This window comes from Quercus robur, chromosome 9 (assembly GCF_932294415.1).
Source record: "Quercus robur chromosome 9, dhQueRobu3.1, whole genome shotgun sequence".
NCBI lineage: Eukaryota > Viridiplantae > Streptophyta > Magnoliopsida > Fagales > Fagaceae > Quercus > Quercus robur.
The window spans coordinates 12,164,463-12,308,641 of record NC_065542.1 but is presented as its reverse complement, the minus strand read 5'-3'; the positions used below and the strand labels follow the sequence as shown (position 1 = coordinate 12,308,641).

The window sequence follows — 144,179 nt, the reverse complement described above, 5'->3', positions numbered from 1 at the left end:
TGTAATCCTTAATAGATTTCATTAGTTTGTTGGGCTTTGTAAGGTGTTTATGCCAATAAGTTACTTTCCTTATATTCTATGACTTTGATTAATCTTGTTTATACAAGTTTCATTTAGTTTGAATACGTAATCCTCAATTTATTTGGTGTTAAAAATATTTACTTAGGCTTTGATCCAGTTTACAGTACAAATTAATTAATCCATCTATCTGTTCACTGTTTAGATTACTTAGGAATCGATATTTACCGTTTACATTAATGGAACTTAGAATAATCATGTACTACTTAGCTTCCTATGATTCAATGGCATTAGAATTCACTTAGAACTTAGTCCTTTTAGTCTCTATTGTTTTATCAAAAAAAAAAAAAAAATCTAATATGTCATTATTTTATTTGAGTGTATAAAAGAGTGATCTTGTGACTTGTGAGTGAGAGAGTTGAGAGATGGAGAGAGGAAGAACTGAGAAAGTTAAGAGAGCAGAAGTTGATAAACAATTTTTTTTTTTTTTCTTCTTGTAAAAGTGAAAACTCTATTACCAATTTGTTGTAGGAAAAGACCTCTGATATGGAATACACCTATTCTTTCTTTTCTTTTTGGCGAAACTACATTATTAGTCCCTGAAGTTTACTCTATGTGCACAATTAGTCCCTCAAGTTTCAATTGAGTACAATTGGTCCCTTAAGTTTTCAAAATGAGCAACATAAGTCCTTTAGTTAACTTCTATTAGTAATGTTACTTATGTGGCTAACAGAATAATGACTAGGCATTTTTTAAAAATGATGTGGCATTTCTTTTTATTAAAAAATAACAAAACTAAATTTACTCATAAGAAAGAACCTAAACCCATTCTAATTCAAATCTTTATCCTCACCCAGTACCCAAAAAAAAATCTCCATTTGCAATTTGTTCAGGGCCTTCCTACACTTCACCCATGGTGGGTTGACGTTGGGTTCGAATTCGCACAAAAAAAGTAGCAATGTCAACATAATAAAACAACTCAATTCACACGATTCTTAACATCTTGAGCCGCATTAGATAATTACAAAAAATTAAGAAAAAGATTGTTCATCAAATAAAGCTTAAAACAACAAAAATCTAAAAACTTAATTCTTTATTTCCCCTCACTTTCCCAGCAACCAAATAGGAAAAAAAAAAAAAAAAAAACAAACAAACAAACAAACAAATTCTCCAAGATTTCAAGAACCCCACAAATCTACTACCCAACCCCAAGCTTCCGATGACTAGAGTTGTAGCAACGTAAAGTCGGCAATATCCCCAACGCAAATTATCTTGGGATGTTTGTGAATTCAAACCTACAGCTCCACACCAAAATTAAATTAAAAAAATAAAAGTAAAAATAAAACATGATCTACTGCTTCACTTGTAAAACAGGGCATGGTGAATGGCTCCCCACATGTTTGCGAGAATGCCTCAATGGAGTTGGTGAAGCACTTTTGTACCGTGCAAATGGAGATTTTTTTTACCCGCTTAGGATAAAGATTTTAATTGGAAATTGGAATGGTCTAATTTCATTTTTATGTGTAAATTTAATTTTGTAATTTAAAAAAAAAAAAAAATGCAACATCATTTAAAAATAATGTCTAGTTATTATTCCGTTAGCCAACTAAGCAACATTACTAACAAAAGTTAACCAAATGACTTATATTGCTCATTTTGAAAACTTAAGGGACCGATTGTGCTCACCTAAAACTTGAGGGACCAATTGCACATAGAAGGTAAATTTCAAGGACAAATAATATAGTTTCGCCTTTCTTTTTCTATGAAACCACTTCTTCCACCTTTCTCAAATGTACCAAAAGCATTACGAGTCGATCCCAGCCATCCACCACCATGAATGACGCAACTTTTAACTTGCTAAATGGTCTACCCAAAAAGAAAAAGAAAAAGAAAAAGGGTTTTTTTTAAATAAAATAAAATATAAAGTTGGATTGTCGATATTATTAACTTTGCTCTCCTTTTCTTATTAATAAAAACAAAACAAGTCAATAATCAATGTTAAATTTCCATGGAATCAAACACACTCTAGTTAATTTTACCTAATTCAAACAGAAGATAGACGCTAGAGTGCGGATATGATAGATAATATATAGACAGAGACATTCCAATGTTGACCCAGACTTTGATGTTTCTAAGAAACAAAGGGAAAAGCAGAACAATGGACTTCGACGTTTCTAAGAAACATTGGGAAAAACAGAGCAATAATTAATAATAAATACACCTATATTTTCAAAGTCTTGATACTTTTTAGACTCTTATTTATATTAAATCATTCTTCACTTCACCTGAAGTTTATCAAGTCTCACAGTAAAAAAAAAAAAAAAAGTTTATCAAGTCTAGATGGCAGATAATGCACATGCAATGAAACTATTTTTTAATTGTAAAAATTAAAAAGGACAGAAAAATTTATGCCTTTTGTATCATTTCATTTGGCAATTTAACAAACCTAAAATGTATCATTTGGAAAGATTATGCATATCAAATTTTTTATTTTTTTTATTTTTTTGTTAAAAGTGAAAACTCTATTACTAATTTGTTGTAGGAAAAGACTTCTGATATGGACTTACCTATTATATTTATAAAAACTGAAATAATTGCATTGATCCCTCTTGAGATTTTTTGTTATTATATTCTCATCCCCTCTAATTTTGAATAAAACAGTCACATCTCCTAAAATACAAACTATTTACATGGACCTCTCTATATGGCTGAAAAAAAAAAAAAAAAACCATAAATTTTTTTCTTAAAAGCTCTTTTCTGCATGTATTAGCTTTTCATTAACCATCAAAATTTTTGCATACAACATTAGCTTATCATGTAAAAAATGACAATAACATATGAAGTAATTAAGATATTTTTTATTTTTTTATTATTATTTTCAAAACTAAAATTATGGTAGATGGATAAAATATTTTAATAAATTTAATTTTCTCTTAAATTTCTTGCAACTAATAGAATTTAATTTATTTAAATTTTGTTAATTAAGTTTTATGTACAGTAGAATTAACTTTATAATTTTAATATATTTATAATACGGTGCTAACTGTTTTATCATACACTAGTGTACATGTACTGTACAGAGTTAAGCAGCTGCAATGGCAGTACCATATTTACATGGGGTAGGAAAGGAGGCATTTGGGGTATGAATTGAAACAAGAATCCACTGTGGGTGACAATTGCAATCTCCTCTCTTTACGTGTCCACAACCTGTACCAGTAGATGGGAAAAAAGTCAGAAATTTTTTTCTGGCGTTGTTATGACCATACTTGCAACCAGATAGAAGTCTCCAAAGCATTCCAATGTCTACCCAATTCATATTCAACCTCGAAAAGAAGGTGAAAAATATATAAATGAACCATGTGGAAAAACTTGGTCATCACAATCAATAACTAAGAGCAATATTATTATTATTATTATTATTATATTTCTTTATAAGAACAAATAAGCCATTTCATCATATGTATCTGAACACACTAATATATTTTTAATTTTTAAAATAACCCAGATATGCTAGACAGGATTTCTTCTGAAAATTGATTATATAAGGCTTGGAAACCACTGTAGCAAGTGCCATCCCCATAGATAATTATGGTTGGAGACTATTGTCCCACTTGTGATGCTAATTGCTATGATTGGAGAGGTGAAGATTATAATATAGAAAGTGAAAAATGATTGGAGAGGTGAAGATTATAATATAGAAAGTGAAAAATAGGACAAAATCTGTACTTGTAGGATCTGGATTTCCCTTCAATTCTCATCTACATCAAAATCTTACTGATATCTTAGTCTAATGATAATTAAAGAACTATTATAAAAAGTAGACGTCATAGGTTCAAACTCTCTAAAAAGAAAAAGATATTGCAGTAATATATTTTTACTGTATATTACTAAAATGCAGATAAATACTTAAGTAATTGGATTACAACCTGAAAATCCGAAGATCTAGCCTAGCTTGGTGCTAGCCTAAAGAATGGACCGACACTGTGCTAGCCTAAAGAATGGAAGAAAAACTTTATAAAAGAATTTTTATTAAAAAATAGAATGTACAATCCATATTCGAAATATTCAACAACAACCAAAAAAAAAAAAAAAATCTAAAATGCCTCCTTGGGTGAAAATTAAGTTTAATATTGGGGCCCAATTAATTAAAATATATTCTGAAGATACTTGGTTATTTATGGATTTTAGCACAAGAAATTTATTGCAAGCAATTCCAAGTCCTGCCACACAGAAACTGATTTCAAAAAAGAAAAAGAAAAAGAAAACACACAATCTCATTCTACTAGAATTTTAAGATGAAGAATAATCCAAATTAAGCTTCCACCGTTGCATGGATGTGGATCCATGAACATGAACATAAGAAAAGCATGTAAAATCATAAGCACGTCACACACATAATCTTGCACAAATAGCCACTGCTGCACTGCATTAAACAATTGGGGAGGCCTTCAAATAGCCTGTTGTTTGAGATGATCAAGGTAACTCAATGATCTCACCACAGCCGTGCATAGAAAAGAATTTAGTCCAAAAAACTTATTGTTTTAGAGATTTAATGTTGATATATTAGAAGAAACTAGTGGCAGTAGGCCCCCAAAATTGTTTGAGTTCAAATCAAAGGCAGAAGCATGAATCGCTTAAAATTTAATTGATAGATTTGGTAACTTGCCCTTAATTTGGTTGCAGCAAAGATTTAAATAGAATATATTAGAAGGAAGGTTCCAAAACCACAAATGGACCGTATCTGAAATTCCAGTACCGGAGACATCAAAGTTGGTGAACCTTCTTTGATTTTTCTAACATTTTGGGAAATCAGGACCCAATTTGCAAGATGACAAATATATGGTATCCAATTGTAATCCTTAGTAGATTTCGTTAGTTTGTAGGACTTTGTAAGGTGTTTATGCCAATAAGTTACTTTCTTTATAATCTATGACTTTGATTAATCTTGTTTATACATGTTTCATTTATTTTGATCCTTAAGGCATAGTCCTCAATTTATTTTGTGTTTACAATATTTTCTTAGGCTTCGATCCATTTTACTGTATAAACTATAGAGTAATTAACCCATCTATCTGGTCACTGTTTAGATTACTTAGGAATCGATATTTATTTTTTGCAATGGAACTTAGAATAATCATGTATTACTTTGCTTCCTGTGATTTAATGGCATTAGATTTCACTTAGAACTTAGTCCTGTTAGTCTTTATTGTTTTATAAAATAAATCTAATAGTATATTTTATTAGAGTATATAAAAGAGTGATTTTTACCATGATCCTAAATGAATTTAAACTCTTTTGCTTTCACCTTTTCTTGTGACTAACGAAGTCAAACTACCCATCCCTGATTTTTTCAGAACACTTTTATTTTATTTCTAGTGACATTGAGAACAAAGAGAAATTATGGTCCATTTGAATTGAGGGGAGTAAAGTAAAGTAGAGTAGGGTAGAAATGGTTAAAATTAGTTTATTTTCAATTAATTATACTCTACTTCTCTCTACTCCTCCCCCCTCTCCCCTCAATACCAAATGGGCCCTAAAGCGACTTGTATTCAGAGAAAAAAAAAATCACTGTGGTAACTGGCCTAAAAGGATTACAACTAAAAAATCTGGAAAAAAAAAAAAAACACTTAGGAAAAATAAATAAGAAAAGAAAAGTAGAATATGCAATCCATATTCGAAATATAAAATAAAAAGAGAGAGAACCTTTCGAAATCCCATCCATAGGTGATAATATCAATGATAATTAAGTTTAATATGGGCCCAACAAAAACATAAATACCCCGAACAAACTTGCAGGCAATTCCAAGTCCTGCCACACAAACTATTTTTAAAAAAGTTACACATAATCTCATTTTACTAGAATTTTAAGATCAAGTGTAATCCAAATTAAGCTTCCACCGTAGCGTGGATGTGGATCTATGAACATAAGAAAGCATGTAAAATCATAGGCATGTCACACACGTAACCTTGGACGAAGTTTTTTTTTTTTTTTTTTGTCGAGACCTACACAAGGTAAAATAACAAACATTAGTTTGAAAAATTAAAACCAATTCAAGAAAAGAAATAATTAGAGATATATCTAAATCGAAAAATCTTCTCAAACCTTTAGTGACTGAGCAGTTGCCTTATTAGGTCTGAAACATCCTTTGCAATCTTGCAATATTCAGTATCGTTGTCACGTAGAACCAATCATTCAAGTTGCTCAACAACCGGAAATATAGATGCCTCCAAGAACAGTTCAACGTTAAAAAGCCACAAACTCCCCAAAAACCCACCATGAATCCAAGTCACATGCCCATATAAAGACATTTCCAAAATTCATCTTCATCTTTTTGATAGTTTGTATTGCCACCTTTAGTTGACTCAGCATTTGGTTCCACATCTCCTGGACACTTCGGTGTAAGTGGAGGGCCACAGAGTGCAAGATTACCAATGAGTCCAGAAGGGTTAGTGATCTAGATTTAAGGGCCTGTTGGAATTCTTCCTGACAATTTGTTATATGACAAGTTCAAGAAACTCAAAAAATTCAAATCAGCAATGCCAACTGGAATTGAACCAAAAAGTTGATTTCTCGACAAATCTAGGGATTCTATCTGTTCCAAATGATCAATTTCTTGAGGAATTAATCCTGTCAATGTGTTTCCTGCTAAGTTCAATGTTTTCAACTCTGTAAGGCTGAAAATCTCTACTGGAATTTCTCTAGTTAATTTATTACTTGAGAGATCAATACTACTCATCTGTCCCAAATTCTTTCCATAGATGTAAGAGTGTCCTTTGCAACTAACATTTGTATTGAAAATATAATTGACCCAACCCCCATACTTGAGTGCCATCCAAATATACTAAATCAGCTATATTAGTCGGCTTATTATTTGTATTTTTAAAAGCCATGGCAGTCAAATTATAAAGGCACCGAGGAATATTTCCAGAAATGTTGTTTTGAGACAAGTCGAGGAAGAATAAAATATTTTAATATTTTATGTTGTTTTCTTTTTCCTTGTTGAATTAGGATTTTAATTGTTTTTCTTTTCCTAATTAAATTGTTTTTCCTTTCTCAAGTAGAAGTAGGTTTATTATTTCTTTTCCTAAAAGGAGTAGGAGAAATTTTATTCCTATAAATACTCTTTATAGAGAGGTTGATTATTGTTATGCGTTAATTAATAAAAGTTTGTTAGAGATGTTTTCTCTATTATTTTGCCTACTAGCCTAGTGTTCTTATGAAACTTAGGTTTCATGGAAGAGTTGTAGTAATTGTGTGTTACAGATTCTGCTTCTACATACTCACGCTGCATCGGTTGGTATCAGAGCTAGACCAAGTTCCTACTATGGCACAAAGAGGAGTACATGGGGGAAAACCTGTTGCCATAAATGACGTGTATGAACGCAATGAGGTTGCACGCGATGCGCAATTATAGGTGTTCTTTCAACGAATAAAGGAGTGGTTTGATGCGCTTTCAAAGCAGCTCACCGTCATAGCCGTTGTAAATGAACCTCAAAACTACCATCCAAATCCATGCTTTGTGGAGGAGGAGGAGGATCTTGATATCAAGCAGGAGGGTTGCAATATCAAAAAGGATAATGAATACATTGAAAGAGTTTGTCTAGTAGATTGGGATTCTCCACCAATTTATGATGACTATCTTGAAGATTTTAGTCAAGGAGAAAAGATTGAGCTTGATAAAAATAAAGTCATATACATATGAGGTGAGCCCATAACTCACATCGTTGATGGGACTTTCGACAATAAAAAACAAAAGGTTATTGATCCTTTCTGGGAGGATTTTATTGAACAAGAATTGATAGAGGTCAACAAGAGGCGTGAACGAGTGATTTTAAGTAATCTTTGTGGAGGAGGAAATATGAAGTTTTTGGATGTGTGCATAGATTCTTTTTTAGTACTTGCTTCATATATCCCACCACGGCAAAAGAGGTCAAGAATGAAAATCCGTACATCAAGATTTATTATGAGTGAGAAAAGATTGATAAGTAACATATTGATTTGTCTTGTCTTGCACAGAAGAATAGGATGGAGAGGATTATTCGAGGTTCCAATTAATCATGGAAGATTGCCACAAAACTCGAGGACGAGTTTTCCCCAACCCCGAGAGAATGATGCAGATTGGTTAAGGAAGAATAAAATATTTTAATATTTTATGTGATTTTCTTTTTCCTTGTTGAATTAGGATTTTAATTGTTTTTCTTTTCCTAATTAAATTTTTTTTTTCCTTTCTCAATTAGAAGTAGGTTTATTATTTCTTTTCCTAAAAGGAGTAGGAGAACTTCGAGAACTTCTATTCCTATAAATACTCTTTATAGAGAGGTTGATTATTGTTATGTATTGATTAATAAAAGTTTGTTAGAGATGTTTTCTCTATTATTTTGCCTACTAGCCTAGTGTTCTTGTGGAACTTAGGTTTCGTGGAAAAGTTGTAGTAATTGTGTGTTACAGATTCTGCTTCTACATGCCCACACTACATCAATAAGGCATCGGTCACCTTTTGCATGTGTTCTCCTTGTACTTTCTTATGTGACGGCCTTTAAAATAAGCTTTATATAAAGCTAAGGTTGTGAGAAAAGAAACCCTACACATACATGTCAGCATGGGCCGAAAATCAGATCTGGAAATTCTGATTTCATAATTCTCGATAGATACAGCTGTCAAGCTATCTATTGAGACTTCGATAGATATATCTGTTGAGCTATTTGTGGAGATTCATTAATCCTTGATAGATATTATCTATCGGCAGTTGTCGAGAATCTGTCCAGTTTTAATGAACAGCTTTTCTTCACTTGTTTCCTGGTCCAATCTTCATGGCCTTAATACTAGACTTGAACTCTTGTTCTTTGAAGTATTAAACACATCCTAGATCTACCCAATTATAAGTAAAGTGCGTTTTGTCAAAAGATTAGCTAATTCTATATGACATATGTTCTTAACATGATTCACATATGTCCTAACACAAATGATCCGTCTCATATGCGGACGAGAAAGGATATAGAAATGGTATTATTCATATTAAAATTACTAACATAACCCAAAATGGGAAGAACATAATGACCTGCATGCTCTACAAAATTTCACTTACATGCCATTATCTCTTCTTGATACAAAACAGAAAGCAGGATTTCTTAATGGAAATGTGACTTCGTTGAACAAGATGGTTTGAGAGTTCACTCTTATGAATTTTGATACAGCTTACAAATGAAGATGCTTAACTTGACATTAGTAGTACAAAGTACAAACACTAGTCTAACGACAGACGATCATTTTAGCCAATTGTAGAAACTTCAACAATAAATTGCTACTTAAAAGCAGGTTGGACCGTTGGAACAGAAATTGAAAATGCTTTCACTTGGTGTAGAGAACATCCTCCCATGGGTGGCGGTATAGCGGCTGTTTCAATCTCTTCTGGTCAAAGGTGTGCCTGTTTTTGAATAAGGAGCAATCAGTGAGATAGAACTATAAGGCCTTTAAAAGAAAATCCACATGTTTGGGAAGTACATGCTGACCCCCCCCCCCCCCCCCCCTTGCGTAGTCATCTGAATCACCACTATAGTTTGTACCATAGTACTGGTGTTTTTTTTTTTTTTTTTTTTCTTTTTTTTCTCACCTTTTGTTTTTGGTCCTAGTAGGCCACATTCAGGTGCATAATGGCAACTAGATACTCAAAGTTTTGGAAGTATACATTCTAGTCACTAACAGGTCACGTATGTATTAGTAAAAATAGGACCATCTAGTCTCTTGTGGGACCATATAATGTTGGACGATATCACCCTTGTGGATAAAAAGGCTAGATGGGTCAGTATTCCAACTGCCAATGTGTCAATATCAAGGATTTGATTGTACCTTAATAAGCAACACAAAACATAACCCAAAGGACTGGATAAGAAAATATTTAGCGTAATCTAACTCACCCAATCAGACCAATGGAGCGTGCCAGCACGAAGAGTCCATTCAGATAGCCAATCTCGACAATCTCATCAATCTCTTGCTTGGTGAACATTCCACTGCCTACAAGGAGATCCAAGAAAAGGGACCCAATTGCACCGTCTACATTGAGCACCAGGTTGTTTGCCTTGGAGAGAGTGAAGGTTTCAACTTGCACAGCATATTCCATGTACTTCACAGAAGGAAAATTTGTTCGTGCAAACAGTTGTAGCAGCTCTACTCTCTTATCTCTGTTGTCATCTCTCTTAATCCTTTCCACAGAAAACAAGAGTTTCAAACAGGCAGATTTGCAATATAGCCATTAAAAGCATAATTTTTATAAAAATTTCCATGGTTTCTAGTCTTACATAATCTGAAAACATACTGACAGTAAAAATCTCTCCTTACCTATGCCCAATTCCTGGTACACGAATGCCCTTCTTTTTCATGCTTTCAACGAACTCATAAGGTGTCAAATTCTGGCAAACACAGCAGGGGTATAGCATATCAAAATCTCCAAATCATCATAGTATTTGCAAACCATCTAATAAAAAAGAGTTTCCCTCATAGTGCCATCAAGTCTCACCCTGTCATAAGCATCCTTGAAGTATCGAGCAGCATCATCAATGGCACCACCAAATCGGGGACCAATTGTAAGCAAACCTGTTTAACAAGTTCATCATTCACTATTCCATAATCAGTTCAGCTCACAGGAGCAAGTCCATTCAACAATTTTAAGTAATAAGTTCAGATGGCAAACTATATACCTGAGACTAGGCTCGAAACAAGGTCCTTTCCAGCTCTTGCTGTTACTATAGTGTTGTGAGCACCAGAGACACAAGGACCATGGTCGGCACATAACATGATACATATCTGACCAATTCCATATGTATTAGAGTTAGGACAAGTAAACGCATGTTCTTTCATCAGAAGTGTTTATTTAAATGGAAAACAAGTAGGACACTCAGCTAAATCAAGAAAAAACTTTAAACAAATACAAGTTTACAAACAAAAACAATCTTGTTGGAGTTACTCTTGTTATTTTATATTAGCGTGGAGATATTTATGTAATCTTGCCATATCACTCTAATAAAAATATGTGTTACAGTAAGGAACTAACCGATCAAGCCCTAAACCTTTTTTCTCTTCTCTCTCTCTTAAACCTAATTTTTCATATTCACACTAATCTCTACGGTCATTAGCAACCTACCTCAATAAATTTTGTGCAGTAACGGGGAAGGCTGCGTTTGAACCACAAAAGAGAGATAACATCACCAATACCATAACCTTGTTCAACAATGGAAGACATGGGTACACCAGCATAGCATGTCTCCTCACCTAAAAATTGATTGAAAAAAGAATTTAGTGCAAATGATATCTAAGCTATAAAACACATGAATGCTAAATTAGAATATTATGAGTTTGAAAGGTACCCCTGTCATCAGATATTGTGGAAATAATATGAGTTGGAGCACGAACTTTCCCACTCTTAATGGCTGTGTTAAGATCCTCAGGGATTTGTGGAGGTGTAACTTCCTGTACTGCTGTAATATTCCCTCCTTCAACCTATCAGGGAAAAAAAAATACAATTACAGTTAGTTTTTCTTTTTTTTAGAAGCCAATTACAGCTAGTTGAAGAGCCCAAGAGAATTCATGTAAACCTTTTTCCTTTGGTTTTATTATACAAATAAACTAACCAGTTTCTCAAAAGTTTCCTTAATCGCAGCTTCTAAAGCTTCATATGACGTGGGAACAACAGCTCCAGCTTCTCTTAGTGCTTGATTTTTGCCTTGTGCAGACTCCATGTCACCACCACTTTTAGCACCCTGAATTTAGACAATACCAAAAATATTTTCATTTAGAAATGATGCCCTCCTTCTGCTACAGAATACTTGCATTAACCAGAGATTAGTAAAAGACAGTTGAGGTAGTTGCTTACAGCATGACCAAATTGTACTTCAGATTTGAAGAGTCGTGCACAAGTTCCACTAACCCAAGCAACCACTGGTTTAGTTACTTTTCCCTGCTTCAGGGCTTCAACTAAGGAATATTCATCTTGCCCACCAAGCTCCCCAAGTACAACTATCATTTTAATCTGAGGAAGCCATAGCCCCAAAAACTCAGATAGATGTACAACCAAAAATGTAAATTGTCGAACATAAGAAAACTTGGTTACAGTGTCATAAATTTTGTCAGCTTTCATGCTAGTCAAAGTACAGAATCTACAAATTTTCACAGTAGATAATTGCATACACGTGATATTGAGAACATAAATTTTTGGTCCAAAAAATATGGACTTACAATGCAGAATGTGAATAGCAAGACAATTCAAATAAGTAGATGGCTTCATTGCTTGTCACAAAGGAAAACTGCACATACAATGGGAAACAGTTGGCAGGGCACCAAAAAGGAAATAAATAAAAGCAATAACATACCTGTGGGATGATGTTAAACCGCAAAACATGATCAGATAGAGTGGAGCCTGGGAACACATCTCCTCCAATTGAAATACCTGAAGCAGTTCCAATAACACATTCAAGTTTAAATTACAACCTAAATCCACAGAGATTAAGGCCAAAATTAAGAAAAAATTAAACAATATAGCTAGCATATGCATACCTTCATAAATTCCATCAGTAACACGGGCAATAGTACTGTATAATTCATTAGACATCCCACCCTGTAATTGTAAGAAATTGTTTAAGCATCAACACCCACATGACATTCTAGGAAAACACAACAGTGTTCAGTGCTAGAAAACCAAATTGAACAAGTCCAGAGGAAGTTTTTGCCATGTAAAAATGACATTAAATCTCACTTTGCATTCAAAGATTAAATAAAATTTCAGAAAATTTAAAGATTACACAAGTGGAAGCTTTGTGCACTGGGACAGCCTTTTTAAAGATTGCACAAGTCCATCTGCCAAATAAAGTAGTAAATTGTGCTTCATAGATTAGAGTCTATTCAAGACCCAGCTATAAAAACTGCTCAACCCTATATTTCCTACAGAATCCTTGTTCTATACTATTTTTTACATCTCTACTAACATCTGAATTAAGAGGATAAAGAGCATAAATGAGGTTAAAGTAATGTATTTTAAGTTGATGGGTACACACAGATATGAACAAACCTCATCAGACACAGGATTCAAAGGGTGAAGAATGAACTTGAGAATTAATTTAACCCATCATGCAACTGGTTTAACACATAAAAGCACATTATGCTGTTCTAGATTTCTTATAAGAAAACCATGGAGCAGTCTGAAAGTTGTACTTATTACTAGGAAGTTTCTAAGGAGTTCAGGGCAGAGGTATCCATAATGTGAGAACTGTACATGCTAGGAAGAGACAAAAGGCTGGATTGACTACATACAGATTTGGAGACAAAACCAACGGATCCAGGCCTGTACAGCTTGCTTTGAATTATATTATCAATGGTGCCAGCAGTGTCGCCTATCTTAAAAGCTCCGGCTTGAATTCCTCCAACAGTTGCTGGGCCAATAACAACCTGCAGCAGCAACATTAAAATTAGCACTGCTTGGTTATTCTCTTTATCTGGTTAAATACGCAACATTCCTCTCACCTTATTGTTTGCCAGTGCATATGCAATCAATTGCTTAGTGTCTGACTCAGGAACACCTTCAGCAATGATAGCCACAACTCGAATGGTTGGTTGCTTCAGAGCAGCCATAGATGAAGCAGCGGCACTGCATATTCATCAATATATGATTAATTATAAAATACAATTAAAGAAGTCTGGCGCTTCAAAATATAGTTAATCCAATAAGTGCTAACCTTCTAAATGATGCAAAGTTGATAAAGACATCAGCAGTGGGATGTGCAGCACAAGCTGTGTCAATGCTGCGAAAGAAATTGACATGAAGGTGAGAGAATTTAACTCAGAAATTCAAGTTCATTGTTCAGAAACCACAATTAAGCTGCTTTGTATTCTCTAACATGTAATGAAAATGTGATGGATATAAACAGCAGTATCAAGTATGTTCATTGTATCGAAAGTTTTTTTTTGATAAGTAATAAGATTTATTGATATCAAAAAAGGATACCCTCAGTGACGGAACTATAGTTGGACTGCCCCCCCAAATTTTTTTCAAATTTTTTTTAGTGTATATATATTTATATATGTATATATGTATGTGTTAATTTTAGCAATTTGTTTCAATAAATTTGCATTTTGACCTCTCAACAATATTATTGATCTTTTTAAAGGCCATAAAAAATTTTATTGATCTAAAATCTGAAATAAATTTAACAAGCTCAACAACAAAATTTAACAATAACAAACTTAAGCCCAAACAACACCCCAAAACAAACCCACACAAAACTCAAACAAAAAATAAAATAAAATAAAAAATTCCTAAGCCAATTCTAACTAGTCTAAGTGAACACCCACACATATTTGACAACACACAAGACAACCAAAAAAAAAGAGCTTAACTTTCTAAATTGAGAAGTGCTACATTCACAACATTTTCACAATATTCACAATAAGTCACATGTGGTAAGTTGTTATTGGTTCTAATTTGAATCCACAACTTAAATTACTTTTTTACCCACTCATAACAACCAATAATAACCTACCACTTACAATTTGTTGTGAAAATGTAATAAAAATATTATAAACATAGCATTTCTCTTCTAAATGAATGCTTATTTGGAGTTTCAAAAAAATATATATATACTTTTGCCCCCCCCAACTCTAAGTCCTAGCTCCATCCCTGGACACCCTAGTACACAGAAAGTGTACAGGGGTCAAATATAGAAATAACAAGAATCAAGAAAATCAAAGATAGAAGAGAATGATTGGTTTCGCGAGGCAAACAACCAATCCAAAAAAGTTCTTAAGAAAAATAACTTGAGGTCAGGAATGGATCTCTCAGAATCTTCAAAACTCCTATTGTATTGAAAGTTTAGTTTGCATACTGCAATTTTGTGATTTATGATCAACATTTTAGGCATTTTGCATGCAACATCAATACTTAGGACTAATACGAGTAAAACTCCGTTTGTATCCCATATGTGTAGATAAAAATGTACTCCATTATTTATAATGAGTCATATCTATGAATAAATTATCAATACCAAGTAGTTCCTTACATCAATTATTTTATGTGAGCGATATGTTATGCATAAGTCGTCACCTATCCTAAATCCAAAATTTGATAATAATTGAAAAATGATTTAACATAGAAACAGAAAGCAAGAAACATGACATACGCTGAGTGCACAGGGATAGCAATTTCCTCTTGACCAAAAAAAAGTTTCTGAAATCCATCGCCACCAGGGTTAATGATTCCAGCAACTGATGGTGTTTCCCTCCCTAAAGATACAAGTATGAACACTCTATTAACACCAAAATCCAATAATACCAACAAAGATGGAAAACTAATCCATGACACTAACGAAAATTCAATCTCTATATCATTATGTCCTCATTAAAATAAATAAACATTTGCAAAACGAAAGAGAGAAGGGATTTGATGCACACCGCAAAGGAAGTCAAAATCAAGCATCCGCTGAATCGGAAGTTGCTTGTAATTGTAAAATAAAGCTTGTGTGGTGCGGGAGAATAGCTGTCCGGTGGCCATGGCGTAGAGTCAAAGAGGCCTTTAAACACCTAAGAACAAGATATATACTTTAGGAAAGTCAATCAAATATAGAAGGAGCATTAGAAGTTACCGCAATTATATCTAAAATTGCTGCAAACACTTTAGATCACACTTGTATTTAACTATTTATCAACTCCGATCTTCATTTGGTGTATGAAACGTTATTTAAATTGCTCTAGGATATTCATAGGCTAGCACTTTATTATCCATCTCTAATCCATTGACCATATTCTCGAATGAGGACCAACCAGATTCGAATAAGTTCTGTTACTAAACAACAACATAGTATAGAACTTTGTAAAAAAAAAAAAAGCCTGCATCAAATAAATCTATAAGACAAATCCAAAGTTATCTCAACTGGTAAAGTTTATGTCGTCGAATAAGTTCAAATCTCATCGTATCTATCCAAAAAAATATACAAAAATACAAATGGGAAAGAAAGCGCACCTAATTTAAACTATAACCAGCCCAGATCCCAGTTTTTGATTCAATAAGCGAAACACACAATGTGTGTTAATGAAACCCAATATAGAATCCAACAACCTTAGCTCATATGAAACACTATTAGAAACAATTTCAAGACAACGACCAGATCTCGCACTTTTATAAGTAAATACTAAATAGTACCAAACTTTTGAAACCTCCAAACAGCTCACTAACAAACAAAACAGAGCATTTTTGCTCTCAACCTAGAAAAAGTCGACTAATCTATATATATATATATATATATATATATATCTATATATGAGACAATATCAAGTGCAATAAATAAATAAAAAGGGGGATGAACAATATATAAAGGATGAACAAGTAAATAAATGCAAAAAATGAAAAATAAGAATGGAAAAACTTCTAGAGGTGACAGCTAGTATTACAGCTGGTACTTAGCAGAATGAGAGCCACATGTCCCTCTCTTATCCCTATAAATATCTCCCCCCCCTCTTGGAAAATGGAAATACGTACTACAAGACACAAAATTTCCTACAAAATTCTCTAGAATAGAATTCTCTCTCTCTCTCTCTCCTCTTTAGTTTTTCCCTAGGAAACCCCTCTCAAAATTTCCAGCCCCTCTTTTCCATAATTTAAATAAAAAAAATAAAAATAAAAAACCCTTTTGGGTAAGTGGCTAAGTTGTAAAGGAATGGGTTCGCTTCCATATAGCTATACCCATTCCCCTTTTCTCTTGCTCTTGTAGTTGTCTCATCTCAAATGCTATGAGAAATGAATATACTTCACAGCAATACCTTATAAGAGACAAAGAACTTTTTCTTTCACCTCAAATCCTTAGGAAATATCAAAATGTGACTATCTAATTGAGTTTCATCCAAATCTAGCCATTGACGCACTGCATGAACTAAACCCTTCTGTAGGCAGACTGCTTTCTTTAAGGAACTTTGGGATGGCTTGGGAGATTCAGTTGCACATCTGAGACTAATAGCAGTAAGCATGGGACCTGTCCCCTATTGTCTTAATTTGTGTGTGTGAATGTTTGACGCTAATTAAGCTGTAAAGCAGTTTCCTGTTGAGTGTCTTGAGGATTGTGAATTAATACATTCTGGATCCTGGTTAGCTTACCTGATGTTGGGGATTCAACTATAACCTCAATGAACTCAATGTACTCTTTTTTGGAACCTAATCTACATTGCTGCAATCTATGATTGGTCTGTCTTCTCTTACCTTAAACCCATTTAAATTGTTTAAATAAGTTTCAAATGATATAATCATCAATCCAAATTTAGTATTTCTTTCAAACAGACAATCCATCTATCTATGTAGTTCAAATGAAGTTGGATGGCTGCCCCAGGCCCCCAATAGTGGACATATTGGATGAGTTGCCACAAGAGAATCAATTGCCTTCGCTCGATTGGCTGCTATAAAAGACAGGTCTCCTGGTTTGTATATGGATTCCCTTAGTTCATAGAGAATGTGTTAAGTTTGTATTGTCTTTTGGTGTAATACCCAAAATAAAAAATAAATAAAAGGAAGGGTATTTAAGTAAATCTCTTGTGGGGTCAATTTTATAATCTATAATTATAAGGGGGTTTTTAGAAAATAAGGTTGAAACCCTAGCTATATATAAGCTTATTATGTCAACATATATGGAAAGATATTTTAAGAGAGGAGATTACCCAAATTAATCAAGTAAAGAAGGTTTGACTGCACATTTGAGGTAAGAGATTAAGAATTTCTTTCTTGTTAAATCTAAGTTTTATTTAGAATTAAAGTTTTTTTTTTTTTTATGTGGGTATTTTGGCCAGTAGTGAAACTATTTAAATATTTAAGAGTTTGAATGATGCATACGAATAAAAGTTTAGTTTTATTTTTTCGGTAAACTGGATGATGTACCTGCAGATTTTGCTAGGTTCTGAGATTTAATCTTTTTCTATAGTTTTGTTGTGTTATGCAAAGATAGAGGCTATAAACTTTTGGGCTTAATGGTCAGGTTTCTGCATGGTTTTCTTTGATAAATAGTACCTAATGTGGACTTCTTAGGGTATATGGCAGAACCGAAGTGGTATTGGGGGAAATTCAAAAGCCTAGTGGTCTAGGCATGCTTGGAAGTCTGACATAGAGTCACGTGTGTAAAAACAAAAACAAAAAAAAAAACAAAACAAAACAACGAGAAAACATTAAAACAAAGCAGAGCTCAACTTCTTTCTTCTTCTTCTTCTTCTTCTTCTTCTTCTTCTTCTTATTATTATTATTATTATTATTATTATTATTATTATTTGTTTATTGATCTTGGTAGAAGTGAATAGGAAAGTGAATGAGGTCTGACCAGTTATTAAAAAAAATAAAAGAAGAAGAAGAGAAACAAACAAAGGAACACACGAAATTGAAGATGGCCCACGTGCCTACATAGTAATAGGAGTTATGGTCTTATCTCTGGGGCTTTAGTTGTGCCAGAAGAAGAAAAAAAAAAAATATATATATATATATATATAAAGAAAAATATTATGATTAGGAGGAATTTTGGTGTGAGATAATAATGGATAGTTATTGGATATTTTTAGTATTCTCTTTATCTGACCGGGTACCATTATAAGTCCTTCTTAAATTATTTTATTATTGAGTAAGGATATTTGAAAATTGTTCTTGGTGATATCTAAAGATTTTAGAGGAATTGTTAAGGAAAAGTTTCTTTTGGAATAGCTTTTGGAGGTAAGTACCCTTATCCTAATTGGGTTTTATTTTACTTATATTAATGTATTTTAACTACTGAAAATTGTTTATAATTGTGAGAATTTTTATTTCTATCATATTACTAAATTCAAGTAAAGGATTATTACAAATATATTTTAATACTGAGTATATGATTTTTATATACATGCTTGAATAAGATATATTTTTGTTAGAAAATATGATTTCATATATATGATTATGAACAATCTGACTATGAATTTATTTTGATACCCAGCCAATGGGGGTTATTCATTGGTACTTTGATACCCAAACCAATGAGAGTTATTCATTGGTACTCTGATGCCCAATCATGGGGATATAGCGTGACCATAGTCATAAGATTGTTAAGAGTATGAATTATATTTGAATATTTGAACTATTTTGAGTCCTTAAAACTACATATGTGAATTTAGAAATGTTTGAGTATCTGAACTATTTTGAGTCATTAAAACTACTTATGTATTTTTGGAACTTATTGTAAGTTATAGATTTTGATTTATGGAAAACTAACTATTTTCTAAACCATCTATGATATATTCGAAAGATTAAAGTATGTGATCTATGTGCAACTTATTATTTTAAGACTACGAAACTTCTTCAGTTATTTTGAAAACACATAGTATATTATAACTTTGAAAACACATATTGCATCTTTTCCTTTACAGATCTATTGCTTTAATAGAACTTATTAGGATTTTGGTTACTTATTGAGTTGTCAACTCACCCCCTCTTTTTCCCTCTTGTTAGGACATATGTGATTTGATATTAGGAACATATGTCAACATTTTATGTAATTGGCTAATCCTTTGACAAAACGCACTTTTCTTGTGATTGAGTAGATCTAGGATGTGTTTAATACTTCAAGAAACAGGGTTTCAAGTTCAAGTGTTAAAGCCATGCAAGTTTGTCCAAGGATCAAGTAATGAAGTGCATCTATCGAGGTTTAAAAGCTGCTTAAGCCCATAGCTCGACAGCTAGCTCGATAGATAGCTATCTATCGAGGTTTATGAAACTCAATTTTTCAGAACTGATTTCAATCTAATCCGTAGGTATATGTTTGGGCTTTCTTTTCTCACAACCCTAAACATATATAAGGATTGTTTTAAGGGCCGTCATAGCTGATGCAACTCAATGAAAAAGTTTTTCACAAGCATATTGTGAACTGGAGACATATGCCCTAGTTCATCTTTCTCTTGAAAAAGCTGCTGTGTTTGTACACCGTAGGGTTTTGTGACCAAGGAGCTTCTTCATCTTCATCGTGTGATGAACTAAAGAACTTTGCAGCCAACATCTTTCTCAAGTTGGTGATTAAGCCGCGTACTGAGATCTGCGCATCAATTAGTTAGTCACGTACTGGAAGCCGTGCATTGAAAGGAGAGATTGTCACTACAGAACAAGTCCAATTGGGTATTGGGATAAGGGTTCAACTGTAGGTTAGTATAAGGTACTGGGATTCCTTTACTTGTAACCGCTTGTTTTGATAATAGTGAATTCTCAGGAGTGGTGACCTTAAAATCACCTGGTGGGGTTTTTGTTATGTAGGTTTTTCCCATTTGTAAACAAATCACCATGTCAATTTAATTTCTGCTGCATACTTAGTTTAATTGGTGGTTTGTTTGTAATGCCACATACATTGCATGTTAATTTGATTAATTAATAAACTTGACTAATTAATCAATTAATAAATCACAAGGGGTCAATACGTTTTTGGCCTATCACCTCCAATTTCAGATTATGAAGAATGGCAATTTTTGAGAGTTCTAGTGTTGTGTTGTAAGCATGAAAGAAGCTTAGTGATTTGGGATTAGATGATCTTGTGATAGTCTTATATATTTTGGCCGACTGGCGTTATGTACATAACGTTTGGATTTTGTTCCTTTTAAATTATTAGAGATCTATTCATAAAGAATAAAGAAATTGATGAGGTATTTTGAATTTAATTGTTGAAATTTTGAGGATAAATTTTAGTTGCTAAGAAGGCCTTGCACACTTGTAGGGTGCTTACTTTATAAGTGTGCGGCCGTTGTCATGTGCCTATCTTAATAGTTGGGTTCGAGGCGTGACATTTGGTATGGTGCACTCTTTACTATTTTCAAATGGTAGGTTTTTCTTCAATTGGCCGGTGGCACCAATGCTCACACAGTTGACAGATTAAAGAAAATGGGACTTTTTAAAACATCCAATACTAGTAATTTTATCGCATCTTTTTTCCTACTTATTTTTAATTGTTATTGGAGAAAATAACATTGTTTGTGTTTTATTGGTTTCTTAAAATGTGAAATTAAAATAAAAATAAAAATAAAAAAGTGGTTACATTAAAAAAAATGTCCAACCAAAGATTTATCGGACAAGTTAGTAGGACCAAAAAATGAATGCACTCCAGAATTAACAAAGTTAATTATAAAACAAATAGTGCAAACAAAAATATAAATATGATATTAAAAAAGGAATATTAAACAAACCGCACACTCACATCACGTGCAAAAGAGGTGGGGTTGCTTATTATATTTATGGCATGGCAGCCAAGCTCCATACCATTACCCATTTTTAAAAAATGGGAGATTATGTAGGTGGGATGTGTGGTTGAGTAAATTAACCTCCTACCACATGCACCACTCAAAGCACACGCTCACATGCATGCTCAGAGGCTCTTCTAACTTTTTAGGTAAAAATCAATAATTTGCATCTATTATAATTTTGAGATTACTACATTTTCTGATAGGCCAAAAACGAATTGACCCCTTTTGATGAATTAATTTATTAATTAACCAAGTTTATTAATTAATCAAATTACCATGCAAAGCACGTGGTAGCACAAAGAAATCACCAAATAACTAAATATGCAGCGGAAAATAAAAGACACGGTGATTTGTTTACAAATGGGGAAAACCTAACAGCAAAAACCCCACCGGGTGATTTTTAGGTCACCACTCCCGAAACTCCACTATTATCACAACAAGCAGTTACAAGTAAAGGAATCCCAAGTACCTTACCAACCTACAGTTAAACCCTTAACCCAATACCCAATTGGACTTGTTCTGTAATGACAGTTCCCCTTTCTGATGCACGGCTCCCAAGTACGTGACTAACCAATTGCGCGGATCTCAGTACGCGACTTCAATCACCAACTAAGAAGGTCGTTGGCTGCAAAGTTCTTCAGTTCATCCACACGATGAAAATCAAGAAGATGTTTGGTTACAAAACCCTACGGTGCACATACACAGCAACTTCTTCAAGAGAAAGAGATGAACTAGGGCAAGAACTTCGTCTCTGGTCACAATTTGCTTGAACAGAGTTTTCTCAATGCTTGTGCAACTTGTGAACTCTTTGACGGCCCTAAAATAATCCTTTTATATGTTTAGGGTTAGAAGAAAAGAAGACCTAAACACATAATTACGGATTCCAAGAAATCAAATCAGAATTCTTACATTCTTAAATCCCGACAGATAAGCTGTCGAGCAGGTGTCGAGCCACGGGCTAAACAGCTTCCTTAAACCTCGATAGATGCAATTGTCGAGACAGCTGTCGAGCTTTAATGATTTTGCACTTCTCAGCTTGTTTCTTGGACAGACTTGATGACTTCAACACTTGATCTTGAAACTTTGTTTCTTGAAGTATTTGAACACATCCTAGAACTACCCAATTACAAGTAAAGTGCGTTTTGTCAAAGGATTAGCCAATTACATAAAATCATGACATATGTTCTTTACATGTGAACCACATATGTCCTAACATTTCCTAATCACAGAAAAAACATAGGGGTATAATGAAAAATTATTTCACTTGCAAAAGCATAATACTCATCACACTCCTAGGTTTTTTTGTGATTGAAAAATGTAGTAATCCCAAATTATAATGGATGAAAATTATTAACCTTTACCAAAAAAAAAAAAAAAAAAAAAAAGAACCTCTGAGCACACGCATGAACACATGCTTAGAGGCTAGTATTCCGCAACTATAATCCGCTTTTTGGCAATTATGTTAATGTTCTGATCAATGTTTCAATGATTGGAAGATAATGTTATAATTCAATATTAACCTTTAGGGGATAAAAAATAAAATAAAATCCTCTGAGCAAATCTTATAAATTTAGATATGTGAAAATGTATAATGAAGTTGTAAATATCTAGGTGTGTGATGAGATGTAGTACGTACCCAAAAAAAAAAAAAAACCCACAAATGCATTTCATAAGATTATAGGTGCGCAAAATGTTTTTATTTAAGAGTCTTTATAGGTGTGTAAAAAATTCATTATAGTTTCTTATAAAGTTTAAGATGTATTTTATTTTATTTCTAACCTTTTATAAAAAAAAAAGTTTTATATTTGAAATTTCAAATGAAAAAGACAGGTCCAAGAATTAATTTGAGTAACATACTACAAACTATCACTATCTCAACACCATGCATTATATCAACATCCATTATAAACACTGTTAACACTCTGCACTATCCCTCCATAATATCCAGATTTGACAACATTAATATCAAGAGGGCAAAATGGTCAAATATCACTGTTTGGGAAAATATGTATAGATCTACCATTGTTTGCAAAATATTTAGCAATCTACCACATTTTTGAAACTCGAGTTTGTGAAGCTCGAGTTTGGATCATCCGTTTTTGGGCAATTCTGTTAATGTTCTAATTAATGTTTCAATGATTGGATGATAATGCTATAATTCAATATTAACCTTTAGGGGATAAAAATAAAAAAATAAAAATATCCTCTGAGCAAATCTTATAAATTTATATATGTGAAATGTATAATGAAGCTGTAAATATCTAGGCGTCTAATGAGATGTAGTACCCAAAAAAAAAAAAAAAAAAAAAAACCACAAACGCATTTCATAAGATTATAGGTGCACAAATTTTTTTTTATTTAAGAGTCTTTATAGATGTGTAAAATATTCATTATAGTTTCTTATAAAGTTTAAGATGTATTTTATTTTATTTCTAACCTTTTATAAAAAAAAGTTTTATATTTGAAATTTCAAATGAAAAATACAGGTCCAAGAATTAATTTGAGTAACATACTACAAACTATCACTAACTCACTATCTCAACACCATGCACTATATCAACATCCATTATAAACACTGTCAACACTCTACACTATCCCTTCATAATATTCAGATTTGACAACATTAATATCAAGAGGCCAAAATGGCCAAATACCACTATTTGGGAAAATATGTATGGATTTACCACTGTTTGCAAAATATTTAGCAATCTACCACCTTTTTGAAACTCGAGTTTGCCGTGTAACTCGAGTTCCAGAAACTCGAGTTCTTTGAAAAAATAGCCTTCAAATTTGCCGTGCTATTTTTTATGGAACTCGAGTTCCTAGAATTGGAGTTACATAAAAAAAATTCAAAATTTTTCCGTGGTACTCGAGTTCCATGTGCTATTTTTTATGGAACTCGAGTTCCTAGAACTGGAGTTACATAAAAAAATTTCAAAATCTTTCCATGGTACTCGAGTTCCATGAACTTGAGTACCATGGAAAACTTGAGTTCCCCAAACTCGAGTTCCCCAAACTCGAGTTCCCAATTAGTGGTAAATTCTTACATATTTCAGAAATAGTGGTAGATTGCAAAATATTTTCAAAAACAGTAGTATTTGGCCATTTTGGTCAATATCAAGAAGTCAAATGTCCAACACCATGGGGTGTGGCTTGGTGGTAGGAGTCCTCATATCGTTTTACATAATGTTTGGCAAGAATTAAGCGATTAGAGTAATGGCGATTCAATGAATGTGTTATGCCCACAATGTTAGCCCTATCAAGGCCTAATGGTACACATGGAATACGATTGCTTGACCAAATAGATTAATCAATCAAAATAGCTCACGATCATATAAGAGAAACGAAAAGTCAAACCAAGTGTGGTACCACAACTTGACAAATACATCATTTTTTTTCTTCTCAAAAAAAAAAAAATTACGACCTGCATATTCCAAAACCACTCACCATACTTCCATTCTACTAACATTTACATTCATTAATTGATCAATAAATTAGGCCAACAACCCCAAGTCCCCAAAAAAAAAAAAAAAATGAAAAACTAAACCACATCTTGCCTTTACAAAAAATAAATAAATAAAATAAATTCCACGCCTAGCTTCACTGCCACTGGTTTGTTGTTTTTCTCAACCTTTCAATCCTTTTCTTACCAGTTTGAGATTGCGGCTTTGAATACACTGATGAATTGTTAAAGAGAATCGAGATTTTTGCCTGCACTGGATAGTCCTTGCTTCGTAAACAATATATTAGTTCCATTTACCAATTAATTTACAAAGTAAAAAAAAAATTCAAAAATTAAAGATAGAAAAAAAAAATTCAAAACATATCATATTCAAGTTTTCAAGTGGTATAGATAAAAGAAAGGAAAAAAAAAAAGAAAAAAAAACCAAAACATATCAAATTTCACGTCTTCATCTATCCATTTATTAAATCCATAAAAGAAAGCTAGACCTGACATCTGGTTATGATTGGACAATGCGAGAAATTGCAGCCGTGCTGAGCATTAATTTATCATCAGTTGAAAATTCCCTTTGGATTATGAAAGCCAGGTTTTTGCCTACATACCCCAATTGGCTAAAGAATTTATGAACGCTGAAATTGGTATTAAAATTTTTTTTTTTTTTTAAAAAAAAAACTATCATAAAAAAAGCCCTATCAAATGAGTGTAAAATATATGTTAATGCAATTAAATAATAAGAAGGAAGAAATGGATCCAGGGCAATGTACCTTGGACAAAGAAATAGAAGGAATCGATACGTTTATAAAGAATCCAAAGACAATTCCTAAACACAACACTTCCAAAACTAAGATTCAATTCTTTTGCTTATTATATATACGTAATCCAAGTAGTAGATCATACCCACGGTGTATGGTCCATCCATTGTGTTTTGCGATTAAAAAAAGTATTTTTTTTTCCTTGCAAAAACTGAACTCTCTAATATAAGAGATGAGGAGATTGTAAACTGTTAAGAATGTAAATTTAGTGGGAGATTTTAATTTGAATGATAACTGATGAGCTGGGATAGAGTTAAAAATAAAATAAAATAAAATAAAAACGTGATATATATTAGAGAGTTGGAACTAAAATTTAGGAACAAATAGTTGGTAAATTGCTTAACCGTAAGAAAGATATATTAGAGAGTTGGAACTAAAATTTAGGACCAAGAAGTTTGTAAATTGCTTTTTTAAATTTAACTAAAATTATGAGTTTTTAAATTAGCAATTTTACATATATAACCCTATTATTTAAGCTTTACAAACTGGTAAATTTAAAGGTATTTTGGGTATCAAAATCGAGATCAGGAGAAGCCCTTTAAATAATAGTACAAACAGGAGAAGCCCCTTAAATAGAAGAAATGATATATCCACAACATTTTCACAACAAATCATAAGTGGCAGGTTGTTACTAGTTATTATTGTTGGGGCAAAAAAGTAATCTCAGTGTTAGGTTCAAATTTGAACCAGTAACAACTAACAACCTATGATTTGTTGTGAAAATGTTGTAAAAATGTTGTGGACGTAGCACCTCTCCCTTAAATAGTAGTATTAGCCTCATCGCACTAACTAGTCAGTTGAGAAAAAGAATGAGGAACTCGGTTTATTCAATTTCTCTATAAATTAGAGAAGGCTTCAGCAAGCAAACGGAGGGGAAGACAGAAAAAATAATAATAATAATAATAGAGAGAAGCACACACAGATAGAGCAACAAAGAGGAAACAGCAAAGGAGAATGTGAGAGCAAGTGAAAAGAAAAAGAAAAGGACATAGAGAGTTTCAGCAATAGGTTTGTATGTGGGATTTCACCAGTCCCCTCTTCTCTAAATCTCTCTCTCTCCCTCTTTCTCAAAACTAAATTTTTGTTTGGTAAAACAAATAGGATCGGGTTCATGAGTAGTTCCTAACTCCATAAATGAAACTTGGAATATGAATCCCTGACTCACAGATCCTATTTGAGGATTAACAAATAAAAATTCTCTCATGGCTTTTGTCCAGTGTTTTCTCAATTAGAGTCCTTGATTCTACCATTAAGAATTAATTTATTAGAGTCCTTGACTCTACCAAAATAAACAAATGAAGTCCTTGACTCTATTATTATGAATTAATGGAGTCCTTGACTCTACCATTATGAATTGATTTAATGGAGTCCTTGACTCTACCAATTTCAATATTAGAGTCTTTGACTCTACCATCATGAACAGATAGAATCCTTGATTCTACCATTATGAATTAATTCATTAGAATCCTTGATTCTACCAATTTAAAATGGAATCCTTGATTCCACCATTATGAATTAAATAAATAGAGTCCGACTCTACCAATTTAAATATTAGAGTCCTTGACTTTACCATCATGAACAAATGGAATCCTTGATTCCACCATTATGAATTAATGGAGTCCTTGACTCTACCAATTAAACAAATTAAAGGAGTCCTTGACTCTAACATTATGAATTAATTTTAATGGATTGGAATATTTAACTCCACCAACTAAATAATTTGGAGTTCTTCACTTCACCAATTTAGAATGATATGATCCGATGGAATCCTTGATTCTTCAAATTATTTTTAATGGAGTGGAACTTCTAATTCCTTCAAATTAATTCAATGAAGTATTTACTTCCAACATGATTAATTCTTTGGGATTCCTAATTCCTCAACCAAAATTGGAGTTGCTACTTCCCAAAATAAAATGATCATAAAATTGATTTGAGAAAAATTTCCAATTCCCAATCTCTAAAAATGTTCATAAAAATAAAACTGCTTCAAAGGAATTTTCAAAAGCTCAATTAATTTTGGGGACTTTAATCAAAATATAATTACTTGTTTAAATTCCTACAAAGAAGCAAATGAAAGAAAGGAAAATTTGTTTGGACATTCAATTTCTCAAAAAGAGATTCTTTGGTTCAATTTCCATAAAAATATGGGTTTATCCTTGAGATTAAAATGAATTATCTCACCCAAAAACGAAATTAAGTCAATGCTTAATTAAATGCCTAGTATTTGACTTAAATGTCTATCATTTAGAGTGGACAAAATCATATTTGAGGATTTTAAATCTAAAACCTCAATTAAAGAACTACGAATTGGCTTGATCCCCACCAAGGGTACGTAGGCAACCTAAATACATTATTAGGTGCAACCACAAATAAATAAAAACGCATATCCCCTCAAATACAAAAATAAACAAACCTATGTTCAAAGGCAATGTGGTTGGAATCAAAAGGTCTTCCCTTGAAATAAGGGATTGTAATTAAGAGATACGTTATCTTCAATGAGCACTACTTACATCAATAAAAACCCATATGCCCAAACGTTTATGGCTGAAATTATGTTTGGTGGATTTTACTATATAACAATTTTTTTCCAACATGGTTAATACAATCATGTGTTTGAATTTATTTAATAAACTTAATTTATATCTCCTAAGAAACTATAGCTAGATTTTGCTTTTTTCACTATAGTTTAACTTGGGTGTCATTTGTAGTGGTTGATTTCGCTGCAGGTAATTGTGGGTGTTGCCTTTTTGGGCATTGGGGCCATAGGTCCCTCGACGGTGGTGGGTCATGGGTTATTGGGTATTAGTTGGAAAGCACGAACATGGCATTTGGGTTGTCGTGCCCACATCCAACACGTACAGGACACAAGAAACACGTTGGGCATCACACGTGCCCTAGCTTCGTTCTTTTTTTTTGAAAAATGATGAACAGGGCGGTGACATGGCGGGGACACGGCCTGTGCCCAAAAAAATAAAAACAAAACTGCACTACCTCTCACAACACTCTCCTCCCCTGTTGGTCTTCTTCTTCTTCTTCTCCTCCCACGCGGATCTCTTCTTCTTCTTTAGCTCTTAGATCTATTTCTCTTTTACAATTTTCCCTCTTTGCCCTTTTTCCTTGTTTTGTCTATGTGCCTTTTTATTGTTTTGTCTGCCTCACAGTGTCACACGTGAAAAGCTCTTTTATCTCTAGCCACACACGTTAACAAAATATGTGTAAATAGGTACTTCTTTTCAATTTTTTGTCTTTTATGAGTTAAAGTTCACCACCTATCAAGCCAGGTAGTTTACTTTTTACAATTCTTTTTTCATTATCTATGTAGACAGTAGACTAGTATATATTATTAGTGGCTAGGCTTTAATATGCTTCTAAAAGAATTTTGAAAAATTATTTAAAAACAAATAATATTTTTGTTAGAAAAAAAAAATAAGCTTAGAAAATATATATAGATATATATATAATTAATATACATATTCCCATCATACTCGTGTCCTAATTTTTAAAAAATTACCGCATCACCGTGTTGTACCCGTATTTGTGTTCATGCATGGCCATGGATAATTAGGCATTGGGCTATGAAAAAATATATAAATAAATAAATAAATACTATTTTAGAATTTATTAATAGGATGTATTATAAAATGAAGAATGAGATATATAGTGCATTTTTAAAGTGAATAATTAAAGTACAAAAGGTGAATTTTTGAAGAGGTAATTTATGCAAATATTTTTTGGTTTCATTGACCAAAATTTATATTGCCTTTTTGGATAACATGTCACGCCCCAACTCCTAATTGGCAAGATATTGTTTACTTTGGTCACATATGTTGCACAATTTTATTCTTCCTGACATGACACAACCTCGTAGGAAAATGTCTTTCTCTCTGTTTAGAGTCCAAGGTATTAGGGGCAAAAAAAATCACCCCCTATCTAGGCAACCTTACCATTTACCACTGTATCTCATGTGAGGAAGAGCAAAAAAGGCCTCTTAAGCATAGTTATAAAAACCGGACCGAAGGTTGACCTGGCTGAAGAATTGATTCACTAGTTTATTGGTTCAACCAGTGGTTCATTGGTTGAATTGTAAATTTATTAATTAATTAAATAATATATTTTATAATTATAAAAGACAACTAAAATAAAATAAAAATACTCCATATAAGTAAATTAATAAATTATAACAATTGTATCCCCACCCTAACAAAAATAAATAAATTATAACAATAAAAAATTACATCATCTATATATATATATATATATATAGTCAAAACTTAGAGAAAATCTAATTAGATTTTAATTATATTCTCAATTTTGTGTCACGTGTCCCATTTAATTTTTAATTTTGTGCCAAGTTAATTATTGAGTGTAAAAATCAAAGAGTCCAAATCCAATTAGATTTTAAATTGGAGTCTAATTTTTCGCCACGTGTCCGTCTAAGTTTTTAATTTTTTTGGCAAGTGAATTATTGGATATACAAACCGAAGAGTCTAAAATCAATTAAATTCTAAATCATATATATATGAGAAACCATTACATATTTTAGAGATGTATGGTTTAAAAAAAGTGTAAGCTAATACCATGTATAATTTAAACTATATAATTGTTATTATTTTTATTTGTATCTATGCATATGCACGGAACTACACACTAGTACGACATAAAGTTAGAGAGTATTAAAAAAAAAAAAAAAAAAAAAAAAAAAAAAAAAAAGCAACACACACACACACACATCATTCACGTAAATCATCCAATAAGCAAGTTATATAGTTCAAAAGTCTTGAAACAACATATCTAATAGAAATTCAAAATAAATTTTTAGTTTAATCATTAAATCCTAGAGCATGACAAAATTATTTAAATCTCCAAATACAACTAATGATTAAAATCTCGCTTGTGTTCTACGCGGACCAATCAGTATTTTTTTGGTTTTATCGTGGGTTAAAAAGATTAACCCATGCAATCAGGTTATTGCATATTCGGTATTTTACACGAAACCATTCAGATACTTTGGTTCATGATTTTCAAACCAGAAAATATTGCCTTTTGGCCTTCCTTTTTGACAATTACACCTTTCAAAACATTGCTCATCCAAAATTGCACTAACTTTGGAAGTCGGTGTTAGACTCTAAAAATGTGCACAGCAAAGCAAACTTTGTGACTTGCTTGGTAGGGTGCGCCAGGCCTGAGCAGTAGTGCAGCGCTTAAGAACCACAGTACCAAGCTACCGAAACAGGCCCTCCCCCATTATAAGAACAGATGCTACACTTGATCTTAGCCGAAAGGCCGAGAAAAGTATGCTTAGGAATGTGCTTTGCGGCATTATTTATCTCACATTCCTCTCTCCTTGTTTCTTTGCCTACCGGTGTGGGATAAAAACCACTTTGCAAATCTCCCACCTCACTGAATGTAAAGTTGAACTTTTCAATCGCTAAAATGGTATCTTTTATCTTCTTCTTTTTTTCCTCTTAAACATGTAAGGTACAAAGAGATGTGGACATATACAATTCTTTTTCTCTTTTTGTTCCTATACATTCCTGTAAATATTTGATCTAAACTCTTAAAAAGAGACTCATATGGGGTTCAATTCCCGCATACACCAAAAACTAATTGGTGTCTTGGTTTGATGATAAAGAGCTATCATCAAGAGCGGATGTCATAAGTTAAAACTCTCTAAAAAGGACTCATATAAATTGATATGTTGAACTGAAGTGCTGGATGCCTTACCCCAAAAAAAAAATGTTTAAAATTGATGTATGAAAAAGGTCTACTATGGCAAGCATATTTGATCAAATAAAAGACCAAAATTCTCACAGAATATATATAGCGCTGTAGGAATTGTCTTGAATTTACTTCATGTCATGTTGGTTTGAAATTATAGGCGCAGTATTAAGTTGAAAATAATAATGTCAATCAGCATTCACAATGGTCAACCCATGATAAACTGAATGGAAAAACTGGATGGACAGCAGTCCTGTTAAGCTACAAAATAAACTGAATGAACAAATTGACAATTGCGATGCGCTGAGGCAGGCAAGCCATTGACCCGGCATCAGCATTTACAATGATCAAACTATGATACCTACAATTAACGCTATATATTATATTGCACGCCTAATTCTAGCATTGCTAAGCTCTTTTTTTTTTTTTTTTTTTTGAGAAGAAAATCCGCATAAACTTTTATTGAAGAAAATCTTAAGGAATTACATCAACATGAACTAAATAAGAAATATCTGGTGGGACCGCTTCCATCCACACCAAGAGAGGATAAGAATTCTTCACTCATCTAGTTAAGGCATGGGCAACTCCATTTCCTTGCCGTCTAACATGAGAGAAAGAACATTTTCGTAGCAAACCCATTATAGACTTACAGTCTTTTATTATGTGACCAAAACTGGAGCGATCAGAAACACCTTCCATTAAAGCCTTGAACATAATTTCTGAATCACCTTCAATAATGCAATTCTGGGATCCCAACTCTACTGCCAACAGAATTGCCCTCCTTGCTGCCATAGCCTCAATCACCTCCACCCCTCCGAATGGCATACCAATCTTTTCTGCTAAGGACGCCATTACCTCCCCCCTTTCATTACAAGCCACAGCTCCCAACCCTGCTTCATCTAACTCAGTAAACACTGCACCATCGTAATTTATCTTATAAAAGTCTAACGGTGGTGGGAGCCACTTCTATATGGCTGGATTCTGTTTTGGTGAACCTTCGGCCTCCTTCGCCTGGAATTCTGCAAGTGAATTTGATGCAGCTTCAAACACCTTATCAGGCGATAGACACGGTTCATTGAAGTGACTTTTATTTCTCCTGCACTAGATGAACCAGGCCAAAACAGAGAATTGCTCTACGTTTTTTCCTTCGTTTCTAACTCTGCAAAACAGGTCCGTGACAGAGCATGGACGGTGATGGAGGTTATGCAGCCCATTAAAGTCCGAACCCCAGCTTATCTGTATTTTCTCACACTCCCATAAAGCATGGAGTGTTGTCTCTTCTGACTTGCCACAGGCAGTGCATAATGGAGAGGCCACAACCTTCCTATGATGCAAATTTTTCATCGTTGGTAATGAATCAGTGCATGCTTGCCAACAGAAGATCCGGATTTTGTTTGGAATATTTAACTTCCAAATACCCTTCCAAAAACTTCTCTGGGTTGCCTGATCTAAACCTGATGCTGCCCCTCTCTTCTTTCTATTTCTTCAAGAACCTGATACCCAGTTTTCACCGAGTAACTGCCATCCTTGCTCCGTGGCCATACAATGCAGTCTTCTTGCAATGTCTGGCAAAGTGGTATCGCTTTTATACGCTGAGCCAGCCAAGGGGAGATTAATTGATCTATCAGCTGCCCATTCCACTCCCCTGTCTCCACATCAATGAGGCTGGACACCGTGGTATCATCTACAAACTCCTGGTTTTGAGCTGCTGCCTTTAAAGGAAACTCTCCTGGAATCCATTTGTCATGAAACACACGGATTTTGCTTCCATCCCCAATCCTCCAAAGCATCCCTTCTTGCACCACCTGCCTTGCTTTGAGAATAATTCGCCACGCATAGGATCCTTTAGAGCTCTTGGCATCAAAAACAGAACCTGATGGGAAATATTTTATGCTAAACACCTTAAAGAACAACGATATCTTGTCGGTTGGCAACCTCCATACCTGTTTCACCAACATAGCTTTGTTAAACTTGGCCAAGTCTTTAAAACCCATACCTCCATCAGATTTTGGCTTACATAATATTTCCCAACTTTTCCAATGGATTCTCCTTTGCCCACCATGTTCTCCCCACCAAAACTTTCGTATAAGCATCTCAATACCATTACAAAGTCCCACCGGCAACATGAAACAACTCATTGCAAAATTTGGGATAGTTTGGATTACTGCTTTTAGCAACACCTCTCTACCTCTTTGTAACAAGAGTTTTTCCTTCCAACCTTGTAATTTTGTCCACACTCTTTCTTTGATGTAATTTAGGCTTGCCTTTTTTTTTTCCTCCTCACCACTACCGGCAAACCAAGATATTTTTCATATTCCTTAATCTCTTCTTCTCTTCAACTACCGCTTTCCTGAAAAATAATGTCGTCTTGGTTCGGTTGATTTTTTGCCCCAATGCTTGCTTATACATGTAAAGAATGTGTTGAATGACCTGTAAATCCTCCATTCTTGTCAGGCAAAATAACAAATTGTCATCTGCAAAAAATAGATGAGTAATCTGAGGTCCATTCTTACATAATGAGTAGCCTTTTATTAAGTTTTCCCTTGCTACTTGTTGAAGCATTATATTAAATCCTTCAGAACACAAAAGGAAGAGATAAGGGGAGAGAAGGTCTCCTTGTCTAATTCCCCGTGTAGGATGAATATCTCCTTTCGGCTCATCATTTACCAAAATAGAGTAAGAGACTATGCTGATGCATTGAGTGATAATGGCTATCCATGTTTTCCCAAAAACCCATCTTTCTCATGACTTCAAACAGGAACTTCCACTCCATTCTATCATATGCCTTGCTCATATCCAGCTTCAAAGTCATAAAATCTGCATTTTTTTTTTGTTTAATTCTTCAACTAATGTAGCATCTCAAAGGCCACTAAAATGTTATCTGAAATAGCCTTATTTGACTAAAACGCATTTTGTGAGTCAGAGATAATGTAAGGTAAAACTTTTTTGAGTCTATTAGCAACAACTTTCGAAACCAATTTATAAATAATATTACACAAAGCAATAAGGTGAAAATCTGAACCTCTAGATGGGTTCTTGACTTTTGGAATTAAAGTTATAAAAGTACGGTTTATTGTGGCTGGAATAGAACCTGTATTCAGACAATTGGTGACTGCTTGTGAGACATCCTCCCGAATGGTTGACCAGAATTTTTGGAAGAACAGTGGAGGCAATCCGTCAAGTCCTGGAGCTTTCAAGGGGTCCATTTGTTTCAAAGCTTCATCCACTTCATCCTTCACAAATTCCACCGTTAACAAATCATTCAAATCCGGCGTGATCAATGTGGGGATTGCTTCTAGAACAGACTCCAAGTTAGAGGGATTGGCCGAATGGAAGAGCTCTTGATAATAGGTGACCAAGATCTATGCAATCTCCTCCTCATCCAAGCACATCACGCCTTCACCATTCTGTAATTCCTCAATCCGGTTCCTCCTAAACCTGTGTGAAGTATGGTTATGAAAAAAAACGTGTATTTTGATCCCCCTCATGTAACCACAAAGCCCTTGACCTTTGCTTCCACATTTTTTCTTCTTTTATCAACAAACCATTTATCTCCCATTTCAATCCATGCACTCTATCCATTGACCCCCTCCTAATTGCTTCCTCCTTGGCCCTCCTTAGTTGCTCATTTTTTTCTTTCAAAACCCTAGTGATTTTCCCAAAATGTAAACAACTCCATTGTTTGAGCTTTGCTTGGCACTCTTTAATCTTCCCTTCCACCTAAACAATTGGACTCCCACCAACAGATCTTTCCCAAGCCGAAACAACCACCTCTTTGCACCTCGGGTCCTCCAACCACATTTGCTCAAATCTCCAAGGTTCTCTTCATCTCTTTGGAATACCTTTTGGCAGAATGAGTATAGGCTTATGATCTGAAGACCCACACTCCAAATGTCGCACCTTTGTTGTTGGAAACATCTCAATCCACTCCACAGTAGCTACTGCCCTATCAAGCCTTTCCCATATTATGTTGTTGTCTCTGTGGCCTCTACACCAAGTGTATTTACTCCCAACAAAGCCCAAATCTTTGAACCCACACTCATCGAGTACCTCTCTAAATGCTTCCATTTATCTGACCGGCCTTAGTCTTCCTCCAACTTTCTCATGTGCCTTGGCAATTTCGTTGAAATCCCCCGCACACACCCACGGTAGTGAATGCTTATTCTTCAATCGTCTTAGCTTAGCCCATGATTCATGACAGATATTCGTGTCTGGTTCACCATAGAATCCTATAAATCTCCATTCATCATCTTTTCCCTTATTCACAATGGCATCTATGTGATTAAGGGAATATGAATCCACTGTAAAATCACACTCTTTTTTCCACAAGACAGCCACTCCGCCTCCTCTATTCTCTCTGGATACCTCAACCAAACCACCAAATTTATATCGAGCCTTGATTGTTTCTAGCCTAGCTTTATACAGCCATGTTTCGGCTAAGAACACAACTGAGGGATCTTGTGCCCGAATCATGTCTTCGAGCTCTTGCTCTGTCTGTGGGTTCCTAAGCCCACGACAGTTCCAACATAGGAGATTCATTGTCCTTGGCAGGGCTGAACATTAGCCTCTGCCAATTAACTAAGGGTCTTCCCAGCATCTTGTGAAACTTGTTTTTTCTTCCTTGGCAACTCAAGATCCTCAATGTCCACACCTAACCACTTCAGTGTTTATGAGGAAAGGGGTTCATGGGATTCTGCAACCTTTACCTGAGGAATTCTTTTCCATGTTGGAGCAACATACGCATCTTGCACCCAGGATTTTGCCTTAGGTTCGGCTTAAGTAAGTGCCACATGAGGGGTAGCTTTTTTAGTGTTTTCACTTAACTGAGGCACGTGATTGGTGGGCTCACTTAACAGCTCACGTGAATCCATTAGGTTCTGTGGTATTCCATTTTCTGCCGCCACCTCATTAACTAAGCACTCCGAGATTTTATGCGCGTCCTCAGTAACGTGTCCCTCCTGGTTACCTTTATTTCTTTAATTCCTTATCTATCTCATTTATTTTCTCCACAAAATACTCTCCTTGGATTGCAATTCCTCCTCTGATTGAACGTCCTTCCAGGCTGGTCTTATTCGCATTAACTTCAGTAACGTCCGTAACGTCTCCTTCATTAGGCGTATTGTCTTGAAGCTGAAACTCCTTCCCTCCGCCACCGTAAGCACCGCCACTCGCCGTTGTTTATGGCACTCTTGGTTCAGTCTTCTTCCCATTTACCCCCTTCCTGCAACCAGCCTCGAATTCCTTTCTCTTTGTTTCATAATATCCTGGTACAACGATCACTGAGTTTTTGTGCATGGGCAGTGGTGAAGCACGTTGCCACGGGCCATATTCTTGGTCTTCTTACCGTAGGGTGCCGTTGCTTTGTATCCAGCGATCACAGTCTTTATCAAAGTGATTCAGACAGCCACACGTGTAATAAACGTTTGGTAAGCATTCGTACTTGAAGGAGACCCAACCCTTCGATCCATCTTTCTGCGAGAAAACTCTTCCACGACAGAGGGGAACTGTCGTGGAAGAGTGACGTCAATCCGAACCCTAATCCTCATGACTTCCCCCCTTTCAACTTCTCTAAGGTTCACATCCTTCCTTACCTCGCCCACAGCTTCACAAAGCTTTTCAGCAACCTCCCGACTCAAAAATTGGACTGGTATATCGTGTACTTGCACCCACAAGGAAACATGGTCGAAGACTAACTCCTTTACTGGTATGCTATTATCATAGCGCCGAATTAAAACTAAGTGTTTGTCAAAGTTCCACGGCTCCCCTTCAAAAATACTTTCCACTTCTTCCTCATTGTCGAACACAAATAACAGAATATGGTTTCCCACATTACGTACTTTGAAACCATTTTTTGACCTCCAAATGGAATTGAAGGTTTTGATAATGGCCTCAGTGTTTAGCACACATTTTGTGAGATTTTGCTGCAATGGTATAGTTTGGCCCTTCCGTTGTCTTCTCAAATTGAAATTCTCCTCCTTCTCTGTCATTCAAAGACAAATTTTCCCACCGTTGAGTAAGACAAATTTTATTAGTATCAATCACATCATGATATCTTAGAACAATTGTGAAAAAGATTATAGAAATTATTGTATCTCTAAACAGATTGTTTACATATTTCTTAAATGCTTTCCCCTTTTGCATGCATTAAAAAAGTATCCGATTTTCATTAAATCTTACTTGTTATATTGGCTCAATTTCATGTGTGGACTTTTATGGCCGTTTGGATTAAGAGAGAATGGAGGGAAAGTGGAGAGGAGTAGAATAGAGTTAGCTGAAAATAGGCTAATTTTAGTTAGAATTTCATGTATATAACCTCTCTCTTCTTTTCTTTTTATAATTCAAAAAGGGGGCGAGCTTGTGGATGTGGTCATTGTCCTCCACCCACTTAAACCTAACTCGTGTATAGCGTGGAACTGCTTGAGCAATAGTAGAGCTTGTCACTACTCAAATCCACAACTTCTAAACTCACAAGTGTGATAAGTCACAAGAGTTTCCTACCACTAGACCATGGACTCAGGTGGTATATAAATCTCTTTTTGTATAGTTTATTTTGCTTAATACAATTCATATTTAATTCTCTTGTTACACGCTTGAAGAAAGTGAATATTGTCAATATAGAGTATAGCTGTAGATCTTGATAGCTTCTGATTAATTTCTTGTGGCACTCTTTGACTCTTGAGAGTTGAGACTCAAATTCATGAGATCTCACATTTTTGAGTAATTGAATAGATGGTTGTTGGTACAAGCACAACCAACAACCATCTATTCATTTTTCACCAAAAAAGGTAGGTGAAAACCACATTTTCATCCCTACATTTTCATGCAATTCCCACTTTGGTCCCCATCTTTTTTTTCCACCGCTTTTACTCCCTATTTAGAAAAATGCATCTCGTTTTAGTCCTTTCCGTTAGTGCCCTAATGGCAAAGTCCTACTTGGCAGACGAAACTATTAAAATAATAATAATAAATTTTATTCATCAGCATCTAAATTAAAAAAATTAATTTATATAAAAACCAAAAACCATATTAATTGAAATCTAAATGTGTCTTGAACAAGAACACAAATCCAGATCTAAGAACACAAAATTAAAATCCAAATATCACAAACCCAAAAAATAAGAACAAAAAATTAAACTATAGATCCACATCAAATTAAACATGAACACATTAAATATTTGAACAAGAACACAAACCCAAAAAATTAAATTCAAACCCAGATTCAAACCTAGATTCAAAAATTTAAATCCAAAAAATTTAGCTCAAATACAAATTCATAAATCCCAAAGGCCCCATTTTCTCAAACCCAACAAAATCATCAAAGACCCATAACAGGCCATACCCAAAATCTCCATTAATGAAGACCCAAATTACCAATTTCTCCAAATTACTGATTCTGCCCTCCACACTCTCTTCATCGCCTCGAAGTACTTCCATCGCTTCCCCCCAAAGCCAAGTACTTCACCGTGCACTCCACCACCGCGAAAAATGCCGCCTTCAACAACTCTCCAATCTCCACACCGTTGTTTCGGTCCATCTCTTCGATCAGTTCCAACGCCTGAAGCGTCGTCTCGGTGACCCAAAGATGGAATGAGTGCGGCAACTGTGAAGAATAGCGTGTTAAAGGTTGTGCAGAGAGTGATGCATGGAGTGCCTAATGTGGAGGCTAATGTGCTTGAGGATCAGTCTCAGACTTGTCTTTGGTGTTGGGAGGTAATGGCTTTTCCATTTTTCTTTTTCTTTTCTGAAATGTTAATTTGATATTCAGTTTTCATTTTGATTAATGGGTCCTTTGGTTTTTCTTAAGTTTTATATTTCTTTTGTGAAATGGTTGGTTTCTGCAATTTTTATTTTTTATTTGTTTATTTGGGTGATGAGTTTATGAGGTTCATTTGTGCTTGATTCTTGATGTTGGGTTGTGTTTTTTTTTTTTTTTTTTTTTTTGCAATTGAATATGAATTTATTTATTTTTTATAGATGGTTGTGTATTATATCTGGGTTTGTATTCTTATTGTTCTTGTTCAAGACACACTTAAATCTCAATTAATGTGATTTTTGGTTTTTAATTTTTTTTATTTAGTTAAAATTAATAAATTAATTTTTTTAATTTAGATGCTGACGTGGCATTTTTTAATGGCAAAAAAAATTTTATTATTATTTTAATAATTCTGTCTGTCACGTAGGACTTTGCCGTTAAGGCACTAACGGAAAGGACTAAAATGAGACGCATTTTTTCTAAAAAGGGAGTAAAAATGGTGGAAAAAAAAAATAAGGACTAAAGTGAAAATTGCGTGAAAATATAAAGATGAAAATGTAATTTCCACCATGACGTTGTTGGTTGTTGGTTGTACTTGTACCACCATGACGTTGCTAGTGGTGGTGGGGCCAAATGACGAAAAATACTTAGTATAATTTAGGTAACCAACATCTATTCATTTTTCACCAAAAAAAAGAATAGATGGTTGTTGGTTGTACTTGTACCACCACGACGTTGCTGGTGGTGGTGGGGCCAAATGAAGAAAAATGACTTGACTTGTCTATTGAGTACAGTTGCAGGTTGCAGCTATATCTCTTATATGATTAAATGGTTAATGATTCAGCCCCAATTAACTAAAATGTAATTACAGAAAAAGTGAGTCGTGGGCTTTGCTTGACCTTTTATTCCCAGTGCTGATGATGAGCATTGTCAGGTTTGTGACTGACTGGGCAATAGGGATGTGCAGTCAACCCATCAAAACCGATCCGACCCAACCCAACTCACCGGGTTGGGTCGGTTTTTAGGACTTAGTAGGTTGGGTTGGGTTACAAAAAAAATTTTGATAGCAAGTCGGATTGGGTTTGAGTTATAAAATTTCAAACCCAACCCGACCCACCCATATATTTAATATTTTTTTGAAGAGGACCTCGTCCTTAGCTTTCATTCAATAGAGAACGAATCAAAATACAATGCTTCAATTGCTGGAGGAGGGGATTCCTCCGGCCAGACAAGTTCATTTGGTACATTCTTGGCAAACCTAGCTAATTTGGTCGGGTTGAACCCATATATTTAATATATATATATATATATATATTTAAAATATATTATATAATTAATAAATTTTTTAAAATAACCAGTTCCTCCTATCCGATATAAAAGCCAATTAGTTCACACAAACTCTAGTAAATTACTATTGTTGTTTAGTTATTAGTGTTGTTTGCCTTTAAAGAATTACATTGATACTAATCTTTCGGTTTTTTTAATATATTTATATTTATATTTTTTTCTATTCAATTTAATAATAATAATTTGTCCAACCCATGGGTTCAACCCGACCCATGTGGGTTGGGTTGGGTTGGGTTGGGTTAGATTGAATTTTTTTTTTTTTTTTACCCACCATGGCGGGCTAGGTCAAAAAATCCCCTCAACCCGACCCATGCACACCCCTACTGGGCAACTTGCCAAAGAATCTCTTCAACCAATGTTAATTATAAACCCAGTATTCATATTGGGATTTTACTAATCTATATCTTTTTTAATTTTATTTTTTTAGGTCATTTTCCAACCTGTATCACAAGCACCAACAAACAAGTAAAGTCCATGACTTCACTTATTCGCTTTCATACCCTGAAATTTTATAGAAATGAAGATCGATTATGATATTGAAATTGACTCTTTTGTTGTATTGACCAAACCATCATAGTGACTATGAAACCTGACATTATTTATTTGATGTAAACTCACCTAGCTTATTTAATCTAAAAACTAGCTTTATCTTCATTTTGCTGAATTAAAAATAAATAAATAAATAAATAAAATAAAAAGAGAGAGAGAAAGAGAGAGAGAAACAATTGAAATCTACCACTAAACAGAAAAATTAAGACCCATGAAAAACAACCCCACCCACACCGTCCATCAAGCCACTAGATCAAACAACTGAGACCCAAAATCCATCAACCAAAAATTGTACAATCTTGATCACTAGATCCACCTCCGACCCACTAAAAGCAAGTCCCACCACAACCCAACCTCTAGAAACGTAGCTAAATAATCTTGAAGAAGGAACAAGATTGACAATGGCGCCAAGAGAACTTGACAACTGGTGGTGGTGCCGACAATGTGGAGCTAGTGATGGGTGGCAACGGTGAAGGGAGAGCCAGTGATGGGTGGTGCCGAATAGGGTGGAACCGGTGATGGGTGGTGATGAAGACGGTGGAACCGGTGATGGGTGAGAGAGAAGGGCTGAGGGTGGGCTGGGTTGTGGAGAGAAATCTGAGAAAGCATAAAAGTGAGAGAGAGGCAGTGCATCGAGGCTGAAAGAGTGCAATAAATGTAAAATATTTTACCGATATTTCAAGTGTAAAATATTTTACACAAATTTGCCTTAGTTGGTTTAGTTGACTGAAAATATTTTATTTTTGACCAAATATTTTACTTTAAAACAAACACTATAACATGTGAAAATATTTTCCTAAAAATATTTTACATCAAAACAAACGGAGCGTAAACCACATAAATCACATACAATGCATTTCATAGATTATGATAATGTCCCATTAGTTTATTTATAAATAGTCTCATATAATTAAACAATTTAATTATTTATGATATGCCAATAAATTGGATTTTAGGGCATAAACCCTAACAGATGGAGCATAATGTGGAATATAAAAAAATAGTATATAGAATGCAATTTTGTTTACATGTAAACATACATGTGCCTTGAATACGTAGACTTAAATAGTTGACCTAGCAGGGACAAAGGATCTTGATTGAGACCAAAATAATAGACAATTTTTTTTTTAGCACATAATTGTCCATAATTTTGTGTCCATGATTTTAGTCTCAATCAATGATAAGATTACGTTAGAATCAATGTTATATAGATGCTAACAGTTAAGGCATACTAAAACTAAAGAAAGTATCGGGGCACAATAAAATTTCACAACATCTTCCATAACACTTTTGTTTTGAGTTGTGATGCATTCTAATATAATTTTATTTTAACATATAATAGATTAACACATCAGCTTGCTATGAAAATGTTGTAAAATTTTGTTGTGTTCGTAAAAACATATCGACTAACAAAAGGGCATGTGACTCCATTTTGCTACAAAAGCATCAATCAAATTAGACTAAGACAAAAGAATTGGGATTTACCTTTTTTTGACGATTTGGCAGTTTTGTGATTATGAGTTGGGACATAGCAAGTGGTGAATGCGTGGACATTGGGATAAAGTGATAGCCCTAAAGGCTTGCTTAGGGATTCTTTGGACAAAATGGGCTTCTGCCCTTTTAGGGAAAATTAACTAGCCTTTTGCCCTTCTTCCTAAACTAAATAGGGAAATGCCCCTCTTTTGAAAATTGAGTTTCTCAAAATCGAGTTAAAAAAAAATTTTGAAGCCTTATAGTGACGTTTTTAAGGACCTATAGTGACGTTTTAAGAACCTATAGTGACGTTTTATAACTTGATATCCATGAAATCGAGTTATAGGCAATTTTATTGCCTATAACTCGATTTCATGGATATCAAGTTACAAAACGCCACTATAGGTCCTTAAAAACGTCACTATAGGGCTTAACTCGATTTTCAAAAGAGGCACATTTCCCTATTTAGTTTGGGAATAAGGGCAAAAGGCTAATTAATTTGCCTGAAAATGGCAGAAACCCATTTTGTCCGGGATTCTTTAGTTGAATTGTAAGATTTTTTTTTTCATTAAAAGACTTAATGCTGTCTATATAGAGTTTATCCTAATTATTTAATTATTACATATTTAGTTTTATGTTTTTTATATGATAATGAGAATGATAGATAAAGACCTATCCTCTAAGGAGTTTATTTATAAACAGAATTTGGTAAATAGACTTTTTTGATGAACTGATAGTTGAAAATTAACTATATGTGATACTCCTTGATGGAAACGGAATAAATAACAAACCAATTTTAAAATTGAGGGGATCCCTAGTCTAACCTTGAAAAAGCCTGCTTTGCTCTCTCCCATATGTTATTTGAAGAGAGGTCCAAAATTTGTAAATCTTTCAGAGAAAGCACAAATTCAATGGTATGCTTCCATAGGACTTATTGGAACGTAGGATTAGAACAATTAACTATGGCAAATCTTCCCAAACCATACTGGTACTTTTCCAAAGAATCTTTTCTCTCCTTGTTCTATAATCATCAAGGAACTGAAATTTCTCAAAGGCAAAGGTAAGTAATAAGCAGATCCAACATTTCAAGCTCAGACAGTGAACCCAAAGAGCTTGGAACTTCCCCATAGAAATTGTTGCCAGCAAACTCAAAATAGCTAGGTTAGGCTAATGCATAAAACAATATTACAAACAAACAGAATTGATGGGTCTGATGGGTCTAGGTTAGGCTAATTAGCAAGTCGTTTGGATAATAGGTTATCTGATGGGTCTAGGCATTTCAACAACCCACCATTAATATTACAAACAAACAGAATTGACTAGGAAAATCCATTTTTGGAGAGGTTCAACATAGAGAGATTTGTGGGAAAAAGTGGTCGTGGACCCTCTAGCTAAATGGTTAGCACTCAAATTAATTGCTAGAGCATTGTAATTTATCGGTTAGTAGAAACTACTACTACTGCCACTAAATAGTGCAATGTTTCTGGTTACAAATACTTGGACGACGTATATATGAAACTATCTGCAATGTACAATTGATAGTAACTTTAACATTTTCTAAATTTTAATTGTGATATCTTAGGTTAATTAATTTCAACCATGTAGTTTTATGAATCAATGAGTTACATAGTTTAATTTAATTATACTTGTGGGAAGATAAAATCTTGTTTGTTCCATCTGTCATGTCATGCAATCACATGGTTGAAACCATACCTAAACTTTGCTTGACATATTATATATGTTGGGAACAGCTAGTGTGGTAAGGGAGACTTCTAGAAGAAAGATTGGTAGCTATATTTATATTTTCAAGTGCAGCTACATCGAATACAAATCTTTTGTATCACATTTTGTGTTCCACTTTATGTTCTACCAATCACAACTTGTCATGTATTTATTTATTTTATTTTTTTTTCATTTTAAATTTTGATTATTTTATAAGAAAAGTTAGACAAATACATAGCAAGTTGTGATTAGTGGAACACAAAGTGAAACACAAAAAATGGTACAAAAGATTTGTAAGCAACTCGTAATATTGACACCAGCCACCAGGTAAAAGAATTAGTCTAGAGACACTAGATAGAGCTTTCATGCAAAATCACATTGAAAAATTAGTGTTACCCTAAATAAATTTATTAAAAAAAAAAAAAAAGGGCAAATCACAACCTTAAATGCTTTCTTAGGAAAAGTTGCCACGACCGTCTTCCCACCCTAGGGTTTATCTATAAAAATGCCTTATGTGCCACCAAAAAGAGACTACAATATTGCATGTTTTAAGGGATTGCAAATGGGCTAAATTATGTGAAATTAAACATAGATGGTAGCAGATAAGGGGAGATGGTTATTCGGATTTTCCCTCCATATCGGTCTATACACCAACAAACTGTGAAAAATTATGGGCTATTCCGATTCGTCATGCACTCCATAGGGCATATGGGATTTGGGCCATAAACATATTATTATTGAATTTGACTCAATCATTGCCATAAACTTGATTACTAATCGAAAAGATCCTTCTATGGATCTTTCTACGTATTGGTTCATGATGAAAGAGAGTATATTCTCTTGTAATTGTAGTCCTTAATAGATTTCAATAGTTTGCAGGGCTTTGTAAGGTGTTTATGCCAATAAGTCACTTTCCTTATATTCTGTAACTTTGATTAATCTTGTTTATACAAGTTACATTTAGATTTCACTAAGAACTTGGTCTTCTTAGTCTATTGTTTTATGAAAAAAAAAAATTAATGTCATTATTTTATTAAGTGTATAAAATATTTCCTGTTTGCAATGAAACTTAGAATAATCTTGAATTACTTAGGCTGCGTTTGTTTCAGCTGAAAATGAATTCGGGAAAACAATTTACACCCTGCTGTGTGTTTGGTTGCACATGGAAAATTTGATCAAACAGAAAATCATTTCCATTGACTGTAAAATACCCACCCCACAAGTGTAAATCATTTTACACTTTCATTTTATCTTCAAACCATTTCCATCCTCAGAAAATTTCTCTCCTCACTCACTCTCATCACTCACGCCAAGCCCAAGCTAAAGGACGGAGAAAGCTATTGCCGGTGAAGCCCAGATCCAATCCTCGACCCACGGCCCTGCCAATTTGATCGCACTGCCTCAGCTTCTCCGTCGTCCTCAAACCCATCTTTGATGAACCCAGCTAAACCCACCCTGATTTCACCACATCCCAGTCCTCAACCCATGGCCCCATCGATCTGATCGCACCGCTCAAACCCATCGCCGATCTGATCGCGCCACCTCAGCTTCTCCGTCGTGCTCAAACCCATCTCCGATGAACCCAGCTAAACCCACCCCGATTTCACTGCATCCTAGTCCCCGACCCACAGCCTCACCATCATGCCTACAAGACCCTCTACTGGTGAAGGTAGTTTCTCATCTACTTCACCTTCGTCCTCTCTCTCACTCATCAGACCCATCCTTCTTCCACCCACGCCGTCACCGCCTTAAATTTTTTTTTTTTCTGTTTATTGTAAAATAACATTTTTGCTTGGGTTTTAGAGGATTGGTGGTTAGGGTGATTCATGGGTTTCAGTGGTGGTGGGTTGGGGGTGAGTTTAAGCGTTGATGGTGGTCGATTAGGAGTGGTGGATCGTTGGCTATGGTGGTTTGTGGGTTTCAATGGTGGTGGATTATGGGTTTTGGTAGATGGTTTTGATATTGATTTTGAGATTAATGGGTTTTGGTTTTGATTATGATTTTTCAGATTAATGGGTTTTGTAGTGGATGATGGTGACTAGGTTTGAGAACTGAGAAAATGTGAAAAATTTGTAGGAAAATAGCATTTTCAAAATGTTACCGAACACCGGAAATTATTTTCTAGACTATTTTCCATTGCAGAACCAAACACCTAGATTTCATTTTCCTTACGAAAAAACAATTTCCCCTAAAATCATTTTACGCTCGGAATTGACTTTCCATTGAACCAAATGCAGCCTTAGATTCCTGTGACTTAATGGCATTAGATTTCACTAAGAACTTAGTCTTCTTAGTTTATTGTTTTATGAGAAAAAGAAAAAATTAAAGTCATTATTTTAGTATTAATGGTAATTTTTCTTTTTGTTATAACTTTTGAGTCTTGATTTAAAAGTCAAAATAAGGTCCGCTCAATTCTTGACATTTTCTAAATAACTAGGGTTCAACCCCTCATCAATTATTGTAAAAATTAATAAATATTTATATAAAAAAAATAAAAAATAAAAAAAAATAAAAAAATAAAAAAACCTCTCTAAATGGTTAGAAGAAAGAGGGATTTTTTTCATTTTTGAAATAAAGTTGGATTTTTTTTTTTTTTTTTTTTGGTGGTTTGTAATTCAATAGTTGGAAGCAGGAGAAGGTTCTTGGCAAAGTTAGATTTTGACATTGTCAAATTTGCTCTACTTTTCTCCGGTATATCATAGTCAAATGCATTGGGAACAAGTAATTATTAGGTACTCCTAGAGTATGATAAAATTGTGTTCCCTCCTCTCACATTCATGATAAATCCCACTAATTAAATTTATGATGAAGTACACCATGAACGTGAGATAAGGAAACACCATATCATCGAGTATCTGATAATTTTCCCTTAGAAACCTTAATACCCTCACCCACCTCATCAATTTACACCAATGTCATTTTGCCACGACACTCAACATCTCAATCAATGCTACCTAATTCAAATAAAGAACAATAATGTTCTTGCAAACTCAATGCTATACACTTCATATATATTAGGTCCACAATTTCACATGTGATGTCCACATTTAAAACGTAAAATGATTAGAATACGGATTATATACAATGATGAGTGATAATCATTACTCCTTAGAAAATAGACGCAAGACCGAATGCATGTGATAACATGGACAAATCACATCCCGAAGTGCGAAAACTTCATCAAATGATCAATCTACATAATCTTTTCTCCATCCACTCTTCTACACTCCAAAAATCTTACAACAAAATTCAGTTTCAGTTCTAAAGGAATGCACTCTTCACCTGGACAAATAAATAAATTACAAAATCTTTTCACGAAATGTAGAAATTGAGATTACAGATAACTCTAAACAATATATTCTATAAAATTTAAAGTGGATCAACAATAACCCCGCCCCCATTTATATTTCAAAGAAGTTGAGATCCGCAAACTTAAAAGAAATTTTTCCGCTGGAGTGATTATATAATTTTTTTTTATCAGACAGAATAAGATATCTTTAAGATATATAAACTGATTATGATCCTAAAAAGAAAAGAAAAATACACAAACAGATAAAATATGGGATTCTACTAATTTAAAATTATTCTGGCTGAAATCGAAAAATTAGAATAAATTGGGATCATAGGTAATTGAAAAGTTGATTTCCAATATCCAATTAGACAGATATGGCAGAAGTTTAGAGAAACTGTACAAGTTTTAAGAATGAGAGGAACCTGGCCACGCTTCCATCTCAGTCGTCATCCTCAAGATCAAGTACCATTCTCGACTTCCTTCTCATTACATTACTCTTTGGAGATGCACTAGGAGCTAATTCATCAATTGCATCTTCCAATTCCTCATCCACTACCTGATCTGACAAATTATCTAAATCGTTCACAGGTGCAACAATCCTTCTTATTAGATTACTCTGTGGAAATGAACTGGGAGCCACTGCATCCCCAAAAGCTGCCGAAATATCAACTTGTGACAAATTATCTAAATGATTCACAGGTGCAACGTTCAACAAACTTCCACTGCCAATGCTAGTCACTTCAGCTTCAGCAGTGCCACTTAGACTGCCATAATTAAAAGAAACATTCACATCGACTCCTGCAGGTTCCGCCTTACTGCACTGGTTGTTAACATCCCTGAAAATACATAAGATTAGTTCTATGTTCAAGTTAATAAATATTATCAGAATATTTGAACAAACAAGAAGCTAAGCTGAAGCTATACTTTTCTTCACAAACCATAACTTAATGCAACCAACATCAAGTAAATTAACAGAGGTTATTCTTTATTAGTACAAATTCCCTTTGAAAAGAAGCCAGCTTGATAAACACAACCCTGCTTTCCAAACATAACAGCTTAATAAGGATATCAATTTGTAAAATTCAAAGTAATACTGCTAACATGGGTGTCCAAAGCTCTTCGAGCACTTGACTAATCCTACATACTAGATAATTATAGGGAGGAATCTATTGGGAGTGGCCCCAAGATGCGAACTAGGAGTTTTGAACCCAGAGTCTCATGTATATCATGAGGCCTTGAGAATTTAATTTGGCATAATTCCTGCAAGTCTTTGTAGTAAAATGTCTGAAACTCATGATTAAATCAAAATAAAAATTTAAGAGGCTCAAATGACCCAACTTTATATCACTTTTTTTGTTCACTTTATTTCCTCCATCAAATTAGTCCTTTCAATGGATATATACTCTAAAATTGACAAAGCAGAAAGCATTTGCTAGTCTTACAACAATTTTGGAAGAGTGCTATTCCTTTTCCACCTGAAATATGCAGTCAAGCTGCAACAAGAATTGGATTGAAAAGTTTTTAAAGGTCCTCCTTATTCGAGTTTGTCTGATATGCTCATAAGAGCCACATTTGGTCTGGGAGGTCACTCATGGTTTGTTTGAAGCCTGAGTTCTCAGGTTGTGATGTTTTCTTCTCTTTTATTTGTTTTTCTCGTTAGTCACTTTTGTGCCTTTGGTTAATTGCTTCCTAGCCTCTAGCAACGTGTAAGGTCCTTTCAAGGCCAGGTTCCAATGTGCCTCCAGTTGTAAGACTTGTTTCTTTGGGTGCTTTAGGGGATGTCCTGAAGAAGCATGTTTGAGAGCTTTGTCCTGTGTCTTGATTTTATTTTTTATTTTTGGCAGTAAACTTACTATTTACCCATCAAAAAAAATGGGTCAATTGGAAGTTATTTACATCCAGGCATCCCAGAGAAGTGGGCATAACAGATGCCAAAAAAGGTTTCTGCAAAACTGAAAATGATAATGATGCCATTTCAGCACAAGAAAATATATAACAATTTCCAAAGGACTAGGAAGTATTTTCTAGACTTTAAGCCTATTATCAATTTGTCATTCATCTCGAAGTATGCAAATACTTCAAACATAGTACATCAGCATCACAACTAAATAGATCCACTAAACATTCAACAGCATCAATCTCCCTCATTTCCAACATGTTCAATTGTAGGAGTAACTACTTGGAAATGGAAAAAAGTGAGATTAACATTTAAAGTTCAACCTGAATATTCAGCATTATATGGATTGTAGAATAAATTGAATAATGTAGTAACTAGCAAGAAGAATTGTGGAGGATGAGCAACATACTGTATTTTGACAACTTCAGTAGGTCTATTTCCAGGATCATTTTGAATTTTTGTTCCCTGAATTGAGATGGCTGTGAGCTTCTCATCCTTTGACTGAGGAAGCGGCCTTCTAGTTTTCCTGTATCCAATAGATTAATTAATTATAAACAAAGGACAGAAAGAAAACATAACAGGAAAAGTTGTTGCCACTCAGTGATATGATTAGATTTAACACACAGATACTCTAATTTAGAGTTACGGAGTAAATGAATATATCGATAATTATGTTCCAAACAGTACTATCTTCAAAAAGGAAACCACAAAGGATACAGGTATAAAATTATGAAAATTAATGACATGTTTAGAGTGCTGCAGCTATTTAGCATTTAAACAGTTATGATACAATCAAAGGATTCCATTATGATTTCCAATGTTTTCTACATAATGCAAAGGAACTTTTAGATCATTCAAAAGTAACAGAATTCCAATCAACGTGATGCAGCATAATTAAGGTGTCGTGTGCTATGCAGATATTACTAATATCATCACCTGATATCAACTTGAGTCTCAGTCCAATTAATGTGTCCCATTTTCAAATACATGAAACTTGTTCCCAGTCCACGGGAAAAAGGCAAATGATGGATCCAATAACATAGATACCATGCATATATTCAAAAAATTGTGTACCATTTACATATAAGAAGAGCTGTTCCCAGGCTAAGGACAATTCCAAGAAAAAGTTTTATGATAGGACAAACAATGAAACCACTAACATAGACTCCATGCATAAAATTGATAATATAAGTTTAAAAGAATTCATCATAAATATGGATGAGACAATGGAACTGGCAGTGCAAGGTTCATGTTGATGGCCACAAATAGCAGCAGTGCTACAGACCACAAAAATCAATGTAATATTAAAGCCAAGAGACGTTGTAGATGTAAACAAATAATGAAGCAGATTAGTTGGAATTTTTTTCTTGGTTCTACAGTGGACTAGGCAAGAGAATTCCTGATTTTCAGAAATATATTTGACACCATATATGCAAATTTAATAAACAAAAGTGAACTTTATCATTATTTGGGTAAGTACCAGTCATAAAAATAAATAAACTTTAAACTATGAAAGATAAGAGAATAAGAAACAATATGACAAGCAGTTCTGCTTTTGCTTACCAAGCAAAATTTAAACAAAAGTGGAGATAAAAACTATGCCATTTTTAAGGAAAAACACTGAATATTTCAAATACTGTTCATAGACTCCTTTCAAATAAACAATGATTCCCAGATATGAGTCCATTATAAGGAAAGGTAACAACTTCCAGATATAAATACCCAATATAATATCAATCAAGCTTCAACCACTATAAATATTTATTCTTTGTGATGAGAGAGAGAGAGATTTACTTAAAGACAGAGCTTAGGAGTTCATCATCCGAATCATCTTCGGGCAATAATCCTTCAACTTGTTCTGGTAATTGCTCACCAAATAGCCTCTCATCCACCTTTTTGCGCCTACAGTTTTTTAATATATATATAGATCAGTAACATCAGGAAATCCAGCAATATTTGACAAGAGATTTCAAATTCATCTGAACTTGGAAAAATGAAAATGAAAATTCATATATGTAGGGAAAAAGTCAGAGAAAATACAAATATAATGAAGGGATGATTTTGGCAATTGCACATGTCCATCAGTAAGAGAAAACCAAATATCTGACATTAAACCAGCCATGCCCTATGGTTTGACTGATGGGAAATTTTAAAAAATAAACGTATAAATGAAAAAGACAAAGAGGAAGGTTCAGAAATGTGGAGATAAATGATGATGCCTGGATGGATGAGCAGTATGATAAAAAGATCAATTCAAAGATCAACAGAATTACAAACTTGAAACTACAACCACAAGAAACAAAACAAAATTTTAAAAACATCTTGAGATGTTAAGCAAGAAAATAGAAACTTGGGTCAATGGAATGTGAAAATGCCCAATTTCATATTAAGAATTATAATACCAAACATAGTGGAGAAGTTAAAAGAAATGTGAAAGCAACCTACAATAACTAAATGATGACTAAGCTAAGTCAAGAACATGACAAAGCAACATACTTCTCAAATGAGTATCCCACCTATTCACAACCTCACATTGATAGGGTTCCCCAAAATTAAAGCTTGATGCATGCCACCAAACCCATTAAAAGGAATGTACAGAACTGTTTGGAATACTTACTGAACTTAATACCAAAAAGAATGATTTTAATAACTGGGATAAGTATACAGGAGTGCACATCAAGAAACCCTAATGTTTCAATCTAAGAAGAGCAACAAAATCCAAATATGAATAGCACAGGATACTGCCTATGAATATAATATTACCTATTCAATAATGATAACAATGTTTCATCATCAGGGTCATGTGCTTTGTCTGTGAACAAACTATTAGAATTCTCATTTTTTATAAGCATGTTGGCTTCAAACTTCTTCTGTTGAGGAACTCGTAAACCAAGTTGCTTAAGCTTATGAGAAACTTGAACAGCTGTGAATTTATTATCTGCATCCAATGCATTTGCAATCATGTAGCTACACCTCTTATGCTCTTTGAATCTGTGAGGATCAAGCAAAGCCCAAACTTTTTTTATTTAAAAATTCAAATAATAACAAAATAACATATTCCATCACATCTTTATCAACTTTTTAGCATATTTGATGTAAAAGGAGACTTAATCTAATATTGTAACCAGAAACCAAGCTACGCAACACTCACTTCTCATATAGAGCTCTGATCATATCTTCCTGATCTTCACTAAAAGCAGAAACTCTTTTCCTTTTGTGCCTATAGAAATATAGTAAGGGAGGTATCAGAGAATTTTCCAAAATAGAAGGGAAAATGAATAAACAAAGATTTCAGACTAAAAACATAACACTAGAAGCTTTTATGTGGATAATGTTTTGCATTATCAGCCACTGCTTTAGAATACAATCTTATACAACGCACATTTTATCTATAACATTCATAAAGTACAAATTTCTTATAGTACTTACAAAGGCCTCAATAAACTTCCCTCCATATCATCTGAGTTATGGAAATTACTAACTTTTTCCACTGCTTTTCCATCTCCATCATGGTCATCATCATAGTGCATCTTTTTCCTTGGTGCAACTTTCAGTCCTAGCTGTCTAAGCTTATTAGAAATTTGTGCTGGTGAAACTTTACCATCAGGTTCTAGAACTTCAGCAATAAGACGAATACAATGCCGATCATCTTTGAATCTAAAAAGGCCACATTTTTTCAGAAAAGACTTGAGCAAAAAGTTTAGAAATCGGAAGAAAAATGAAAAAATACACAATCAATAATACCCATCAAACGTTTTGCATGCTTCAAATAGTATCAGGTATAATTACAATAATCTAAGTGCTGTTTTAGGAACAACATTTGTAAGAAATAAAACAGCTAAATTAAAGCACACTTACTTCTCATAGAGATCCTTAATTTTTCTCTCCATTTCGCCATCGAGAGAAAGTCTTTTCTTTCTTCTAGGATCCCTTTCAGATTCATGTTCCATGGACTGCCCCCTACTGCAACAACCAAATGCACCAAGGAGCTTTTAATGTAAATGTATACCTTTTACACTTTCAATCAAGATAAATTTTTTTTTTTAAATGAAGAGGAACTTCAATAAATAAGAAGTACAAAATAGCATCTCTGAACAAGACTATAAATGGATGGTTTGAGATTCTAGGGACATACTTTGCCACACACTGTTTCACAACTTGCACGTGTTAAGTGGTGATTGAATTACTTTTTACCAAGTACCAGTGGTGGACCCATGTGTAAGTGACATGATCCAATCACAGGTTAACATGTGCAAGTTGTAATAAAAGTTGTGGCAAAGTGTGGTCGTAGAAGAATTGATTCTAGAATAACTTGGTTTGGCATCATTGTAAATATGCAGTGTAAGAAACAGAAAAATGAAAAGGTCAAGAAAAAGATAAAGACTAAACAAACGCTCAAGTTTCCAAAAAAATTCTTACTTCTGATATCCTTGCTCATGAGAGATCACAACATCAGCTTCATCTTCACCAAGTGCATCTGCAATGCTTCTACTGGTCCATCCTTTGGCCTGTGATGAACCGAATTCTGCATCCTCTGGAATATTTTCCCAGTTTCTACTGTCTTTCTTCAAAGAGCCAATCTCATGCAACATATATTCAGCATTAATGTAATGGCTTTCTTTGCGCGTCTTCCAAAAGAGAATTTCCACAAAAAGAATGGGTTGAATTTTCATTTTTCTTAGCATCCTTCTGACAAAACTTGTCAGGAAATCAACAATGTTTGAATAATCTTTTGATGGACATGACTTCTGCTCAACTAGGATACTATGGAATGTGATCAGGATTGATAACTGCCAAAATATGTGCATAAGAAGCAAATAAGATACAAATTCATAAATAATTGGATAAATTTTTTTTTTGTTTTTGGGAGAGGGGAGGGGGGGAGAGAGAGAAAATATGGATGTCCTAGTTTTCCTTGAGAAGATAAATCCTAATATATTTCACCAGATTAATAAACCTTACTTTTAGATATTTATTTTTATTAACAACTTCTTCCTAAAGAAGTTGAACTACTTTTACAAAGTGGTCAATGCAACATTAACCATTTATTTTTTATGAATTTTTTTGTATGTTTATCCCTAAGATCTAAACACATGCTATATATATATATATTAAATTATCATATTTTTAAAAAAAGATTGTTCTTAGCAAAGTCATTTTTAACCTACTAATGAAAATTATTAAATTTGGACATTTGAATTTTTTATTTTACCTAAGACCTTGAGTTTTTAGATAAGAATAAAAACTCACGAGTACAGATAAGGAAAATTTTTACTCTAAAATAACGAGGTTCATCATATCTGTTGGGATGATTTACTTCACATTTTCTTATTAACAAAGAAACTAATTCTTCTTGTCTATAACCATTTTATATTTTAATTTTATGATGGGGTAAAGTTTTGCTTCAATTTTTTAAGAAGTTACCACTTCTCATCATATCGTTGGGGTAAAATATCTATAAAAAGCATTACAAAGGGCAGAGTTGGCATAGGTGATTTTAACAGGGAGCAATTAAGCTTTAATTGCACAGTACTTAATGGTCCTATGAAATATAAGTTATTGTCTTTTGAAAAATAGAACATCCATGCTTTTTCCTTTTCTTCTGAAAAGTAAGTAAATCATGAAGTTTTACCTGATACAGCATTGGAGAGTGCTCCAAGTCATCAGTAATCCTCCGCAACATGCAAATTATGTAGTGATTTGTAGTGGCAGAATTGCTCTTATAAAACTTTAGTAACCAACATAATTTATGAATAATGTTGTTGTTTGCAAAAGCAGATATCAAAGTTGACACGTTAAAATCAACTTCATCAGTTGCATTTAGCTGCTCATCAGCAGAAGAATCACCTGTGTCATAACAAGGATCATCATTAGCCTGATCAGCACTTTCATTATCCATATGTGGCACACTGCTTTTAAGGTTCCCTGTCTCCGACATGGATATATCAGGTTCATCGGCCTGAGCAGAGAACATGATGTTTTCTTTCCCATCAGAATTTGTGTTAGTTAGACTTCCCTTCTGTGCTATGCTCATATCTGCTGATTGCTCACTATTAGAGATGCCAATCTCATTCTGAACAGTGACATGATCACCCTGTACGTTTCCTGCTTCCTTGTCACTCGATGATTTGTTCTCTCTCTTTCTCCTTGATTTTCTAGAAACCTAAAAAAGGAGAAACGGTTTTAACAGAGATCCCCACAACAAAGGCTTCCTTGTACTAAGAAACAGAACATTGATAATACATAACCTCATTAATTAAAAAGAAAATCAAAGATGTTAATAGAGAAGTGTTTTTTCCTAAAGATTGCAAATGGAAAAAAATGGATGCATGTTTCTCACAAGGAAAGTTTTCAAGCCAAAAGATGCATGCAGAAATTCAAACAGATTAAAGAACAGAGAGTCAGAAGAAATCCCAATTTTCATAGAAGAGTATAAATGCATGGGAGAAGCATTGCGTAGAATTACGTGACAATTCACTAAATATAAAAAGAAAATGCACTAATTTCCATCAGCGCAAAAAAAAACAGGAAAATACAAATCAACTTTTACTGATAACAAATATAAGTTAAATGAGGAAAAAAACACCCCGTGTAGGCAATTGGAATGCATATGACATATACTGATTATCATTAAGATAAGTCTGTTAGAAAAATGATAAGGGGAATGAGTTAACTTTGTAAGTCTGTTACATTATTGTTTTTGGAATAGGAGTATCAACTTTGTGGAACAAAATTATAAAATTTTCAATTCATGGCAGACATGAGTTAACTTGAGGAACAAATTATAGAAATTTCAATCTATGTATGTATTGCACTTTTGCTAGTAATTAAACAAACAATGGAAATTAAAGAAAATGTGATTGACTAGCTAACCATAAAAAAAGGGGGTCATTTTTTGTCAGGATAGATCTCTAAGATCAAAAAATATCAAAGAAAAAAAAACAGATTTTCCATCTAAATTTAACCCATTGAGGCACAAACAAAAGCATAACACACCCTCAAAGTTCCACGTGCTTGAAGGTTCTCCATGAGCTGCACAACTTTATGCATCATCTCTACCATATCTGCGAGATCACTGAGAAGAAGAGTATCATAAATATGGCACCAACACAACAGTAACAACAAATCCTTATTCCCAAAATTTGGGGTCAGCTATGGCACCAATATATTCAAAAAAGAATTACACTTTTCCATAGTGAATAGATGATATAAGCATGTGCAAGTGGTCTTGCATAAGTACCTATAGAGGCCAGTGAGGCTATTGGGGGAAGGGGTAGGTACATTCATGGTTGCATACACATTGTTATTCTGGTATAATTTATGCAGGTAGGTTTAATTGCAGGAAAGAAATAGAAGTCACATAACTAAAATACATAAATTGAGATGTCCAGATTTAAGTGAAAATGAGAACAGACAAACAAATGCAGCTCATATGCATCAAATCAAATTTCAAACTGGAAGCTTGATTATAGAGAAACATTTCTGGGAACAAAAGAATTAGTGAGAGAAACTTCCTTTAATTTTAGTAAAATCGTAATTTTTCTAACATGTATTAACTGGAAAATACAAAAAAAGTACTTATCTAGCATACAGTCAATCAAATATACTACCTATAATAGAAAATTTTAGAAAGCATCTACGTATCCGACCAATATAAATGAAGACATATAACTGAGGGAGTCATTTCTCCCACCCAAAACTTAAAAAACAAAATGAGAAGCATAAATAAAATCTAGCAAGGTATTTTCCTCCCAAATTTAACAAGTGGAGGAAGACCAAGAAGCCAATCACAAGTGTTGCCTGATGATCCATTAGCATGGGCTAATACCTGGCAGAAGCCTGTATCCATCTCCCCTCTCTAAAGATTATAATAAATAATTGAAATATGAAACCCTAAAAGCAAGAGGGAAAAAATCCTATCCACCCATCAACCTGCCCACTTCGATCTTCTGGTACTGAAATACTAGAACAGGATATGAAAGATAAACAAATCAATCATTTTGGGTTGTTAGTGTGAAAGGGGAAAACCTTTTTGGTTGTTTGTGAGTGTCAAACGTTTTGATCAAATTCAAGAGGAACTGAGTCATCCCTTGATCAGTCTGATCATAAAATAACTTGTAAAGAAGAATGCGAGCTGTGTAAAGCTCCTTAGCGTCGTCTGGCAACAACTTAAGCATCAAATCTAGCATGCTAATCTGCAAGCAGGAAAACCAGTTAGGAAGGACATCACAAGGTTACTCAATATCACTAACTTATAGAGAAGTATCACAACAAGGTCAGTTTGGATTTATATTTTAATGTGAATTCTAAAGTGCAAAGGAAATTTGTAGTCTGTTCTACTATGTATGAATTGTAAGGCAGTGTCCCAATTAACAAGTGGTACATCTTACAAACAGCAATTTGCAAACCAACAAAAAAATTCCACCTTATAATAGATAGAAATTATACGCTATTTTTACAATAAGAAATGTGTGAATAACTTTAAGAGTGTCTATTGCTGCATAGAACCCAATTGGATACCCGGATAGGAGAAGGACTAGAGTAGATAGAATATTATATATGTATCCTGAGGACAAAACTGGATTAGGGTGACACCATATATGTTATCTACAGATTGTTTGTCTGACCTTCAGTGACTTAAACAAGTTTGACTACTCCCAAAATTTGTATTCTTGATATTATAAATTAAAAATAATAATAATAATAAAAAATAAAAATCCAATTTCATTGCACTCCTTCAGTCATTTCTATGAATCTTTCTCAAGAAAGGTTTCCATATTTGAAATTTTGGCTGCTATAGAAAATTTCATTATTTAGACAAAACTTCAAAATTACAGAATCCAATTCCAAACATGGGAAAGACGAACCTTTATTCCAAAGTGAATGTATTCTCCAATTAATTTATTTGCATAGATTATGCATTGATTTACTCTACCCCATGTCACAAAAATCAAACCTTTTGTCATGTAAAAATAAACTGAGCTCCAAAAACCTTCTTTATACAAACAACCATCATCTAAGGAAGGTTTATGGGGGGGGGGGCGCCATAACTACCGAAGCATATATTGTCAGGCTAGCAAAGCCAATGTAACAGAAGTTTTTCTAGATAAGTAACAGAACTCTGAGTTGGATTAACAATTACCATGTTTTTCATAAGAGAACCAGCAGCAGAGAGAAACTTGTAATCATTTGTTTCCTTTAACCCATCAAATGCATTACGCCACTTTAGAATGACCAGTTGGAACATTGACTCGTTCATGGATTCAGCAATTGGTCCACAAATATCACCTCTAAAAATTGTGCTATCAGCATCTTTATCAAAGTGTTCAAAATTATCTACTCCCACATTTGGCTGTTAGACACAGGAAAACGAGGTGACCAGCTAAACATTTTCTATAGAAAAACAGAATGCAAATCAAAGATAATTATGATTAAGCAACAAGAGATATGTCAACCTTTTTTTTAATAATTTGATAATTGGGGGAGGGATTTGAACCCTCGATGTCTCATTTGGAAACACCAAGAGGTGCCAGCCAATTGAGCTACAGGACTATTGGCTATATATATCAACTAGACATCAAGAAACAGAACTTGGGACGCAGTCTTACGGCATGTAGAAACCAACGACTAAAATTGCATGTTTTGGCTTTCAATCCAAAATTGTATTTAACCTTTTGTACATGAAACATCTACAATAACACTTTTTGTAAAAATATTTGGAAAACTTGATTGGAACAATGAAAGTCCTCAAATGGACCAAATTTCCTGGTTAAGAAATTCCATCAATACATATTCCCAAAGCTCAAAAACAGGATACAACCAGAAGTTTGCACTATTCCAGAAACCTTGCCAATGCCTATATGATAAGAGCAATGTGATTTATTTTCTTCTGATCATGATTAGGGATTCAGGGAAAAAAAAGTGCGACACATCTCTTTCAAATCTATTCATATTCTATTGTTTGGCAAAAATATAAACAAGAGAGAAACAAAAGTGTAAATTCATCAACTTCTTTTCTTTACCTTTTTTTGGGTTTTCAAGCATTAGTCATCTTAGAGGATCTTTAGAAATTCAACAGTAAAGTAGTGCTATAGATATGTTGTTAAAGGATTATTGAATGGAATTAAATAGGATTTAAGAAGGCATAGGTTATAGAAACTGAGTTATGTGCAAGGATATGAAAACAAATACATAGGTTAACATGCCAGAATTCACGTCTCACCTTAGAATTCAAAAACTTGTGATGTTGAAAAGAGGTAACAAACTGAGCAACCTGAAAGAAAACAATGACATCGTTTTTCTGAATTGCATGATGTTCCTTTTCAATATCCTCACGAATAGACTGCATCAAAACTGGTAAAAAATTGGATTGCATTAAGATGTGTAATAAAATTACAATGCTGTAAGAAGCAAAACTTAACCTAAAAAGACATTTATTTCCAAAAACACTTGCCATTGTAACCTCCCGACAGAAACTGGATCACAAAATCATAAAGCAACTTCAAAATTTTATCCTTGGTTGGAGGTAATCTTCCAATGTCCCATGCAATCCTTTTTACAGGACCCCGAGGAATCTTGTGAGGTTTAAGCAGGGTATCTTGAGATGCAGAGTTTGGATTTCCCTTTAATACTGCTTTAGAACCATCCTGTAGTAAAAACTACCAATGTTACTAAAGCTTTCAATGACAACACTTGCTAGCATCAGCAACAGAACTTCATACCATGGTAACCCGAGTAAATGTCCCAATAAACTGTGAATGACGACTCGTATTGTGTAATCTGGAAAGTCTTCGTTTCTGTTCTTCCTCCTTCATAATGGACTCGAGACTACTAAGAGAATCTTCAGTGTCTACATCCACCTAAGAAAATTGAACATGAATTATCAGACTACCACACATATATATATGCCATTAAGCAACTATAGAACAGATAAAAGATGGCATCAATAGACAGCACTAAGGAGTTCAATAGCCATAAACTTGAAGAGAAGGACAATTATAACCAATCCAATTCGTATCTGATAAGTTGTAGTCATTCTGGCAAACAATATTTATGCCTGTGACGGTGTCAATGTAGTTTCAGTATTTCACATCAGAGGTTACAAGCTTTACTTTATCCCCTTCTATTTACCCTGTCTACTTCATCCCCTTCAATCTACCCTTTCGTTTTTTTAGCCAGCTTGATCTTGTTACCATAAAAGACAGTGGAAATAGATGAAAGGAAACAAACCTTAAAACCCTTTAGATGTGCTTTGGCAGTTAACTCTGGCTCTTGACCCATAAAGATGTAATGGAAAATCTCTAATAAAAGTAAATTGTCTTGACGAAAATAGCCATATAAACCACCAACATGCTGAGTTATAACTATAATTAAGTCCATTACATTCTCATGGAATAGAAGTTCCAAAAATCTTTCTCTCAAAGATAAAAATTGACTTGCACATCCCCCTGCCTTTTGCTGTAACGGGATTTCTTGAATAGCTAGAACATTTCGAAATAAAGTAAGTACAAGCTGCACCAATTTCCAGTCATCCTCTGTGAATGTTTCGCTGCATGACACAGGATTAGTCATAAAACCAAATACATAGAAAGTAGGCAGTAGTCACAAAATGATAATTAAAATGATTTTTTTTGGGGGGGGATTAGTCCACTTTATAAAAGAAATCAAAATGATAATTCAAACAGTTACAGAGCACTTAAAACCAATGTGAAGATAACAATATTCCAGGGATGGTAACGACATTTAGAGATTTTTAAAATGTATAAACAACTGGCATCTCTAGATGCAGCAAAAATAAAATAACACTGACTAACAGATAATTCTTAAATATACATGTAAACTTATTAGGCTCATATATTTAAGATACAGCCAACACTCATTAGTAAAAATTGGAGTGCACGCTTAGAGGATCCTTTAAAATATAAAAGTCCATTTTGCCTAATTATTACAACTGCCTCAACTCCCTAATCACTATATTTTTTTGGCACTAAGGCTTTGTCCATCACTCCTACTTTTTTTTTTCACTTTCTTGCATTTAAGAATTTTTGTATCTTTGTACTCTGTCATTTTTAGCCCCATCATTGCACTCTAAATCACATTCTTTTAATTTTAACTATTTAGTAAGTACTATTTTTGAGAAATAAAAAGTAAAACCACCAAGTCCTACTCTCTTTAAGGTAGTGCACATGAAGCTTTTTTTTTTTTTTAAATTAAAAAAGGGGGTGGGGGGGGGGGGGGACAGAAGTGTATGTAAAGCATGAAAAATAATAAGAACTCTTAAAGTTTAACAAACCATTAGCTCAGACAAAGAGGCAATAATTTCTATCTGAACAAGCACACTAGAAAATTTTCAAAGAAAAATGAAAAAAGCCAGCCTTTACTGCAAAAATCTTGTCTTGGTTCCAGTTCAACAAAAATGCAACCTGGATCAAATGATAGAAACTCAAGGATTCCACTTATGTGTAATCATTACTCACCTTTCCAAATTCTCCAATGGGCTTTCCAGAAGTGAGACTATCACAGCGACAATGTCACTACACGTAACTGACGATTTCAACCCCCACAGATACTCTAGCTGTTGTGAAATATCTTTCGAAGTAGGCTCAATAGGCATAGTAAGGAACACCAAAACCTTCACTGTCAAACAAATAACAACAATAATAATAAAAACTCATCCTTTAGCTCTCTTTCACAATAAATATTGGAGAGATAAGAAAACCTGCCTGCATTCAAAACCAAGTTACGATCATCTTGGCAGTGTTCTATAATAGGAATCAGATCTTTTGACACAATTTTCCATTTACAGACTTGCTTGAACACATCTCGTGTATGTGGATCGTCACGCCTCAAAAACCTCAGTAAATCTTTCAAATTATCTGACATAAATTTGAAAATTATAACAATTGTCAATATCAAATCCCCATTTACTTGTTGAGGGAAAAAAATAGCCAATTAAATCCCAATTCTTGTGATTTTCATTATCTGGGACCTTTAAAAAACAAAACCCCATTCTCAACTGAACCTAAAAGAATATTCTTATCTTAACCTAAAGGCAAGCTTATCAATTTCTATAACCCAATTTACAATATAAAACAAAAGCCCAACAATTAAATGATAGGAGAAACTGTAAATTTGATCATTTAGGTTATATAACCCCAAAATATATATATATATATATATATATCTGATTTTGGATTATTTACAAAAATAAATCTTTTCCTAAAAATCAATGACAAGTTTAAAATTTTGGGAAACGAAAATTCAATTGCTGAAACTAAAATGAATTGAAAACAATACCCAATGCTATCATTCAGCTTGTTTGAATTGAACTTGATAAGGCAAAAAGTAAAGGATAAGAGCTTCAAAAAAAAAATTTTGAATTTTTGAGGTGTACCTAGACAGTACTGGCCCTTGGAGTAGCCGATCCGATTGCCATTGTCGTCTTCTTCGGCGATTCCAAGACCCGCGCAGATTAACGATAAGCCCTCGGTGTCCATGAATAGATTGATTGGCGTTTTAGGGTTTTTACGGAGAGTGAGAAATGAGGGGGTTTTTTTGGTGTGAGATGATCTCTCTGATCTGATTTCTGAGAGTGAGAGAGAGAGAAATGGATGGATTTGTAATTAGGGCTTTTTGTGGCGCGAAAATGGGGATGAGAATTTTCCCGCGCTTTTTCTAAGGGTTACTCTGCGCGGAATGGAGATGATTCAGTGCTTCGTGTGTAACAGGTGGCTCTTGCATCCTTCCCATCCGATGATGTGGCACAGCCACACTATGATTTTTTTTTTTTTTTTTTTTTTTGCCAATTTTGGCAGAGCCCAGATCCAGACTTTGATTTTGCCAAATTTTACAAGGAAACTTCTTCAATCTTCACTCTTTTGTTTTTTTGGGAGTAAAAGGAGAATTTTAATTACTTTTATTTTTTATTTTAAACTCTTTTTAAATAGTAAAATTTTCACTATTTTTTATTTAAAGTTAAAGCTTTTCAAAATGTTAAATTTAAAACTTAAATTTTTTATTATTAAAAAAAATTAAAATTTAAAACAAAATAATGTAGCATTTAAGGACCCGTCTGGTAAGTTAGTAACATTATTTAAGTGTTGTATAAATACATATAGATAAAAAAGTGTAATGAAAATACGTATTATGTTTTTGTTTAGAATTGTTAAGGAAAAATGTTCATACACCCCCTAAACTTTCAACCACTGGCCAAAAGACCCCCTCAACTTTTATAATAGCCAATTTACTCCTTAAACTATTCACACCTGCCAAATTAATACATCTGTTAGTTTGATGTTAGAAAACTAACGTTTAAATCACGTGAGAAGCACAAAAAAATTACAAAGGTGAATCAGCTTAGTTGGGAGAGAAATAAAAAGCCAATTTAGAGAGAGGAAGACGATAGACTGTGGAACCAAAATCTTGAACTGCCATGATAGCCTTCTCTCCAGTGTCGGAGTTTTTGTCCTGCAATCGCCTTGCCACTGGTATGCTTTTTTTTTTTTTTTTTTCCTACTCTCTGCTTTTCTAATCTCAATCTCCATGTGCGATTTTTTCCAATTTTTTTTGTTTGGTTTAATATTCGGGCTTACCCTTTGCAGTTTACACTTATCCAAGTGTTTCAAGATCTGCATTTTCTTGCTCATCACGATCATATAGCGTCCTAGGCAATTGTTGCAAAGTTTCTTCAATCTCATTTTCATAGAGGTAAGACACCCAAGTGCTGGAGTCTATCAATCAAGTTTAGTTTTTGTGGGGGCTTCTCAACTGTTGATATTAGCATTCTCCTCACCTCTTCCTTTATTTCCTGAACTTGTAGCTTTAAAATGTCCTCAATTTCCTACAAAAACAATTAAATCAATGAATAGCATCTTCGTTTGTATCATCAGTTGAAGATGATATGCTCAAATAAAAATCTAGACCTTTTGTAATGAATGGATCTTTTACACCCAATTTTAAGTGATGTTACGGCTTAATTCAGTTGATTGTGAGGTTACGTATTTGAAACAACAAAAATATGCGTTACTTTACATTTGCGTAGGCATAAAATTAAACATTCAGGCTGTGTACATGCAGTCTTCTTCTTCTTCAATTTTTTATTTTTTTTTACATAAATATCATGCACACATTCAAAGGGACAACTTAATGAACTCAGAAGCATATGTGTGGAAACGGTCACCCCAAATGCTGGGATGAAAACAAGAAGTTTGGCAGTACCCGTGGCTAGGCCACACATCCATATTTCATTTTCATCCTTCCAGAAAATATATACATATGCAGATAAAAATTTAATAATTTTAAGTTTCGGAAGGTAAATGAACATGAATAGCTCGAAGTCATGTCCTTCGAAAAAAATCATATTTATCTATCGGACCTATTGGTTATTGCTTCTTGATGGGATTTGTGTAAACTGCAAAGGGTAAGCCCGAATATTAAACCAAACAAAAAAAATTGGAAAAATTCGCACATGGAGATTGAGATTAGAAAAGCAGAGAGTAGGAAAAAAAAAAGCATACCAGTGGCAAGGCGATTGCAGGACAAAAACTCCGACACTGGAGAGTAAGCTATCATGGCAGTTCAAGATTTTGGTTCCACAGTCTATCGTCTTCCTCTCTCTAAACTCGCTTTTTATTTCCCTCCCAACTAAGCTGATTCACCTTTGTAATTTTTGTGTGCTTCTCACGTGATTTAAACGTTAGTTTTCTAACACCAAACTAACAGATGTATTAATTTGGCAAGTGTGAATAGTTTAAGGAGTAAATTGGCCATTATAAAAGTTGAGGGGGTCTTTTGGCCAGTAGTTAAAAGTTTAGGGGGTGTATGAGCATTTTTCCCGAATTGTTATATATATAGTGAATTGCCTTAGTTGGGGTACGTTATTTCCATAGTGGCTTTTTCTTTGAAGGTGATCTCCATCAGTTTCCAACTTGTTCATCTAATCTGGTGTACATTGCTTTATGATATGATATGTTGCTATTGTTGGGAAAAAATTCTATATAACTGTGAATAAATTTTAGTAAATATAGTGGAAGTATAACTACACAAGAACACAAGATTTATGTGTAAACATTTCCTCCTTAAAGGAAAAATCACGGGGTAAACTCCAAATAATTTCCTTGTATTAAATAAAGATTACAACACTTTTAGATATACAACTTAAGCAAAAAAAAAAAAATCTCTTTTTCTTTTCCCTCATTGCTCTCTTTTTTACTGTATATCTCTCACAATTTTTTCATACTCTTCCTATTTCTCTCTCTTTTGCTTGCTCTCACTCGTGCAGTCTTTAAGACCGCACCAGTCCTCACACTCTGGGACTTGCACTCTTTCACTCTACCCCAAATGGCCGAATGGCCTTTCCCTTTTATTTCTTTCACCTTTTCTTCCCTTCTTCCTTCCACACTCTTCACATCAAATCACAATAAATGCAAACCACTTACTTTGACTTTGCTTCAACCAAAATCTCTTTCTTCAACTCTCATTGGCCGAATGGCCTTAATGCATCAGCCCCTAATTTCTTTTCTCTTCTTCTCCTCAGCGTGTCCAACACGCCTAAGCCAACTAACCCCAATCACTCATGCTGACTTTTGTATATAATGAAGAAAAGTTAAGAAACATGAAAGACAAGCTCATTAAACGAGCATGCCTATTACAAGTGGGCTAGACCACGGTGCAGTGCACCCAACAGCTGTTTGTGATTGAAAGGTTGTTTAGACCTTCATTGGTTTTAATTATTTCAAAATTACCAAAATATTTAATTAATCTAAGTATGCAAAGATCCAATTCAATTTTGATGGGTAGTATGGTTTTTAGATTTGGATTGTTCAATGAACCGTTAGAGGAAAAGTTCAAGATTTTGGAAATCAGATCGAGGTCGAACCGCGATGATGTTATAATTAATTTAATAATTATTTAAAATATAAAATAAATATAATAAATTATAACAAATAAAAAAATTTGACTAAAATAATTCAATTAAATGTCTATTACAAGTGGGCTGGACCATGGTGCAGTGCACCCAACAGCTGTTTGTGATTGAAAGGTTGTTTAGACCTTCATTGGTTTTAATTATTTCAAAATTACCAAATAATTTAATTAATCTAAGTATGCAAAGATCCAATTCAATTTTGATGGGTAGTATGGTTTTTAGATTTGGATTGTTCAATGAACCGTTAGAGGAAAAGTTTAAGATTTTGGAAATCAGATCGAGGTCGAACCATGATGACTTTATAATTAATTTGATAATTATTTAAAATATAAAATAAATATAATAAATTAAAACAAATAAAAAAAATTGACAAAAATAATTCAATTAAATGTATTTTTCATATAATGTGTAATTATTTGGTTATTTATATGATTCCATAATGCAATCAATTACATACTAGTTACAACAACGTGTTATGGTAAAACTTTGTTTAAAACAATGTGGTAAAAAGCAACTTGAGACTTGAGGGATATGATCATATGTGAATTCTTATATCCATCATTTTATTTTTATAATAATTAGATAGGAATGAGGGCGCTCTTGGCTTGACATTGTTTATTCTTTAAATGTATATAAATTTATAAAATAAAATGCTAAATTGCTAATTTTTTAAAAAAGTATGAATGATTAATGTTTATATATTTAATCAGGTAATGGTATAAATAGTTAAATACAACTTTTATTGCATGCAAACAAGGCACATTAACTTATCAAAAAAAAAAAAAAAACAAGGCACATTAAGGACAACACACAATGAATAGAAAAAAACATATAAAAAGTCTATCATCTAATAGAAAAGTAAAACACGACATTTCATTAAATATTCCAACCTACTCCCACTTCTTTCTTTGCCTATATTTCGGCATTTCAATTTCATACCATTACCACCACCTCATTTCCCTTTTATTTTGTATTTTGACTATTTTCTCATTCACACAACTTCTAGTCTCTGACTCCTCCGTTTTTACCCTTCTTACTTTTGAATTTCTTCCCATCTTTATCTTCACTTTTATCATTTTATGTTTTGTCTTCTTTGTTATTCTTTCTACCGGCGTTTCTTCTCCACTTTTCAATCTTAGTTTTCTCACCATAACATTTTTGTTTTTGTTGTAGATGTAGTATGAATCTTGACAGCAGACAAAACTCCGCTCTTTCGATCTTTTTCTGCCTCACCATGCAGATGATATGAACTTAACCATTTGATTACATTCAACTTTAATGTACCGCAGTAGAATGTCAACATCTATGTATAAAAAGAAAAATGTTTACAAATTATACAACTGTTGGCCATTTGTAAATAAGTTTGATGAATTTGTGAAAAATAGCAAGTAAAGATTCTATTTGAATACCGCTTATTCCTAAAAATTAAAAATTTATTACTGAAAATACTGTAATAAAATAATTTTTAAATTATGAATAATACCTGTGGGACCCTAATTTACTGCTTATTGCTGCATTTTATGTACTTGCTAATCCATGAATGGTGTATGGAACCCAGAAAAAAAAACGCATAACGCAAATTATAAGTGCTTGGCAAATGCACGCAAAATGTCAGAAAGAACGTCATTCTTGTAACTGTAGAAGCATGCAAAGTTTGTAGCTAAAAGAATTTAGCAGTGCAACGTGTTTATTTGCCTCAAGTGCAATCAGAATCATCAATTTTAACTTTTAAACAACTTCCAAGAGAAAAAAAAAATGGTATATCACCAAGTATCTAATTAAATTACATAGTAAAGAATTGCTGAGAGAGAAGGTGACAAAATGAGAATGAACTGTTCCTACCATGCAGTTATTATGAGTTGATCTCAGAGAAAAGAGGAGTCATTTTTCATGAGCCACCTCCTAACATGAACTGGGTTAAAGAAAGCATTCTCTTGACTCTCGAGATTCTTAAACTAACACGCATATCCATTCAACAATGTCTAAATGCCCCCGAAAGAGGGGCCACATGGCTAATAACCACCAATAACATCACAATCTCCTAACATGAACTAGGTTAAAGAAAGCATTCTCTTGACTCTCGAGATTCTTAAACTAACACGCATATCCATTCAACAATGTCTAAATGCCCCCGAAAGAGGGGCCACATGGCTAATAACCACCAATAACATCACAATCGAAGGTACAAGTACACTTCAACTAAATTAAAATTACATAAGATCTGTTTGTAAATTTACATTATTGAAGCTGACAATGATGGTGATGAGAGAAAAGGTAATAAAATAAATCATCTAGACCACACCCACACATATATTACAAACGAGTCTTGACACTCATATATACATGTGCAGCTCCAGTAGACAGACATTAACACCAAGGTAAAAGAAAACTATTAAAGGCACTAGATAGAACCTCTTCAACTTCATGCAATTGCTAAGTGAAATTTACCATCCAGGTTAAATGTATCGCTTTCAGTGGCAATCTCTGCTACTTCCTGATATGTAATTTGAAATATGAAAAGAATTAGTAATGATTCTTAGCATATGTAGCGAATAAAAAAAAAAAAGTGAAAAAGAGTAAAAAAATAAAATAAAGAACAAATTAATGAACAAGACCGAAATAAATTGCCGCATAGTGGCAGAAATAGAAAATTCTCAAGGACTCTTAAAGATGGACCTTATCATGAATTTAATAAATAGACCCAATCATGAATGTGGGAGGAGAAAACACAATTCTTTGTGCTCTAAAGTACTTAAGAATTACTCAACAACAACAAAATATATCTAAAATCATGGGAAAAAGAGCTATAGATGACTTACTTTGTTAACCTCACATTAAAAGTGGTTACCCCTGCCTCTGAAACATCCTCCAAAATCTTGCCTTGTTCACCGCCATTGTTACGTATAGCCAATCCTTCATGTTGTCCAATAATAAGAAATAAGCATGTCTCCATGACCGCTTTAGAATCAAAGAACTGCACATGCCCCAAAAAGCTACAGCAAATCCAATTCCTGCTCCAACATAAAACCGTTTCTTGAATTCATCTCTATTGTCCTCGTCATCTTCAGTACTGCCATTGTTAGTTGGTAAACTTTGGTTTGGTGTTTCTTCACCTGGACACTCTTGTTTCAGTGGAGGCCCACAAAGAGCCCTATTTCCAATAAAACAAGTTGCATCAAAGCCTTGGAGTTGAGTGCCTGAAGGAATTTTTCCAGATAAATTGTTGAAAGATAGGTCTAGGTAGCTCAAAAACTGTAATTCTGACATACTTGATGGGATTACACCTGAAAACTGATTCCATGACATATCAAATGATTCTAACTGCTTCAACTGACCAATTGTTTGCGGAATTTCTCCAATTAAGTTGTTTTTGGATACGTTCAGTACAACTAACTCCAAAAGGCTAGTGATTTCAGTAGGAAGTTTTCCTGTCAAGTTGTTACTTGAAAGGTTAATGATCTTTAGCAATCCAAGATTTCTGCCAAACTTGTACTCCCTTCCTTTCAATGCAACCATAGCACTGTCAACATAATCTCCAATATATTCATTTCTGCTAAAAAAAGGACCCTTAAAAAGATTAGTCGAAGAGTTAGCTTTGTGAGCCATGGCAGTGAAATTATTGAGGCACTGTGGTATAGTTCCAGAGATGTCATTTAAAGAGAGATCCAGGATTCGTAAATATTTCAACTTACATGTATCCCATGGTATGCTTCCACTAAACTTATTGGAACGTAGGATAAGAACAATCAATTGTGGCAGGTCATCTGCAATCCATGCTGGTATTTTTTCAGAGAATCTATTGTTTCCTAAGTCCATAAATCTCAAGTTGCTACAATTTTTCAAGGAATTAGGAAAATCTCCAGAGAAAGTGTTATTATGTAGACTCAATGTCTGGAGATTCGACAAGAAGCCGAAAGAGCTTGGAACTTCCCCAGAGAAATTGTTGTTTGCCAAATTCAAGATAAGTAGATTCGGCCAATCCATAAAACAATTAGGAAGTTGCCCAGATAATAGGTTATCAGATAGGTCTAGAAAACCCAACCACCCATCATTGATTTTACAAAGAGGTGAAAGTGGCCCTGAAAAGCGATTTTTGGAGAGATTCAAGGAGCTGACATTAGTTGAAAAAAGTGGTAGTGGACCCTCTAAACGGTTAGCACTCAAATCAAATTCTAGTTCACTCAAAACAAATTCTGGTTCAAACCAATTCATTGTCGACACATTAGGTAGCTGTCCATGTATTTGGTTGCTAGAAATATTTAAACTATATAATTTAGGAGGCAAGTTCGCAAACCACTCTTCTGGAACGGTATCAGAAATTTCAGCATTGGAGATGTCAAGGACGGCAACATTCCTTTGGGTTCGGATCCAATTTGGAAATCTAGGCCCTAACTTACAAGATCGCAAATATAATTGTTGCAATTGGAAAGGGGGAACCCAATTGAAGTCAAATTCAAGAGTAAGAGAATTACCAGATAAGTCCAATGACAATAATTTGGAAAGATTTGAGAAATGTGCTTCAGAGATGACGTCCTGCAAATAATTCAAAGAAACATCCAAATGCTCCAGATTATGAAGGTTTCCAATGGTTTTGGGCATAGTCCCATTTAACTTGTTGGACCAAAGTTGTATTTCTTTTAACGATGGAAACATTGCAAAATCAGGCAATAATCCCCATAATTGGTTCCTTGCTAATTCCAGAACCTCTAATGAGTCTTTTGCACATCCAAACAAGTCATTGATATGCTCAATGAGTTGTCCATTGAGATTGTTCCCTGACAAACCCAATTCACGTAAAGTACATATATCCCCAAAGAATTTTGGAATGTCATTGATTTCATTATCACCGAGTTGCAGACTTTCAAGACAAGTAAAAGATTTTGAATGATTGAATTGGGAAAAAGATGACAGACTCATTAGAGGAAGATTACATGCCGACATATCCAAGGTTTTTAAATTAGGGAGACCACTCACAACTTCAAGCCAATCATTAGCACCACTGAGATTTGTTAAACTTAGGTCAAGATCTTCCATTGAAGACATATGAGACAACCATTCGAGATTTTCAGATTTTGTCAAATTATTCCAGCCAAGATGAAGATATTGCAAGCGTGAAAGGTTTCCAAGCTGATGTGGAATTGGCCCACTAAGACTGGACCAAGAGAGATCAAGGTATTGCAAGCCTGAAAGGTTTCCAAGCTGATGTGGAATTGGCCCACTAAGATTGGACCAAGAGAGATCAAGGTATTGCAAGCCTGAAAGGTTTCCAAGCTGATATGGAATTGGCCCACTAAGATTGGACGAAGAGAGACCAAGGTGTTCTAAGTTGCTTAGAGAACCAATGAACTCTGGGATATGGCTATAATTAAAATCATTGTCACTGAGATCCAAATAAGTCAAATAAGGCAATTCAAGGAGTGAAGGACTAATCATACCTCCCAAACCATCGAAACGAAGCTGAACTACATGACCTGTTTGGTTGCTGCAGTGAATTCCTTGCCAGTTGCAGCAATTCCTTTTTTCATCTTCGCTCCCCCATGAAGAGAGACCGCCATAGGGATCACTACTGATTCCTCTTTTGAACTCAAGCAGCGCTTGTCTCTCACCTTCTGGGCAGCTGATGTTGTTAGCATCTCCAACTCCTGGAATGAATCCGCCAAGGGCTAATCTCATCAAGTGCACTAAAACGAGAAGCGTTAAAAATGCATGAGGAAGCTTAAAGGACCTTCCACCCAAGATCATAGTCATGACCAACAGATCACAATTGATATGAAGAAGATAAGGATGAGGACAACACAGAGAAAGTAGTGTGCTTTTGTTAAGTTCTCAAACCCCTACCATCAACCACATTTATATAACCTTTTGTTTAATGAGAAGCACTATTGCCCGATAGACGCCAAAGAGCGTAAGAAAAAACACGCACATGCAGACACAGTACGGTCCCGATGCAAGGAAGACAATTTCGTAACGTACCGGCCGGTATATTTCGTACCGGTGCGTACATCGGTACAGAAACGGTGGTGTTTCGTACCGTACCGGACCCGTTTTGCCCGTACAGGGATATATACCGGGTTTCGGCCGGAAATTAGATACCGATTTGGGATCTCTTCACCTTGGCCTTACACTGGTGATAGCAAATCTGGCTGGCAGTGAACAACGGCACCAGCATTGAAGCAGTGAAACGGAGTTGAATGCCTAAGCTAAGAGAGAGGGAGAGAGATCAAATCTGAAAACATGTTTTGGCTAATGAAAGGGAAAAATCTGAAAATATGTGCGGTCACTTGAGAGAGTCTAGGAAGTTTAAATGGTGTGAAATAGGAAGTTGTGCTGGACAGGAAGTTAACGTGTGTAGAATAAAAATCTGACAAAAGTACTTTTTTTTTTTTGTTTTTGAGGAGGGCTGACAAAAGTACTTGAAAGATTGAAAAAATTGAGATCTTTGGTTTTATCACCCATAGTTTTTCTAATTATTTAATCTTTTTCTACCAACTCCCTGCCACGTAATATCTTTGTTCATTTTTTTTATAATAAACTTATAAATAGTTTATTGGCCTTCAACTTTGTTCATCTTTGACCTTATACGTTTTTGGCCTTGTACTTTTAATTGCTTAACAAATTAACTTTTACCAAATAATTAAAATTATAAATATACAAATGATATTTATTTATTTTAAAAATATATGCAAATAATATATTTTATTTTTAAATTGCGGTAAACCTGAAACGGTGTATCGGTATTGACCGATAACAAATATATATCGTTCCATTCGTCAAACCGGTATAACTTCCGATACGAGATTGACGCCCTTATCTCGAAACCCTAAAGACAAGCCAAATATTACGTCTAGATAAGAAAAAAAATTAATTAATTTCAAGAAAGAGAGTTGATGGCTCAACGCATTTTGAGGTGATAAGTAAATTAAGGTTTTTTTTATACATTTAAATATTATTTAATTTTTTTTAATACTTAAAGTCTATTCTTTTTTTTTCTTTAGATGCAAAATTACTAATTAAATTTTTGTATGAGTTTTACCAAGTACTAACATATATTTTTCAATTAATAATATAATTAATCCATTTGATTTTTTTTTATGACATAGTTGATCTTAGATATAATTTTATCAACTTTAATTTGGAAAATTTTCTTTTTATTGAAACTAATTGTAATAGCCTAATAGGTATTATTACTATAATTCTATAAACTATACATGCATTAGGAAAAGATTCTAATATTTTCATGTAATTTTGTATGTCAATTGAAGGTATTTTTTTTCTATTGTAAAACTACTTCTAAAACTTTTAATTCTCATTTTTTTTGAATTTCTTATTCATTTGTGAGATTTTCATATAATTTTTCTTGTAAATCTTTTGATGAATTTCTTGTTCATTTGTGAGATTTTTACCTAAATTTCTACTATATTGTGTTTATTGTTAGTAACAAATTTATCTATGAAACATTTGTTAGATTGCATTAATTATTTTATTCCTCTACTATTTTTTTTATATACATTTTTCAAGTTTTTCATATCCAGATATTTTTACATTAACAAGAAGAAGAAGAAAGTGAACCATGAAATGCACAACATGGACCATGATAAAAGTAGTCTACACTCCATTTGTAGACACCTCATTTGTACCTGTTAATAATTTTTGGTCTCCAACCCCAATGATGAGCTTAACATACATCAACTAAGGATAATTAAAGAGTTCTCAATACTTTGAAGGCAATCACAACTCAAAAGTGATTAAATCGCGTTGAAAACAATATTGAAAAATGACATTTGCTCATATTTTAATTTTTACCATAACTTTTGAACCACAAATAATTTTCTGGTGAGGTTTGTTTCATTAGAAAGTAGACATCCTAGACTTAATTTGAACACAACTAAGAGAGTTATGGTTATTTGAAGTCGGGCTATCAATTTTGTTAGGAATTAGGGTTTCAACAAGAATGCATGTGAATATTCAAGGGCACACACACACCCTTAGTTCCAGAAACCTAGATTTTCATATTTAGGGCCCCAAAACTTTAATATTTGGGTTGGGCCGCCTCCTAGACCTTTAGGAACATTCAAAAGAATCTTAAATGCCCCAAAACCCTAGTTTATTCATATAAATATTCACTTTATGTTTCCAATCCAAATCTTGGCTTGGGAAAGTTTATTTTTGGCCTTTATGTTTTCTAAAAACCCATTTCATCTAATCATAATACTAACATAACATCTAAGCACATTTTTTTTACAGTATTCAAAGCCTTTCTCTAGTAGTTTACTAAGGCAGAAACTAGTTTTCTAAATCATTTTCAAATCCATTCAATTATTTTTCTTATTCTTGAATTGTGATAATCTTAGTTCTATTGGTTCTTTAATCTTTTTTGTTTTATCAATTTAATCTTTGTATTGCAGGCACTGAGATGTCAGTTAAATATCCTCCAATTTATGATCGTAGAGCAAGGTGAGTTTTTTTTTTTTTTTTTTTTCCATGATTTTTCCAAGTTATAGTTTACTTTTAAGTTTGTTCTTGTTAGGGGTGTCCACGGGTAGGGCCGGGTCGGGTTTGTGCCCAACCCGAACCTGACCCGAATTATTTGAGTGGAGGAAAATATGGCCCGAAACTGACCCAGATGATCTGGTCGGATTTTCCAGTTCGAGTCTCTTCAGTTTTGGGTTGTATCGATTCAAGTATCAGGTTTCATCGTCGGGAACGATTTTTGGCCGAATTCGGTGAGATCTAGCTGAAATCTAACCTGATCCAACGAGATCTGGCCTAGATTTCGTCGGATAATGGCGAGATCTCATTGGATTTGGTTCGAGATGCTTAATATTTCGCCAAAAACATTAAAGGTATTGGTTTAGGCCTGGCTTCACAGGTTTTGAAATGCAAAACCGACAACTGACCCGCTGGGGTCAAGTTTAACAGTTCAGAACCCACATCCGATTGCCGAAGTCATCGAATCAGGTGGCGGCAGGTGGGACTCGGGTGGGTTGGCCAAGTTAAGCGGTTCAGCGGGTCTTCTGGACAGCCCTAGTTCATTTAGTTTAATAATTATGATGTTTTCTTGATATATATAGGAACATTAACAAATGATATATCAACAAAACTTTCACAAATAAGCTCAATATCCTCTAAAATCCAAGCTACTAACAATAAACTCTATCAAAATTTATGAAATCAACAAGTTTTCCAAAAAAATTGACTTGGTTTATACAATAATAGATGAAATTGACATAATAAAAAAAAAAAATTGACTTGATAAAAAAAAAAAAAAATATATATATATATATATATGACGTGATCAAAATTATCCCATTGTTCTTCTTGTTCTTCTTCTTTTTATTTATTTATTTTTTTTTTTGAAAGATAGAAAATGTCCCCCTTGTTAAAAGGACTAAAAAGTGGGGTTTAGTTAAATTTTACATTCAACAATTCAACTCAATGTATTAAATGTATTAAATAAGAGATGGGTTCAAGTTACATCTGGTGTAACTTCACAAGAATTACACATTTTATAGACCATTGATTACTATTAAATTTAAAGGTCAAAAAACATTCATAGTAATGTCATTATTACTCCCTGAAAATTAGTGATTTAGGCATTAATTCTTATTATTAAAAAAAAAAAAAAAAACGCAGCATTAACTCTTTTTCTTTTCTTTTTTTCCCTTTATATCATCATCCTCTTCCTCTGTATTTCTTTTTGCACTATACTTTCAGGCCTCCACCATTCATAAAATGCTCAAGATTAAATTGTTAATACAAGCTATCTTTATTTTGTTTTAATAAACAAAATAACAAGGATCGTATGTGGGTATGGACTCAAGTGCACTAAAAGCATTAAAAATGCATGAAGAAGTTTCAGGAACCCTCCACCTCGGAACTTGATCATTGTCATAGCAAATGAGAATGGTGATTAATTTTACTGTGAAAGATGGGATAACGATGAAAGGCACTTCCCTTTAAACACAGACCCATTGGCCAATGGTGCAGGGGAAAAGGAATGTACGTGGCATCAGTATTGTCAACTTCAGGAATTTATAAGAAAGTAAAAACTACTTACCAAATGATGTTTCTGGGTATGGCATCGGTAATGTTTCTGGGTTTCACACTCTTGTCAAATGCTTAACTTTAAAAATTAACAGAGAATGATTTGATTAGTTTTGTTAAGTTGGGGATTTCATTTACTTTCTTAAGTGTCCGTTTGGCGAAAATTATTTTTGTTAACTTATTTTACTATTTAGTTTATTTTTATTACTATTCATAGGTCCTACTGCACTTTTTAGTACTATTAATGGGTCCAACGGTATTATTTCAGCTAACTTTTACTTTTATCTATAGTACTTTTATCAATAAGTTTTCAATTTCAGAAAAATAAACGGATTCCAAATGGATCCTAAGACGAGGAAAAAATAAAATAAAAGAGGACAGGTGGTCGATATTGGTTGGTTGAACATGGAGTCTGGCATTGGGAAGTTGGAGATTTCATTCACAATATTTTTACAACAAATCATAGGTGGTAAATTGTTATTGGTTATAATTTGAATTTATAAGTTAAATTACTTTTTTGCCTACATATAACAACTAATAACAACCTGTCACTTAAAATTTGTTATGAAAATGCTATGAATATAACATTTTTATTGTATGATATATGAATCACATTGGAGAAAGTCAAAAAATAAAAAAGAGACTTACCGTATATTTTTCAAATTAGGAAAGCAATAATGTGTTAGAGCATTCTCATTAAGAATGCTAAAAGGTATAAATGCTAAATTTTAGCATGCTAAATGCTATAAATGTTAAAAAGCATGCTCCATCAAAACTTTTAAATCCTATAAAATTTGCAATCTGGCTACAGTGGACTGCTATCTCTAGCAGCCCACTGTAGCAAGATTGTAAAAAAAAAAAAAAAAAAAAAATTGTTTAATCACTTTACCTCCCACCCACTTCCCTTTTCGTGCCTATCTCTATTGGTTTTCCCTCCTTTTTTTTTTTTTTTTTTTTTTTTTTTTTTTTTTTTTTTTTTTTTTTTTCTGGTTCACTCTTTCTACCACGCCTACGCCTCTGCCTCCTCTCCTTTTTTTTTTTTTTTCTTCGTTCTCCCTCAACCCAAGCCGCTCTTCCCTTCCCTCAATCCACGTTGCCAAACCCATCTCTGCTTCACTACTCCCTCTGATCGAACCACCATCACAAACATAGCCACTTCTTCCTCTGAGTGAACCCATACTGAACCCACTCTTCTCTTCCTGACCAAACCCACCGAACCCACTCTTCTCTCCCTGATGTGCTCCGACGATTTTGTGGGTCTAAGTTTGTGGGTCTAAGTTCATAGGTCTCTGGATGGGTGGTGACTGAGGTGGGTTGCTGTGGCTGAGGCGTGGGTCTCTGGGTTTGATGGGTTTTGCTTGCCGTGGCCACCGTGGGTCTTGGGTTTGTGGGTTTTGTTCGCCGCTCTATCCTCGGCCACCTTCTCTTCCTCTCACGGTGAGACTTCTCTCTCTTAAGTTTAGTTTAGTTTTTGTTGTTGTTGTTGTTTTTTTTTTTTTGGCTATGGGGTCGATTTTTGAATGGATGCTAATTGTGGTGGCAGTGGGTTGGCCATGGGTCTAGGTTTGCTGTTAAAATGTTGATGGTTTATGATGGTGGTGGTTGACTGGGGTTGCTTGGGCTGAGAAGAAAGTGGTTGAAAGAGAGAGAAAGTGGTAAAATAAAAATAATATTTGTAGGTACTCAATAATAATTTTTGGCTTTGGCTTTGGTTTTTTGGCTTGATTGCCTTGCCTTGCCTTGAATTCTTTTGTCCCACATTGGAAAGATGACTTCCCTCTTTCTATCTTATAAGGCATTAACCAAACTAGTGGTACTCTCTCTTATTGATTCATGCCTTAGTGGTACTCTTTCTCATTGATTCATATCTTATAAGGTAACCAAACTAGTGGTACTCTTTCTCATTGATTCATATCTTATAAGGTAACCAAACTAGTGGTACTCTTTCTCATTGGTTCATGCCTTATAAGGTAGAAAGAGGGAAGTTATCTTTCCAATGTGGGACAAAAGAATTCTGCCTTTGGCTTTGACTTTTTTGGCTTGATTGCCTTACCTTGCCTTGGGTTGAAACCAAACTAGTGGTACTCTTTCTCATTGGTTCATGCCTTATAAGGTAGAAAGAGGGAATTCATCTTTCTAATGTGGGTTAACCAAACTAGTGGTACTCTTTCTCATTGGTTCATGTCTTATAAGGTAGAAAGAGGGAAGTCATCTTTCCAATGTGGGATTAAGAATTCAAGCCAAGGCAATCAAGCCAAAAAAGTCAAAGTCAAAGGCAAAAATTATTGGTACCTACAATATTATTTAATTGAAGTTGTAAAAAAATAAAATGTTTGATGTTTGGTGGATTGTAAAATTGTATTTTAAAATTGATAAAGTAAGATTTTAAAGTGATAAATGCTAAAATATTTAGTATTCTTGATGAGAATACTAAGCGTAGAACTTTGGCTTGGCCAAATGATCCGCACACCTATTTGAAAATATTATTATTCTAATTGTGAAAATAATATTGAGCCAATAATAATGTGGACTAGACTTCCTTGCTACGCTGCCTTAAAATTCCAACTACTACGGTTGACGTGATCAATTATAAAGTAGTACATTTCCTCCAAAAAAAAAATTATAAAGTAGTACAAGGTTGCTTTTCACATGGGATCATGCTTTTTATTTTTATTTGTATTTATTTTTTTATGGGAAACATGGGATCATGCTTAATATCATTTTATACACACATAATAATTACACAAAAATACAAAATTATTTGTTCACTTCACTACCCGTCACATTGGTTTTCATTTTATATTTCATAAATAACAACTTTGTTACATATTATTTCTATTTTTATTATCAAATAAATCAAAGTTTATAATAAAAAAAAAATTTAAACAAATGGCATACCACCAAATACCTATAATAACCTACCAACTTATCAAATCTGAAATTTATTGTGGTATTAGACTTAGTGTTTGGAATATAATTAGTTTCGGTAAACAAAATTTTTCACACATAGTCAGTTATAATTGGTACATATTATCCTAAAAGAGTTATTAATGATGGGCTCTTATAAAAATAATATTATTCTAATCATAATTTATCACCTTAACAAAATAAAAATGTTATGAAAAAAAAATTCCCCTAACATTACTCTTTGGTATATTTATGTTAAGAACAATGTGGAATTAGGTTAGTTTGTTTCAACATAAAATTTATTTTTACGAGAAAATAATTTCTTTATTTCTAATCAATTGGGACAACAAAAAATTTGGTCAAATCAAAATCATTTTCCTTTAAGTAGGAAAAATGGCCTCTTTAGGGATAATAATATTTTACTTTGGGGAAAAAACTTGTTCCATATAATGTGTGGATCCATACACTACCAAATAATAACTAAACTTGTGACTTTAAGTCACAATTTTAAGTTATTCACACATTATGTGGAATAAACATTGCCCTTTATTTTATGATTGTAGGGATGATAGGCCCAAAAGCGTATGTTGGGCCGTGGGCCCTGTTCGAGAACACTTATTAGTTCAAGGACAGGTAAACGTTGATATAGGAGTGCGGGCTAGTGAATGGAGGAAGGTGACTAGTCATGAGAGTTCAGGAAGGTGGTTCGAGGATAAATTCCTCATCTGCTTTGACGGTGCAGAGGTCAGAAAGGTTGACCTGCCATCAAGAGCAACATTCCGAGCAGTTCCATTGTTGAGGATAAGCATTAGGAAGGAATGAGGCAAAGGGAAGGTAAGAAATATCTGAGAGAAAGTTGCTACCACTGTATTACATTTGTGTCAACCCAACACAACTCTTTTATTAAGCATGTCAAATGGGTTGGGTCAGGTCAACCCGCCGTATTAACAAGTCGGGTTAGGGTTGAAAGACCATGACATAATTATTAAATGGGTCGGGTTAGGGTTGAGCTATTTAGTCGAATACCCCTACCTCAACACGACACGAACCTGACACGCTAACCCGAATTGACACCCCTAATTGTACTTATCTTTTATAGAAATTTATTTAATTGTGCTTATCTTTTATAAAAATTTCAAGTGACAAGTTGTTATTAGTTATTATAGATGGGTAAAAAAAGTAATTTCAATTGTGAGTTCAAATTAGAACCAGTAACAACTCATCACCTTAATCTATTATGAAAATCTTATGGACATAGAAATTTTTTATTTTTAGGTTGATTTTAGTTTTAAGTTATGGATTTAATATCCTATTATGTGTGTGTATATCATGAGACGTGGCAGGATAAGAATGGGTCATGTAAGATCTTACACCTTAGGCTTAGGCCTAGGCCTAGAGTTCGGCCTTGTTCACAATGCTAGGTATTCAGCAAAGAAACTTCACTATGCCAGGAGGCCCAGAAGCCCAAACAAAGTAATACTACAAAATATGCAGAGAATATGTAGAGCAAACAATGTAGAATGTACATTAATCCATACGTTTTTTTTAGAGAACAGTAGTCCATATTCGAAACATCTATAATTTTTATCTTAAAAAAAAAAGACTTCTATTTTAGATATATATATTTTTTAAATGCCACCTAATGGATGAAAATATTATAGTACCTTTATGAGTGTTTCTATAATAGAAAAATGACCACATTTTAGCCAATTAAGCAAAAAAAAAAAAATCACGTTAAATCATTCAAAATTGTGTAAAAATACATAATTTCTACAAAAATAGTATAAATTTATACTGACACTACTCATTTTGCATTTAGTTTTTTTTTTTTTTTCTACATATCTTGAGAATTAAAAAAAAAAAGTAGATGATGGTTGCTCTGTGTGAAGAAAGAGAAATAATTAAATAAATAAATAAATAAATAAAATTATATTTTAATAAAATATATTGTAAATAGATAATCTAATTTTAGGTGTTTTGAAAAGTGAATATGAAAAAAAAAAAGTAGGTTCTCATACTAAAATAAACATAAATTATTTTTGCACAAATTGATAGGAATGCTCTAAATATCAACTAGAAGTTTAGTATGTTGGACCCAATTAAAATATAAATTTACGAAGAAACCTTATTATTTATGAAATTTGGTACAAGTACTTTATTAAAGACAATTCCAGGTCCTGCTAACTTTCAAAGTACACACAATCTCATTCTACTAGAATTTTAAGATAAGGTGTAAACCAAATTAAGCTTTGTTTATCACAAAATAAATAAAATTAAGCTTTCACCATAGCATGGATGTGAATCCATAAGCATAAGATAAGAGATTGAAAGAAGAAAATAAGAAGAATTCACATGTTCCCCCCCTTCTTGCTGAAACTGAAGCAATCCTCTGGGCACTGCACCTAGCTTATGGAAAAAATTGTAGGCATATTACTGTGGAAAGCGACTCAAAAATCAGCATCAATGCCATCTTGGATGGTTCAGGCAACCCCGTGTGGGCCATCTCTACTAAGGTCTTCAACATCAGTCTATTGGCTAAGTCCTTTTCCTCTTGTCTTTTTCTTTGGATTAATAGAAGTGGAAATGCTGCTGCCCATGTGACAGCAAAGTACGCACTAGATTGTTTAGGCTCTCTCAGTTTTGTACCAGGCAATCTTCCAGCCAGTTTGGCTGCTGTGAGGAAGATGCCTTGTCCTGTTAGTTCCTTTTCGAGTAATATATTGAAGTTTACCAAAAAAAAAAAAAAAAAAAAAAAAGAAAAGAAAAGAAAAAAGAAAAGAAGAAGCAGCCTATGAAGAAGATTGAACGTAAACGACAGTAGCCTATTGTTTGCTCTTACTGTATACGACTTGGAGCTTTTGTACCGTATAAGTTTAGTTGGTAAATACGGCCAAATACCACTGTTTACCGAAATATATATCAATTTACTATTATTTCAGAAATATGTAGGAATTTATCATTTTTTGGATACTCGAGTTTTCCATGAACTCGAGTTCTTTGAAAAAACGGACTTTAAACTTGCCAGAAAATTTTTCCATAGAACTCGAGTTCATAGAACTTCGATTACCATGGAAAACTCGAGTTCTTCAAACTCAAGTACCCAAAAAGTGACAGATCTTTACATATTTCGGAAACAGTAGTAGATTGATATATATTTTAGTAAATAATGCTATTGTGCCATTTTGACCTAGTAAATAGCGTGCCAGTCACGTGTTTGAACTCAATTAGCTGGTTTTAGATTTAATACAGTCAATTAGTTAGGTGAAAAAATTTGACAATTTTTTTTTTGTTAAGTGAAAAATTAAAATAATAGATGAAACTTATAAGTTCTAGATTCAAACCATTCTTAAAATGATTTAATTATTTTCTACATTAAGTTATCTATATTTTTCCTTATAAAAAAGAAAAGTTATCTATATTTGTTATTTGAAAGTGTTTTAAATTTTGTAATTTTTTTAAAGAAACATAATGCATTTACATTCAATTATTATATAAGGCGAGATATTTTGTATATAAATAATGTAATGTATGATTGTAATTTGTTTTAGTACTCCTTACAAACGATTCATCATCTATACATCTTGAAAAACCTAAAGAGAAATATATAAATAAATCAATTGCCTATATTAGAAAAAAAATACAAAACTTAATTACATTAAAAAAATGTAATTTAAAAAAAAATTACCAACATTACATTGAAAAGAATAATTCTCAATGAATCATCTCATCTTTTTACACAAATCTCTCATTTTAAAGCATCACTGAAGTAGACCGAAGTGGATTAAATGGACCGAAGTAGACTAAATGAACCGAATTGGACTGAAATAGTCCTAATTGACAGAAGTAGACCGAAATAGATTAAATGGACCGAACTAGACCTAAGTGAACTAAATAAACCGAAATAGACCTAAAGGACCGAGTAGGCTAAAATTGATTGAAGTAATCCGAAACAGACCAAATTAGCCGACTTGGACAGAAGTATACTAAATGGACCAAAATGGATTTAGAGGACCGAATTGGACCAAGATGGAACGAACCAAAATTTACCGATTGGACCGAGTAAACCAAACTGGACCATAATGGACCGAATATCTATGTTAAATTAATGTGACTCAGAAGAGGGTAGCAACAATAAATGCTATGGTTTATCTTTTATATATATATATTTTATATATATTTCTTTAAGGATGAAAATATCACAAAATTAGACAACGATCTCATAATACGATTCCATGATAAATCCAAAAACTCACTCTTATATATTCTCCCTTTCATCTCATCAAGGTTCAAATTTATTATTTGGTAGAGAATTGCGCAGTTGGTGACCCAACAAAGCTAACACAGTCAAAGTTAAATTCTATGACAAATGGCTATTTTTAATCCCCAATGTCATCATCTTTATGTGAATATCAAGAAATGGGATTATCTAGCAAAAGAAAAAAAAAAAAAAAAGGGAAATTGGAGGAATCACGAGTGGAATAATCCTCTATGTAGTTGCGTCCACTATAACCTTTATCATATCTGCATTGTAGAAGACCAAACCGATTGTTTAGATTCAGTTTTTTTTTATTTTAAAAAAATTATATGAGGTTCATTTTTTTTATTACAAAATTTTAGGGTCAAACTATGATGTTAATAATCCTTTTTACATACTAGTAGTCCCAAACCTAGTGGTGCCTTGGTTTAATGATAAAAAACAATTATTATGAGCGAATATCATAAATTGAAATTCTATTATATACCAAGAGCCTTGTAACTCAATTAATTGGCATCTCCTGGTGTTTCTAATGGAGACTTCCAACATTAAAATCTCTCATCTCCATTGTAATTACCAAATTATATATGTGTGTGTGTGTCAATTTGTTAAAAGTCTTGTAGCTTAAGTGGTTGGTACTTCCTAGTATGTATATGACATATATTGAGGGCACCCCTTTCCCGATATAACTATCAAACTATTAAAAAAAAAAAAAAACATCAATTGACATCTTATATACAAAAGTGCTCAAGATTTAGGGTGGGCTTGACTTTTGAATCAATTTCATCTCTCAACTTCAAAATCAAGCCAATTACTCCTGAATTTTTTGAAATCAATTTAATTCTATTCATTGAAATTGACTTGGTTAATACAATTATAGATGAAATTGACATAATTAATAGTAAAGAAAAAAATTGGCTAGATTAAATATATATAAACTAAATTAAAATTACCCCATTGTCCTTTTTTTTTATAATTTTTTTTTTTAATACTTGAACGATAGAAAATTACTCCACTGTTAAAGGACTAAAAGTGAGGTTTAGTCAAATTTTAGATTTAACAATTCAATTCATTAAATAAATGACAAACATTATAATAATAAAACTAAAACCATATATATACACGCACAAAAATACACAATTATAATTAATTTTTTTAAACTCCCAAAAGGAAAAAAAAATTTTAATTTTTTAAATTCCTGCACAGTAACGAGGGAAAAAAAACAAATTCATTTGGATTTGATTCTTTTATAATCCATCAAATTCAATAATAGAAAATTGAATTTGGAACTACATGAACATCCACTTCAAAATAGGCAAATTCATCACAACCTAAATCCCAAAATACTTAAACGACGTCGCATTTATTCCTTCCAGAGGTCAAAGTTAAACCTCTAAACCCCAAACTCACACACACGCGCTCCCATTTTCTTTCCCTGCTTAAACCCACAAATCCAAAGCTCTCTCTCTCTCTCTCTCTCTCTCTCTCTCTCTCTCTCCTCAATTCCTCCGCCAAAAATTCAACCTCCAAAATACTCATCACTCCCATTCTCTTCAAAACTCTCTCTCTCTCTCTCTGAAAATCTCCAATTCCTTTCTTCTCTCTCTCTCTCTCTCTCTGCAACAATGGCTCAAGTCGTCGCCACCCGAACGGGCCTTCGACGAACACGAGGGAGATGATATGGAAGCTTGCTGAGGCTGGAATGAATGTTGCGAGGATGAACATGTCGCACGGGAACCACGCGTCTCATCAGAGAGTCATAGACTTGGTTAAGGAGTACAATGCACAGAGCAGAGACAATATCATTGCTATCATGCTTGACACCAAGGCAAGCAAGTTTTTAATCGTTGTGTATTCGTTTCGTGTTTTCGGGTTTTATGTTTAGTTAGTACACCATTTTGCATAAGTGGGTTTTGGCATTTCTTGGATAAAAACTGACAATTGCATATTAACTGAATGGTGTCATTGGATAAAGTAGAACGGAGAGACTGTTTTCATTGAGTAATGCTGGGGACACAAAAAAGTTCGCAGCTTTTTTTAGTTTTCCTGATTTGTTGAGGTAGTTAGTTGTGATTGGTGCAACATTACTTTCACATGGATACATTGCTTACACAACTTTTATTGTACACCATTCACAAAGTGCAATCTTGGAATCTCAGGATTTGTGAAAATGTAAAATTTTTTGTGTCGAAAGACTTATTGACATTCTTGTCACAAGGGTATTATAAAGAACAAAATTTTAACATGCTATTTCATATAATAGTTACATATTTCCATGTGTAACTATATATTGATTATTAGTATTATATTTGGGTTGGTTTAATGTCTTTGTTTATGTATTATTGGTTGTCATCAGGGTCCTGAAGTTGGGAGTGGGGACCTGCCCCAACCAATCATGTTGACAAGTGGGCAAGAATTCACTTTTACGATTCGGAGAGGGGTTGGCTCAGCAGATTGTGTTAGCGTGAACTATGATGATTTTGTTAACGATGTAGAAGAGAGTGACATGCTTCTTGTTGATGGTATGCTATACTTGTCCTTTCTATTAAACAAGGACGTTTCTATCATCTAGACCATGGTCATTCATTAAAGTATCACTTAGAGGAGAGAATACCATTCATGCTCAAAGTTCTATCATTTTTTTTCAAATACTAGGATGTCATATATTTTAATATTTACTAAAGGATATATATTGAATTTTTTTTTCACTACAGGATGAGGTTAAAAAAATCCTTGTCTGTAAGTCTTGCCAGATTCACAACCCTTTTATTTGATACATACATAGATTTTTATATATTCTTTCTGAGAAGGTTTATTTAAATTTTGTATCATTACCTACAGACCAAAATATGCTGTAAACTACACATGCATATTTACACACACATTTGAGTGGTATCCGCATGTTCTGTCACTTACCAAATTTTCTGAGTACTGAGATCAGACTATTGTATGTGTGCATGCCTGTGAATATCACTGTGAAAGTTATGTTATATTCCCAAATATGAAGTCAATATGCTTTTAGAAATGTTTATTATATTGTTGTGTGACAGAAAAATATCATTAACTACTGAATGGAATATGAGCCACCATGTACCATGTCTCTCACACTGTTGATAAGCATGTAATTTGTTGATATCAGTCCAGTGGGCTCTGCTTTTAAAGATTTTTAAGAATTTGTGACCGAGAGCATTTGAATTGGGTGCAAAGAGGCTTATGTCGTATGCTGAGATTTCACACTTCGTTTAAGATTTTAGAACCCGTAATACTTTTTATAAGGGGTTATCAGCTTTAGTATTGTGAAGGGTTTCTGCCCATGGAATTCTCCTGAAGCACTTGAGATGAATTATCATAACAAGTTCAAATTAGTACCTGTTTCCACCAGTTCCAGTTCAACGAAAATGCAACCTGGGTCAAATGATCGAAACTCAAGGATTCCACTAATGTGTAATCATTACTCACCTTTCCAAATTCTCCAATGGGCTTTCCAAAAGTGAGACTATCACAGCAACAATGTCGCTACACGTAACTGACGACTTCAACCCCCACAGATACTCTAGCTGTTGTGAAATATCTTTCGAAGTAGGCTCAATAGGCATAGTAAGGAACACCAAAACCTTCACTGTCAAACAAATAACAACAATAATAATAAAAACTCATCCTTCAGCTCTCTTTCACAATAAATAATAGAGAGATAAGAAAAACTGCCTGCATTGAAAACCAAGTTACGATCATCTTGGCAGTGTTCTATAATAGGAATCAGATCTTTCGACACAATGTTCCATTTACAGACTTGCTTGAACACATCTCGTGTATGTGGATCGTCACGCCTCAAAAACCTCAGTAAATCTTTCAAATTATCTGACATAAATTTGAAAATTATAACAACTGTCAATATCAAATCCCCATTTACTTGTTGAGGAAAAAAAAATAGCCAATTAAATAAATTAAATCCCAATTCTTGTGATTTTCATTGTCTGGGACCTTTAGAAAACAAAACCCCATTCTCAACTGAACCTAAAAGAATATTCTTATCTTAACCTGAAAGGAAGCTTATCAATTTCTATAACCCAATTTACAATATAAAACAAAAACCCAACAATTAAATGATAGAAGAAACTGTAAATTTGATCATTTAGGTTATATAACCCAAAAAAAAAATTCTGATTTTGGATTATTTACAAAAATAAATCTTTTCCTAAAAATCAATGACAAGTTTAAAATTTTGGGAAACGAAAATTCAATTGCTGAAACTAAAATGAATTGAAAACAATACCCAATGCTATCATTCAGCTTGTTTGAATTGAACTTGAAAAGGCAAAAAGTAGAGGATAAGAGCTTCAAATTTTTTTTTTGAATTTTTGAGGTGTACCTAGACAGTACTGGCCCTTGGAATAGCCGATCCGATTGCCATTGTCGTCGCGATTCCGAGACCCGCGCAGATTAGCGATAAGCCCTCGGTGTCCATGAATAGACTGATTGGTTTTAGGGTTTTTACGGAGAGTGAGAAATGAGGGGTTATTTTTGGTGTGAGATGATCTCTCTGATCTGATTTCTGAGAGTGAGAGAGAGAGAGATGGATTCGTAATTAGGGCTTTTTGTGGCGCGAAAATGGGGATGAGAATTTTCCCGCGCTTTTTCTAAGGGTTACTCTGCGTGGTAAGGAGATGATTCGGTGCTTCGTGTGTAACAGGTGGCTCTTGCATCCTTCCCATCCCATGATGTGGCACTGCCACACTATGACATTTTTTTTTCTTTTTCTTTTTTTACCAATTTTGGCAGACATAGGAGAAATTACAAGGTCCACATAGTGAACAAGTGACGTGGTCCACCATTCCACTAAAAGACTCACACCTGTTTAAAATTGTTGAGTTAAAAAAAATTTAAAACAAAAACTGATTATTGACTTAGAAATTTTAAATAAGTGAGAGCTTTTTAGTAGAATGATGGACAAATGACATGGTCTATCAGAGAATTATATAATTTTTCCAGATCCAAACTTTGATTTTGCCAAATTTTACAAGGAAACTTATTCTTTTTTTCTTTTTCTTTTTCTTTTTTTTTTTTGGGTGGGAAGTAAATGGAGAATTTAAATTACTGTTATTTTTTATTTTAAACTATTTTTTTAAATCATAAAGTTTTAAGTATTTTTTATTTAAAGTTAAAACTTTCAAAATGTTACATTTAAATCTTAAATTTTCTATTATAAAAAAAACTAATTAAAATTTAAAAACAAAACACTGTATCATTTAAACCTTCCATTCCATCACATATTATATGTTAACCGTGTTAGCTATCACCCTTTCTTTTTCCTTTGGTTAAACCTATTGACAGTGAGTTGTTTACTGTGTTGTAGAGTTTAGATAAGAAAGGTTTTGTTTAGGATTACTGAATTGTCACATATAGTGAATTGCCTTATCTTCTTCAATGTAATCCAGGGTATGTAAAGGTATAATGAATTACAAAATCTTCCTCGTGGAAGATTCCTTACCAATTTCCTCCTGTCTTCTATAAAATTGTTGTGTCCATCCCTAAATCTTAGAATTGATTTGACATTGATTTCATTGAAACATTGTGTATTCTATCACTACTTAACGAGCTTAATTAATAACTAATTAAGTAAATCTTTTTTTTCTTTTTCTTTTTGAAAAGACACGTATTTAGATTCTAAATTTGTTCACTTGTCCTAAACAATATTCCAGAAGCACAAACTTATATATTTCTAATACCACTGGGCCAAGACCTCTAATAACTTAAAAAATAAGAAAAAAACAGTTTCTTTAACAGTTATAATAGCATTCTTGTTCTTGCATGTGCTAACCTAATCCCTGAATAGCTACGCTAATTGGCTTTATTAAGAAAGAAAAGAAAAGAAAAGGTAGGCTTTTCTAAGGCTGAACTTCAAAAAGAAAAAGGTATTCTGGGCAGTAAAATATGACTTGCATAGAAACATACATAGCAGCTAGCACCTAGCACGCTACATAGCCAAGCCAACACTGCACTAACTTTTTCTTTATTTTTAGAAATTGCGCTTAGAAAAATAGGCAGGAAGCTTCCAGCTATAGTATACTACACTTCTTTTCAATGCGACTTCTATAGTGTAATTTAAAAAGTTAAGGCAAGGACAGTGACAATGAAGACCAAGAAAATGATGCACGTATAAAAGAGAGTAGGTAAATAAGTACTTTACATATATTCTTCTTGTTTAGCAAAAAAATTACATATATTCTTCTTGGTCTTCTGGTTATTAAATGGGGACGTGAGAGTCTATCAAGGGTTAGGAAGACTTGGGATAGGTTTGGAATTGGAATATAGTGGTAAATATGACTCTAGCTTTAATTACTTGACTCTAAAGTCTAAATACATGCAGTACCAATTCATAGAACTTCATACTAGGGGCTTCTGGTTATTAAATGGGGACGTGAGAGTCTATCAAGGGTTAGGAAGACTTGGGATAGGTTTGGAATTGGAATATAGTGGTAAATATGACTCTAGCTTTAATTACTTGACTCTAAAGTCTAAATACATGCAGTAACAATTCATAGAACTTCATACTAGGGGCTTGATTTCACATTTAACTAAAAGATAAGGATGAAGGATCATTCTTTTTTCTTTTTCTTTTTTTACCAATTTTGGCAGAGCCCAGATCCAGACTTTGATTTTGCCAAATTTTACAAGGAAACTTCTTCAATCTTCACTCTTTTTTTTTTTTTTTTCCTTTTTTTTTTTTTTTAAACTCTTTTTAAATGGTAAAGTTTTCACTATTTTTTATTTAAAGTTAAAGCTTTCAAAATGTTAAATTTAAAACTTAAAATTTTTATTATTAAAAAAAAATTAAAATTTAAAAACAAAACAATGTAGCATTTTTTTGATGAATAAAACAATGTAGCATTTAAGGGTCCATTTGATAACAGTGTTTAAATAACAAAAATTTTTGTTTAAACACCATTACACGTATTTCGACACATTTTTTCACACACATGTATTTCCACAAAACTTAAACAATGTTACTAGAAATCTCTTACCAAACGGGTTCTAAATCTTTCATTCCATCACATCTTATATGTTAACTGTGTTAGCTATCACTTGTTCTGTTTTTTTTCCTTTTTTGGTTAACCACTTAACCCTATTAACATTGAGTTGTCTACTATGTTGTAGAGTTTACATTACAAAGGTTTTGTTTAGAATTGTCATGTATAGTGAATTGCCTTAGTTGGGGTACGTTATTTCCATAGTGGCTTTTTCTTCGAAGGTGATCTCCATCAGTTTCCAACTTGTTCATCAAATCTGGTGTACATTGCTTCATGATATGGTGTGTTGCTGTTTGTGATTGAAAGGTTGTTTAGACCTTCGTTGGTTTTAATTAAGACAAAATTACCAAATAATTTAATCAATCTAATTATGCAAAGATCCAATTCAATTTTGATGGGTAGCACGGTTTTTTAGATTTGGATTGTTCAATGAACGGTAAGAGGAAAAGTTCAAGATCTTGGAAGTCAGACCGAAATTGAACTGTGATGATGTTATAATTAATTTAATAATTATTTAAAATATAAAATAAATATAATAAATTATAACAAATAAAAAAATTGACTAAAATAATTAAATTAAATGTATTTTTCATATAATATGTAATTATTTGGTTATTTATATGATTCCATAATGAAATCGATTACATACTAGTTACAACAACCTGTTATAGTAAAACTTTGTTTAAAACAATGTGGTAAAAAGCAACTTGCGACTTGAGGGATATGGTCGTATGTGGATTCTTACATCCATCATTTTATTTTTATAATAATTAGATAGGAATGAGAGTGTTCTTGGCTCGACATTGTTTGTTCCTTAACTGTATATAAATTTATAAAATAAAATGCTAAATTGCTAATTTTTTTTTTAAAATATCAATGACTAATGTTTATATATTTAATCAAGTAATGGTATAAATAGTTAAATACAACTTGTATTGCATGCAAACAAAGCACATCAAGGACAACACACATTGAACGGAAAAAAACACATATAAAAAGTCTATCAACTAATAGAAAAGTGAAACATGACATTTCATTAAATATTCCTACCTTCCCTCACTTTTTTCTTTGCCTCTATTTCGGCATTTCAATTTCATATCATTACCACCACCTCATTTCCCTTTTATTTTGTATTTTCTCATTCACACAACTTCTAGTCTCTAACTCGATTTTTACCCTTCTTACTTTTGAATTTCTTCTCATCTTTATCTTCACTTTTATCATTTTATGTTTTGTCTTCTTCTTTGTTATTCTTTCTACCGGCGCTTCTTCTCCATTTTTCAATCTTAGTTTTCTCACCATAACTTTTTTGTTTTGTTTTTGTTTTTGTTGTAGATGTAGTATGAATATTGACAGCAGACAAAACTCCGCTCTCTCGAACTTTTTCTTCCTCACCGTGCAGATGAAATGAACTTGATTACATTCAACTTTAATGTACCGCAGTACGTAGAATGTCAACATCTATGTATAAAAATAAATAAAAAAAGTTTACAAATTATACAACTGTTGGCCATTTGTAAATAAGTTTGATGAATTTGTGGAAAATTGCAAGTAAAATGTCAGAAAGAACGTCATTCTTGTAACTATAGAAGCATGCAAAGTTTGTAGCTAAAAGAATTTAGCAGTGCAACGTGTTTATTTGCCTCAAGTGCAATCAGAATCATCAATTTTAACTTTTAAACAATTTCCAAGAGAAAAAAAAAAGGTTTATCACCAAGTAACTAATTAAATTACATGGTAAAGAATTGCTGAGAGAGAAGGTGACAAGATGAGAATGAACCGTTCCTACGATGCAGCTATTATGAATTGATCTTAGAGAAAAGAGGAGTCACTTTTCATGAGCCACCTCCTAACATGAACTGGGTTAAAGAAAGCATACTCTTGACTCTCGAGATTCTTCAACTAACACGCATATCCATTCAACAATGTCTAAATGCCCCCGAAAGAGGGGCCACATGGCTAATAACCACCAATAACATCACAATCGAAGGTACAAGTACACTTCAACTAAATTAAAATTACATATGATCTGTTTGTAAATTTACATTATTGAAGCTGACAATGATGGTGATGAGAGAAAAGGCAATAAAATAAATCATCCAGACCACCCCCACACAAATATTACAAACGAGTCCTGACACTCATGTATACATGTGCAGCTGCAGTAGACAGACATTAACACCAAGGTAAAAGAAAACCATTAGAGTAAAGGCACTAGATAGAATTAGAACCTCTTCAACTTCATGCAATTGCTAAGTGAAATTTACCATCCAGGTTAAATGTATCGCCTTCAGTGGCAATCTCTGCTACTTCCTGATATGCAATTTGAAATATGAAAAGAATTAGTAATGATTCTTAGCATGTGTAGCGAATAAAAAAAATGTGAAAAAGAGTAAAAAATAAAATAAAAAACAAATTAACGAACAAGAACGAAATAAATTGCCGTAGAGTAGCAGAAATAAAAAATTCTTAGATACTCTTGAAGCACGGAGAAATGATGCTCTTTCCTCTTACTAATGAATGGACCCAATCATGATGAATGTGAAAGGAGGGAACACAATTCTCCTTACTCCGAAGTACCTAAAAATTACTCAACAACAACAAAATATATCTAAAATCGTGTGAAAAAGAGCTATAGATGACTTACTTTGTTAACCTCACATTAAAAGTGGTTACCCCTGCCTCTGAAATATCCTCCAAAATCTTGCTTTGTTCACCGCCATTGTTACGTATAGCCAATCCTTCATGTTGTCCAATAATAAGAAATAAGCATGTCTCCATGACCGCTTTAGAATCAAAGAACTGCATATGCCCCAAAAACCTATAGCAAATCCAATTCCTGCTCCAACATAAAACCGTTTCTTGAATTCATCTCTATTGTCCTCCTCATCTTCAGTACTGCCATTGTCAGTTGGTAAACTTTGATTTGATGTTTCTTCACCTGGACACTTTGCTGTCAGTGGAGGCCCACAGAGAGCCTCATTTCCAGTAAAACAAGTTGCATTAAAGCCTTGGAGTTGAGTGCCTGAAGGAATTTTTCCAGATAAATTGTTGAAAGATAGGTCTAGGTAGCTCAAAAACTGTAATTCTGACATACTTGATGGGATTTCACCTGAAAACTGATTCCATGACATATCAAATGATTCTAAGTGCTTCAACTGACCAATTGTTTGCGGAATTTCTCCAAATAAGTTGTTTTTGGATACGTTTAGTACAACTAACTCCAATATGCTAGTGATTTCAGTAGGAAGTTTTCCTGTCAGGTTGTTACTTGAAAGGTTAATGATCTTTAGCAGTCCAAGATTTTTGCCAAACTCGTACTCCCTTCCTTTCCATGCAACCATAGCACTGTCAACATAATCTCCAATATATAATCCGCTAATAAAAAAACCCTCAAAAAGATTAGTCGAAGAGTCAGCTTTGTGAGCCATGGCAGTGAAATTATTGAGGCACTGTGGTATAGTTCCAGAGATGTCATTTAAAGAGAGATCCAAGATTCGTAAATATTTCAACTTACATGTATCCCATGGTATGCTTCCACTAAACTTATTGGAACGTAGGATAAGAACAATCAATTGTGGCAGGTCTTCTGCAATCCATGCTGGTATTTTTTCAGAGAATCTATTGTTTCCCAAGTCCATAAATCTCAAGTTGCTACAATTTTTCAAGGAATTAGGAAAATCTCCAGAGAAAGTGTTATTATGTAGACTCAATGACTGGAGATTCGACAAGAAGCTGAAAGAGCTTGGAACTTCACCAGAGAAATTGTTGTTTGCCAAATTCAAGATAACCAGATCCGACCAATCCATAAAACAATTAGGAAGTTGCCCAGATAATAGATTATCAGATAGGTCTAGAAAACTCAATCCCCAATCATTGATTTTACAAAGAGGTGAAAGTGGCCCCGAAAAGCGATTTTTGGAGAGATTCAAGGAGCTGACAGTAGTTGAAAAAAGTGGTAGTGGACCCTCTAAACGGTTAGCACTCAAATCAAATTTCAGTCCACTCGAACTCATTTTCGACAAATTAGGTAGCTGTCCATGTATTTGGTTGCTAGAAATATTTAACCTATATAATTGAGGAGGCAAGTTCGCAAACCACTCTGCTGGAACGGTATCAGAAATTTGAGCATTGGAGATGTCAAGGATGGTAACATTCCTTTGGGTTCGGATCCAATTTGGAAATCTAGGCCCTAACTTACAAGATCGCAAATATAATTGTTGCAATTGGAAAGGGGGAACCCAATTGAAGTCAAATTCAAGGGTAAGAGAATTACCAGATAAGTCCAATGACAATAATTTGGAAAGGTTTGAGAAATGTGCTTCAGAGATGACGTCTTGCAAATAATTCAACGAAACATCCAAATGCTCCAGATTATGAAGGTTTCCAATGGTTTTGGACATAGTCCCATTTAATTTGTTGGACGAAAGATCAATCTCTTTTAATGATGGAAACATTGCAAAATCAGGCAATGATCCCCATAATTGGTTCCTTGCTAACCCCAAAACCTCTAGTGAGTCTTTTGCACATCCAAACAAGTCATTGATATGCTCAATGAGTTGTCCATTGAGATTGTTGTTTGACAAACCCAATTCATGTAAAGTACATATATCCCCAAAGAATTTTGGAATGTCATTAATTTCATTATAATCGAGTTGCAGACTTTCAAGAGAAGTAAAAGATTTTGAGTGATTAAATTGGGAAAAAGATGAAAGACTCGTTAGATGAAGATTACAGGCCGATATATCCAAGGTTTTTAAATTAGGGAGACTACTCACAACTTCAAGCCAGTCATTGGCAACACTGAAATCTGTAGAACTTAGGTCAAGATCTTCTATTGAAGACATATGAGACAACCATTCGAGATTTTCAAATTTTGTCAATTCATTCCCGCCAAGATGAAGACGTTGCAAGCGTGAAAGGTTTCCAAGCTGATGTGGAATTGGCCCAATAAGATTGGACGAAGAGAGATCAAGGTATTGCAAGCGTGAAAGGTTTCCAAGCTGATGTGGAATTGGCCCAATAAGATTGGACGAAGAGAGATCAAGGTATTGCAAGCGTGAAAGGTTTCCAAACTGACGGGGAATTGGCCCACTAAGATTGGACGAAGAGAGATCAAGGTATTCTAAGTTACTTAGAGAACCAATGAACTCTGGGATATGGCTATGATTAAAATTATTGTTACTGAGATCCAAATAAGTCAAATAAGGCAACTCCAGTAGTGAAGGACTAATCATACCTCCCAAATAATCAAAACCAAGCTGAAGCTGAACTACATGACCTGTTTGGTTGCTGCAGCGAATTCCTTGCCAGTTGCAACAATTCTTTTTTTCATCTTCGCTTCCCCATGAAGAGAGATCGCCATAGGGATCACTGATTCCTCTTTTGAACTCAAGCAGCGCTTGTCTCTCACCTTCTGGGCAGCTGATGTTGTTAGCATCTCCAACCCCTGGAATGACTCCGCCAAGGGCTAATCTTATCAAGTGCACTAAAACGAAAAGCGTTAAAAATGCATAAGGAAGCTTAAAGGACCTTCCACCCATGATCATAGTCATGACCAACATATCACAATTGATATGAAGAAGATCAGGATGAGGACAACACAGAGAAAGTAGTGCGTCTTTTTTATGTTCTCAAACCCCTACCACCAACCACATTTATAACCTTTCCTTCAATGAGAAACACTTGCCCGATAGACGAATAGAATATAAGATAAAACACACAAATGCAGACACAGTACGCAGGGCCGGCTCAACAACGGATTTAGGCCAAAATTTTAAATGAGTTCTTTTTATAATTAAATATTAATCAAATAATATATATATATAATTTTTTTCTTTTTCTTATTTTTTAGATAAAAAATTACTAATTAAGTTTTTATATTTATAAATAAATAAAATATAATTTGTAATTAAAAATATAATTTAATTAAAAATAAAATTTAAAATATAAAATAATAGAATTTAATTATTGTAATTTTTTACAACCGTAAACACTTTAAAATTTAAACTTACATAAATAAAAATTAATTTAATACATAATTTAATAAATTAGTATCACATATTTATAATAGTATAAATAAATTGATATGATAAATATTAAATTATTAATTAGTATTTATAATAATAGGTAAAGTGTCAGATAAAGAAAAAAAAAAGCTGAGAAACCGTGTAAATTATGGGTCCTATCAATTATCAGAGTAGAAATGGGTCAAAAGGTAAAGTGTCAGATAAAAGAAAAAAAAAAAAGCTGAGAAACCGTGTAAATTATGGGTCCTATCAATTATCAGAGTAGAAATGGGTCAAAAGGTAAAGTGTCAGATAAAAGAAAAAAAAAAGCTGAGAAACCGTGTAAATTATGGGTCCTATCAATTATCAGAGTAGAAATGGGTCAAAAGGTAAAGTGTCAGATAAAAGAAAAAAAAAAAAGCTGAGAAACCGTGTAAATTATGGGTCCTATCAATTATCAGAGTAGAAATGGGTCAAAAGGTAAAGTGTCAGATAAAGAAAAAAAAGCTGAGAAACCGTGTAGATTATGGGTCCTATCAATTATGAGAGTAGAAAAGGGTCAAAAGGGGCAGAAAAGCTATCATAGCAAAAAACGTGTCCCATGACTCCTATCAAACAATTGTGCAGTAAAAGCGCGAAACAAATTTAAAAATATGAGGCCATTTGAATTGAACTTAGTCCTATTTTTACATTTTGTAACATATTTTCAGTATTTTTTTTCCTGTATATAAACAGTGATTTTACTGTTTAGAAGACAATTTTTACTATTTATATACTGTTCTATCATTGTTTACCTACTATCCATCATTATAGCAGTACTGTTCATACATTAAAAAATATTAAAAATAGGTCTCACGATACTATTTACATATTTAAAAATTATTTTGCTATAGTGTTTTCAGTTTCAGTAACAATAAGTTCAATCCAAACAGGTCCAAATGTGAAGCTGCGTTTTCGTTCTTTTTTTTTTCATGCGTTTTGGAGTAATGCGGTTATTGTTCATATACTGTTCATTGAACAGTAACCGAAAATATTGACTTTTCCCATAAACAGTGCATCTGTGCACTGTCCACAGACCCACAAATTACACTTTTCAGCAATTTTTTCATTAAAAATGGGTCCTACAAAACTATTCACACATTTAAAAATTATTTTGCTACAGTATTTTCAGTTTTCAGTTTCAGTAAAATAAGTTCTATTCAAACAGACATTTAAGTTAATAAATAGAACACTTGGCCTTTGCCCAAATTCTCGTTACTTATTACTCAATTTTCATCACACATTATTCACTTTTAGTAGAAACCACATTATTTGTGTTTGTTCTAGCTTGTTTGGATGGGATGAGTTTTGAGTGATATCAATCAATTTTCTGTTTCCATTATCCAAATCGTGTGGGTCCCACAGATGAACATTTGTTTGGATAAATTTTGGATCATTTATTTTCATCACTCAATTCTTTGATTTTTAAGTGATAAATTATGAAAACTAAAAACACCTAAGTTTCCAAAATTCAGTTTTTAATAGTATTTTCTTAATTAAACGCACATATCCAGCCATGCTGTTTGACAAATTCTCTGATTTTTTTTTTTTTTTTTTTTTTGGGTGAAACACAACAGCAACTTTTGAAGTTGAAAACTGAGTTTGAGTTAAAGCGCCAAATAAAGAGTTAAGAAATTGAGGTATTATAAGTTGTGAATGATTAAAATTGAGTGATAAGAAATTAGAAACCAGACGGGCAGAGTGATAGAAAATGGAAATACATTTTGCTTGTTTCCGGATCTGAGTTATGGGTGATGGTGGCAAAGTTGTAAATAAAAGGCAAGTGGGTCCCAGCCGAAGGTCAGGTCCCATCACATGCGGAGAAATTATGGAGCCAACGGTCATATGCACTATTCAATTTCAGCTTTAGTGCAATCACCTCATTCACTCTCATTTTCTCTCCACTTTCCCATATTTCTCTGTGAGTCTGTTCTTGTACCGAAAGCTGAGCAAAAAAAATCAAATATTACGTTTTCATAAAATTTGTAGTAAATTATCATCCTTTTGAAAATATATAACAATTTATCACCTTTTTAATATTCAAGTTTCATAAAATTGAGTTTTAAATGAGTTATCATCGTGACACTACTAATTTAAAATTTACATAAAAAAAAAATGATAATGTGACACTCATATTGTGAAAAGCGAATACTTAATAAATCTTAATAAAATTGAGTACCTTATTCTGCTTTTTTTATACCAAATTTTTACTTATTTTATCTTTAATTACTTGTGTAAGATGCACTGCACCATGCTCCAGCACGTACTCCATTTTTAGCTCGTTAAATGAGCTTATTGAAAAGTTGGCAAAAAGTCAGCAAAGCAAACTGAACTTGCTGGAGAAGCTTTCTAACGAGAAGAGTTGAAGTCAAAAGTCAAGAAAAGTTAGCTTGTATTTATCGTGACTTGATGTGTGAAAGGAAGAAAAAGAAGAAAAAGGTCAAGAAAAAAAAAAGGAAAGGCCATACGGCCAAAACTTTTCCTGCAAAGCTTGTAGTACAGTTTACAGACTGCAAAAATTCAACCCTACTGCATGCACAACAACTTGGCACTGCGTGTGACTTGTTAATGCCAACCTAATTTACTCCACTTCAACTTCGGTTTCAACAATGGATACTGTGTCCAACGCCATTGCACAAAGCACCATGTAAAGATGGTGTGGCTTCTCTTTACAAAGATGGAGTACGAAACAAAAAGTAAAAAAAATAAATAAATAAATAATACTTGAATTTACTAAGTTTGAGAACAGTAAAGAAATACCCGATTCTAGTTAGGAACGGAATCTGGATTCGAAGTTTGAGGGTAAAGTATAAATACAAAAAAGTTTATGAAAATCAAAAATAACATCTACTCACGTTTTGTTGAATTCCATCCCATTTATTAACATTATAATCTCATTTTTTCACAATTTGGATTGATACTGATTTAATTGGTGGTAATTTTTTGGAATTTTGTTTGCAATTCAAATTTTCATGAATTGGGACATAAACACTAGAGGCAATGTTGCATTATCAACTTTAAATTATTTGTAATTTTTTCTCTTTAAAAAAATCTAATATTATAGATAATTTTCCCATCATCGACCATTCAAATAAAAGTTTCATTATTTCCATATTATAAAGCTCTATAGTTTCAAATTTTAGTCCAAAAAATAAACCAAACAAACATACCTCGCTACAACAACATTAATGTTAATAAATTATTTTTCTAAAAATAGTTAATAATTTATAAAATAAATCAACAAACAAGCGTTATCAATTAATAACATTTATTACTAACCACTACACACATTTGATTCATAGTTCCCAGTCTCACAGGTTTTATTTTTTTATTGCCATTTTCTAGTTTTTTTATTCTTTTTTTTATATTTATTTTTTTATCTCATTTGTCATTATTTGACCATCTTTTTATCCAAATTCAAGAGTCAAGAATGACTTCTTAAATTAAGTACACAGTGCTATATTTTTTTCAAAAGGGAGGGGGGGGCAATGGCCCCCCTCTGCCCCAACGTGGGTCCGTCCCTGATTTTAGTAATATCGAGTACCACAGTATTTTTTTAATTATACAAATTTTAAATCAGCAATGTCACGTTGGTAACTCATTAGAAACTCGAATTCTATTTAAAACTCGATTTTGTAAAATTTGAGTACTAAAAAAGTGGTACATTGCTAAATATTTTCGAAACAATGCTAGTTTGTCACGAATTTTGTCAGAACATGATATTTAGCTATTTTCACCCAGATGTTGTGTTAGTATTATGATTAGATGAAATAGGTTTTTAGGAAATATAGAGGCCAAAAATAAACATTCCCTAACTAGGATTTGGATTTGAGACATAAGGTGAGTATTTATATGAATAAACTAGGGTTTTTCCAGGCCTTTTAGATTCTTTTGAATGTTCCTAAAGGTCTAGGAGGCGGGCCAACCCAAAGATTAAAATTTTGGAACCCTAAATATGAAAATCTAGAGGGGTGTTTGGTATATATACTTAAACAACAGTTTTCAGTTTTTAAATAACGTTGCACATATTTCCGCACACTTTTTCATGCACACTTATTTCTAAAAAATACAAATAACGTTGTTTAAACAACATTACCAAATGGGTCTTACGTTTTTGGAACTTAGGGTGCATGTGTGCCCTCAAAAATGTGTATGCATGCTTGCCGAAACCCTAATTCCTGACAAAATTGATGGCCCGACCTCAGATGGCCATAACTCTCTTATAGGATGTCTACTTTCTAATGAAACATACCTCACTAAAAGATTATTTGTGGTTCAAAAGTTATGATCAAAACTATGAGCAAATGTCATTTTTCAAAATTGTTTTTAAAGTGATTTAAACACTATTGAGTTGTAATTACCTTTGAAGTATTGAGAACTCTTTAATTATCCTTGATTAATGTATGTCAAACTCATCATTGAGGCTAGAGACCAAAGATTTTTAACAGGTACAAATGAGGTGTCTGCAAATGGGGTGTAGACTACTTTTATCATGGTCCATATTGTGCATTTCATGGTTCGCTTTCTTCTTCTTCTTTTTGTTAATGTGATTCACTTTCTTCCTCTTCTTTTTGTTAATGTAAAAATATCTAGATATGAAAAACTTGAAAAAAAAAATTAAAAAGATAGTAGAAGAATAAAATAATTAATGCAATCTAACAAATGTTTCATAGATAAGTTTGGTACTGTGGGTTCTTCGGATGTACTGATTTAGAGCCTTTGGCTTTTACACAGCATCCTTTGGAGTCCCACATCGAAAGAATTTTTCCCCACTTTCTGCCTTATAAGCTCTGAAGCGAAGGAGTAGTGTATCACTAGTTATCATGTGTAGTAGTGGTACACATGTGTCATGGGCTCAAGCTTATAAGGCACATGTGGGAGTTGTCTCTCCCTGATGTGGGACTAAGCAAATCAACGAGGCATGAGTCAAAGCAGACAATACCTGCTAATTGGGTCCCAAGACATATGTGTACTAGTGAGAAACCCTCCCACAGGTACTAACAATAAACACAATATGATAGAAAATTTAGGTAAAAATCTCACAAATGAACAAGAAATTTATCGAAAATATTTACAATAAAATTTATATGAAAATCTCACAAATAAATAAGAAATTCATAAAAAAAATGAGAATTAAAAGTTTTAGAAGTAGTTTTACAATAGAAAAAAAAAATACCCTTAATTGACATACAAAATTAGATAAAAATATTCAAATCTTTTCCAAATGCATGTATAGTTTATAGAATTATACTAATAATACCTATTACAATTAGTTTCTATATATAGAAAGATAATTTTCCAAATTAAAGTTGATAAAATTATATCTAAGATCAACTATGTCACACAAAAAAAAAATTTAAATGGATTAATTATATTATTAATTGAAAAATATATGTTAGTACTTAGTAGAACCCATAATAAAATACAATTTGTAATTTTGCATCTAAAGAAAGAGAAAGAATAGACTTTAAGTATTAAAAAAAAAAATTTAAGTAATATTCAAATGTATAAAAAACCATAATTTACTTATCACCTCAAAATGCATTGAACCGGAAACTCTCTTTCTTTATATTAATTAATTGAGTAATATTAATTACCTATCACCTTAATTAAGACATAACATTTGGTTTGTCTTTAGGGCTTTGGGAACGTACTGTCAGGGCCAGCTCAATAGGTGATGCAATTGATGCAATCGCCTAAGGCCTTCAAATAAAAGAAGGCCCCACTTGTAAAAAAAAAAAAAATTTATATATGTAATATTTATCTATATATTTTAATTAAAAAAAATTAAGTACTTTTATTGGTCAATAAAATGCATTGAAAAGGCTTCATTGTATCCTAATATGCAAAAGATTAAGAAGGAAAAAAACAAAAATAGTAAATCTTCAGCTAACAAAATTAAATTTTAGGAGACAAATTTACTAATTCATTCTTGAAATATGCTTAAATCAAAATTAATACCAAGAAAATTCATTAATAATACAACGTAATTGTCTTAAAATATGCTAAAATTGAGATTATAAATTTAAAAAACAAAAGAAAAACCTCTCATCTCGCTACCTCAGTGCCTCTCCATCTATATTCTTATGGTCTTACCTTTCTTTTCTTCATCTTCATCTTGATTCTTAGGCCCTGTTTAGTATAATAGTTTAACAACATGTTTTCAGTTTTTAAACAAGTATTTCCATACACTTTTTCACTCACACATATTTCAAAAAAATACAAACAACGTTACTAGAACAACGTTACCAAATGACCCCTTGATCTTTTTCCATAATCTCAGTCAGTTAGTCTAGCTTGAAAATTTTATTTGTTGATTCTAGCGTACCAGTCTACCAGTCACCAGAGGTATTCTTCTTCAGCTCTTCCCCTCTGTCTCTTTGTCCTTTCGAAAATGAAGACTTATGCCCTGTTTGGTTTGGAGGTCATTCATCACTCATCACTCAAACTCCTAACTTAATTCTTATAACTCTAACTCCAATAAACCCATAACTTTGCTTGGTGGATCGTTTGGTTGGAATGTCTCAATGGGTTTTCCAATTCAAAAACTCAGTTTTATGTCACTCAATGGGTCCCACAAAAATTTATTGTAGAGCAGGTGTAGAAGATCAGTGGATATGAAGTAGATCTGAAAAATAAACCAACAACAAAGGGTAAAAAATATTTGTTAGAAATTCCCTTATGTGAATCAGTAGAGAGAGATATGATCAAACTTATAAAATTAGAACCAGCTTTGGCAAAGAAAAAAAAAAAAACAGACCCAAATGCGTGAAGAACAGAGCAAATGATATGAGGAAACTTTTCTTATCTTTCGGGGCCAAAATGGCCAAATACCACTGTTTACTGAAATATATATCAATCTACTACTATTTCAAAAAGTGGTAGATCTTTATATATTTCTGAAACAACAGTAGATTAAGATATATTTTGGTAAATAGTGATATTGTGTCATTTTGGCCCAGTAAATAGCATGCCAGTCACGTTTTTAAACTCAATTAGCTGGTTTTAGATTTAATACAGTCAGTTAGTTAGGTGAACAAAAAATGACTATTTTTTTTTTTTTTTTTGGTTAAGTGGAAAATTAAAATAATAGATGAAACTTATAAGTTCTAGATTCAAACCATTCTTAAAATGATTTAATTATTTTCTACATTAACTTATCTATGTTTGTTCTTTTCAAAAAGAAAAGTTGTCTATATTTGTTATTTGAAAGTATTTTAAATTTTGTAATTTTTTAAAAGAAACACAATACATTTACATTCAATTATCATATAAGGCGAGATGTTTTGTATATAAATAATGTAATGTATGATTGTAATTTGTTTTAGTACTCCTTACAAATGATTCATCATCTATACATTTTGAAAAACCTAAAGAGAAATATATAAATAAATCAATTACTTATATTAGAAAAAAAAATACAAAACTTTAATGACATTAAAAAAATGTAATTTTATAAAAAAAATTACCAACATAGAAGATTTTTCAAGGAATCATCCCCTCTTTTTACACAAATCTCTCATTTTAAAGAATCACTAAAGTAGACCGAAGTGGATTGAATGGAATGAAGTAGACTAAATGGACCGAAATGGTCCTAATTGACCGAAGTAGACCAAAATGGACTAAATAGACTGAACTAGATCTAAGTGGACTAAATAGACCGAAATGGACTAAAAGGACCGAGCAGACTGAAATTGACCGAAGTAAACCGAAATAGACCAAATTGCCCGAATTGGACCGAAGTATACTAAGTGAATCGAAATGTATTGTGAGGACCGAATTGGACCAAGATGGACTGAAGTGGATCAAATGAACCAAAATGTACCGATTAGACTGAGCAAACCAAACTGGACCATAATGGACCGAATAGCTATGTTAAATTAATGCGACTTAGGGTGTGTTTGGATAGAACTTATTTTGCTGAAAACTGAAAATACTGTAGCAAAATAATTTTTAAATGTGTGAATAGTATCGTGAGACCCATTTTTAATGAAAAAATTGATAAAAAGTGTAATTTGTGGGTCCGTGAATAGTGCATATGTGCACTGTTCACTGCAGAAAGTCAACATTTGCGGTTACTGTTCAATGAACAGTAACCGCATTACTCCAAAACAAAACGCGTGAAAAAAAAAAAAAAAAAAAACCAGAAACGCAGCTTCAGCAAACGCAACGCGGAACCAAACACACACTTAGTAGCAACAATAAATGCTACGGTTTATCTTTTTATATATTTCTTTAAGGATGAAAATGTCACAAATTTAGACAATGATCCCATAATACAATTCCATGATAAATCCAAAATCTCACTGTTATATATTCTCCCTTTCATCTCATCAAGGTTCAAATTTATTATTTGGTAGAGTATTGCGCAGTTGGTGACCCAACAAAGCTAACACAGTCAAAGTTAAATTCTATGACAAATTGCTATTTTTAATCCCCAATGTCATCATCTTTATGTGAGTATCAAGTAATGGGATTATCTAGCAAAAGAAAAAAAAGGAAATTGGAGGGATCACGAGTGGAATAATCCTCTATGTAGTTGCGTCTACTATAACCTTTATCATATCTGCATTGTAGAAGACCCAATTGGTGCCTTGGTTTAATGATAAAAAACAATTATTATGAGTGAATATCATAAATTGAAATTCTATTATATACCAAGTGCCTTGTAACTCAATTAGTTGGCATCTCCTGGTGTTTTTAATGGAGACTTCCGAGATTAAAATCTCTCATCTCCATTGTAATTACCAAATTATATATATGTGTGTGTGTGTCAATTTGTTAAAAGTCTTGTAGTTTAAGTAGTTGGTACTTCCTAGTATGTATATGACATATATTGAGGGCACCCCTTTCCCGTTATAACTATCAAACTAATTTAAAAAAAAAAAAAAAAAAAACCTCAATTGACATCTTCTCATGCACAAAAGTGCTTAAGGTTTAGGGTGGGCTTGACTTTTAAATCAATTCCATCTCTCAACTTCAAAATCAAGCCAATTACTCCTGAGTTTTTTGAAATCAATTTAATTCTATTCATTGAAATTGACTTGGTTAATACAATTATAGATGAAATTGACATAATTAATAGTAAAGTAAAAAATTGGCTAGATTAAATATATACAAACTAAATTAAAATTACCCCATTGTCCTTTTTTTTTTTAAATTTTTATACTTGAACGATAGAAAATTACTCCACTGTTAAAGGACTAAAAGTGAGTTTTAGTCAAATTTTAGATTTAACAATTCAATTCAATTCATTAAATAAATGACAAACATTATAATAATAAAATTAAAACTATATATATACACACACAAAAATACACAATTATAATTAATTTTTTAAAACTCCCGAAAGGAAAAAAAAAATTTAAATCTTTAAATTCCCGCACATTAACGAGGGGGAAAAAACATATTCATTTGGATTTGATTCTTTTATAATCCATCAAATTCAATGATAGAAAATTGAATTCGGAACTACATGAACATCCACTTCAAAATAGGCAAATTCGTCACAACCTAAATCCCAAAATGCTTAAACGACGTCGCATTTATTCCTTCCAGAGGTCAAAGTTAAACCTCTAAACCCCAAATTCACACGCACACTCCCATTTTCTTTCCCTGCTTAAACCCACAAACCCAAATGCGGTTGAATTGAAATTAAAAACTTTACAGAAAATCGCTATTCATTTCTCTATTTCTTCGATACAACCAAAGCGCGCTCTCTCTCTCTCTCCTCAATTCCTCCGCCAAAAATTCAACAACCATCGATATCTCCAACCTCCAAAATACTCATCACTCCCATTCTCTTCAAAACTCTCTCTCTCTCAAAATCTCCAATTCCTCTCTTCTCTCTCTCTCTGCAACAATGGCTCAAGTCGTCGCCACCCGATCCATTCAAACCTCCTTACTCTGCCCTAACTCTCGATCCCTACACCTCAATCCTTCAACTCTCGTCTCCAGAGTCTCCTTCGCACGTGAGAACAACACCACCACCACCACCGCCTCTCGCATTGTGGCAATGAGATCCGCACGTGCCGAGCCCGAGCTCATTCCCGTCTCACCCGAAGATGTACCAAAGGTCTGTGCTACTACTACTACTACTACTCACCGTGTTATTGAATTATTGGAAGTTGCGAATTTTGAATCTTTCTTTACGATTTTGTTTGATTAGAGAGTGGAGCAATTTGAGCACGTAGATGTTCAGGAACTGCTCGACAATCCGGTGGGGTCGATGTGGTCGAAGCCGATAGTGAGGCGAAAGACGAAGATCGTTTGCGCGATCGGGCCTTTGACGAACACGAGGGAGATGATATGGAAGCTTGCTGAGGCTGGAATGAATGTTGCGAGGATGCACGGGGACCACGCGTCTCATCAGAGAGTCATAGACTTGGTTAAGGAGTACAATGCACAGAGCAGAGACAATGTCATTGCTATCATGCTTGACACCAAGGCAAGCAAGTTTTTAATCGTTGTGTATTCGTTTCGTGTTTTCGGGTTTTATGTTTAGTTAGTACACCATTTTGCATAAGCGGGTTTTGGCATTTCTTGGATAAAAACTGACAATTGCATATTAACTGAATGGCGTCATTGGATAAAGTAGAATGGAGAGACTGTTTTCATTGAGCAATGCTGGGGACACAAAAAAGTTCGTAGTTTTTTTTTTTAGTTTTCCTGATTTGTTGAGGTAGCTAGTTGTGATTGGTGCAACATTACTTTCACATGGGAACATCGCTAACACGACTTTTATTGTACACCATTCACAAAGTGCAAGTCGTGTATTCGTTTCGTATTGTTCGCTTTTATGTTAAGTTAGTACACCATTTTGCATAAGTGGGTTTGGCATTACTTGGATAAAAAACTGATAATTGCATATTATCCGGATGGCTTGGTTGGGTAAAGTGTAATGGAGAGGCTGTTTTCATAGAGCAATGCTGGGGACACAAAAAAGTTTGCAAGTTTTTAAAAAAAATTTCCCGACTTGTTAAGGTGGCTAGTTGTGATTGGTGCAACATTACTTTCACATGGATACATTGCTTACACAACTTTTATTGTACACCATTCACAAAGTGCAATCTTGGAATCTCAGGATTTGTGAAAATGTAAAATTTTTTGTGTCAAAAGACTTATTGACATTCTTGTCACAAGGGTATTATAAAGAACAAAATTTTAACATGCTATTTCATATAATAGTTACATATTTCCATGTGTAACTATATATTGATTATTAATATTATATTTGGGTTGGTTTAATGTCTTTGTTTATGTATTATTGGTTGTCATCAGGGTCCTGAAGTTAGGAGTGGGGGGACCTACCCCAACCAATCATGTTGACAAGTGGGCAAGAATTCACTTTTACGATTCGGAGAGGGGTTGGCTCAGCGGATTGTGTTAGCGCGAACTATGATGATTTTGTTAATGATGTAGAAGAGAGTGACATGCTTCTTGTTGGTGGTATGCTATACTTGTCCTTTCTATTAAACAAGGACGTTTCTATCATCTAGACCATGGTCATTGATTAAAGTATCACTTAGAGGAGAGAATACCATTCATGCTCAAAGTTCTATCATTTTTTTTTCAAATACTAGGATGTCATATATTTTAATATTTACTAAAGGATATTTATTGAATATTTTTTCACTACAGGATGAGGTTAAAAAAATCCTTGTCTGTAAGTCTTGCCAGATTCACAACCCTTTTATTTGATACATACATAGATTTTTATATATTCTTTTCTGAGAAGGTTTATTTAAATTTTGTATCAATACCTACAGACCAAAATATGCTGTAAACTACACATGCATATTTACACACACATTTGAGTGGTATCCGCATGTTCTGTCACTTACCAAATTTTCTGAGTACTGAGATCAGACTATTGTATGTGTGCATGCCTGTGAATATCACTGTGAAAGTTATGTTATATTCCCAAATATGAAGTCAATATGCTTTTAGAAATGTTTATTATATTGTTGTGTGACAGAAAAATATCATTAACTACTGAATGGAATATGAGCCACCATGTACCATGTCTCTCACACTGTTGATAAATATGTAATTTGCTGATATCAGTCCGGTGGGCTCTGCTTTTAAAGATTTTTAAGAATTTGTGATCGGGAGCATTTGAATTGGGTAAAAAGAGGCTTATGTTGTATGCTGAGATTTCACACTTTGTTTAAGATTTTAGAACCCATAATACTTTTATAAGGGGTTGTCAGCTTTAGTATTGTGAAGGGTTTCTGCCCATGGAATTCTCTTGAAGCACTTGAGATGAATTATCATAACAAGTTCTAATTAGTACCTGTTTCCACCAGTTCAGACTCTTCAGAGCCTTTAAGAACCACAGATTTTAAGCTAACTGTAGATTCTGTTGAGAGATGATTGTCTTTGGATTGCAACTGTGATTAAAGAGGCAAGCTCTGTTCTTTGTATATCAGATCAGAATTAGGAATGATGTAACATTTCCTTTTATGACATATGCACTGCACGGCTGACTCTTGATCTATGCTATAGGTGGTATGATGTTGTTGATGGTGAAATCCAAGACAGAAGATTCAGTGAAATGTGTAGTCGTTGATGGAGGAGAGCTCAAGTCTAGGCGTCACTTAAATGTTCAAGGAAAGAGTGCAACACTACCTTCCATCACTGGTTAGACCTTGAATCTTTATGCCCTCTGTACTATCCTACTGATTTGCCTTTTCCTCTCTCTCTCTCTCTCTAGGTGAGAAATTTTTTCATTTTCCAAATGGACATAAATGTTTATATTGGTTTGTTGCAGAGAAGGATTGGGATGATATCAAATTCGGAGTGGACAACAAAGTTGATTTTTATGCCGTCTCCTTTGTTAAAGATGCACAAGTAGTTCATGAATTGAAGAATTATCTGCAAAGTAAACATAGAGACAAAATACCTTAATTTAAAAAAGAAATTTGAACATGCTTGTTAGTCTTCCCCGGAGTACCAATTATAATATAATTTTTCCATTTTCTATGGCAGGCTGTGGTGCAGATATACATGTCATTGTCAAAATTGAAAGTGCAGACTCTATCCCAAATTTGCATTCCATTATCACAGCATCTGATGGGGTGATCTCCCTAATCCTTGCATTTTATCTTCTAGTTGCTGCTCCATTTGATGGACAGTTATCATTTAGACCTAGAATTCCACCAGTTTTCTTTAATATTGATCTAAATCTGGCTTCTTACTTATCAATGAAAAAATTAAAAAATCCGGATTCTTGCCTTACTTGTGTACTACCTGGCACCTGCTTGAAGTAACACATGCTCTTCCTATTCCAGGCAATGGTTGCAAGAGGAGACCTTGGTGCAGAGCTCCCTATTGAGGAGGTTCCACTTCTGCAGGTATTTTACTTTTAAGTTTTAATAGAATAGCAACAAAAGGGATGTCATTGCCTGTTTTGGTGGCCTTTTATAGGAACTTTTAAGACATCAAGTTGAGTTACTCTTTGACATTCAGAACATTTCAATACGAAATGCAGGAAAGGCTGTTATTGTGGCAACAAATATGCTGGAAAGCATGATTGTACACCCAACACCAACCAGAGCAGAGGTATCAGACATTGCCATTGCTGTCCGAGAGGGTGCTGATGCAGTCATGCTTTCTGGTGAAACTGCTCATGGAAGGTAAGCTACTTCTTTTTGACTTTGAGTCCGTTACTTCGGATGGTTTTTTTTTTTTTGGGATAAATAATTAATTTAATTAAAAACAGAGAAAGTGGTACCCAATTAGCTGTATACAGTTAGACACTAGTCTGTTACTTTGGATGTGATTGGAGATTTTTTTTTTTTTGGTGCAAGCATCATGCACAATGAGAAGTATTTACTTACTTCTGATCAATCCTTGGTGGGTACGAAGAGATTTGATGTCCCTGGAAGCATTTACTTACTTCAGGTTTGGTTCCTGGCTGTCAAATTTTGGTCACTGCAGATTTGTGTTTCAGTGGTGTTGCTCAGGTTCCAGTAGAGCAAGTAACATCCATATTGCTTACAAGCCACTATGGGCTTAAATAATATGGATTATTTATGTGTAAACTTTTACACCTTAATGCACTCAAATGACATGATTTCACTGCTGTGCAGGTTCCCTTTGAAAGCTGTGAAAGTCATGCACACAGTTGCATTACGGACTGAGGCTACAATATCAGGCAGTGAAATGCCAGCTAATCTTGGTCAAGCCTTCAAGGTTATTTGATGCAAATTTCATGTATTTTGATGTTTCATGGAGTCTCTATCTGCCCCCCCCTCTCCGGAAAAAAACCTATTTGATTTTTAACACTGAATACTGACTGGAAGTTTTTTTGGTTGTGTGTAGAATCATATGAGCGAAATGTTTGCTTACCATGCAACCATTATGTCTAACACTCTTGGAACCTCAATTGTTGTCTTCACCAGAACTGGTTTCATGGCTACACTACTGAGCCACTATCGGCCTTCTGGCACTATTTTTGCTTTTATAAATGAGTGAGTTTCTTCTATCCTTGAGTCTCAAAACTGTTATGCAATGAGGATACTGTTTACATGGGAGGTTATGATACAGTATTGCATATTGTACCTCATCATGCTGCAGGCATATTTTCTGTCTCTATTAGATTTTTCTTTAGGCATAAGTCTACTCTTGACAGACTCTTAGCTGGTCATTGTGATGCAAAATCTGGCATAATAAGTGTTTGTTTGGTTTGCGCGTCTGCGTTTCAGGCTTTTTTATTTTTTATTTTTAAACCTGCGCTTATTGCATTGTTCATGTTTAGTGCAAATAGTCATGTGAACAGTAACCGAAAAATGATTTTTTATTGTTTTCAGTTTTCAGCAAAATAAGTGGTATCTAAACGCATACTAAATGTCCTATCTTGTCTTATGGCTGAAAATATAGAACTGCTAAGTTCGTTAGTGTTTGGATTAATTACTGAAATCCAAAATTAACCTGGAGGTTGGAAAACCAAATTATTTCCCTGAGATCAGCTACTTTTGAGAGTTTATTTCTATTAATTTACATTTTGTTTAAATATCGTTGAGTCGGAAGTTCATGAATGAGGTCTATTGTCTGCTTGATGAGTTAATTGAGAGTTCGGAGAAAAGCCAAGGAATGTAAACCTAATAATGTGGCTGATCACATAACTTTGATGGCCATGCAGGAAGACTATTCAACAGAGGTTGGCAGTGTGTCAAGGAGTCTGTCCTATCTGCATGCAATTCTCAGAAGATGCTGAAGAGACATTTTCAAATGCCTTAGCTTTACTACAGGTAAAGGTTTTCACAAGTGAATTTACTTGCACCATTTGACTTGGGCAATAATGAAGATGTACTGGTGTGCTCAAATTTAGCTAACAAAGATCAGGATTAAATATTACAATAGAATTATAAGTTCAAACTTCAATGTGTTTTTCTTTGAAACCCAAACTTAGATGGGTTGTGGTGCATCTGGCTTTCAGGGCAGAACTTCAACCTGGGAACAATCCATATTTAGATAGGATATATATATTATATAATAACCTTTGTGTTTGGCTTGCATTAAATGCTTCTGTGCACTGGACGCAACATGTGTCCTAAATGGCCATGTGTTGGTCCCATATCTCGTCTTGTGCATGGAAGCATTGGATGGAAGCCTTACCCCAATAACCTTCAACATGGGCCCAATATCTCTTGCCCTGTGACATTTGTGCTCTTGCTTTTCCATGTATCTTACATGGTATACTTTATGACTGACCATGCTGTCCATTTGGACTGATGAATGACATTTCAATTTAGAGGGCATATCTCTATAAAAGACAACTGGAGATATGGCACTCCCAACCTTAAGTGGACTATCCTTACGCAATCTTTATAGTTTTCTTGGAAGTCAGAGCTTGTTGAATTGTGTAAGCCCATAAGGTGATGAATAGATGCTATCCATAATTCAACCAGTGTTCTTGCCATAGAGTGCTAGATTTCACTGACAGCTAGATTTTTTGAATCCGAAAATTCAAATTATATAGGTTTCATACGATCACATCTTCATCATTGTAATATACTCATTTGGTTTCCATGTACAGAAGCAAGGGATGGTGAAGGAAGGAGAAGAGGTAGCACTTCTCCAGAGTGGAAGACAACCCATCTGGCGGTTCCAATCTACCCACAATATCCAGGTACGGAAAGTGTAGATGCCTGTGATTATTTTGAACTGTCAGGGCACTCGTATCTGTTCTGGGGTTTCCCTTTGATGGATAGACGTGAATTTTGCTTGCATTATTATCTATGTGTATTTCATGGTTCCACTTGCTTCTCTTTGGTGCTTTGTTCTGTTTTATTTTTTGTTTTTGGTAGAATACTGCTTTATAAATTTCCTGATATATGTTCAGAAATCTAGAGCTTGCAGTTTTATCTTGTTAAACACCAACACAGTTTGTCTGTAAGGACATAACACAATTTGTTGGTCATCCAAAGTATTAATCACAATACAATCACTGTGGAAACCAGATGATATAAAATTCAATCACTAATGTCAACCAATCAAGCAATGGTATAAAAACCAGATGATTTTTAATAAACTAATATTTAATCTATATATTCTTGAATTTTCATTTTGTTCCGGTTCAAATAATGTATATTATCTCAAACTTATTTTCTAGGGAAAAAAACAAAAAAACAATAAGAGTATATTCTCCATTTCCATGTACATACTATATGGCATCTGATATCCACTACGATTATAGCAGTGTTTCAAGTTTTCATATGGGCACGTATCAAATTGAAGGAAATATCCAACCACATCCGCATCTTTGATTCTTCGTGCTTGTTTTCCAAAAAAAAAAAAAAAAAAAAGAAAAAGAAAAAGAAAAGAAAAGAAAAGAAAAAGACATACATGAAATCACAACACCGTGACTGAAAAAATTGTACAAGCCAAGAAAGTCGAGCTCAACATTCGAATTTATGTATGGAATCATTCCAAGTAATTAATCCATACTAGCTTAAAATTTCCAATTTATTTAATTATTTTTCCCTTTCGTGGCTATCCGACCACATCCACATCTAGTGTCATACAAATAAAATGAAAAGAATATTCACTATTTTGTAATGGTTTTGGGTAGAGACATATTAAGTACCCTCAGACACTTCCCTTGATGTAGGAACTATATCCACTTCTATAATCAAAATACCTGGACCAAAGCATCACACCTCCATACTTAGGTGATCCCTTTATCAATGGAAGTATTTGAGATGCCAACACATTGGGTGGAATATACCCGCTACCTGACGCCACAAAAGCCGCCGGTAACCCTATAAATATGCTCCCAGCATTTATCGATGCAGTCCATTTTTTCCATGAATATTAGGGTTATTGATGTTGCCAACACTGTATTGGCATGGATGATTGTTTCCCTCTCCCTTGTGTGTGTGTGTGTTTGTTTCTCCAAAAAAAAAAAAAAAGAACTGAACCCAAACATAGTCAAAAAGCCCCGTATTAAGAGCATTACCAACAAAACTATCAGGAAATGGACATTGAGGAGCTGCATTTAAGTGCACAACTCTTCCTGACTGACTATATGCCTTTAGGTACCTAGCAAGATCATCCCAATGAAGTGTTGAGCCAAGCTCTATGTCAAAATCTGTGCCATCTAATATTGCATCACCTAGTGGACGTGAAGGTGACTGTCCACCCAAGACATTGTTCCAAAAATAATCAGCTACATTTTTGGCATCCATTGAAGAAGCTAGAGAGTAGCTTCCAATTCTACCTCCAATTGAGAGTAGCACCTTAATTCCTCGACTTGGGCAATATCTTATGCAAGGGCTAACCATGGTGCACCCATTCGAAGCTGGGTTACAATGGCCTGCAAGGCTGATTTCTGGGGTTCTACCATTGCCAAAATGGTTCAGAAAAGATATGATTACTTGGGAATATTTTCCAGTGGCACATGTTTCAGTTTGAGTTCCTTCATAGCCACTCTGACCCCAGTAAACAGCAATGCCACCGGCTTGAGAGGTTCTGATGAAGACTAGGACGAGGCGAGGAAAGAGTACTAGAGCTGTAGCTAGAGGAATTTTAGCCATTTAATTTTACCAGTTATCAATATGGCAATGTCTTTGGTTTTTGTTGCTGCCATGCTATGGGGGGTTGTTCCCTTATATAGGATTCAGGAATCAGGATATACGTACCTGATTTTTAAATTTTGACAATGACATGTTTTGGTTCAAAATTTCGAAACATTTTACTTAATAATTATGCCCATAATATTTCGGTAATTTCAAGTACATTTCATGTTAATTTGATGTGTTCACTATTTAGTTCAAATTTTTAGTTTAGTAAATGTTAAATTGTAAAAATTACAATTTTAAATATTTTTTTGGATAAGATCTTTTATGTGGCTAGTGATCTCTTGGAAGCCCATAAGTTTTGGAGAAATTATATAGTCCTCATGATGGACCACATTACTTGTCCACCATTCCAGTAAAATATTCTCACCTGTTTAAAATTGCCAAGTCAGTAGTCAGTTTTTATTTAAAACTCCACAATTTTAAACAAGTGGGAGTCTTTTACTGAAATGGTGGACTACGTCACTTGTCCACCGTGAGGACCTTATAGTTTCTCCAAGTTTTGACATCATATATAATCCTACATTCCTACTGCAAAATCTCTTGGGTTTTTTTTTTTTTTGGTGGCTAAATAAATAAGTAAAAAAAGGTGGAGTTTATGGGTGCAAAATCCATATTATAAATTGTTTAGACACTAGCAACTTTGATTTTCCAAAGAAGGTAGAGAGAAAGGTTGTGTATTACCTTATGATTAATTGTTAGTTAGTTTTTTGCTTTTTTGTTTGTTATTTTAATTTTATTGTGGATTGCAATTAGTTTCACAAGTAAAGTTTATTGTGTTTTATAATAGAGTTGCGTTTGAATCCCGCCTACAATGTAAAAAAAGCAATTGATATCTTAGAGGGACTACGTGCAAACCATAGCTTTGTTGCCCTATCTAGCTGTGAAAAGCGGGTCAAAATGGGCATTTGCCCCTTTCTCACAAACTTTTCAGCATTTTGCTCATTTTCTCAAACTATTTAGGGAAATGCTCTTGTTTTAAAACTTGAGAATGTGAGGATCGAGTTTTACTAAAGAACTCGATATTTGTATGGTCGAGTTTGTCTGACCGTTGTGCCATGCTGGCGAAGCAGACGTGGCTTTTTCCAATAAAAAAATGCTTGTGTGAACATGCATAACTCGGTAAGTAGGAAATTGAGTTTGCCTTAACGATTTGATTCCCTAACGTCTCACAATGCCTATTCACTCTCTACTCTCTCCCTGTACACTCCCTCGCCCTCTGCCATCACTCTCCCTTTACACTCTCCCTCGCTCTCTGCTCTGCGATCAATCTTCCCCACTCTTCCCCACTCTCCATCAGTCTCACTCTCCCTATCCAATCTCCCTCACCCTCTTCGATTAGTCGTCATTGCTTCCATCAAACCCTCACCGTACCCGCCACCGTTGATTACAGGTATGTTGCTCTGCTCTGATATCTTTTTTGATTTTGGGTAATATTAGGTTGTGTTTTATGTGGGACTTTGATTATTTTGTTGAAACTTACTAAAAAGTAGTAAATTTACTAATCAAGATGAGAATTTTGTTGTCTTTTATATGTTGCAATGATGGTGATCTAAAGTATTTTGTGTTATTTACTCATTAATGAGAATTTTGTTGTCTTTTACATGCTGCAATGATTATTTTCTCATTAATGAGTTTCAATGTGCTTGGGGTTTTGACGAGAGGTTTTGGCAAATCAATTGGTGGTGTTGTGGTGATATCTCTGAGTTTCATCCTTTTGTTCTAAATTTCTGTCATAGTAATGACAATCGAATGGAACATAGAGATGTGATAATTAATTAGGAAATTTATTAAACAGAGGATAAAAAGAATTACAATTCCTTGATTCTTTTGAAGGATGTAGCTCTAGATTCTTACAAGTTACAAGACAAATTTGTTGGACTGCTGCTGTTCAATTTGTTGGGCTGCTGCACAGTGACATGGCTGCTGTTCAATTTGGGTCTTTACACACCTCATGGAAACAATATCATGTTAAAGCATAGATCATCTCTTTAGAGTGGTATCATTATTGAAGCCAATAAAATTTGTTTATTTCTTAGTATAGAAATTGAGGCAAACTTGCTTTTTCTATAACACGAATGAATGCTTCTCGTTGCAACGTGAGAAAGACTCCTTGCAAATAGCATGAACAATAGATGTGGTCAACATATTTATGTTTTTCAAATCAGAGAAGTCATGTTTTTGAAAGCACTTCAATGAATACACACACACACACATTTATAATGTGAGGGCCTTGTATGTCTTAGAAACATGTGCTGAAATGCTGATTACAAGGTCAAACAAGCAATATTGTGTAAGTGAGCTCTGAAACTTACAGCGCTTCCTTGAAAGAAACTTCTTTTCCTTGGTTAACTGGTATTTGAATGAGGTTTAGTTAAGCTTTTTCTTGCCTAGATTGAGCTCCGTTGCTCCTAAATTTTGGTGATTTTGGTGTTGGCTTACTGCACCTCAAATCTATGTTCAACTTTTTTTTTTTCAATGCTAGTCAACTAACACAGTGATTTAGTACGAAGGGTCTAGGTGCAAGTAATTGGTTGTGAGAGTTGGTGATGTATCTGAAAATTTTCAAGTAGTTGTACAGATGCTTGTTTGGGCACTCCAGTCCATATTATATTAGAAGCCATGTTTCTTGACAAACTTAAGTCAACAAGAACAGTCCAATACTTTAGTAAGCCTAAAAACTTTGCTTCGATATCCAAACTTTGCAAAGGGTCTGAAGAAACTATGAAAATTGTGAAAATTTTCAAGTAGTTATACAGATGCTTCTTTTCCACTTTTCAATCTTAGTTTCCTCACCATAACTTTTTTGTTTTGTTTTTGTTTTTGTTGTAGATGTAGTATGAATCTTGACAGCAGACAAAATTCCGCTCTCTCGATCTTTTCTTCCTCACCATGCAGATGATATGAACTTAACCATTTGATTACATTCAACTTTAATCTACCGCAGTAGAATGTCAACATCTATGTATATAAAAAAAAAAAGTTTACAAATTATACAACTGTTGGCCATTTGTAAATAAGTTTGATGAATTTGTGGAAAATTGCAAGTAAAATGTCAGAAAGAACGTCATTCTTGTAACTACAGAAGCATGCAAAGTTTGTAGCTAAAAGAATTTAGCAGTGCAACGTGTTTATTTGCCGCAAGTGCAATCAGAGTCATCAATTTTAACTTTTAAACAACTTCCAAGAGGAAAAAAAAAAATGGTTTATCACCAAGTAACTAATTAAATTACAAAGTAGTAAAGAATTGCTGAGAGAGAAGGTGACAAAATGAGAATGAACTGTTCCTACCATGCAGGACAAAATGAAAATGAACTGTTCCTACCATGCAGCTATTATGAATTGTTCTTAGAGAAAAGAAGAGTCATTTTTCATAAGCCACCTCCTAACATGAGCTGGGTTAAAGAAAGCATACTCTTGACTCTCGAGATTCTTCAACTAACACGCATATCCATTCAACTATGTCTAAATGCCCCCGAAAGAGGGGCCACATGGGCCAATAACATCACAATCGAAGGTACAAGTACACTTCAACTAAATTAAAATTACATATGATCTGTTTGTAAATTTACATTTTTGAAGCTGACAATGATGGCGATGAGAGAAAAGGCAATAAAATAAATCATCTAGACCACACCCACACAAATATTACAAACGAGTCCTGACATTCATGTATACATGTGCAGCTGCAGTAGACAGACATTAACACCAAGGTAAAAGAAAACCATTAGAGTAAAGGCACTAGATAGAACCTCTTCAACTTCATGCAATTGCTATGTGAAATTTACCATCCAGGTTAAATGTATCGCCTTCAGTAGCAATCTCTGCTACTTCCTGATATGTAATTTGAAATATGAAAAGCATTAGTAATGATTCTTAGCATGTGTAGCGAATAAAAAAAATGTGAAAAAGAGTAAAAAAATAAAATCAAAAACAAATTAAAGAACACGATCGAAATAAATTGTCGCAGAGTAGTAGAAATAGAAAATTCTTAGGTGTTCTTGAAGCAAGGAGAAATGGTGCTCTCTTCTCTCACATTCATGATGGATCTTATCATGAATTTAATGAATGGACCCAATCATGAAATACCTAAGAATTACTCGACAACAACAAAATATATCTAAAAACATGTGAAAAAGAGCTATAGATGACTTACTTTGTTAACCTCACGTTAAAAGTGGTTACCCCTGCCTCTGAAACATCCTCCAAAATCTTGCCTTGTTCACTTCCATTGTTACGTACAACCAATCCTTCATGTTGTCCAATAATAGGAAATAGGCATGTCTCCATGACCGCTTTAGAATCAAAGAACTGCATATGCCCCAAAAACCTACAGCAAATCCAATTCCTGCTCCAACATAAAACCATTTCTCGAATTCATCTCTATTGTCCTTGTCATCTTCAATACTGCCATTGTCAGTTGGTAAACATTGGTTTGGTGTTTCTTCACCTGGACACTTTTGTGTCAGTGGAGGCCCACAAAGAGCCCTATTTCCAGTGAAACAAGTTGCATCAAAGCCCTGGAGTTGAGTGCCTGAAGGAATTTTTCCAGATAAATTGTTGAAAGATAGGTTTAGGTGGCTCAAAAACTGTAATTTTGACATACTTGATGGGATTTCACCTGAAAACTGATTCCATGACATATCAAATGATTCTAACAGCTTCAACTGACCAATTGTTTGCGGAATTTCTCCAATTAAGTTGTTTTTGGATACGTTCAGTACAACTAACTCCAAAAGGCTAGTAATTTCAGTAGGAAGTTTTCCTGTCAACTTGTTACTTGAAAGGTTAATGATCTTTAGTAGTCCAAGATTTTTGCCAAACTTGTACTCCCTTCCTTTCCATGCAACCATGGCACTGTCAACATAATCTCCATTACTATTTCCATATGAGTCATAGTAACCACCCTCAAAAAGATTAGTTGAAGAGTCAGCTTTGTGAGCCATGGCAGTGAAATTATTGAGGCACTGTGGTATAGTTCCAGAGATGTCATTTAAAGAGAGGTCCAAGATTCGTAAATATTTCAACTTACATGTATCCCGTGGTATGCTTCCACTAAACTTATTGGAACGCAGGATGAGAACAATCAATTGTGGTAGGTCTTCTGCAATCCATGCTGGTATTTTTTCGGAGAACCTATTGTTTCCCAAGTCCATAAATCTCAAGTTGCTACAATTTTTCAAGGAATTAGGAAAATCTCCAGAGAAAGTGTTATCATGTAGACTCAATGTGTGGAGCATCGACAAGAAGCCGAAAGAGCTTGGAACTTCACCAAAGAAATTGTTGTTTGCCAAATTCAAGATAAGTAGATTCGGCCAATTCATAAAACAATTAGGAAGTTGCCCAGATAATAGGTTATCAGATAGGTCTAGAAAACCCAACCCCCCATTATTGACTTTACAAAGAGGTGAAAGTGGCCCCGAAAAGCGATTTCTGGAGAGATTCAAGGAGCTGACATTAGTTGAAAAAAGTGGCAGTGGACCCTCTAAACGGTTAGCACTCAAATCAAATTTCAGTTCACTCGAACTCATTTTCGACACATTAGGTAGCTGTCCATGTATTTGGTTGCTAGAAATATTTAACCTATATAATTTAGGAGGCAAGTTTGCAAACCACTCTGCTGGAACGGTATCAGAAATTTGAGCATTGGAGATGTCAAGGATGGTAACATTCCTTTGGGTTCGGATCCAATTTGGAAATCTAGGCCCTAACTTGCAAGATCTCAAATGTAGTTCATCCAATTGGAAAGGGGGAACCCAATTGAAGTCAAATTCAAGAGTAAGAGAATTACCAGATAAGTCCAATGACAATAATTCGGAAAGATTTGAGAAATGTGCTTCAGAAATGACATCTTGCAAATAATTCAACGAAACATCCAAATGCTCCAGATTATGAAGGTTTCCAATGGTTTTGGGCATAGTCCCATTTAATTTGTTGGACCAAAGTTGTATTTCTTTTAATGATGGAAACATTGCAAAATCAGGCAATGATCCCCATAATTGGTTCCTTGCTAATTCCAAAACCTCTAATGAGTCTTTTGCACATCCAAACAAGTCATTGATATGCTCAATGAGTTGTCCATTGAGATTGTTCCCTGACAAACCCAATTCACGTAAAGTACATATATCCCCAAAGAATTTTGGAATGTCATTAATTTCATTATCGCGGAGTTGCAGACTTTCAAGAGAAGTAAAAGATTTTGAATGATTGAATTGGGAAAAAGATGAAAGACTCATTAGAGGAAGATTACAGGCCGACATATCCAAGGTTTTTAAATTAGGGAGACTACTCACAACTTCAAGCCAATCATTGGCAACACTGAGATTTGTAAAACTTAGGTCAAGATCTTCTATTGAAGACATATGAGACAACCATTCAAGATTTTCAGATTTTGTCAAATTATTCAAGCCAAGATGAAGATATCGCAAGCGTGAAAGGTTTCCAAGCTGATGTGGAATTGGCCCACTAAGATTGGACCGAGAGAGATTAAGGTGTTCTAAGTTACTTAGAGAACCAATGAAGTCTGGGATATGGCTATGATTAAAATCATTGAAACTGAGATCCAAATAAGTCAAATAAGGCAACTCCAGTATTGAAGGACTAATCATACCTGTCAAATTAGAAATACCAAGCTGAAGCTGAATTACATGGCCTGTTTGGTTGCTGCACTGAATCCCTTGCCAATTGCAGCAATTCTTTTTTTCTTCTTCGCTCCCCCATGAAGAGAGCCAGCCTAGGGGATCACTGATTCCTTTTTTGAACTCGAGCAGCGCTTGTCTCTCATCTTCTGGGCAACTGATGTTGTTAGCATCTCCAACCCCTGGAATCAATTTGCCAAGGGCTAATCTCAAGTGCACTAAAACGAATAGCGTAAAAAATGCATAAGGTAGCTTAAAGGACCTTCCATCCATGATCATAGTCATGACCAATGAACATACAGGCAATTGATATGTGAAGATAAGGATGTGGACAACATCGAGAAAGTATAGTAGTGTGGTTTTTTTTTTTTTTTTTTTTTGAGTACTCAGAACCAGGGGCGCCCAAGAATTCTAAGTAATATATAGTACAAGGTGTTATTTGCATACGCTAGGACAATCGGCTTTTTTACATACCTATTGTACTTGTACCGTGCATTAGTTTATTGTAGGAAAACAATTTCACATTTGAGGCCACTGCAACTCTTTTAAAAAAAATAATAGGTCCCACCTTATAATAATATTATAATAAAATAAAACCACTTGTACAGCCTACTTCTCCACCACTATTTTGCTGAAAAGAATTATGAAAAAAAAAAACCTACTTTCACTCACTAGTCATTATAGCACCTCAAAAATGCTCAAACCCAAGTTTTTTTTTTTTTTTTTTTTTTTACAAACCCAAATTTTAATTGTATATGACAATTACATTTGCATATAGTTATTTATTTATTTTGTTATTAATATCAAATTAATAGTTTTTCGAATTAATTTTACTCTCTTTTGATCTTGCCCCCCTAACCTAAAATCCTGGCTCCGCCACTGGTTAAGTGTATTGCCTTCAGTGGTAATCTCTACTTCCTGATATGTAATTTGAAATATGAAAAGCATTAGTAATGATTCTTAGCATGCGTAGCGAATAAAAAAAAGTGCAAAAAAGAGTAGAAAATAAAATCAAAAACAATTTAAAGAACAAGACAGAAATAAATTGCCATAGAGTAGCAACAATGAAAAATTCTCAGATACTCTTGAAGCACAGAGAAATGGTGCCCCCTCCTTCAACATTCATGATGGATCCTATTATGAATTTAATGAGTAGACCTAATTATGAATGTAAGAGAAGAGAACACCATTTTTAGTGCTCCAAAGTACCCATAAAAATTACTCAACAACAACAACAAAATATATCTAAAAACAGATTCTCAAAAAAAAAAAAAAAAAAAAAAATCTAAAAACATGTGAAAAAGAGCTATAGATGACTTACTTTGTTTACCTCACATTAAAAGTGGTTACCCCTGCCTTTGAAACATCCTCCAAAATCTTGCCTTCTTCACCTCCATTGTTACGTATAGCTAATCCTTCATGTTGTCCAATAATAAGAAATAGGCATGTCTCCATGACCGCTTTAGAATCAAAGAACTGCATATGCCCCAAAAACCTATAGCAAATCCAATTCCTATTGATCTTCTTCTTCTTTTTTATTTTTTTTATTTGAATGATAGAAAATAATCCTATTGTTTTTTTTAATACGAAAATGACAACACTGTTAAAAGGACTAAAAAGTGGGGTTTAGTTAAATTTTAGATTCAACAATTCAACTCAATGTATTAAATAAATGACAAACATTGTAATAATGGTAAAATATTATTTTGATCCCTAACTTTTATCAAAAATTCATTTTTCGTCCATAAACTCTAGTAAATTTTTTTTTTGTCCCTAAACTATAGAAAAGTTTATTTTTAAGTTTGTTCTTGTTTATTTTAATAATTATGATGTTTTCTTGATGTATAGGAACATTAACAAATGATATATCAACAAAAATTTCATAAATAAGCTCAATATCCTCTAAAATCTAAGCTACTTCCAAACAATAAACTCTATCAGAATTGATGAAATCAACAAGTTTTCCAAAAAAAAATTGACTTGGTTTATACAATAATAGATGAAATTGACATAATAAATAATAATTAAAAAATTGACTCGATAAATAAATAAATAAATAAATAAATAAAAAATATATATATATATATATATGAACTAAATCAAAATTATCCCATTGTTCTTCTTTTTTAAATAGAAGATTTTTTTTTTTTTATTTGAACGACAGAAAATGACCCCATTGTATTTTTTAATATGAAAATTACAAAGACAGAAAATGACCCCATTGTATTTTTTAATATGAAAATTACAACATTGTTAAAAGGACTAAAAAGTGGGGTTTAGTTAAATTTTAGATTCAAGTTCAACAATTCAACTCAATGTATTAAATAAATGACAAACATTATTGTAGGGTCACGTTTCGCGACGAACCGCAGTAGAGTTGGGTTCGCACGTGAAGGGGCCCAAACAATATCATTTGTAGAAAGTGGATTCGAAAGGCTAGGCCTTAGTTACCCAGTGGTGGTTCTGGTGGTGTTTATATGTGATTTAAGTGCTTTCACCCTTGGAGCCTCTCTTCTGGAGGTAGACTGGGAGCCTTTCTTTTTTGGCCAGTCACCCCCCTCTATATTACTTATTTTTTCTTTTATACTAGTCTGCATTCATTTTCCTTCGTCCACGTGTAGGGTCGACATTTCCAAGACTGATGCTTGTCCTGTCAATCCCAACCCAAAGTTGTTGGGAGTGGTTAATAAAGTTAAAGGATAAGGCTCTGTTAGGTGCAGAGATATGCATGGGGAAGATGGTAAAGGCAGCATTTCCTAGATATTTTAGATTTCCCTTCAAGCATGTCCCTTTACCGTTTTGCGCCTCTTCTTGGTGGATCTTTGGGTCAGCCGAGGACTGCACTGTCCTCGGCTGCTTCTCCGGGCCAATTGGGCCTTATTATTCTTGAGCTCGGGCCATGACCTTTTTCGGCTTAGGCCTTTGAACTCTCCATCAGCAAGTGGGCCTGACCCATCAATTATTGGACCCCACAATAGCCCCTCAAAACCCTGCTGTCCGACATCATGGTTGGAGAGGGGGGTTTTGGTAATATCGAGCCTTTATTATGGCTCATTTAATTCATCCCTTGACTGGTGCTGGCGACTCTTCACCTGCCCAGGGAATGTACCGGCCTACAAGACGTTTCCCTTGATTTGCGCACGATGCGTTTATGCCGTTTGGTTATTTGAAGCGCGTCTTTAATGTCTTCCCTTTACGAGGCCTCCCAGATTCAACGGTTTTTGATGGCGTGGGAGAATGAAACGGACGCATTCATGTTTGCAGATTTCCTTGGAGATCTGAACGTATTATGTACTCTTTTCCTCGTCCCCTATATAAAGAGAGAGGACAAAAGCTTACTTTCTCATACCTGAGTCCCTTAGATTCCTCCCAGAGTCCACTTCTTCTCTCTGGTTATACCTTATTCGATAGAAAGTTCACCACAGTAGTCAGCCATGAATAAACCACTTCATTCCCAAAAACACCATGTCCTAATAAAGCTCGAGATGGCTCGGTCAGGGCAAGGATGGCGGAGACTCAAGATTTGTCTCCCCTTCCTTTTAGCCAAAATTCGAAGCAGGGACTCGTCACATCTCACTTTCGGTGTGACCGAGTCAAAGACATCCATTATCACCACCCTCCGCTCTGTCATGAGCATATCTAACATGGCACCAGTGTGTTAGGAGTCAGGACTGGGGCAGGGACTAAGTGCCCTTGCTTCTTCCTCTCTTCGTTCACTGGCGCCTCCTTCTGCCTCTCTTTCTTCTTCTTTCCACCACCAGATCCATCCTGGTGCTTTTCCTTTTCCCTCTTTTGCTCATTTTTCTTTCTTTTCATCTCTTCCCTCTTCTTCTCCTCCTTCTTTTACTTATGTCCTCCATCTTCCTCATTCATCTCCTCCATCTTCTGCTCATGTCCTCCATCTTCCTCATTCATCTCCTCCATCCTCTTCTTCCTTTGCGCTCCTTGATGACAAGAGCTTGCTGAAGTGCTTCCATGTGTTCCAATTCTTCTTCCTTCTCCTTCATCTTTTTCTAAAGAAGGTTCTTCTCCTGATATGAGCAGTACTGAGGCAGAGATTGGAGAGACTTTGAAGGCGAGTTTAAAAGACACCTGACTGTTTACTTATCTGTATTGCGGATGCTATTGTTGCTTTGGCAGTTCATCTTTTGTATAGGCTTGTTTAAGCCCTTCTTTGTACGTTGTAATAATTTTTCATATTAATAAAAATTGCTGTTACCTTATTTCGCATGTTATGTTTTTATGTTTTTACAAGTTTACAAACGCTGCTCGGCACCATAATATAGCATTTGAATCAACGATAACTAAGGCTAAAATGTTTGCTAATAAAAAGGTGTCACCATAACTTTAATAAAATTATTTAACATAGCAAAGCCGACCAGTGAGGAACGAAACTCACCTTAAAATTAGCCAAGATGAGGACTAAGTGCTCGATACGGTGTAGGGAGTAACTATCCGAGGACATGTCACTCGCCAAATGGACAGTTTCCTTAGGTTAATGAAAGTTGGGTCGTTTCGCCATCTTCTTAACACACTGGCTTTAATCTTTTACAGTATTTGAGCCGAGAACCTTCCCCATTCGAGTAGTCGGTTTCCCAAAAGGCTTGAATCCGAGGACTTCGTAACGCCTGGGTTCTGTCTAAAACTTAGATTTTTTCTCAGTACTTGGTTTCCCCATAGGCTTGAGTCCGAGGACCATGCAAGCCCTAGGTTCTGTCCAAAACTTAGGTTTTTCTCAGTACTTGGTTTCCCCATAGGCTTGAGTCCGAGGACCATGCAAGTCCTAGGTTCTGTCCAAAACTTTTTGAGTTCAGTTTCTCCCCTTCCTCAGGTATTTCACGAGGTGCCGAGCAGGAAGTTGTTCTCGGCAACGGTTATTCCTCGGCGTGGGCCATTGCCCCTGGGCCCCCATGCAGAACAGGCCTGGGCCGCGAATTCACTTGGCCCACAACTTAAAGGGTATTTATGTAGTTTTTGGTTACGCAGTACTTTTTGGCGTCCCAATGTTCGAGGTGCACCTTCCAGAGACTCCTTTAATCCCCTGGTTGCAGGTGGCGTTGGAGATTGAGCCAAAGCCATCTTGTCTGTAGCGTTCCTTGGGACGCTGCGTGAATTAAATGCCACCACCTTATCTCTTTAAATAAATAGGAGAGAAAGTTACTTCACCTTCGCACCAATTCTTTAGTTTTCTCCCAAATCACAGCTCCTATACTCAGTGCTGTTCTCCCTTAGCACAACATGTTTGAGGCGAGGGTTGGGAAGAAGGAACTCTCTCCGCCACGGAAGCGCCGTGCCCTCATGAGACTCAAAATAGTGAGGTATGGGTACAGGAAGCATAAGTTCAAGAGAATACTCCATTTCGATCGAGGGGAAAGGATGTCTCTCCCTCTTTTAGTCAAAATCCGAAGCAGGTTCTGTTCATGCCAGAATTTTGGTGTGTCAGAAGAAAGATTCTCCGCCATCAGCGCCTCTGCCTTGTGGCGGGCAAATATTTAGAGAAAGCCCCTCAGCTTCCAACTCCCTGCACCTTTCCTTCAGCGGTGTCAGGCTCAAGTTGGGTCTCTTTTGCTGTTTGAGTTGTGAGCATGTGAAAGCATTGAGGAAGAACAAGGTCTTGGAGCTGTAGCCAACCTCTCCTCTGATCTACTTCCTCGGCTTTATCTTATTCTCTTGTATCTTCCTTTCTTTTTGGTTATGTAGTGAGCTTTGACACAAACTGATTCCAGCTTTTCATTGTACGCTGTACTATTTCTTTGTTTTAGTAAAAAAAAATGGAAATTTCTTTACTTGTTTTGAATACTGTTCCTTTGACAACACTACTTTGTGAATGGGTGTGCTCCATGTGTGTGTTTCTCCTCGGCGGTATTTAAAGCAAGAACTCTTGAAACACAATCCAACTAATTCTAATTTACCGACACTATCAGGCATAATAATAATAACTCATAGTAAGTTAAACTTAGGAAACTAACCGAGATAACGGTTGAACGTTCTGTAATAAGTGCGAGAATACTGTCTGAGAACGACAAATTCTAAATAATTCATCCGAGGGAGTGACCGAGCATTGCATGACTTCGATTATGCTTTTGGAAAAACGTTACTCCATTCCGTACTGGTCCCTTTAGTGTTGAGGATCCGAGGGCAAACTAGAGAATCCATGTAACGTAGTTTTTCCTTTTAAGTAATTGGTTTCCCCAGAGGCTTGGATCCGAGGACCATACAAGGCCTTGGTTCTGTCCAAAACTTGTATTTTTCTTTGTAAGTAGTTGGTTTCCCCAGAGGCTTGGGTCCGAGGACCATACAAGGCCTTGGTTCTGTCCAAAACTTATATTTTTCTTTGTAAGTAGTTGGTTTCCCCAGAGGCTTGGGTCCGAGGACCATACAAGCCCTTGGTTCTGTCCAAAACTTGTATTGCTCTTTGTAAGTAGTTGGTTTCCCCAGAGGCTTGGGTCCGAGGACCATACAAGGCCTTGGTTCTGTCCAAAACTTGTATTGTTCTTTGTAAGTAGTTGGTTTCCCCAGAGGCTTGGGTCCGAGGACCATACAAGGCCTTGGTTCTGTCCAAAACTTGTATTGTCTTTGTAAGTAGTTGGTTTCCCCAGAGGCTTGGGTCCGAGGACCACACAAGGCCTTGGTTCTGTCCAAAACTTGTATTGTCTTTGTAAGTAGTTGGTTTCCCCAGAGGCTTGGGTCCGAGGACCATACAAGGCCTTGGTTCTGTCCAAAACTTGTATTTTTCTTTGTAAGTAGTTGGTTTCCCCAGAGGCTTGGGTCCGAGGACCATACAAGGCCTTGGTTCTGTCCAAAACTTGTATTGTCTTTGTAAGTAGTTGGTTTCCCCAGAGGCTTGGGTCCGAGGACCATACAAGGCCTTGGTTCTGTCCAAAACTTGTGTTGTCTTTGTAAGTAGTTGGTTTCCCCAGAGGCTTGGGTCCGAGGACCATACAAGGCTTTGGTTCTGTCCAAAACTTGTATTCTCCTTTATTTATTTATCTTCCGAAGGTTTAGCTCTTCGAACAAGGTGGGGGAAGCTAGCCTGATGTTTGAAGCCCCTAGACTTGCCCATGCCATTGACACTGTGAGACGTAGCCCCTAGTGGGAACTTATGTTGGAATAGCAACAATGTGTCGCCGGTCATAAAGGCACCCTCATAGACCCTTGTTCGACAGAAGCTCAACTTCACCACCGCTCGAGCTAACGCGCAAGCCTTTCCCACAGACGGCGCCAATTGTAGGGTCACGTTTCGCGACGAACCGCAGTAGAGTTGGGTTCGCACGTGAAGGGGCCCAAACAATATCATTTGTAGAGAGTGGATTCGAAAGGCTAGGTCTTAGTTACCCAGTGGTGGTTCTGGTGGTGTTTATATGTGATTTAAGTGCTTTCACCCTTGGAGCCTCTCTTCTGGAGGTAGACTGGGAGCCTTTCTTTTTTGGCCAGTCGCCCCCCTCTATATTACTTATTTTTTCTTTTATACTAGTCTGCATTCATTTTCCTTCGTCCACGTGTAGGGTCGACATTTCCAAGACTGATACTTGTCCTGTCAATCCCAACCCAAAGTTGTTGGGAGTGGTTAATAAAGTTAAAGGATAAGGCTCTGTTAGGCGCAGAGATATGCATGGGGAAGATGGTAAAGGCAGCATTTCCTAGATATTTTAGATTTCCCTTCAAGCATGTCCCTTTACCGTTTTGCGCCTCTTCTTGGTGGATCTTTGGGTCAGCCGAGGACTGCACTGTCCTCGGCTGCTTCTCCGGGCCAATTGGGCCTTATTATTCTTGAGCTCGGGCTATGACCTTTTTCGGCTTAGGCCTTTGAACTCTCCATCAGCAAGTGGGCCTGGCCCATCAATTATTGGACCCCACAATTATAATTATGGTAAAATATTATTTTGGTCCCTAAACTTTACCAAAAGTTTGTTTTTTGTCCATAAACTTTAGTAAATTCCTTTTTTGTCCCTAAACTATAGAAAAGTTTATTTTTAAGTTTGTTCTTGTTTAGTTTAATAATTATGATGTTTTCTGGATGTATAGGAACATCAACAAATGATATATCAACAAAACTTTCACAAATAAGCTCAATATCCGCCAAAATCCAAGCTACTTCCAAACAACAAACTCTATCAGAATTTATGAAATCAACAAGTTTTCCAAAAAAATTGACTTGGTTTATACAATAATAGATGAAATTGACATAATAAATAATAATTAAAAAATTGACTCAATATATATATATATATATATATGAACTAAATCAAAATTATCCCATTGTTCTTCTTCTTCTATTTTATTTTTGTATTTGAATGACATAAAATGACTCCATTGTTTTTTTAATACGAAAATGACCCCATTTTTAAAAGGACTAAAAAGTGAGGTTTAGTTAAATTTTAGATTCAACAATTCAACTCAATGTATTAAATAAATGACAAACATTATAATGACGGTAAAATATTTTTTTAGTCCTTAAACTTTACAAAAAGTTCATTTTTCGTCCTTAAACTTTAATAAATTTCTTTTTTTCCCCTAAACTATAGAAAAGTTTTTTTTTTTTCATTCCTAAACTATTGAAAATGTTTTACTTTTGTCCTCAAACTTTAAAAAATTTCTTCTTTCATCTCTAAACTATTAAAAAAAGTTTTTTTTTTTTTTCATTCCTATTTTTGTCTCGAAACTATTGAAAAAAAAAATGTCTACAAAGTTTAAGGATGAAAAATAAAAAACTTTTTCAAAGTTTATGGATAAAAAAAAACTTTTGATAATATTTAGGAACCAAAATAGTATATATACACACAATTATAATAAATTTTATTTTTAACTCCAAAAAAAAAAATCACACTTTAAACTCCATCACATTAGAGAGAGAAAAAAAAACATATTCATTTGGATTTGATTTTTTTTTTTTAAATACTCAATCAAATTTAATAATTGAAATTGAATTTAGAACTACATGACATCCACTTCAAAATAGGCAATCACATTCACAACCTAAATCCCAAATACTTAAACGACGTCACATTTATTCCTTCAGAGGTTAAAGTTAAACCTTTAAACCCCGAATTGACACACACACAGGGACTAACAGATAGTATATACTCACAAACGTAAAGGGTTAGCGCTTGTGTGTAAACTGTAAAGGGTTATAGCTTATTTGATTTGAGCTAAAAGCAAATATATGCATTTTTCACTAGCCTCTCATTTGCTTTTTATCAGAGTATTAAGAATTCACAGGTTAAAGAGCATCAATTTAATCAGAGATTGAAAGAAGAAAATAAGGAGAAGCAGCCTATGAAGAAGACTGAACGTAAACGACAGTAGCCTATTGTTTACTTTTACTGTATACGACTTGTAGCTTTTGTGTTGTATAGGTTTAGTTGGTAAATAGCGTGCAAGTCACGTGATGTGCTTGTACAGCTGTTAGAACCCAATTAGCTGGTTTAAATTTTCTAAATTAAGTTATTTATATTTGTTATTTGAAAGTGTTTTAAATTTTGTAATTTTTTAAAGAAACATAATACATTTATATTCAATTATTATATAAGGTGAGATATTTTGTATATAAATAATGTAATGTATGATTGTAATTTGTTTTTAGTACTCTTTACAAACGATTCGTCCTTTATACATCTTGAATGATCTAAAGAGAAAGATATAAATAAATCAATTACTTATATTAGGAAAAAAAAGACTTTAATAACATTAAAAAAATGTAATTTTATAAAAAAACTTACCAACATTACATTCAAAAGAATAATTCTCAATGAATCATCTCTTCTTTTTACATAAAATTTTCCTTTCAAAGCATCACCAAACTGGATCGAAGTGGACCGAATAGACGGAGTAGACTAAATGAACCGAATTGGACCGAAATGGTCTCAATTGACTGAAGTAGACCGAAATTGACCGAAGTAGACTAATTAGATCGAAATGGATCTAATGGACCGAGTAGACCGAAATTGACCGAAGTAAACCAAAATGGACCAAATTAGCCGAAATGGACCGAAGTATACTAAATGGACTGAAAGTACTGAATTGGACCGATATGAAGCAAAGTGGACGGAATGAATTGAAATGTACCGATTGGACCGAGTGAACCAAAGTGGACCAAATAGCTATGTTAATGTGGCTCAGAAGAAGGTAGCAACAATAAATGCTACGCTTTATCTTTTAAATTATATATTAATTTCTTTGAAGATGAAAATATCACAAAATTAGACAACGATTCCATAATACGATTCCATGATAAATCCAAGATCTCACTCTTATATATTTTCCCTTTCTTCTCATCAAGGTTCAGATTTATTATTTGGTAGAGAATTGCGCAGTTGGTGACCCAACAAAGCTAACCCAGTCAAAGTTAAATTCTAAGACAAATTGCTATTTTTAATCCCCAATGTCATCATCATTTTTATGTGAGTATCAAGTAATGGGATTATGGGAGGGATTATCTAGCAAAAAAGAAGAAGAAGAAGAAGAAGAATTACAAGTAGAATAATCCTTTATGTAGTTGCGTCTACTATAACCTTTATCATATCTGCATTGTGGAATACCCAAACCGATTGTTTTGAGTTAATTAGGTTCGGTTTTTTAATTTTTTTTTTTAAATTATACCAGGTTCATTTTTTTTTTTTTATTGCAAAATGTTAGGGTCACTATGATGTTAATAGTCCTTTTTACATTTGTTATTAGTCGATCCGAACCAATTGGTACCTTTTTTTTGAGAACAAACCAATTGGTACTTTCAGTCTAATGATAAAGAACAATTATTATGAACGAACGTTATAAGTTGAAATTCTATTGTATACTAAGAGCCTTGTAACTCAATTAGTTGGCATCTCCTAGTGTTTCCAATGAAGAATTCCAAAATTAAAATATCTCATCTTCGCTATAATTACCAAGTTAATTTTATTCATGGAAATTGACTTGGTTAATACAATTATAGATGATTAATAGTAAAGAAAAAAATTTGCTAGATTAAATATATATGAAGTAAATTAAAATTACCCCCATTGTTGTTCTTTTTTATTTTATTTTATTTTTATAATTGAACGTTAGAAAATACTCCATTGTTAAAGGGCTAAAAGTGTGGTTTACTCAAATTTTAGATTTAACAATTCAATTCAATTTATTAAATAAATGACACACATTATAATAATAAAACTAAAACTATATATATACACACACAAGTACACAATTATAAATTAATTTTTTTAAACTCCCAAAAGCAAAAAAAAAAAAAAATCTTTAAATTCCCGCACATTAACGAGGGGGAAAAAAACATATTCATTTGGATTTGATTCTTTTATAATCCATCAAATTCAATAATAGAAAATTGAATTCGGAACTACATGAGCATCCACTTCAAAATAGGCAAATTCGTCACAACATAAATCCCAAAATACTTAAACGACGTCGCATTTATTCCTTCCAGAGATCAAACTTAAACCTCTAAACCTCAAATTCACACGCAAACTCCCATTTTCTTTCCCCTGCTTTAAACCCAAAACCCAAATGCGGTTGAATTGAAATTAAAAACTTTACAGAAAATCGCTGTTCATTTCTCTATTTCTTCGATACAACCAAAGCGCTCTCTCTCTCTCTCTCTCTGTCTCTCCTCAATTCCTCCGCCAAAAATTCAACAACCATCGATATCTCCAACCTCCAAAATACTCATCACTCCCATTCTCTTCAAAACTCTCTCTCTCTGAAAATCTCCAATTCCTCTCTTCTCTCTCTCTCTCTCTCTCTGCAACAACAATGGCTCAAGTCGTCGCCACCCGATCCATTCAAACCTCCTTACTCTGCCCTAACTCTCGATCCCTACAGCTCAACCCTTCAACTCTCGCCTCCAGAGTCTCCTTCGCACGTGAGAACAACAACACCACCTCCACCTCTCGCATTGTGGCAATGAGATCCGCACGTGCCGAGCCCGAGCTCATTCCCGTCTCACCCGAAGATGTACCAAAGGTCTGTGCTGCTACTACTACTACTACTACTCACCGTGTTATTGAATTATTGGAGGTTGTGAATTTGAATCTTTCTTTGCGATTTTGTTTGTTTAGAGAGTGGAGCAATTTGAGCACGTAGATGTTCAGGAACTGCTCGACAATCCGGTGGGGTCGATGTGGTTGAAGCCGATAGTGAGGCGAAAGACGAAGATCGTTTGCACGATTGGGCCTTCGACGAACACGAGGGAGATGATATGGAAGCTCGCTGAGGCTGGAATGAATGTTGCGAGGATGAACATGTCGCACGGGGACCACGCGTCTCATCAGAGAGTCATAGACTTGGTTAAGGAGTACAATGCACAGAGCAAAGACAATGTCATTGCTATCATGCTTGACACCAAGGCAAGCAAGTTTTTAATCGTTGTGTATTCGTTTCGTGTTTTCGGGTTTTATGTTTAGTTAGTACACCATTTTGCATAAGTGGGTTTTGGCATTTCTTGGATAAAAACTGACAATTGCATATTAACTGAATGTTGAGGTAGCTAGTTGTGATTGGTGCAACATTACTTTCACATGGGTACTTCGCTAACGCGACTTTTATTGTACATTCGTATTTTTCGCTTTTATGTTAAGTTAGTACACCATTTTGCACAAGTGGGTTTGACATTACTTGGATAAAAAACTGATAATTGCATATTAACTGAATGGTTTCATTGTGTAAAGTGTAAAGGAGAGGCTGTTTTCATAGAGCAATGTTGGGGACACAAAAAAGTTTGCAAATTTTTTTTAAAAAAAATTCCCGAGTTGTTAAGGTGGCTAGTTGTGATTGGTGCAACATTACTTTCACATGGGTACATCGCTGACACGACTTTTATAAATGTAAAATTTTTTGTGTCAAAAGATTTATTGACATTCTTTTCACAAGGGTATTATGAAGAACAAAATTTTAACATGCTATTTCACATAATAGTTACATATTTCCATGTGTTACTATATATTGATTATTAATATTATATTTGGGTTGGTTTAATGTCTTTGTTTATGTATTATTGGTTGTCATCAGGGCCCTGAAGTTAGGAGTGGGGACCTGCCCCAACCAATCATGTTGACAAGTGGGCAAGAATTCACTTTTACGATTCGGAGAGGAGTTGGCTCAGCGGATTGTGTTAGCGTGAACTATGATGATTTTGTTAATGATGTAGAAGAGAATGACATGCTTCTTGTTGATGGTATGCTATACTTGTCCTTTCTATTAAACAAGGACGTTTCTATCATCTAGACCATGGTCATTGATTAAAGTATCACTTAGAAGAGAGAATATCATTCATGCTCAAAGTTCTATCATTTTTTTTTTCAAATACTAGGATGTCATATATTTTAATATTTACTAAAGGATATTTATTGAATTTTTTTTTCACTACAGGATGAGGTTAAAAAAATCCTTGTCTGTAAGTCTTGCCAGATTCACAACCCTTTTATTTGATACATACATAGATTTTTGTTAATTTTTTTCTGAGAAGGTTTATTTAAATTTTGTATCAATAACTACAGACCAAAATATGCTGTACACGCACAAATACACATGCATCTTTACACACACATTTGAGTGGTATCCGCATGTTCTGTCACTTACCAAATTTTCTGAGTACTGAGATCAGACTATTGTATATGTGCATGCCTGTGAATATCACTGTGAAAGTTATGTTATATTCCCAAATATGAATTCCATATGCTTTTAGAAATGTTTATTATATTGTTGTGTGACAGAAAAATATCATTAACTACTGAATGGAATATGAGCCACCGTGTACCATGTCTCTCACACTGTTGATAAACATGTAATTTGCTGATATCAGTCCAGTGGGCTCTGCTTTTAAAGATTTTTAAGAATTTGTGACCGAGAGCATTTGAATTGGGTAAAAAGAGGCCTATGTTGTATGCTGAGATTTCACACTTTGTTTAAGATTTTAGAACCCGTAATACTTTTATAAGGGGTTATCAGCTTTAGTATTGTGAAGGGTTTCTGCCCATGGAATTCTCTTGAAGCACTTGAGATGAATTTTCATAACAAGTTCAAATTAGTACCTGTTTCCACCAGTTCAGACTCTTCAGAGCCTTTAAGAACCACAGATTTTAAGCTAACTGTATATTCTGTTGAGAGATGATTGTCTTTGGATTGCAAGTGTTATTAAAGAGGCAAGCTCTGTTCTCTGTATACCAGATCAGAATTAGGAATGATGTAACATTTCCTTTTATGACATGTGCACTGCACGGCTGACTCTTGATCTATGCTATAGGTGGTATGATGTCGTTGATGGTGAAATCCAAGACAGAAGATTCAGTGAAATGTGTAGTCGTTGATGGAGGAGAGCTCAAGTCTAGGCGTCACTTAAATGTTCGAGGAAAGAGTGCAACACTACCTTCCATCACTGGTTAGACCTTGAATCTTTATGCCCTCTGTACTATCCTACTGATTTGCCTTTTCCTCTCTCTCTCTCTCTCTTGGTGAGCAGTTACTGAAATTTTTTCATTTTCCAAATGGACATAAATGTTTATATTGGTTTGTTGCAGAGAAGGATTGGGATGATATCAAATTCGGAGTGGACAACAAAGTTGATTTTTATGCCGTCTCCTTTGTTAAAGATGCACAAGTAGTTCATGAATTGAAGAATTATCTGCAAAGTAAACATATAGACAAAATACCTTAATTTAAAAAAGAAATTTGAACATGCTTGTTGGGCTTCCCTGGAGTACCAATTATAATATAATTTTTCCATTTTCTATGGCAGGCTGTGGTGCAGATATACATGTCATTGTCAAAATTGAAAGTGCAGACTCTATCCCAAATTTGCATTCCATTATCACAGCATCTGATGGGGTGATCTCCCTAATCCTTGCATTTTATCTTCTAGTTGCTGCCCCATTTGATGGACAGTTATCATTTAGACCTAGAATTCCACCAGTTTTCTTTAATATTGATCTAAATCTGGCTTCTTACTTATCAATACAAAAATAAAAAATCTGGTTCTTGCCTGTCTTGTGTACTACCTGGCACCTGCTTGAAGTAACACATGCTTTTCCTATTCCAGGCAATGGTTGCAAGAGGAGACCTTGGTGCAGAGCTCCCTATTGAGGAGGTTCCACTTCTGCAGGTATTTTACTTTTAAGTTTTAATAGAATAGCAACAAAAGGGATGTCATTGCCTGTTTTGGTGGCCTTTTATAGGAACTTTTAAGAGGTCAAGTTGAGTTACTCTTTGACATTCAGAACATTTCAATATGAAATGCAGGAAGAGATAATCAGGATCTGCCGTAGCATGGGGAAGGCTGTTATTGTGGCAACAAATATGCTGGAAAGCATGATTGTACACCCAACACCAACCAGAGCGGAGGTATCAGACATTGCCATTGCTGTCCGAGAGGGTGCTGATGCAGTCATGCTTTCTGGTGAAACTGCTCATGGAAAGTAAGCTACTTCTTTTTGACTTTGTAGTCTGTTACTTTGGATTTTTTTTGGATAAGTAATTAATTTAATTAAAAACAGAGAAAGTGGTACCCAGTTACACTAGCTGTATACTGTTAGACACTAGTCTGTTACTTTGGATGTGATTGGAGATTTTTTTTTTGAGTGTAAGCATCATGCATAATGAGAAGTATTTACTTACTTCTGATCAATCCTTGGTGGGTACGGCGAGATTTGATGTTCCTGGAAAAATACCTAAGATTGAATGGTTTGGTTCCTTGCTGTCAAATTTTGTTCACTGCAGATTTGTGTTTCAGTGGCGTTGCTCAGGTTGCAATAGAGCAAGTAACATCCATATTGCTTACCAGCCACTATGGGCTTAAATAATATGGATTATTTTTGTGTAAACTTTTACACCTTAATGCACTCAAATGACATGATTTCACTGCCATGCAGGTTCCCTTTGAAAGCTGTGAAAGTCATGCACACAGTTGCATTACGGACTGAGGCTACAATATCAGGCGGTGAAATGCCAGCTAATCTTGGTCAAGCTTTCAAGGTTATTTTATGCAAATTTCATATATTTTGATGTTTCATGGAGTCTTTATCTGCACCGCCTCCCCCCCCTCCGAAAAAAAACCGATTTGATTTTTAACACTGAATACTGACTGGAAGTTTTTTTGTTGTGTGTAGAATCATATGAGCGAAATGTTTGCTTACCATGCAACCATGATGTCTAACACTCTTGGAACCTCAATTGTTGTCTTCACCAGAACTGGTTTCATGGCTACTCTACTGAGCCACTATCGGCCTTCTGGCACTATTTTTGCTTTTACAAATGAGTGAGTTTCTTCTATCCTTAAGTCCCAAAACTGTTACGCAATGAGGATACTGTTTACATGGGAGGTTATGATACAGTATTGCATATTGGACCTCATCATGCTGCAGGCATATTTTCTGTCTCTATAATATTTTTCTTTAGGCATTAGTCTACTCTTGACAGACTCTTAGCTGGTCATTGTGATGCAAAATCTGGCATAATAAATGTCCTATCTTGTCTTAGTTGACTGTATGGCTGAAAATATAGAACTGCTAAGTTCGTTAGTGTCTGGATTAATTACTGAAATCCAAAATTAACCTGGAGCTGGGAAAATCAAATTGTTTTCCTGAGATCAGCTAATTTTGAGAGTTTATTTCTATTAATTTACATTTTGTTTAAATGTCGTTGAGTCGGAAGTTCATGAATGAGGTCTATTGTCTGCTTGATGAGTTAATTGAGAGTTCGGAGAAAAGCCAAGGAATGTAAATCTAATAATGTGGCTGATCACATAACTTTGATGTCCATGCAGGAAGACTATTCAACAGAGGTTGGCAGTGTATCAAGGAGTCTGTCCTATCTACATGCAATTCTCAGAAGATGCTGAAGAGACATTTTCAAATGCCTTAGCTTTATTACGGGTAAAAGTTTTCACAAGTGAATTCACTTGCATCATTTGACTTGGGCAGTAATGAAGATGTACTGGTCTGCTCAAATTTAGCTAACAAAGATCAGCATTAAATAATACAATAGAATTATAAGTTCAAACTTCAATGTGTTTCTCTTTGAAACCCAAACATAGATGGGTTGTGGTGCATCTGGCTTTCAGGGTCAGAACTTCAACCTGGGAACAATCCATATTTAGATAGGATATATATATTATATAATAACCTTTGGGTTTGGCTTGCATCAAATGCTCCTGTGCACTGGACGCACATGTGTCCTACATGGCCATGTGTTGGTCCCGTATCTTGTCTTGTGCATAGGAGCATTGGATGGAAGCCTTACCCCAATAACCTTCAACATGGGCCCAATATCTCTTGCCCTGTGACATTTGTGCTTTTGCTTTTCCATGTATCTTACATGGTATACTTTATGACTGACCATGCTGTCCATTTGGACTGATGAATGACATTTCAATTTAGAGGGTATATCTCTATAAAAGACAACTGGAGATTTGGCACTCCCAACCTTAAGTGGACTATCCTTACGCAATCTTTATAGTTTTCTTGGAAATCAGAGCTTGTTGAATTGTGTAAGCCCATAAGGTGATGAATAGATGCTATCCATAATTCAACCAGTGTTCTTGCCATAGAGTGCTAGATTTCTCTGACAGCTAGATTTTCTGAATCCGAAAATTCAAATTAAATAGGTTTCATATGATCACATCTTCATCATTGTAATATACTTTTTTTTTTGGTTTTCATGTACAGAAGCAAGGGATGGTGAAGGAAGGAGAAGAGGTAGCACTTCTCCAGAGTGGAAGACAACCCATCTGGCGGTTCCAATCTACCCACAATATCCAGGTCCGGAAAGCGTAGATGCCTGTGATTATTTTGAACTGTCAGGGCACTCGAATCTGTTCTGGGGTTTCCCTCTGATGGATAGACGTGAATTTTGCTTGCATTATTATTTATGTGTATTTCATGGTTCCACTTGCTTCTCTTTGGTGCTTTGTTCTGTTTTGTTTTTGGTAGAATAATGCTTTTTAAATTTCCTGATATATGTTCAGAAATCTATAGAGCTTGCCGTTTTATCTTGTTAAACACCAACACAGTACTTAACACAATTTGGTCATCCAAAATATTAATCACAATACAATCACTATAGAAACCAGATGATATAAAATTCGATCACTAATGTCAACCAATCATGCAATGGCATAAAAACCAGATTGTTTTTAATAAACTAATATTTAATATATATTTTCTTGAATTTTCATTTTGTTCCGGTTCAAATAAAGAATATTATCTCTAACTTATTTTCTAGGAAAAAAAAAAAAAAACAATATAGAGTATATTCTCCATTTCCATGTACACGCTATATGGCAAATATAGTATATTCTCCATGTCCATGTGCATACTATAAGGCATCCAATATCCACTATGATTATAACAATGTTTCAAGTTTTCACATGGGCGTGTATCAAACTGAAGGAAATATCCAACCACATCCACATCTTTGATTCTTTGTGCTTGTTTTCCAGAAAAAATAAAAGGCATAGATGAAATCACAACACCGTGACTGAAAAAAAAGTCCAAGCCAAGAAAGTCAAGCTCAACATTCAAATTTATGTATAGAATCATGCCAAATAATTAATCCGTACTAGCTTAAATCCCAATTTATTTATTTTTTTCCCTTCATGGCTATCCGACCACATCCACATCTATAGTGTCATACAAGTCAATGTTATGAATACCGTTTTGGACTCTGTTTTGGTTTGTCTAGTGAAATAAAATATTTTTATACCGGCCGATTTTGGTGTACCGTTTTAGGGTGTTTTGGGATTCCTAAAAAATAATTTATATGTATTCTAGTACAACATAAAATTATCAATTCAAATAAATAAATAACTAAATATCGAATGATACAAATCATTTAGTCTTAACTCTTCAGTCTTAAACATCAATATAACATCAATTTAACATCACACAATAAGAAGATTTACAAGTCAATAACAAAATATCAAATAATACAAAACATTTAGTCTTAACTTTTAAGTCTTAAACCTCAATATAACAACAAACAGTAAAAAGTTTTATAACAAGTCATTAATCATTACATAAGTCCATAAAAACTATCAGGAAATGGACATTGAGGAGCTGCACTTAAGTGCACAACTCTTCCTGACTGACTATATGCCTTTAGGTACCTAGCAAGATCATCCCAATGAAGTGTTGAGCCAAGCTCTATGTCAAAATCTATGCCATCTAATATTGCATCACCTAGTGGACGTGAAGGTGACTGTCCATCCAAGAAATTGTTCCATACATAATCAGCTACATTTTTGGCATCCATTGAAGAAGCTAGAGAGTAGCTTCGAATGCCACCTCCAATTGAAAGTATCACCTTAATTCCTCGGCTTTGGCAATATCTTATGCAAGGGCTAACCATGGTGCACCCATTGGAAGCTGGGTTACAATGACCTGCAAGGCTGATTTCTGGGGTTCGACCATTGCCAAAATGGTTCAGAAAAGATATGATTACATGGGAATATTTTCCAGTGGCGCATGTTTCAGTTAGAGTTCCTTCATAGCCACTCTGACCCCAGTAAACGGCAATGCCACCAGCTTGAGAGGTTCTGATGAAAAGACTAGGATGAGGAGAGGAAGGAGTAGAGCCGTAGGCAGAGGAATTTCAGCCATTTAATTTTGCTAGTTATCAATATGGCAATGTCTTTGGTTTTTGTTGCTGCCATGCTATGGGGGGTTGCTCCCTTTTATAGGATTCAGGAATCAGGATATACGCACCTCATTTTTAAAATTTGACAAAGACATGTTTTGCTTCAAAATTTCAAAACATTTTACTTAATAATATATTATGCCCCTAATATTTTGGTAATTTGAAGTACATTTCATGTTAATTTGATGTGTGTTTACCATTTAATTCAATTTTTTGTAGTTTACTAAATGTTAAAATATAAAAAATTATAGTTTTAAATATTTTTATGGATAAGATCTTTTATGCGGCAAGTGATCTCTTGGAAGCCAAGTTTTGACATCATATATAATCCTACTGCAAAATCTCTCTCTTTTTTTTTGGGTGCAAAGTCCATATTATAAATTGTTTAGACACTAGCAACTTTGATATTCCAAAGAAGGTAGAGAGAAAGCTTGTGTATTGCCTTATGATTAGTTGTTAGTTTTTTCCTTTTTTGTTTGTTATTTGAATTTTTCTGTGAATTGCAAAGCAATTGATATCTCAGAAGGACCACATGCAAACCATAGCTTTGTTGCCTTAGCTGTGAAATGAGTGTTAGTCACGCATCACATCCTATCATTTCTATAATATTACTGAAGCTAAATCCTTCGTTACATTATAGTAATTACAAATCCACAGTTACAGTAAACTGAGAAAGAGAAAGGGAGACAATTATTGTGGCTGCTGAAGAGAAGAGAAATAAAGAAAATATGGAACAACAACTAGCTGAGAAGAGAAGTTGCTCTAAAAGACAGCAACTTTATTGTATTATATAAACCAAAAATTTCAAATATGGTAGGAGAGAGTGCGTACCGTATGGTTAAAAAGACTTATAAGGAGATTTACTTGTGAGTTGAGGCAATGAAAGTAACTATCTGTAAAGCTTTCATCAGTTCATGTCCCTCTTCTTTCTTACGTATACTTATATATTCAATGGTTCAGCCATATTAACTTATTATCATTTATATTAGGGTAAATTGCAAATTACATCCCTAAAATTTGGATTTGGATTTTACAAACTGAAGTTTTAGAATTTGGATTTTACCCCCTGACGTTTGGAGGTGTCTGGATTTTACATCCTGACGTTTTAGAATTTGGATTTTGCCCCCTATATTTTAGGGGTGATTAGATTTTACTCCCTAAAGTTTAGAAGTGTTTGGATTTTACACTCTACTGTTTCAGAATTTGGGGTGTGAAATCCAAACATTTCCTAACTTTAGGGGGTAAATACAAAGTTTGAAACTTTAGAGTGTAAGATCCAAACATCTCAAACTTTAGGGAGTAAAATTTAAAGTTTGAAACTTCAGGGTATAAAATCCAAACACCTCCAAACTTTAGGGGTGCAATTTATAATTTACCTTTTATATTATTATATTTTCTCCAAAAAGAAGATCTTTACAAAAAAATATTGTACCAAATATTTATGTTGAGCAAATTAGAAGTGCCATCTCCTTCCATTCAAACATAGTGTAAATAAATTATGAAATATCTTTTTTATTTTTTTTATATAAGAATTATTGAATATTGACCATCAAATTATTTTATGCAGCACTTTCAAAATTTATGTACAATTTTTAGATGTTGCTCATTAAGTTGACCAAGTCTTTAGTAATGTCCCAATCTTTAGTTAGGATGATCCATTCTCTACCACGAGACATCTCAGAAAGGTCATGAACCGATAGTGTGATTAATTAAACTTGAGAGTTTGAGTTTATGTTACTCTCTAGATCAATGAGCGCACCACTTGAGTATTTCCATTGAAAATTAGGCCCTTCTGTGTTTTAAATGCTCTTGTATATATCATTTTAAAAATATTATTTAGACACTCATATCATTCAAGTCATTCAAGAGTCAAAGTATTTTTTTTAGAGATGCCCAGTTGATTCCAAAAGGTCATGAATTTTGTTCAACTTCTTAACCAGTTGTCTATCACTTCATCACATGTGCCACACTTGTTTTAGAGGAAAAGAAATGTAATTTTATAACAAAAGCAAGGTGAGAGTGGGATAAACCTAATCAGAAGCACGCTTAGATGGAACTAGAAGAAAATCGCCTAAGTTTTAGATCATCATCATATCCAAATTTCCTCAAGATAGCCCAGGTCATCTCAATACGACCTTTTTCAATGAAAAGAGCATGGAGATAAAGGAATCCTGTAAGGGTAAGACCAAGCTGGTTGACTCCAGCCGGTACTTTCTCATGAACAACCCTTTTAACACCCACCAACCCTTTTAACACCAAGCTGGTTGACTCCTGAACTTTCTTCCTAAACCCACCAATCTCCCTCTCTTTCTCATCAATCTTTTCCCTAAACCCACCAAGCTGGTGTGCCCTAAATTTCTATTCAAATTAAACACAGAACTTAAAACCCTAAATTCAAAAATTGAAAACAAAAAATAAAAATATAATTACCTCTACCATTTTCCCTCTCTTTCTCTTCAGCTCTCTGTGTTTCGCTCTCTCTCTCTCTCTCTTTCTGTGTGAAACAACCAAAGATTTGAAATGTCAAGAGGTTGGAGACGAAAGGTTTGGAAGTGGAGGGTAAGGGCTAGCTTGAGATCGGAGAGATGGAGGGTGAGGCCTTGAGAGATGGAGGCTTGGAGGGTGAGGGTTGAGATCGGGCTTGACAGATGAAGGCTGATGTGCGATGGGAGAGGCTAGGGCTGAAAATGGTTTTAGCTTACTATTTATACAAAGCCTAAAGCCGCGTTTTTAACCTGTGGTTATAGGCAAAATTTTTAGGCCGCGCTTAAGAAATGCAGCCCCATCCCAAACTAAAGCTGTGTTTTAAAAACGCAGCTTCAAACCAAATTTAAAGCCGCGTTTTAAACACGCGGCTTTAGACCAAATTTAAAGCCGCGTTTTAAACACGCGGCTTTAGACCAAATTTAAAGCCGCGTGTATAAAACGCGGCTTTAGGAGGGCTAGAGCCACATTTTTTAAATGCGGCCACAGTTAAGGAAAAAAAAAAAAATAAAATTGGTTTGCCAAAAAAATTAAATAGGAAGGTCCTATGGCTGCGTTTTTTTACTTTTAAAAAACGCGGCCATAGGTCCACCCCCAAAAATGCGGCTACAGATAAAAAAAAAACGTGGCTTTAGGACTGATCTATGGCCCTACGTTTAAAACGCAGCTCTTGTATTTACATTAAGCCGCGTTTTTAAAAAACGCGGCTTTAGTCCATCTGGGGCTGCGTTTTTAGAAATGCGGCCCAAAAAAACGCGGCCTAATGCCCTCGCGTTTTGTAGTAAATCATCCTTTGTTACATAGGCTTGAGCAATGCTTGATTTTAATCCCCCGAGAAAACAACAATTTTAA

The 144,179-nt window shown here is 34.2% G+C and overlaps 5 protein-coding genes and 2 pseudogenes across 16 annotated transcripts; 2 read left to right on the top strand and 5 right to left on the bottom strand.

Moving 5' to 3' along the window:
* Nucleotides 1-9,012: 9,012 nt before the first annotated feature.
* On the bottom strand, nucleotides 9,013-15,658 carry LOC126699452 (ATP-citrate synthase beta chain protein 1-like). The gene is made up of 16 exons (XM_050397282.1): nucleotides 15,452-15,658; nucleotides 15,181-15,283; nucleotides 13,741-13,806; nucleotides 13,529-13,652; nucleotides 13,319-13,453; nucleotides 12,566-12,626; nucleotides 12,382-12,458; nucleotides 11,886-12,041; nucleotides 11,644-11,772; nucleotides 11,380-11,512; nucleotides 11,157-11,284; nucleotides 10,714-10,819; nucleotides 10,533-10,609; nucleotides 10,355-10,425; nucleotides 9,934-10,218; nucleotides 9,013-9,443 (listed from the first exon to the last, which is right to left on the bottom strand). Exons 1-16 carry the CDS (start codon nucleotides 15,549-15,551, stop codon nucleotides 9,368-9,370), a joined length of 1,827 nt encoding a protein of 608 aa, XP_050253239.1. The 5' UTR covers nucleotides 15,552-15,658; the 3' UTR covers nucleotides 9,013-9,367.
* Nucleotides 15,659-30,715: 15,057 nt separating this feature from the next.
* LOC126701284 (U2 spliceosomal RNA) lies at nucleotides 30,716-30,845 on the bottom strand (annotated as a pseudogene).
* Nucleotides 30,846-47,121: 16,276 nt separating this feature from the next.
* LOC126700531 (uncharacterized) lies at nucleotides 47,122-62,960 on the bottom strand. 3 transcript variants are annotated; one of them, XM_050398722.1, is made up of 20 exons: nucleotides 62,694-62,960; nucleotides 62,023-62,175; nucleotides 61,777-61,936; nucleotides 60,530-60,848; nucleotides 60,022-60,159; nucleotides 59,754-59,946; nucleotides 59,523-59,653; nucleotides 58,443-58,652; nucleotides 57,329-57,495; nucleotides 56,297-56,375; nucleotides 54,933-55,463; nucleotides 53,720-54,090; nucleotides 53,159-53,263; nucleotides 52,730-52,957; nucleotides 52,452-52,520; nucleotides 52,064-52,291; nucleotides 51,095-51,202; nucleotides 49,710-49,826; nucleotides 47,826-48,239; nucleotides 47,122-47,393 (listed from the first exon to the last, which is right to left on the bottom strand). In XM_050398722.1, the coding sequence occupies exons 1-19, from the start codon at nucleotides 62,794-62,796 to the stop codon at nucleotides 47,843-47,845; spliced, it is 3,807 nt and encodes a 1,268-aa protein (XP_050254679.1). In that variant the 5' UTR covers nucleotides 62,797-62,960; the 3' UTR covers nucleotides 47,122-47,393; nucleotides 47,826-47,842. The 3 variants fall into 3 exon arrangements, with proteins under 3 accessions (XP_050254679.1, XP_050254678.1, XP_050254680.1); XM_050398721.1 differs by lacking the exon at nucleotides 47,122-47,393 and having other exon boundaries at nucleotides 47,653-48,239; nucleotides 62,694-62,959; XM_050398723.1 differs by lacking the exons at nucleotides 47,122-47,393; nucleotides 58,443-58,652 and having other exon boundaries at nucleotides 47,653-48,239; nucleotides 62,694-62,959.
* Nucleotides 62,961-68,389: 5,429 nt separating this feature from the next.
* On the bottom strand, nucleotides 68,390-121,672 carry LOC126700532 (receptor-like protein EIX2). Of its 6 annotated transcripts, XM_050398728.1 has the most exons (4): nucleotides 121,489-121,672; nucleotides 120,172-121,408; nucleotides 69,044-70,488; nucleotides 68,390-68,718 (listed from the first exon to the last, which is right to left on the bottom strand). In XM_050398728.1, the coding sequence occupies exons 1-3, from the start codon at nucleotides 121,493-121,495 to the stop codon at nucleotides 69,069-69,071; spliced, it is 2,664 nt and encodes an 887-aa protein (XP_050254685.1). In that variant the 5' UTR covers nucleotides 121,496-121,672; the 3' UTR covers nucleotides 68,390-68,718; nucleotides 69,044-69,068. The 6 variants fall into 6 exon arrangements, with proteins under 6 accessions (XP_050254685.1, XP_050254682.1, XP_050254681.1 ...); XM_050398725.1 differs by lacking the exons at nucleotides 120,172-121,408; nucleotides 121,489-121,672 and adding an exon at nucleotides 94,351-96,203 and having other exon boundaries at nucleotides 69,044-70,291; XM_050398724.1 differs by lacking the exons at nucleotides 120,172-121,408; nucleotides 121,489-121,672 and adding an exon at nucleotides 94,527-96,203.
* LOC126700534 (plastidial pyruvate kinase 2) lies at nucleotides 85,091-139,207 on the top strand. 4 transcript variants are annotated; one of them, XM_050398731.1, is made up of 13 exons: nucleotides 106,198-106,402; nucleotides 133,007-133,181; nucleotides 133,277-133,564; nucleotides 134,226-134,391; nucleotides 135,460-135,594; nucleotides 135,734-135,844; nucleotides 135,952-136,040; nucleotides 136,252-136,314; nucleotides 136,452-136,627; nucleotides 137,081-137,183; nucleotides 137,318-137,466; nucleotides 137,974-138,082; nucleotides 138,875-139,207. In XM_050398731.1, the coding sequence occupies exons 1-13, from the start codon at nucleotides 106,368-106,370 to the stop codon at nucleotides 138,980-138,982; spliced, it is 1,707 nt and encodes a 568-aa protein (XP_050254688.1). In that variant the 5' UTR covers nucleotides 106,198-106,367; the 3' UTR covers nucleotides 138,983-139,207. The 4 variants fall into 4 exon arrangements, with proteins under 4 accessions (XP_050254690.1, XP_050254689.1, XP_050254687.1 ...); XM_050398732.1 differs by lacking the exon at nucleotides 133,007-133,181 and having other exon boundaries at nucleotides 106,192-106,580; nucleotides 138,878-139,207; XM_050398730.1 differs by lacking the exon at nucleotides 133,007-133,181 and having other exon boundaries at nucleotides 106,196-106,580.
* LOC126700536 (plastidial pyruvate kinase 2-like) lies at nucleotides 109,496-117,414 on the top strand. Of its 2 annotated transcripts, XM_050398735.1 has the most exons (8): nucleotides 109,496-109,584; nucleotides 109,798-109,860; nucleotides 109,998-110,142; nucleotides 110,599-110,701; nucleotides 110,831-110,979; nucleotides 111,651-111,759; nucleotides 112,548-112,640; nucleotides 116,425-117,414. In XM_050398735.1, the coding sequence occupies exons 3-8, from the start codon at nucleotides 110,024-110,026 to the stop codon at nucleotides 116,581-116,583; spliced, it is 732 nt and encodes a 243-aa protein (XP_050254692.1). In that variant the 5' UTR covers nucleotides 109,496-109,584; nucleotides 109,798-109,860; nucleotides 109,998-110,023; the 3' UTR covers nucleotides 116,584-117,414. The 2 variants fall into 2 exon arrangements, with proteins under 2 accessions (XP_050254692.1, XP_050254693.1); XM_050398736.1 differs by lacking the exons at nucleotides 109,496-109,584; nucleotides 109,798-109,860; nucleotides 116,425-117,414 and adding an exon at nucleotides 110,317-110,410 and having other exon boundaries at nucleotides 110,098-110,142; nucleotides 112,548-112,869.
* Nucleotides 113,767-140,806, bottom strand: LOC126700535 (acidic endochitinase-like; annotated as a pseudogene).
* Nucleotides 140,807-144,179: the final 3,373 nt, after the last annotated feature.

Coding starts and splice junctions, on each gene's coding strand:
- LOC126700536 (XM_050398735.1), top strand. CDS start 110,024: ATGCTGGAAAGCATGATTGTACACCCAACACCAACCAGAGCAGAGGTA. Junction 110,143..110,598: donor GGTGAAACTGCTCATGGAAG/GTAAGCTACTTC, acceptor ACTGCTGTGCAG/GTTCCCTTTGAAAGCTGTGA. Junction 111,760..112,547: donor ATGCCTTAGCTTTACTACAG/GTAAAGGTTTTC, acceptor TTCCATGTACAG/AAGCAAGGGATGGTGAAGGA.
- LOC126699452 (XM_050397282.1), bottom strand. CDS start 15,551: ATGGCCACCGGACAGCTATTCTCCCGCACCACACAAGCTTTATTTTAC. Junction 12,042..12,381: donor GGTTTAACATCATCCCACAG/GTATGTTATTGC, acceptor TGGCTTCCTCAG/ATTAAAATGATAGTTGTACT. Junction 10,610..10,713: donor TGTTTCGAGCCTAGTCTCAG/GTATATAGTTTG, acceptor CTTGTTAAACAG/GTTTGCTTACAATTGGTCCC.
- LOC126700531 (XM_050398722.1), bottom strand. CDS start 62,796: ATGGACACCGAGGGCTTATCGTTAATCTGCGCGGGTCTTGGAATCGCC. Junction 60,849..61,776: donor CCATTGGAGAATTTGGAAAG/GTGAGTAATGAT, acceptor TGTGTCATGCAG/CGAAACATTCACAGAGGATG. Junction 57,496..58,442: donor GTTCTCTTATGAAAAACATG/GTAATTGTTAAT, acceptor TCCTGCTTGCAG/ATTAGCATGCTAGATTTGAT.
- LOC126700534 (XM_050398730.1), top strand. CDS start 106,368: ATGGCTCAAGTCGTCGCCACCCGATCCATTCAAACCTCCTTACTCTGC. Junction 136,041..136,251: donor TTATCACAGCATCTGATGGG/GTGATCTCCCTA, acceptor TTCCTATTCCAG/GCAATGGTTGCAAGAGGAGA. Junction 136,315..136,451: donor AGGAGGTTCCACTTCTGCAG/GTATTTTACTTT, acceptor TATGAAATGCAG/GAAGAGATAATCAGGATCTG.
- LOC126700532 (XM_050398724.1), bottom strand. CDS start 96,022: ATGTTGGTCATGACTATGATCATGGGTGGAAGGTCCTTTAAGCTTCCT. Junction 70,489..94,526: donor TTGCCTCCTCAATTATATAG/GTTAAATATTTC, acceptor TAAATTATATAG/TTTAAATATTTCTAGCAACC.